A 130,277-nucleotide genomic window follows, 5' to 3' on the forward strand; every position below is an offset into this window, starting at 1 on the left:
TCCATGTGCATGGTATGTTTTTCCCCATCCTTTCACCTTTAATCTATGGGTATCTTTTTCTATGAGGTGAGTCTCTTGCAGGCAACATATTGTTGGATCTTTCTTTTTAATCCAGTCTGCCAGTCTATGTCTTTTGATTGATGAATTCAGGCCATTAACATTCAGGGTTATTATAGAGAAATGATTTGGTTTCCCGGTCATTTGGTTCATTTTTAAAATTTTGTTTATTTATTTGTTTGACACAACTTGTTTCCTCCTTTATTTGACAATTCCTTTAGGATAATTCCTCCCTTTGCTGATTTGCTTCTTTGTTTTTCATCTCTTCCTCATGGAATATTTTGTTGAGAATGTTCTGTAATGCTGGCTTTCTTTTTGTAAATTCTTTTAGCTTTTGTTTATCATGGAAGGATTTTATTTCATCGTCAAATTTGAAGGTAAGTTTTGCTGGGTATAAGATTCTTGGTTGGCATCCATTTTCTTTCAGGGCTTGAAAAATGTTGTTCCAGGACCTTCTAGCTTTTAGGGTCTGGATTGAAAAATCTGCTGATATGCGTATTGGTTTCCCCCTGAATGTAATTTGGTTCTTTTCTCTCACAGCCTTTAAAATTCTGTCTTTATTTTGTATGTTAGGTATTTTCATTATAATGTGCCTTGGTGTGGGTCTGTTGTAATTTTGTGTATTTGGAGTCCTGTAAGCCTCTTGAACTTGATTTTCCATTTCATTCTTCAGATTTGGGAAATTTTCTGATATTATTTCATTGAATAGGTTGTTCATTCCTTTGGCTTGTTTCTCTAGGCCTTCCTCAATCCCAATAATTCTTAAATTTGGCCTTTTCATGATATCCCATAGTTCTTGTAGATTCTGTTCATGATTTCTTACCATCTTCTCTGTTTCTTCAACTTTGTTTTCAAGGTTAAATATTTTGTCTTCAATGTCTGAGGTTCTGTCTTCCAGGTGTTCTATCCTACTGGATATGCTTTCTATGGAGTTCTTAATTTGGTTTATTGTTTCCTTCATGTCAAGGATTTCTGTTTGGTTTTTTTTCAATATCTCTAACTCTTTATTGAAATGATCTTTTGCTTCCTGTGTTTGCTCTTTTAACTGTCGATTGGTGCGATCATTCAATGCTTGCATTTGCTCTTTCATCTCATCGTTTGCTTCTCTGATCATTTTAATTATGTACATTCTGAACTCCTTTTCTGTCATTTCTTCTGCCATGCTGTCATTGGGTTTTATTGATGTAACATCTAGATTTGTTTGCAGCATTTTCTTTCCTTGTTTTCTCATATTGTTCAGATATCAGTGGACCGCTGAGATATTGCAGATTTCCTCTGTTGATTTACAATGTCCCTGAAGATTTCTATATATATCCCCTCTTAGCCTTCAGTAGGCTGAAGTCTTGGAGGAAGTTGATAATGCGGTGCTCCACAAGGAAGCTGCCTCTCTAGGAGTGGTGGCCTTCAGGTGGGGTATATTCCCTGCTAGTGGGCAGAGGTGCCTCCACTTGTTGACCAATGGTCATCCAAAGGGGACCTAGGCTGTGGGCTGAGGCAAGGCCTGTTTGGGCCTGTGTCTCTGGTTTTACCGTCCTTGTGGGGAAACCTCACCAGGCAGGGAAGACTCACCCAGTGGGGAGGTCTCGCTGGTCAGTTTCCTCCTAGAGGTTCCCCTCAATTTACAGCTACTGCCTGGGCTGGGCTGCCTTCCTCTGCAAAGTTTCCAGGGACCCGGCCCTACCTCCTGGGCCTGGGAGCCTCACCCTTCACAGATGAATCTCCTTAGGCTGCCCCTCCTCAGAGAATTTGCCCATAGGCCTGGAACCTTCGCTCCGCCCTAAGCCTGTCTCTGTGCGGCTCTTCCACCCAGAAGCCTCCTAGATCCTGGGACCCTGTTCTGCACCTAATCGCCTGGCTGCGTGGCCCCTCCTCTGAGCAGCCACCTGTGGCCCCGAACAATCGCTCTGAGTCCCAGAGACCCGCCACAGGCCTCTTCCTCCAGACAGCCGCCCAGTATGCCGGTGCGGTCACTAGGAGTCCAAGAAACTCACTTCGTGCCTCCTCCTCCCACCAACCACCCGTAGCCCGGGGCAATCAATCACTCCGAGTCGAAGTGACCCTCCCCGTTCCTCCTCCTTCTCCAGATAACCCCCCGGGTGTTCAGGAGCAGTCCCTCTGAGTGGCTCTGAATCCACGTGACCCGCTGCACGGGTCCTCTGGGCACCGCCCGGAGCTCTGGTGCGGCCACTCAAGACCAAGCGTCCCACCACGCTTCTCCTCCAGGCAGCCCCCCTGTGTTCAGGAGCTGTCACTTTAAGACCAAACAACTCACCACTCGCCTTCTCCTCTGAGCAGCCGCCTGGAGCGCTAATGCAGTCACTGCGAGTCCAAAGGACCCGCCGCGCTCCTTCTCCTCCTTCTCCTACTCCTCCGGGCAGGCCCCGGGGTTCAGAAGTGGTCAGAGTCCAAACAGCTCGCCACGCAGCCCCTTCTCTGGCAACCGCCTGTAGCTCCCGTGTAGTCACCCGAATCCAAGCGGCCGCTCCTCTTCCTCCTCGTCCTCAGGGCAGGCCCCGGTGTTCAGAAGCGTCGTTCTGATTCCAAACAGCTCGCCGCGCAGCTTCTCCTCTGGCAACCGCCTGCAGCTCTGGTGCAGTCTCTCCGAATCCAAGTGGCCACGCTCCTCTCCTCCTCCTCAGGGCAGGCCCCAGTGTCCTGAGTCCACACAGTTCTCCCCGCCACTCCTCCCCCGGGCAGCCGCCGGAGCCCCAGTGGCTGCTCCGAGTCCCAGCGCTGTGCCGAGCGGCCTCCTTTACGGCGCTCCCAGCTATCCGTGTTCACTGCTCCAGCGGGGGGAGGGGCGTCTCGCGGGCAGTTCTACTTCACAAAGTTTCCTGCGTTCCGGGACCCCCATCCCATCCGGGATGCCCCCCCAGGGGGTGAGAGTCACCCGGCTACTTTGAGTTGGTCCCAAGCGTCCCAATATCTCCTCTCTTGAATCCTGAGTCCTGGAGCAACACGAAATGCAGCCACCCTCTAGGCCGCCATCTTGAAAACCCCCTGGATCTTATCTTAACAAATCTGATTTCATTGGTCTGGGGTGTGGGTCTAGGCTACTAAATAACTCTCCAAGCATTTTAATTTCCAGACAGAATTGAGAATCATTGCTCTCTACCAAGACAGCTCTACTATACAGACGATGAAAGCAGAGACACAAATTTCACCTGAAATGAATAGAATTATTTGTCAACTTTGAAAATGGCTTTGTAAATTACACGTCTCCTGACAAGTGGTGGGCGTCCATGAACATAGCCTTGGGAAAGTAGTATAGTAATATTAATTGAAGCCACAGATATGGATGATTAGCCCTTGCAAAGTGTGTAGTGAGAAGAGAAAAAAATGACAAGAACAGGGTCCTGGGGGATATAAAGAGAAGCCCAGAGGAAGAGCAGAGAGCTGTAGTGAAGCCTGTCTGAGATTTTTTTTATGCTCAGTGCTGCCGAGAAGTCATATAGCAGAAGTCCTAAACCACTTCCACAGGATTCAGCAGTAAGCCCTCCCTGGAGCCTCCATGGGAGAATATTGGTGTTAGAGTGAGTATAAACTAGATTTCTGTGAGTTGACGTAAATGTGGGAGGTAAGGAATTGGCTATAAACTGTAAATTGGTACATTCTTTATAGAAATTTTGACTTTGAAAATGTTTTCAATGTTTTTAGCTGTAAAGATTGGAATACTAAAATAAAAGTGATTTACATAATAGATACCCTCCTCCCCCGATACACAATTAACAAGAAGCCAGAGAAGACAGGTCACAGGTTGAGACTGTGGTTGACTTCTCTGGGATACACTTGGCCATCCTTCATGGTCATAAGATGTTGGAAACATCTCCACACATCACCTCCTTAGATGAAGACAACTGGAGGGGTGGTTGTCTTCATGTGCCCCCCCTCCTTTATCAGAGGAAACCTTTTTGACATGTCCTACCACACTTGCCCTAATGACTCAGTGGCCTAAGCACTCACATCTCCTCCTAGCATCAAGCAGTTTCTGGAAGTGAACATCCAGCATTTTTGTCCTTCGTGTTGGAAGGTAGACTCTTGTTTCCAATGAAGAATGGAGAGGAGAAAGATGGTTGTATGGGCAATCAGGAGTTCCACAGAGGATGTGGGAAGAGCATGTGGTAGCCAGCTGGAGACATGAGTTCAGTGCAAGATTTTTTGTTTGTTTTCACATGGTTGAAACTGAGCATGCTTAAATGTTTTCCATAGGGGAGAAAAAAATCTAATTGGTAGAGTGAGACCTCTGTGATTGTGGGATACAAGTGGATGTCATATTTGAGAGGTGGGTAAAAACCTCTTCTATTTTAATTGGAGGGAAGGAGTGATGGAAGAGGGTGGAAAAAAGGGGGATGTGGAGGTTTGTTGTGGATTGTGGGAATCCCATTTGATGGCTTTTGTTTCTTCCCTGTGAAGTGGCTGACTCATCTACTGAGACTAAAGGAGAAGTGGAAAGAGACCAGAGTCTGAAGAAGGTAGATACCATAGGAGAGAGTTACCCAGGCAACACAGGATTTCCAGATGGTTTCAAGAACACAGTTGATGACAGCTATCCTCAGTTTAAGATCATTCCAATCAGGGGCATTTATAATTCCCCTTCTCTGCCATCTAGCTGCATTAGATATTGGGTCACAAAAGCTGAGAAAGCAGACAGATTAATATCTTAGGGAAATTTCTGCACAAGTGTAATAAAATAAATAGTGTAAGAGAACTGAAGATTTTACCAAAAGAGTAACTTCAGTAATAGAACACAGAATCTAAATTAGAAGACAGTGAAAACAGGAAGAAGATCCACCAGGGGAAAGCCAAGAGACCGAAAGATCAGAGACACTACAGTGACCAAAGGATTGATATACTGCCCATGATGAGAGAATGGGAAGAACTGGTGAATGAGGCTTACCAAATAGTCTGTCTGTACTTATTTCAGACATGGTGAAATTCTGGGTATTGACAAAGTTCAGAATGTACACTAGAAATAGGGGGTTGAAGAAGAATGATGCTCAAGACTTGAGAAGTCATGGCATTGAGAGGGTCAACTATATGGCACTAGTTCATTTTTAAAAGTAGATGTATGTGAAATGAGCACTTTTCAAACTTTGATATACATCTGAATCCTCTGGGTGAACTTAACAAGTGTAGCTTGTGATTCAGTATATCTGAGGTGAGGCATGAAATTATGCATTTCTAACAGGTTACTAGATGGGGCCAATGTTGCTGGTCTGGAGAGTTTACCCTTCAAGTGTCAAGGCATTTGATAATCCTATCAATGATTTCCATGCATACTCTCCTCTTTTGAACAATCCTCCATGATACCCAGGGTGGGCTCAAAAGGTACTAGTTCCACCTGGTCTTTCCTATTGGCTGGCTGAATAGAAGGCCTAATGCAAGTGGAAATTAATCCATAGTATGGACTGAGCCAATCAAAATTCCTCATGGGAGGTGCTATGGCCCCATCTCTCAGCTGCCGCCATTAATTCAGGGAAAGACTGGCGAGGGCTGATAGGAGATGAAGAAAAGACAGACATACATAGAGAAGAGCTTGGGCCAGGTGGACATTGCCCTTTGATAGAGGAGCAGTGACCCAGAGCTAACTCAGCACCATTATAAGGTTTCACCTAAATGTTATTCATGGGACAATTTCAGCAAAGTAGGCAGTCTGAAGGATGCAGGACTGGTGAGATATTAGAGTTATCTTGTTATGTTCAGAATTCTGTCTCTGGGAGCTGGTGCCTGAGCTCAAGGTCCGGACTGATATAGATCTGCGCCTTTGAATGGAGCCTCCTCGGACCTGAATTACCATAGCAACTGGGCCATTTTTGACCTGTACCTTTGCACAGGAAGTTCCCAGTGCAACACAGCCAGAGGCAATCAGGGAGGGGCTGGGGGTGTACAGTAGGGAGCACTTGTCTACCACCCTCAAGACCCTTGGTGCAATCCCTAGTACAAATAATAAATAAATAAATAAAAGTCTTCAAGGGAATGGGAATCTGAATAGGAAAACGGGGACTGAGCCTGCCAAGTAGTAGCAGGCAGTAGAGCTGTAAGGTCCATTTTACCCCAGCTTAGCACAGAAACAAGCTAAAACCATATGTAAGTGGAAGTTTGGGAAGAGTAGTAATCATGAAGAAGCTCCATTTTAAGGGAACAAAGGAAACATAGACATAGAAAACTGATGCCATAGAGCATAAGCAGCTCCAGAGTGAGGCCATTACATCTGACTCAGCCTTCCTTCTCAAATACACCCTAATGAGGCTCTGGCCTTAGCGGCCTGGTTTCTTGCTTCTCTTCCTTATCTTGGCCAACTCATCCTCTTCTTTTGGGTCTTGATTTAAGTTTCCTCACAGAAGCTTTCCCTGCCTCCTAAAGCTAGTTGGTACCTAGTGTCCAGTTTACAGTACTTGTCACCATTTTTGACAACCACCACCTGGATACTGTTATGGTTTGGATGTGAGGTGTCCCCCAAAAGCTTATGTGTGAGACAACACAAGAAGGTTTGGAGGAGAAATGATTGTGTTATTGCCTTAACCTAATCAGTGAATTAATCCCCTGATAGGGATAAACTGAGTGGTAACTTAAGTGGTAGGGTGTGGCTGGAGGAGGTGGGACTAGGGGTGTGGCTTTGGGGTATATGTATCTGACAAGTGGAGTCTCCACTGTTTCCTGATCACCTTGTGAGCTGCTTCCCTCTGCTACACATTTCTGCCATAATGTTCTGCCTCACCTCAAGCCCTGAGGAATGGAGCCAGCCTTCTATGGACTGAGAACTTTGAATCCATAAGCTCTCAAATAAACTTTTCCTCCTCTAAAACTATTTGGTCATATCTTTTAATCACAGCAGTGAAAATGCTGACTAAAACAGATATTTACTATTTGTTGGTATCTTGTATATTCACTGTTGAATATTTTCTTTAAGAAACAAGTTGATATTAGATATTACAACGCTATTTATTATTGTCATTTCCAATTTTTACCTATGAAGGAGCCCAGAAGATGTTAGATAACTTGTCCAGGATCCCATAGCTTGTAGATGGTGACATTAGGGTTAGGGGACAGATATGATCAAGTTCAAAGCTTGTGTTCTTAGTTACCACACCTTCTTTCTCTGGATTGTAATTATGTCTCTATTTTCCACTCCAGTTTCAAGATGAAGACTATGCCTGAGTTTTGACCCAGGGCTGATCATAATCCCAAAAGACACCATTCCCAAACATCATCATCCCAAATGATCAAAATCCCAAAAGTCTGTAATCTCCCAAATCACAATCTCAAAGAATTAAAATCCCAAATGTTTAAATCCTGAAAACTGCAATTCTCCCCAAAAAAGGCTATATAGGAAGGCTAGAACACTTGAATTCTGGGGAATAGATTGGCCATGTGATATGGCAACAACGTATTTTACAATTTTTAAATTTCAGTTTAAAAATGAGTCTTTTGTCTGTGTTGGCATTCCTTTCAGGTGATGGAATTCTAGGAGCTTTTAATGAATTGAAGTGGCATTTGCCTAAAGAAGCCAGGCGAAGCTACTAAGTGGTTTTAAAATAATTAAGTATACAGTAGAATAAGAAGACACTTATACAATGGTATTTATTGCTATTCAATCACCAGAATTGTTTCCACCAAGGTTGTGGCCTGTATGTGACTGTATGTAGAACGGATTTCCCCACATCTCAAACAACAGAGAGGGATGTCACAGAAGAGAGAAATTTTAATAGGGAATACTCAAGTTGGTGTATATCAAATCACAGAAGAATTTCAAAAAGAGCAGCATCACATAGAAAATGAACGTGAATGCATTCTTTAAGAGGAGCCATGCCATAAAAGGAAACAAAACAAAATGAAGCAAAACCTAACAACCAATTATTCATTGAGGAGCAAACCTTCAAAATATAGTTAATGATTGTGAAACTTGGCCAGTTCTTAGGGACCACATCGATGCAATTGCCCATAATCTTTCCCTGTAATATACTTACTCATAATTTGAATTTTCTTTTTGGTTTAAAATTTTCTCCACTTAAAAAATTGTCAGCATCTTTTTTTTATAATTCACTCTGCTCTGTATTTCATCTTCATATCGTTGTCAATGCTAGATTTATAAATTGTGTAAAGACTTTTAGAGATTTTATGCATTTTTGATAAATTTAACACCTCAAAAATGCACTATTACAACATTGAAACTTCCTCAATAAATTAAGAGATGTTCTTTTTGAACATCTGCATTCTCATGAAACATGAAATTCTTGAGATCCCAGCTCTTTGAACGATCCCATTAAAAAACTTGGGTTGTCTTTCATGGTATTTCAAATGACCACAGTTATAAATCAGGGTGCACACAATTGTCAACAATAGTGATACACACTTATACATTTTGCTTTTTGACCTATTTCTTTATAAATATGTCTGCTTATAACTGTTATACCCACGGAATTTTCATTAGTATATGCTTATTGTTAGTATAGCCAGAGTGGATATACTTGCAAAAATATGTTACCATTGTCTATTTTAGTGTGTAAATTTGCCTGTGAAGTGTTCTATTGTTTGTTTCTCCAATAAATTCTTTAAAAATGTAAATATATATCTTTAAATAATTTTAAAATTATTTTTTCAGAATTATATTTTCAGGTTTTGATCTTTCAGGATTTTAGACTTTAGGAATTTCGATCTTTCTGTATATCAATTCGAGATTGTTCTTTCAGGATTATTGCTCAAACCCATCTCGATCACTTTATTATTCTATCTGGTAGTTTCCTGGTATATAACAGATTCTCAAAAGTATTTTGTTAACTCTGGCTAAATGTAAATTACTAGTTGTAAGACCAGTCAACCTTTTAATAGAACTGGGTGCAGGATTGTGTAGCATTGCTCTTTCCACAAAAAGCACTGAGCAAACAAATCATTTGTGAAATATGTAACTGATAGATCAGATATGCATCATCCCTAATTCTACTCAGGGTTGCCAATTCTATGTGGTTCTTGGTCTGTCCCTTGTCCCAAACCGTTGAGTGATCACTGGAATCATGGCTTTTGATTCTAAGCAGTGTATGGCCACAATGTTCCAACCCAGTCTCTCCCTAAACACAAATATTTGCAGAGCTCTCTTCAATCTAGGCATTGTATAGTGTCCGGAGAATTCTGCATGGCTGTGTTTCTGAATATTTATAAATGACTCCAAATGTACAGTGACACTATGTTACTTTTAATGGCCTGACCAATTCTCTATGCCCTAGAACGGAAGACGTTGACAACGTGGAGCTCTGGCTCCGTGGGAGTAAACATGCTCAGTCAGTCACCATCTCTAGCAGAATGAGAGGACAGTCAAAGAAATACCTAGCACTATTACCTCCCGACTGTTTCTGTAAACAATCCAGAATCCTCTCCACAGAATAAAACAGGACAAACATACAAGCAACACAAACTGCCAGTAACTGTATTAGTTGTGCGGACTAGAGTGGTTAAAGTAGGTCGATTGTTCTTAAGATGCTTGCAGCCAAATGCAAGGCTATCTTCGGAAACGTGCTTCGCCCACGTGGATCGCGCAGACGCTAATTACTAAGAGGCTGAGAAATGTGTAGCCGTGGAGACCGGCCGCCCCACGGAGAATAAACTGGCACCTCTAGAAATAAAGCTCCGCAACCAATGCGGCGCGGCTGCCTGCGGGATTGGCCGCCTCCATGGTGACGTGGTCGGGGCGGGCCGGGCCTGTTTGCGACAGTGGCCGCGGGTCCCGGTCAGGAAAGCTGAGAGGAGACCCACAGCGCAGCGCTGGGCCGGCGGTCCGCTCGCCGCGGCGCTGAAGGGCTCTTCCTCCCCCTCGCGGCTAGCCCGCCTCCCAGAGCCGCTGCACGGGATCTCGGCGGGGACGTGGACCAGGGACTCGCGGTCCCGGGAGCGGCCGGGGACGCCGAGGTTTGGCCTGCGGGCGCGGGAGGGCAGCCAGAGTGTGTGGGGTCAGGCGAGTGCTCCTGCGGCGCGCGCGGCCGGCCCGGGGTAGCGGCCGCACAGGCGAGGGGATCCCCGTCGCTTGGCGCGGCCGCGTCCCGAGTCCTCGCGCTGCGGGAGGGGTGTGGGGAGCGCTCGGCTGTGCTCGGGCAACTTCCCCTCTCGCCGCTCGGGGACTGAGGGCGCCGTGGGCTCGCAGAGGGGCTCCTGGCGCTCTCCCATGAGAACTACCCCCGTGAGCACGAAGGTATACGCGCTCACCAGACCATCTGGAAAACACGGCAACTGTAGAGACGCGGGGCTGGGTGGGACGCGGGCCGGGCTCGCCCTGCCGCCCGCAACCGGCGGCGAGCGGCGCCGGGGCAGAGATTTGGGGAAGTGGGAGCTGCCCGGGCGGGGCGTCCCGCGGAGAGTCGGCCAAGCGGTGTTTGTTTCCTTTCACTTCCTGCGGCAGCTGCTCAGGATGAGGAGGACAGCGGCGCTCGGGCGGCGCGGCCGCGTCCCCAGGGAGTGAGCCCCTACCCGCCGCCGCCTCGGGGACTTCCCGGACGCCACGGCTTGCGGCCATGCGTGCGCCCTGAGGGTCTGGCGTTTGGAGTCGTGGACCGAGTCATGCAGGCTGGCTTTTGAGAGGCTCGGGACGAGTAAAGAAACCCCAAAATGGAGGACTTTCCTACCAGGACCTATGGCACCAGTGGCCTGGACAACAGACCTCTGTTCGGGGAGACGTCGGCCAAGGTGAGTGTGGACCTTGGCCCCGGGCCGAGAGTTCGTGTCTGTGTGTGCCCTGTCGGTCGGCCCGCCGGTCCGAGTCCCGGCCCTTTAGCGGCCCCGGAGGCACTTGTAGGTGGAGAGCTGGTCCTGCAGCCCCGCTTCCCTCTCGGGATGTTTGCCCTGCCACTCGCCCTGCTCTTGGCCGGGGTTGGCCAAGAGCCTCGAAGGTGGGGGTGGAGAAAAGTTCAGAAAGTTCTGGGCTGTTGGAAGCCCTTTGCCGGAATGCGGGAGCCCCTTTCGAGAGGGAGTTTGAGGTGGTGGTTGCACAACCGCAGCTCCAGCCGGAGTTCTATCCCTCTGGAGGCTGCAGGTGTGCGCCCGAGGTGCCCATCCGTGGAGCCCAGGAGAGGTGCTTCTGATTCCTGTTTACGGAGAGCCTCTGAGGGTGTACTGCTGTCGAGAGGCGTTAAAAGAGGGTTCTTTGATGATGGCCTCCATTCCAGGAAGTGAAGGGTCCCAGGGCCCAAAGAAGCCTTAGTTAAGCTTTTAAGATTAACACCTCTAAAAAAGTTTAGTTATGTAATGTCCTGGACCAACAATTGATGAGAACTCTTCCTGTATTCAGCATTAACTTTCTGAGTAGTTTGGGCAATATTGCCAGGTCCCCCCAACCCCATCTACAAGTGGCATTAGTGGTCTTTGACCCCTGGATAAAATGCTGTCAGCTTCTTAAAAGTTAAGGCACATAGAGAATCCAGGTTCCTGGATTTCTTAGCTTTGGCAGGGTCCCTTTACCACAAAGAATAGGGAACTTGTATACGTGGCAGTCAGGGACACAATCCTAAAATTGAAGCTGCCAGCCTGCCACAAGACTTTTATTTTTTAAATTCCATGTGGATTTGCTTTATCTTAAAGTTTTAGTAAGAGAATATTTTAAGCTTGATTTCCAGGAAGACTGACCTTGTTCATCTTGTGGCTTTTCATAATCCCAGCCCACAGGGCTCCTCAGCTCCAGGCCAGTAGATGTTCCTACTTCTGCAAATGTTACTGAGCATTAGTTAATGTGCTTGGTCCTTGGGTTTCAAAGAACCCAGTATGTGGGGGAAACATGTAAACAAATGTGATATGGTTGGATCTGGGCAATGAGGGGCACAAAGGGGGCAGACACATTTGGAGTACAGAGAAGAAACATGCTTTCATATGGGAAGTCTGTCCAGCTGTCCCCAAGATGGGTTCATTATCTGCTGCATATGCTTTGGCACACAGATTGGGAATTTGGATGATTCAGGCCTCTGACCTTTTTTAACCCCATTAGGCCTTGTAATACAGAGGCAGATGACTTGGTAATGGACTTGTTGATTTATATAGACATTTAGAAGCCTGCTGCAGTGGTGTGCAGCTATAATCTCAGCACTTGAGGAGGCTGAGACCAGAGTTCAGGAGTTCGAGATCATTTTAGGGAATGTAACAAAACAACCCAGAACAACAATATAGATGCTTAGAAATATTGACATTTTCTGAAAAGCTAAAGCTGAAATGCTCAATGCCTAAGTTTCTTGTCTGTGATCCATTTGAAACCCATCCAAAACATTTACTCTTCCAGATTTCTCTCGTTTATTATATACTTATTTAGTCCAAGCATACATATCCCCTGAATTATATATGCAGCTTTAGGGTATTATAATAGATTTGGCTACTTCAAAAAAAGGTTAAGAATAATATATGATTCCAAATCTTTCAATTCTGCCCCTTAGCTTACTCTGTGAGACTTGACAGTCATTAGGTATAGAGAAATTCCATAGAATGGATAAAGCAAACAGATCCCAGGTCTGAAGTGAGAGAAATTATACTCCTAATAAATTGGGATGCCAAATCTAAAGGAGGAGAAGCATCTGTCTTTGTTTATGGCAAATGAAAGTTCTGTTTGAGGGCCTGGGGTGGCCAAGGCACAGAATGGGGCCTCAGTATTCCAAGGGTAAGCCACAGTGCGGTGGAGCCATTCACATGGAGGGTAGTTACTGCTGGAGCTGGGGGATTCTTGGGTACCCTGAGAAACCCATCACTGGCCCTTGTATGTGGGTGTCCTCAGCTTGCTCTCTTTCAGGTGCCAGGAACCTGAACACAATAGCCACTTTACAGTGGAAACTTGTTAATAGTGAACCTCTAGTATGTGAAGAAAATCCAGAAAGGTTTTGAAAAGCCTGCTTCTTGTAATAGGCTGACAGATTTTCTGAGCTTTAGAAATCTTATTTGCTTTATAACAACTTACTATATATAGCCTATCAATTTTGGTGCAGCCATTAACTTTAAGGCAGTGGAGACTGACGCCCAAAGAGCAGTTTGGAGAGGCGTTTTTGTTTCCTCAGTGCTAGGCAACACACTGGGCATTCAGCTTTCCATTGTTTTCATCAGATTCCTTTTTGGAAGATAGATGTTATTCTTATTGTACAACTAAGGAAGTGGAACTGCAGAGGGTTATTTGTTCAGTCACACAGCTAGTTCTCTGGTAGTATTTTACCTACTCTCTTATGAGTTGAAGAATGGAGTTAATAGTGTCTTAATTATACAGCCTGTGCCAAATGTTCCTCAAAGGCATTCATGTACCTATTGCCATTCCATATGGCATGTGTACATATTGCCATAGGAAATAGAGGTGAAGTAGTTTGCCCCAAGTCACATAGTGAAAAATACTGGAACCTACTATTGAACAATGAATAACCTAAGAGTGGACCTTGAACAGTACCTTTGTTGTCAACCCCTGAAAGGACTTATTTCTTCACCTGTATTGAATGCACATAGTGATTTCAGTAACTGAAACACTAAATTCATTCATTCTTCAGTATGATATTTAGGAATAGTTTTACAGATTGAGCCATGGAATGAAAGGCAAAGTAAAATAGTTTTCTATTATGAAATAAATATCTGAGGGGTTATTGACAAAAGGGAAAGGTGTTCATCTTTTGTAAGAAACATATCCCTCATTCCTTGTTGTCTTTGGAATTACATATTTTTATAAATCCTGGTCAGTGTGTCCAGATGCTTTTTTCATGTTTTAAACAGTTCCTGAGTTCTGTGCTATAGTACATCTCTTTCAGATGAAAAACAAATATGGCAAAGAAATCAAGGTAATAAGAAATATCTGAAGTTTTCTAAACCTGTGTTGTAGTTCACCATTTTCTAAATGAGCACTAATCAATAGAAATATAATACTAGCCATATATGTAATTTAGATTAAAACGTTTTCAAAAGTACACAGATGAATTTGATTTTAGTAACTATATTTAACCCTATATATTCATCATTTCAACATATAATCAATATAAAATTTGAGATTTTAACATTTTTTGTACTAACCCTTTGAAATACAGTATGTATTTTACATTTACAGTTCATTTCAATTTAAATTAGCTACATTTCAGATGCTCAGTAAGTAGCCACATAGGTCTAGTTCTACTATTTTGAATAGTGCCGTTCAAAAACAAGTGAATTACTAGTTATGATAGTTCTGTAGTTTATGTTTGTGAAATGTTTTTCTTCTCTGTGGGATTTGAGAAGAGTTAATGTGCTAATTTTCGCTGTTAACTCTAGTTGGCCGGGATGGGTTGGTAGTAGTTCTCAAATATTTTGGTGGTATGGTCTTTTTAGCTTGAGCCCAGCTTCTCCCTGCAGGAACATTCACAAGATAAGTTTCTATAGATCACTTTTTGCTCTGGAATCTCCTTCTCCTTTCATCCTCTTCTTTCCCTGTTGTGAACTAAAACCTGGAGATGTTCCTCCCTCTTGTGCCCATAGCTGCCTTTAGTTTATTTTAGGACAACCCACTTAGGCAATCACCCCTTTTATCCATATAAGAGAAGGGCATTAAGTTATTCTCAGGGCTTGTGAGAATCAGTTTTCATTTCTGGACTTGCTAGTTGACTGCCAACATATCTGAAATCAATTTCAGCCAATTCAGATTATTGAACCTTGGAGAAAGGGGCAGAATGGTTCTGTTTGTGAGAGAATGAAAAGTTTTCCTAGCTAGTGCAAATGAGAGAAGAAAGAATGCTGCCTTTGTTGGGATGTAGTGTAAACTAGTTTCTAGACCATCCTGTTCTTTTGATGTTCACAGATCACAAAGTAAGTGATCATCCAAGAAGAGTGGTGACAGTTCTAGTCCCATTATCCCTTCTTGGATGTGATGTGTGAAGTAAATGACTTTGTGAGGAGGTACATCAGCTGAACTCCCCGGAAGATAACACTGGGAAGGGAAGACTTTTGCACAGGGGCAATCTAGTAGCCCTGAGACTTAGAGCAAAAACTCTTCCTGCATTCCTCCTTTCTCCAGTAAGTAGGCAAACAAACAAAAGTGAAGAGAACAAAGTATTCTTATGACCCATAGTTCTAGTCAAACAGTTGGAACTTGGAGTAGATTAAGATGGAGTTCTATTTCATGTTTAAAAAAAAAAAAAATTCTGCATCATTAAAAATGAAGCTATGGTTAAGATTGCTTGCCAGGTCTCCCTGCCCAGGTCCCCCAAGGCTATCCTCCAAACAGTGCAGACTTCTAGCTTCTCTCTTGACAGAGCCTCTAGCTCTTCTCTTCCTCAGAGGAGAGCTCGTCACTGGAGACAGTTGTCTTCTCTCATCCAGACTCCCAAACCATTTTTAGTTTCTTGTGCTGAATAATTGGTTCAGGAGAAATAGATATCACGACTTTTCTCCTTACTAGTCTTCCTAAGTGTACTTTCCTCCACCTCACAACCTGTACTGGAATCTCTGAGGGTGGCCTCAGGCATTGGCATTTTGGGAAAGCTCCTCAGGGGACATGGGCATGGGGAAGGTTGGGAGCTACTGTCTTATCTTTACTCTATGCCAGCCCCACCCAGGCTGGTTACCTCTTCCTTGACCTCTTCCCTATAACTGCTTTGCTGCTCTTTGCAAGTACTATTCTCCTTTCTGTAGTGCCATCTTTTATAAACATTTGAATCTTGTTCAGTTAGTCTTTTTTTTTCCCCCTGGTGCTAGGAATTGAACCCAGGGGTACTCTACCACTAAGGTGTACTCCTAGCCCCTTTTATTTATTTTTTAAAATTTTTATTTATTTATTTTCTTCTTCCTTTTTATTTTATTTTGAGTCAGGGTCTCGCTACGTTGCCCATACTGGCCTTGGACTTGTGATCCTCCTGCCTCAGCATTCCAAGTTGCTGGGATTATAAGCATGCCCCACTGTGGGTCTCATTCCCCCACTTTTGTATCTTCCTTACACTCCAGTTGCTATCTGTGCTGTCCCTCCTACAAACCTGACTGTCACAGATGTGTTCTGGCACTCACTCCATCTACTCTGAGGGACTTGTGTCGATTTGGCCTCTCCTAGAGTATGTGCTACTTGAGGGCAGGGGCCAGTTTCCTCATTTCTGCAGTCTTTTTAGTATTGGGCGCAGTGCCTTAACCAGTTTATGATTTTTATGTGTATTAAGTGAAGTGAGATTTTAGCATCACCAAAATGTAACCTGCATTCTTGGGATGTTCTGAAGCAACAGAAGGCAGAGGTTGATGTTCAGAAACCTGGGTATACTGGCTATCAAACAGGAAGGGGTGTTTCAAGCGCTCATGCAATTAAAGTCATCACTGTCTCCTTTTCCTGCTGAGTTATATATACCAAAGAGGGTAGTAGTGAATGAGTGTATAAGACAATATTGTATTAAAAAAACTTAAACTGAGACTTCTGAAGCTGATGGTCTGTTGAGTTTTCCTTTTTGAAGATTTGATTTTTGCTAGTGTGTGATAATTGGGTCTACTGAATTGTATCATTTTTTCCTTATGGTCAGTTATGAACTGTATAGATAGAACTATTATATTTTCTGAGCTGCCATATGACAAACCTGAATGTCCCTCTGTGAGTGAGATGGAACATATTAAAATGGGGATTGCTCTAGAAATTGGGACCAGGGCATGGGGTCAGCTCAGCTTCTACTAAGCTCTGAGAGGCCTAATATCTCATTGGTAATACTCCCCAATAAACATAGTAAAAGTAATACTAATACCATATTTGCTTTACTATTCAGTAAATAATAGGTGCTTTGTTGCAGGGGCTTTAGATTTTATTTCCTAATCTTTAAAGCAATCCTAGATGTTAGACCATTGTACAAAAATGGAAACGAAGACTTACAGGTTAAGTGTCTTACCCAAGGCCACTGGCAGGTGGGGGCAAGAGAGTTAGTTGGTCAGGTCTGTCAGGCTTCCACCTCAGTCTTTGTGCTCTGCCTCCCATTCTGAAGCTTGGAGCACATCAAATTAGGGTGCTTCCTGGGGGTGCCAACTCTAGGGATCAGTTTCCCTGCAAACATGGGATACATTTATTCTCTATTTTTACTGTAATCGGATTTCCATAGTATTTCAGGTTCAAATCGGATTTCCATAGTATTTCAGGTTCATGTATCTGTGAGGAGAGTCTGGTAGAATGAATATACAAAAATATCCACAAACAAAAGAGGTTTCAAAATGTGAATCTGTGAAATAAGGGGATATAATAGATATAAATGAGGGGAAAATTGGTGTTCAGGTCTAGATATAGCAGTGAAGGTCCTGTATTTGAGAGAGTTCAGAGTGAGGGAGTTGTAAAGGGCCTGTGTTCTTGTACACCCTTTGTCATGCATCCTTTGCTTTGGGCAATGTTCGAAGTTCAGCATTCTTTGGGAAGTCTCAGAACAGTTGTACCAATGGGCAGAATTCACTGTGCCTAGAATTAGCCAGTAAGGCAAGATGTCTCTGTGCTCTTCACACATGCAAATACCATACCTCTTGTTGACTTTGGTGACAAGATAAGAGAAGCTCCTGTTTAGGAAAAACCGTGCAGCTCTGGAGAACCAAATTTAAACTATTGGAAAGGGCCTGCGGTTTCTTGCTGCAACTGGATTTAAAAACAAAAAACAAAAAAACGCTCCCACATTTCACATCTCAGTATATGTATTCTCACTGGGTCATCTCTAGAACTTTTATGACACAAAGTTTTCCTCTGTGACGTGGTGCAGAAAGTAATTTTTTGATAATCAACCTTTTATTTATGATATTGGAATCCTTAAGTTTGAGGAATAGAAAAGTTCAGAGGCAAAATTTTATGATGTGGCTCAAGGATCTGAGTAAATCTAGGTAAATCTTGGAGGAAGTGCTCTTTGGTCTTTAACACAGAGACCTGAAGAATATGTGGGATAGGAAGATAAGTAAGTATAGAATATAAAATGGGATGGAGCCCTCTCACAAAAGAAAGAGCAATGTGCCAGGGAGCATGGAAGTAGTAGTTGTACAAGGGTATCAAATCAGAGGACTTCTAAGTCTCGACCCTAGATAGGAGGAGGTGACAGGGAATCCCAAGCATGAGGTGTAACTTTGAGTCTAAGGGGGCTGGGAGCAGAACAGTGAAAGCAATGGTGAGGGAATGTGAGTATTCCTTTGTGATTAGAGCCTAGAGCTACGGTGGAATGGTCAGATAGACTGGGCTGGAATTAGAGCTTTGACTGCTCTGGAGACTGTAGGTTGTTGAGTTTGTATGCATATATTTCTTTTTTTTTTTCTTGTGATACTGGGAATTAAACCCAGAGGTGATCTACTACAGGGCTACACCCCCAGCCCTTTATTTTTATTTTGACAGAGTCTCACTAAGTTGGCTAGGTGTTATGGTTTGGGTGTCCCCCAAAAGCTCACATGTGAGACAATGCAGGAAGGTTTGGAGGAGAAATGATTGAGTTATGACTAGGTGATTAAGCCCCTGATAGGGATTAATTGAAGTGGTAGGGTGTGGCTAGAGGAGGTGGGAATTGGGGTGTGGCTTTAGGTATATATCTGTGTCTGGCAAGCAGAATCTCTCTCTGCTTCCTGATCACCAAGATGTGAGCTGCTTCCCTCTCCTGCCATGATGTTCAGTCTTACCAGTCTTTTATGGACTTAAACCTCTGAAACTATGAGCCCCTAAATAAACCTTTTCCTCCTAAAATTGTTCTGGTCAGATCTTTTAGTTACAGCAGTGAAAAAACTGACTAAAACCCTAGGGGTCCTTGAATTTGTGACCCTCCTGTCTCAGCCTTTCAAGTTGCTGGGATTATAGGAGTTCACCATTGTGCCTGGCTGTATATATGCTTTTATTCAATTATTAAGTTCATCCTAGGAAATAGGCTAGGTGATAGGTAACATATCTTTTCTCATGGAGCATATGTACTGTGGGGGAGACAGAAAGGTATTCAATCAATCCGTGTTCTTCTCTCTCTGTTGCTTGTTAAACTTCAGTTATCCTGGCTTTCTTTTTCTTTTGTCTACTACATTTGTGCTGCTGTAACAAAATACTACACACTGGGTAATTTATAGAGAAAAGAAATTTATTTTCTCATTCGTAGAGGCTGGTTATGTCCAAGATCAAGGTGCCATCTGGATTGGTGTCTGGTGAGGACTGCTTGCAAAGTGGTGCCTTGTCATTCCCTCTCCCAGGTGGGAGGACTGCTGTCTGGACATGGTGGAAGGGATGAAAGAGTGCTCCCTTCAACCTGAAGTCTTTTTTATAAGAGTGCTCATCCCATCCAGGAAGGCAGACCTCGCCTGACTTAATCACCTCCCAAAGGCCATAGCTATTGAATGTATTGGGATTAGGTTCAATAAGAATTTTGGAGGGGACAGCATTATTTACAGCATAGGACAATTCATCACTCATTCCTGCTTCAGGGACTTTGCACTTGCTATACTAGCTTGTCTGCAGTACACTTTCATAGTTTTTTCTTACAAAGTTCCTGCTCAAATTTCATATCTCCAGAGAGAATCCTATTTTTTTTTTTTTTTTGCAGTTACTAGGAATTGAACCCAGGGCCTTGCATATGCTCTCTGCCACTGATCTACATCCCTAGACCTTCTTGCACTGTTTCCCACTTTTTTTTCGGGGGGGTTATTGGGGGGTTGAACCTAAGGGTACTTTGCCACTGAGCTATAGCACCAGACTTTTTAAATTGTTTTTTTTTTTTTTTTTTGTACTAGGGATTGAACTCTCAGGCGTGCTTAACCACTGAGCCATGTCCCCCAACCTTTTTATTTTTTATTTTGAGATAGGGTTAAACTAAGTTGCTTAGGGTCTCAATACATTCCTGAGGCTGGCCTCAAACTTGGAATCAGTCTTTTGCCTCACACTTCCCACTCACTGGGATTACAGGCATACACCACCACACTCGGCTTATTTTTAGTTTTTTTGATTTTTTTCTTTCTTTCTTTTTTTTTGTACCAGGGATTGAACCCAGGGGCACTCAACCACTGAGCCACATCCTCAGTTCCTTTTTGTATTTTATTAGAGACAGGGTCTTGCTTAGTTGCTTAGGGCCTCACTAGGTTTCTGAGGCTGGCTTTGACCTCTCCATCCTCCTGCTTTAGCCTCCCTGGCCTATGTGCCACCACACCCACCATTTTTAAAATTTTGATAGGATCTTGCTAAGTTGTCGAGACTGGCCTCAAACCTGGGATCCTCCTGCCTTAGAATACTGAATGACTGGGATTATAGATGTATACCACTGCACCCAGCTTGATCTCCCTTTTTTACATAGCTCCCCATCTCCACCTTCATTTACCCTGTTTTATTTTCTTCTTACCCACTTACATGTAGAAAGTAGAAAATGAATGCTTAACATCTAAGTGGGAAGCACGATAGATGGAGGGCTCTTCTGATGTTGGAGGGATTGAGATTTTTGGGTCAGAGTGACCTCCATGAGGGAGAGATTTGATGGAGGTGAGAATAGAGATGGTGAATTGAGCAAGGGTACGGGAAGAAGCAGGTCACTTTCGGGTTCTTTTCAGGCTGGAAGGATGGTCATTGATGAGGAAGGGCTTCTCTTACCTTTTTTTTTTTGGTACTAGGGATTGAACTCAGGGGTGCTTAACCACTGAGCTACATCCCCGGCCCTTTTTTATTTTTTATTTTTAGGATAGGGTTTTGCAAAGTTGCTTAGGGCCTCACTGAGTTGTTGAGGCTCCCTCAAACTCAAAATCCTCCTGCCTCCAGTCTTCCGTGTTGCTAGGATTACAGGCATGGGTCACCATGCCTGGTGGCTTCCTTTCTTTCTTGGTGTCTTGTTTTGAAGGAATGTCTACTGTCCTGAGGCTTCAGGAGTGGAATGGGGAAATGGAGGAGTGGTGGAGCTTCAAACCACTTTCTGAAGAGTTAGAAGCACTCAACTCAAAAGGTCATGGAAATATATGAAGGCCCAGCTAAGGATAGAAAACACTGACCTATACATGTTAACTATCCCAGTTAATTTGTTCCTTTAACTAGTATTTGATCATCTGATATGTGTTGGGAATTGTGGCTAGCAGAGGATATGATGGCACCTTTGTATAGTCAGAAAGGTATTTCCACTCCAGGTAGTTGTAGCCTCCATAGGCATTGGCTTGGCTTTGAATTAGAATAAGGTGCTCCTTCTTCTGGGTGGATATGAGCTTGTGCCAGGGTGCAAGCTTACAAAGTGCAGCATTGGGCTAAACTTCTGCCATATACAGTGATCCCCCCAGAATATGAGAGTGAAAAAGGAAGACATGGTCTTTACCCTCCCAGACCTTGTTCATAGAGAAGACAAACAAGTATCATTTATGGTTAGGACAATTTAAAAATATCAGAACAAGGTTTAAAACCAGTGCCCAGAAGTGGTTGGGAGATTGTAGATGACTTGGAACTAGGTTTTTCCAAGAAAGCCATTAGAGCAGATGAACAATCCACCAGGGAGCTTTCTGTGCATTGCCGAAATTGCCGACATCATGAGAGATTGTTAGGGAGGCCCTCAAGTCGGAACTTAGTGTAACAGATGGGGAATATTCTAGTCAATGAATGTGGGTGAAGGCCGGATTGGGGGGCAGTAGAAGAGTGAGGGAAGAAAAGAAGGAGGAAGAGGGATAGCAGGTTCTGAAATTGGTAACTGAGAAGAGGAAAGGAAGAGGTTGGCATGAGACTGCCCAGAGGTATACATTTTAGAAGTAGAGGTTATTATGGAAGTTACTGTCTCAGGCCTGGGGAACCAGAAATGCCCTACTTTTCCACTCCTTCCTGGCTTATTGAGCCCTGGGAACAGTCCTTAAGGGCATGGGCTCTATGGGAGAGAATCTTAAGAGACGGGAAGGAGGGGAAAGTCAGGGCATGGGAGAACTCTGAGCTGTCCATGATGTAGTTTGCTCACTTGGAACAGGTGTCAGAGATGATATGAATGGAAGACACTAGGCAGATGACCTAGGTAGAACTGAGTGCAGAGGGATGTGGGTATACATAGGGCTGTGATACTGAAGACATTTATGAAGCCACACAGAAAATCTGAAGTAACACCAAAAATGGAGTTCTCTATGTGACCCCACCTTCTCCCTCAAGAGAATGGAAGATAATGTGTTAGTGGTATCATCTGTCTAGGAGTTTTCTTTTCAGTAGCAGCCTTCTGCTTTGCTTTGTTCCTTCCTGCAAGCATTGGGCATTGCTGAAGAATGTTTCCCTCAGCTGAATGTATCCCTTACTGGAGTTCATAGTTGTGATGCCTTGGTCCTATTCTAGCAGAAAGTAACTAGCCTTGTACTTAGGCTAAGAGAACCTGGTCCCAGAGATTCCCATGGTTTACTACTGGTATTTCCTTACAATCAAAGGAGCCTATTCCCAGAAGCACCTGTGAGGGTGTTGGACCTCTGTGGCTGGCAAAAGTATGACCTTGGGCTACAGGACCTGGCCACAGCTTTTGCTTTGCTGTTGCTTATCCATCTTGTGAGAGGCCACATTTTGTTGTGATAGGTCAGTCACAATTGATAGCTTATTCTTTTGGGAACTGAAACAGCCTTTCTTATGGACCAATATAAGAAACAACTGTGCGTGAAATAGCTTTGTTTTCTGTATCCCTGTATTTTTTATACAGACTTACACAATAAATTCTTTTCAGAGCCAGAAATTTGCCTCCTCTAATGATCCAGCATGGTTACTTTTACCAGCTAGAACTTAAAACACCATTGAACTTCCCACCTGGCTTCCAGGAATCTTAGTACAGTATCCTCCTTTATCCATAGGAGATACTTGAAATCATGAGCAGTAGTGAACCTATAATTTAGCATCTTTTCCATTTTAAACATTTGCTATGCACTCTAACTTTTACTGTTCGAGATACAACAGCAAAACTAGCCTTAATTTCTTTTCCTTCTTCAAATTTTCAGATAAAAGATTCTTACTGTAGATCTTAACAACCTCAGCATACAATTTTCTTTCTCCCCTCAAGTAAGGTACTCTCACCTTTTCACTTAAAGGAAGCACTTTATGGCTTCTCTTTGGCATATCTTAATTGCCAACATCACTATTCCTGTACTTTAGGGTCATTATTAGGCAAAATAAGGGTTGCTTGAATATAAGTACTGCAATACTACAATAATCTGATAACTGAGGTGGCTACTAAGTGACTAAGGTAACTAGCTGTGGATATGGTGGATAAAGGGATGATTCATGTCCTACCAGGACAGAGCTGGACAGTGAGATTTCATCATGTTACTCAGAATGGTGTACAGTTTAAAACTTAAGATTATATAGATTTTAAATTTTCCCTTTAATATTTTGGACCACTGTTGTTTTTATTCCTTTTTTACATTCTCTAAACTTCTTTATAAAGGAATTTTGGCCTCATCTTTTTATTGTTGCTTAAATGGGTTAGGGTTTTCTTATATTTAGCACAAGCCCTTCAAATACATTTTGGGAGTAGGTAAAACATGAATTGCCATGGGAATGGACGGTCAAACATATTTGTTAGCATTCTAAACTCTAGAATAATAAGAGTTGTATCCTTAGAACTGAAGACAGACGCTGGCTTTATTTGTAATGTTTTTACCAGTTTCCTCTGAGTGACCATTATTACCTGAGCTTCTGAAATGAATTTGGGATTCTCTGTCTTATATCAAATTGTTGGCCAATGACTGACCAGGCAAGATTGGGGGCTTCCCTATTTTTTGATCACCAAAAGAGTAGGCTAGGCCTACTCTGGTCCAGGTGCTATCTGAAGCTGATGATTTGGAACTGTAAATTAGAACTGGAAAGGACAAGACATGATTTAGCCTAATCTTCTAACCTGATAGATAGGGGATCCACTTGAGGTCTTACAGCTAGCTAGCCAGTAGTAGCATATGAAGATGAGAATCTTGGTCTCCTGACTAATTTCAGGACCCATATCCGTTAGTCCAAGGATTCTTAGACCTTGTGAACTGCTCATTAGGCTAACATTTTTCAAAGACAACTGCATAGGAGACTTTTGCCATTACTTAGCTGTGTGACCTTTGGTGAATGAGTTAGTCTCATTCAATCTAGTTACATAATAGTAAATGGAGATAATGTATTCCTTACTTGCTTTACAGGGTAATTTTCTACTATCTCAAATACAAACCATTTTTATATGCTTTTATCTTTTTCTTTCTCATTTCAGAGGAAATGAGGTGATGTGACTCCTTTGGGTTCAGCTAGATCTCTTCACTGTGCATTCCTTACCATTTCTTGTTCAGCTCTCATGAAACTTGCTCATCTACTTCCATTTGTTACCATTTTTTGTTAACAGCAGTGCTTTTGTTCTTCCCTGGGTCTGTGGAATTCCTCTTCGTGAACCACCTTTACTTACCTTCTTGCTGTGATTTGCTAATCTTCCTTCAAGTTGACTTTTCTCTGGTAGTCTCTCTCTGATTTATCGAGATTCCTTACTCCCTTTTTCTTTAGTGGCCCACTGAACTCTGGATAGTATAAATTTCTGGAGAGTGGAGATGTATCTAGTGTACAGTAATGTTTAAATGAATAAATGACTTACAAGGTAATATAAGGAACCCTTCTTAATACATGAGTATGTTTATTTTTATGTTCATGAATTAGTGTACTCGAAGTGTGAATTAAAACTGTAAATCTGTTGAATATTTCGTCTTTGAGAGGGATATTCTAAATCCTTGTCCTTTTCCTCTCAGCAGTTAAGAATCCAGGCTGATCTTAATTTTGTCTTGCTTACTTGGGGAGTTAAGCAACAGTACAAGGTTTAAAATTCTGGAAGGAGAGAAATTTTGGTAGGTGGAGCTAGAGTAAAAATAAAACTGGGAGAAGAGCTGGGCCTGGTGGAACACACCTATAATCCCAGTGGCTCCAGAGGCTGAGACAGGAGGATTGGGAGTTCAAAGCCAGATTCAGCAAAAGGAAGGTGCTAAGCAAGTCAGTGAGGCTCTGTCTCTAAACAAAAAAATAGGACTGGGATGTGGCTCAGTGGTCGAGGGGCACTGTGTTCAATCCCCAGTACCCCACCCCCTGCCTGAAAAAATAACCAAAAACCTGGGAGAAGAGCTACTTTCTGTGAGCAATTAAGTAACAGTAGAATCTTAGTTTAAATAGAGTTGTAGAAGTAGAAATGTCGTTTTGTTTATTCCATAAACAGCAGTTTAAATGCAATATTCATTTACTCTAGTTCTAATTTGAAACATATTGATCCCTGAACTCTCCTGTGACATGCTAATTACCTAACTATTGAATTATTCTCTAAGTATCTTTTGAATTATTCTCTAAGTATCTTTGGAGACTGGGAGCTGGAAGAACTTGCTGAAGCCCTTAAAAATAATCTCTGGTTCAAGAAAGGGTCTCCACCCCGTGATATGAATTTTATACTCAAAATGATTTACTTAAAGACTGAACTTTAGAACAGTGCTTAAGTGTACATACACATATTACTAGATCTTATTAAACTGTATATTCTGATTCATTAGGTATGGGGCAAGCTCCAAGATTTTGCATTTCTAACAGGTTTTCAGGTGAGGCCAGTGCTGCTAGTCCATAGGCCACACTTGGAGTAGGGGGAATTTAGAAGATAGCATAAGTAAGATGTGTCCCCAAATTAACTGTTGTTTCTTTGACCTGGATTCATGGATATGTTGATAGCAGAAGACCTGAAGCCAAGGCCTTAGCTTTGAGTAAAAATGTGAGAAACAGTCCTGCAATATCTTAAGTAGTTCACCTCATTTTGGGAGCCCCAAGGAACCTCTGCATTATAGGAATGTAGTAAGTGATACTCATGAAAATTACATGCAGTTCTCTTCAGGGGTTGTTTAAAAGGCAGGCAGGAAAATATTAAAATTTAAATACATTTTCATAAGAATGTGGGTAATCAATAATCTGGGGAAAAAAAATCACCTATGCAGAAATCTTCATTTTCAGTAGGCTGCCAGGATACTTTACTAGTAGGCTTTCTGAGGTGTCATCTGCCATTTGACCTCTTGTCTAGCAGCTTCTAGGTAGCAGTGTATAAATGGGATCTTCTCTGTTGGGGGAAAGCAGTCCTGATACTGAATTTTATTTCCATTACTTATTTGTAAATGAGACCCTGGGCAAGATGTAAATTTTGCTGAACCTGTTTTGTCACCTGTAAAATAGTCATTACCATTTCATTCCAAGATTTTTGAGAAGATATGTGAAAGTTGAGATAGTTATTGCTCCTTCCCCATTATTTTTTCCCCTTGTTTTGATCCTGATGGACAAGTAGCTATAATATTTGAAAATTAGTGATTCATCTTCTTAGCTACCTCTTATCTGAACCTCCTTTCTGGCTTCCAGTGGAAGAATCATTATCAGGTATGCAGATCTTTGTAAATTTTTGCAGCTCCTTGGCTTTTGTAGAGAGCAGATTTCCCTTCTTAGAATAAACAAGAAGAGAATGTAGTTGAACCTTTTTCAGAAGGCAGAAGCTGTGGGCCTCCTGTATTTTATCTTCATGCACATTTTATGTTAAACATTAAGTGAATTGTCTCAGATCTATCCATTACAAATGGTCATAATTTCAGACTCCAGGTGTGATGTGGTAAGATCTGAGTGAGTCTTTTAAGTTTAATGAGGGTGTGGATGGAATTAGTTTCCTTTGCCCAGTAACCTTTGAATTTCATTGGCCGTGTTGTCGTTGATCCTTGGTTAGATCATGCACACCCAATACAGTTCTTACACATACTTTCCCTCTCAACTTTGCCTGCTGGACTCTGACTTCTTTGGATTCTTGTCTTTAAAAGCAGAAACTTGGAAATGAGGTTTAGTTTGCTGCTGTGTGATACTTCCTGTGCCATTGCCATCTGAGGTGTTTATTGGCTGCTCTCACATTCCATATGCTTTTCCCTGCTCAGACATAACCAAAAAACCTTTTATTTATTTATTTATTTATTTATTTTTTGCGGTGCTGGGGATTGAACCCAGGGCCTTGTGCTTGCAAGGCAAGCACTCTACCGACTGAGCTATCTCCCCAGCCCCCCAAAAACCTTTAGACTACTGATTCATTAGCCTCAATCTTGATTTCTCAGAAATAAGACTACTTGGTATTTTCAGTAGCCTAAGTGATCTTTTTAAATTGGGCCTTAAACTCTACCTTCTTTATAATTTCACAAATAACTTATGTACCTATTATTTCTTTAACCTTAGGAACCTCCTGGTTTCAGAGTTGCTTCTAATTTAACTATACTGGGCCTAAACTTAGCTTAACCCATCAAGTCCAAAGTTTTTTGTGAAACTGACACAGGTGCATTAAAATAGACTGCAAATCATAATCTAGAACTTCTGCATTACTACTATAATTATACCACATCATACACACACACACACACACACACAGTACTTATGCTTTTATTATAGGTGTTCCGCATCTGAGACAATGGGACAAAATGGGCTAACCTGTAAATACATTAGGATTGGATTAGGATTAGGATTAGAATTGGATCACAAGTTTTTCAGACATTCTGTGGAGTTGGGGTGGGATTGAAAAAGGCAAGAAAATTCAATGGAAGATGGGCACAATGGTGCATGCCTGTAATCCCAGGAGACCGAGGTTGGAGGATCACAAGTTCAAGGCATCCTCAGCAACTTAACAAGACCTATCTGTCTCAAAATAAAAAAGGGCTGGTGGTGTGACTCAGTGCTTAAGTGCCTCATTGGCCTAATTTTCCCTAAGTATCTTTTCCATTCCTAGGATTTACTTGGTACACCTTGCCTTGTCTGGCAAGCATAAATGTTTTTTTCACTTTAAACACCCCCCAAGGCCTGGTAATGTGTCATTTGTAAGTGTGCTGAGAATCCAAGTCACAAGGCTCACAACCTCTTTTCTCTTTCAGGACCGAATCATCAATTTAGTTGTTGGCAGCTTAACATCCTTATTGATTCTAGTAAGTATCTTTATTTTGTGCTTCATTCAGGCTCTCAACAAAAGTTTTGAAAACTTTAGTATTAACAAATAGCAACAACAACAAAACAACTTTTAGGACTAATACATAAGCATGTTAAGTGTTCTAGTCATACTGAATGCTTTCAATTTTACTACAAAACTGTAATTGGCAACTTATGCAGCTAATTTGATTTTCATTATTAAATTCCCCAGCTGAATACAAGAAATAGTTCAAGTCAGACAAATGAATTTGCCAGTGTTTCCTTGCCTAGTAAATTTGTAAAAATGTCAGTGGCTACCGTCAACTCCATTCTGATGTAACCCACCATAATTCCCCATTTGTCACTTGGTAACTTTAAAAAGATTTGGTCAGTATATAATATAGTGATTTTTCCACCTTGTATAGACAGCAGGGTACTATCATAATAAAATAAAGGTATATTTTCTATAGTTTGATATTTTTCAGGTACATTTTCACTAAATTTATTAACATTAGAAGAATGGGTATAATGGTGTATGTATCTATAAACAGAAATAGGTTTTAGGAACCCACCTTTTAGTGTTTTTCATAAAGTAAAAAGTACAACCAGTTTTGATTATATTCATTTTTGGTAGGAGTATTCAGAATAAGATGGGTAGAATTTTTACCAATACAGTGATTAATTCTGAGAATAGGGTTTAAATGATTTCTAATCTTTGTTAATGAAGTGATTATTTTGAGATTAGCTAGTTTTACTGATCTTTTGTCTCCTTTCATTAAGTGAGGGAAAGGCTAGAAAAGGAGGAATTATTAAAAGAATCAAACTTTTTAAAACAGTGTATTAACATTCCAGAAATCAAACATGGTGGCAAATATATTTATAATGTGAAGCAGCTTCTAGTATTACCTTATCTAGATTTGATTTTACCAAATCTTTTTTTTTTTTTTTTGGTGGTGATGCTGGGATTTGAATCTAAGGCCTCAAGCATGCTAAGTATGTGCTTTACCACTGACTTACAACCCCTACCCCCTAACCAGTCTTAGAATTAATCTTAAGGCTTCATATAATTTCTCTCCACACAGGTAACGCTGATCAGTGCTTTTGTTTTCCCTCAACTACCTCCCAAACCGTTGAATATATTTTTTGCTGTCTGCATCTCTTTGAGTAGTATTACTGCCTGCATACTTGTGAGTACTATTTAGAATTTAAATGTTGCAGTGTTTAGGATAGAGATTCCCAGGGTCTATATAAAGGTTTTCTCTAATACCACCCCACACTCATCCTCAAGATGTCAGAAATCTCAATTATCTCAACTATTAATTGTGCATTAGTTTTTGCATCTGAATTTACTTTATTTATTCTTCTCCCAAAATCCCAGAATTGGAACTCCAAAGGGAAATTTTCTGTTCTCTTAATAGTTAAAAAGTAAAGGAGAGAAATTAGTGAAATAAGTAGCTGAAATTTTGATATGCTTATCTTCACTCAAAGGATATGACACATTCAGGGCCCAACAGGCTTTGAGAAATGCTCTCAATGAAAGGGATTTATTTCCCAAGTTTCCTGGGAAACTTAAAGCTGCAGTTGTATCCTTGTCACAAGAATGTTTGATTTTACTACAAACAAGCCCTTCTTTTCTGTAAAGAAACAAAGATTGTGGTGGCTCCTCAGTGTTTATTTAGTAGTCGGTGGGGGTTTTGTGACCCTTGAAAAACTGAATCACAACTATAAACCTTTAAAAACTGCTGTTTAGGCTAGGCATGCCCATCTGTAATCGCAGCAACTTGGGAGGCTGGCTGAGGCAGAAGGACCAAGCCAACAGGGCCCTTGGCAACTTAGTGAGACCATCTCAAAATAAAAGTAAATAAATAAAGAAATAAAAAGGGCCGGGGATGTGGTTCAGTGGTTAAGTGCCTCTGTGTTAAATCCTCAGTACCAACAAAACAGTTGTTTTGAGTCACATAGGACTTAAATCATTAATAGTAATTTTTATTGAGTTTACGTTGAACTGATTTTGCTACAGTCCTATGACCTAAAGGAAGAACTGGCCCATCTCACTTGGGGAGCCTTCCTGTCTCCTGTGGCTTGAAGCCTGAGTGACTAATATTGAATAGTTAAATCTAAATGCGTTATGTACTGTGTAAGCTCTATTTTGTTTGCCAATTTAAAAGTTGTCCTCCCTTCTACTAGTACCAATACATGTTTTTAGCTAGCTTGACAGATTATTGATGTACTGTGCAGGTTTGAACGTAGAACAATGTAAACCGAAGAGTAAGTATGATCTTGGGATACAGAAACCCAGGTGGTATTACTTGAATATAAAACCAGCAAATTCTGGCTGCACTGGTCTCAAGAATGTAGACTAATAGAAGGCTGTTTCACTTACGGAACTGAATACTGGTTAAATTGGTGGAGAAAGAATCAGTTGTATTTTAAATTTTAACAGTTGGCCCAGTGGCTATTATTACTTTAATTTTTATTTAATTCTTCTTTTAGATCTACTGGTATCGACAAGGAGACTTAGAACCGAAATTTAGAAATCTAATTTACTATATCGTATTTTCTATCATCATGTTATGTATATGTGCGAACCTGTACTTCCATGATGTGGGAAGGTGAGGCTGCCAAGGAGAAATACTTACCAGGACTCTTCAAAACTATACATTAGGACAGTGAATAAATGCTGGATTAAAGTATGCTGAAGAATCTTCTACAGAAATCTGATACATGATTTTCATGTTAATTGTAAATCTAAATTCCCTCTTGTAAGGGAGACATATCATAGATCTCACTGCTTTTTTCTTTAAGGAGCTGATGTTGCACTCAAAACATTCCAAACCTTAAAGTTCAAACAGCACAAGTACTTTTCACTTTTGAAATTCACTTTTTTTTTTTTTTTAACAATTGCATGGCAAAGGCTCAAAATCTTGCATTTTAAGACAAATATTCTTTTATTTGTTAAACTGAATATACAATTATTGTTCCCTAGGCAACCAACTTTGCTTATAACTACAATTTCACGTTAACAAAACACAGACAGCAAAAAGACAACTCTGATTGTGAAGATCTAATTACAATAATAAATAAAATAATTTATACAAGGGTTTTTTTTTTTTTTTGTGACTTTTCTATAGGGGTCATATTCATTTAAGCCCTAGAGGCTAGTTTTGGCTTAACCCTTCTCTAGTATAGGAATGACTCTTGATTTGTTTCCTTTTGTTACAGAAGCAAATTTTGTTTTGTTTTTAAAAATTGCCTGAGAGGGAGAAGTTATACTGTACCTCCACCAGCTAGTGCACTAAGTGAATGGCAAACTCTGATACCCCCTCTAGTATTTTTGGGTTACCTATGTAGTAAAACATGTAATAAACAGTCATGGTATCGGGGACAGATAATATTATCTCCTTCCATATTTGGTTTAATTTTACTTCAAAGTGCTAACTCTGTAAACTAGTAACAGTGGTTTCTGATGAGGGGGGTGAAAACTGCTTCATGACCAGCGGGTTGTTTACTACTCTTACCCATATTCCCTTTAAAAGTAATAAAAAACCTGTAGTGAATTTTCTTGACTCTAATGCTGTCCTCTTTACCCTGCCTCTACCAGCTCCCACTGCCAGCAATGGGGTAAACAAAAGTAACCGCAACACAATTACCTCCTAGGTCTCTGTATTTGTACGCTGGTCAAGGCTCAATACTATTTCATCTTTTTGAAGATCACTGATAGCTCTAGACCATTTGATATGACTTCTCTGAAATATAACCAGGCCTACTTGAGACTGATAGAGTGCCATGTTTATCTGCAGAGATGAATATTACTGCTTTTAAACCAGAGCAGTTAAGCTTTGGTGATTTAAAAAACTTCTCTGTAGCTGAAGTAAATGAAATTCTGTCCTGACAAATAACAGTAAACGCAGGGATCTGTGCAGTTAAATCTTCCACACTCTACTAATCTACACACTGTCATTAAACTGGACCTCAGATGATATACTTAAAAGGAGGTAAAAAGTCATAGCAGCAACAATGTGCATGGCTTAAGCACTGTAGCTATTTAAAAGCCCGAGGAATGGTAAAAGGGGTTGCTCCTATTTCTTTGGAGATATTGTAATTAACAGTGTGGTTCCTTTGCTTGAACTACCTGTTTCTAAGAATTTAATTAATGACAATTTACCAAATCCTCAACATCCTTCGAGTCTTCAGAAACAGGACTGCCCAAAGATGATCCAATGATATTTGATTCTTCTTGATGATGTTGGAGTATGGGATCTGTAATGAATTAAGTTTCAAGTTAGTCTTTTCCATATATTCATTTTTTAACCCATGTCAAGAATTTATGGTAAGTATTCTACCAGAGTATAGGATTTAACAAGTTTTTATGTTGGATCAAGAAAAGACTTACGGCCCACTTTTCCCCTTTAAGATTTATCAGGAACAGGAGATAAAGAGTTGTATTACAGTTACCTGTTAGTGTTGTCAAAGGCAAGACAGATTCAGTATCAATAACATCAGATGCCTGGATAAAGCTGTGTGGTGAAGGAACGATAAGTATTGTTTCATCATCAATAGTCGTTTGATCAACTTGTTCTACTATGGTGGGTGACTCTAAATCCTAAATAATATGAAAAAAAAAAGAAAGAAAGATTTTGACTAATTCCTTGTCAGTTTTCCTTAAAGTCTCTACTTGTCTAGGTTTGACAGCACTTAATTCTCAAACATATTCCATTTTAAACTGAGAATATAAGAAGAAGACTAAGATCTTAAAAAGATGGCCATGTTAACCTTAATAATCTTGAACTTACTAAATGTTAACAAAAAGGAGCTAAAAAGAACTAATTCAGTTACAGGTCACCTGAATACAGAGGAAACAATACTTTTAATACCAGGGGATAAGATTCCTAAGCCTAACCACAAAGATCTACTATTAACCACACTGGGAAGTGGGTTCTAACAAATATTTCTTAATCTACTGAGGGTGGAGAGAGGGAAAAATTGTAGTGAGGAACTGTGCTGAGTCAGAGCATAGTTTTCTTATTCCCTCTGACTGCCACAAGTAATTTCTCCCTGCCCACTTCTGTGAGAAGTATCACTGTTCACTCATACTTGGGTGGTCAGAGAGAGGGCTTTGTATTTTGTTTTGTGAATCTAAAGGAAGGAAGAAAGAGCTCAGAGTATCACTTTAGTGATATTTCCAAATAGCAGATTTGAGCTTGAAGGCAAGAACCCATTAGGCTGTTGTTCTATTATGTGCTACTTACCTCAGTAACATAAGCACTGGCCAAATCAGAGGGGGACTCTTGTTTAAGGTCAGTGTCAGAGATTTCTTCTTCTGTTCTGACCATAACACTGTTCATCAGTTCTGTGCTATTTTGGTCACTGAATTTGGATACATGAGCATCATTAAATGATGGCTCTATAGTCATCTTAGGCTGATGAATTTCATCTGGGAAAGTGTCTGCTTCTAGAGCATCTGGAGGCTCAGGAAAATCAGATGACTGAATATCACTATCTACTGTCAGTTCTGCTTGGGATATGGAAGAAGTGATGTCCTCTGCAGCAACAGTCTGAATGATGACTCTTGGTGTGTGACACTGCACTGTGACATTGTCACTTGTGTTCAACAGATGTTCCGGCTATAAAACATTAAAGAAAACTATCAATGGCAAAATGGGAAAGTAACACTAGATTTAAGTTACTGAACAAATAACTTTTATAAGTGGTACCCCACTGTCCCCTCCCATATTTTTCACCTCTGCAACTGAAATGTTTTTAACAGTATTTTTTCTATAACTCCCATTCTTTACTCACTAGGTCCCCTGCTCTCCTAAATTCCCTATTCTGATGCACATCTGTCTCATAAAAGGAGGAACAAAGGGTAGTATCCCAGTGAAGGAAGAATGAGGATGCAAAATACTGAGTCTGGGACAACAGCAATAGGAGATCGTAGTTAACAGTTTTACTGCTTATATTTTTTTATCAACTAGTCCTGGTCTATAAAAGGCACTCAAAAAATCAAGTAAAATTATGTAACATACAGATAAAGCATGAACAATGATCTGTTCAGGAGAAGCAGGAGCAGCAGCTGTCAGGGTTACAGTGGGACTAGCAGTCAGAGTTAGGGGAAGGCCTTGACTTGAGCTTGTCTGAAGTAGGTAGGTGCCTGGAGTGCCAGTGGGCTGTAAATGGAAAGACTAAAGGAGAAAAAAAGGAGACAGCTTAATATAGATGTTAACAGACTACTGATTAAGTTAACCTCTCCATCTAAAAATAGACTGACTCTAATTTAGCTACAAATGTACTTACCAACCACGAGGGTGCAAACAAATAATAAAATGAAGGGTGTGCTATTTTGTACTAGCTATCTGTCTCAAATCATTACTTGGCCTGGAGGTTTAGCAGGTAAGACATTTATCCTGCTCTTTGCTTCCATGTATTTCCACCATCTGGTCTCAGCTATTTGTTTCAGGGCACCAAAACACAGATGCATGAGCCACTGTGTGTAGTGCAATAAACAACCCAGCATACTTAATCATCTCTCTTTAATCTTTCTCTGTAGCATATAAAAACAGGCAGTATCCCAGTTTAAAAAAAAAAAAAAAGGTGCACATTTTTTTAAAAGGCACAATAGCAATGTTCACTTACTTGAATTCAAATTTTCATAGTATAATTTTAAGAAATGTTTTTTGTATTAAAGGAAGATGTACCAAAATGTCAATTAGCAATGCTCTGAAGAAAAAAGATGCTTATCTGAAAGCTGGTTAATTGATCATACATTTTTATCTTTTGAGATTTTTAAAGTATAACAAAATTATTCACTAATAAACCTTTCATATGATAAGCTTCTATGTAATTTTAAATTAGGTGTAGCATTCTAATAACCTCAAGAAGTGTATGTATTTAAAATAGGGGGTGAAATCATGTGGCCTGTTTTTTGGTCTAATATTATCTTGTAAACTCCTGTGTGATAAATTCCTGAATACAGGTTTCTTTATTGCTTACATGGGAATTATAGCTATCTCTCATGGGAAGAGTTAAGATTAGAAATGACTATGAAAGTGCCTAGCACCCAACAGGGAGTCAATTTCTCCTTTCTGTAAAATTGAAAGCTAATAATTTTCCTTAAGAGTTACATGTACAGGGGCTGGGGATATAGCTCAGTTGGTAGAGTGCTTGCCTCGCATGCACAAGGCCCTGGGTTCAATCCCCAGCACCAAAAAAAAAAAAAACCCAAAAAAGAGTTACATGTATGAATCACATATGGACAGGCATAACTGTAAACACTGTGTATATATATATTACACATTTTATTTAACACATATATTTTAAGTCTCCATTTTTTGAAGTTGAGTTATTGGTATCAGCCCCTACAAATAAACTGGGAGAGGTCTCTGAATAGTTGAATGTGACCCTGTAAGTAAAAACCTGAACACAAATCTCAAATGTATGTGTAAGTGTATTTTTACTTGGGAAGGTATAAAAAAACATAAAATTAAGTTGCTTTCTACCTGTGTCATGTTGTCTTGTGCATCGCTATTTTTGAGACCAATTAAGTAAGTTTCAAGTTTCATGGATAGAAAGAGAACCTTTTGCTATGTTGGTCTTTGTCCTGGGATTTGGTTGTGGAGAGGATGAATAAACTTTTCCACTAATACCCTCTATGTTTTTCAAAGTAAATTATTCTTGAGAGAATTTAATATTATTTTCTACTTAATGAAATATGAACTAATTCTGGGTTTCCTTGTTTTAGAAACCAGAAAAATGACTAGGACTTTTTTTTTTTTTAAATTTTCATCACCACCAAAAGAAACCTCAGATATATTAATAATCATGTCCCCTTTCACTGGGCCAGAGGCAGCCATTAATCTTCAAGTAAATGGGAGCCCTACACAGACACACTTTTACCTAAACTCATCATAAGCTGAAAATGCCATCTAAGTAAAAAAATGCATTTAATATCCCTAGTTCACTGAACAACAAAGCAACACAAAGTACTGCTTGACACTTATAGTATCAAGAGTATTGGTTGTTTAGCCCTATGATTGGATAACTGGACTCTAACTTGCTGCTTCTTCCCAGCATGGTGACCACATATTGCTAGCCCAAGAAATGATCAAAACTCAAAATTTAGCATTCACATACAAGTTTTTATGTGGAAATATTTCCATTTTTCTTAGAAATACTTTGGGATTAGAACTGGTTGTTTGGCAACTCTATTTGATCTTAAGATTTTTACCAAACTGGTCAAACCATTTAGAACTGAGACTTTAAAATTCGGTACCCCTGGTGGCTAGTAAGGTGTTTACTGAATGTTATTCAACAGCTCATGATTTGTTGTCCCCAATCCTTTTCTCAAAAACCAGTATTAACTTATGATTCAGTCCAGTCCAGTCCATGGTAATGTGCTCTACTCATTAGCACTGTCATTTTCATATGTAAAAAGACACTGGATTACATACAGATGAGGAAAAAGCAAATTTAAAAGAATTATAAAAGTGGAAGTCTGATTTACATCTAGTCTGCTATTCATCTGGCCTTAAATGTTTAGTTTCATCTCTTATATGACAGCATTTTTAAAAATGTTACCAAACTCATCTTTCTATGCATAAAAATGGACAATATCCATTATATTAAGTATTACTCACTGGAAGGATCTCAAATGTCTGTAGTGTTCCACTGTTTAGTGTTATTGTTTCTGAGTCAACAGTAGCAGCAGGGGAGTCTGTTGAAGCTGTAGTAAGAACAAGGACAAGAATAAAATGCTTTATAAAGGTTCTCCAGTGTACTCAATTGTCATGAAGGCAAATTCATTTTGAAAAATTTGTCTGTAAATCTGAGTCATTTTAATTTATAAGAGAAGAATAATCTAATGGATTTATCTGGGACGACACATAGATCAGATACATGTCACAGCCAAGTCTAGCCCACTGTGTTATTGGAACACAGTTGTCCACACTTATTTTTCTATGATTGCTTGTGTATTTGAACTACAAGGTGCCTGCTGCAGACACCATAAATCTTTAAATGTCTTTAATATTATCTGAGCATATATAGAAAAGGTTTGGCAAGCCTTTGTATGTAGCAGAAAGTTTCTAATGTTAGGAAGCAAGAGGAACACAACAAGGCTAAATGAAAAGAGAAAGAAACTTGGAAAAACTACTTTCAGAACATTCTGCTAAACAGTATGGGTGTCTGAATTGGTAGCCCCATAACAAAGGTATTAGTTCTAGCAACACTGCTTACTAGTAATGTAAACCTCGGCAGATAACTTACTTTAATTCAAACTGATGTTCAGAGATTTTATCTGTCCTGTCTAGTACATATAGTTGTTCTGAGGATAAAAAGTGCTTTTAAGAAGAAGAAATAAATGTAGTTTAGTATTATATCAGAATACCATATTTGGGGGATTGAGCAGCACTTTAGAGATAAGGTCGTATAATCTCTTTAAAGGTATGTTAAACTGAGGCTCAGACTTAAGCCAGTGTTTGTCCAGTTATACAGAATTAAGACTAACAAGAACAAATGTGATCTTTGGTGCTTTCAGTCATAAATCATTTGCATTTCTCCTTTCACATAATTTATAGTAAATAGTTTGCTGATTCATGTTCCCTAGCCTAAAGAAACAATGGAGAGATTTTGGTTAAAATGCTAAATAAAATAATGGGTGGACTATAGACCTCTTACTATACTCACATATCTTGTTGGGAGAAATAAAATGATTTGAAATAGTGTTTTAAGATGATGATTATGAATTAATTTTAAAGTACTATTTATAAAATGTTTGCTATCTTCCTAGTAGGTATTGTCAATCCAATGAAAACTAAAAATCTCCATGCACAATTTACAACCAATATTACAACTCATATTTTATATTAACTAGTAATTACAGTTACTCTGCAATTCTTTGTCTATAAAACAAAAACAAGAAAGGCCAAAGAAAATATAATTCTTAATGCTTTATTACACTGGAAGGAAGATGAAGCAAATAATCAAACACAAATTAAGAATTTTGAGGTAGGATGTTTAAATATCTCTAACGTAACTTTGTTTGCTTTGTGGTGCTGGGGAATCAAACCCAGGGCATCATGCATGCTAGACAAGCACTCTACTACTGGGCTACACCCCCTACCCCACTCTGACAGTCATTGTATATACAGGCATGGTGTTGTTAATAATAAAACCAGCAGGTGACTTAGTAGGTATCAACCACAGGATCATACAACATTTGGAAATGTATGGGATGTTTCTGCTTGTAATGACTGGAAAGCACTATTGGCATTTTGTGGGTGAGGTCAAGGGACACTGAGCATCCTACAATGTGAAGACTTCTTTCACTCAAAATGCTAAAAACTGCTTGGCTGAAAATAATACAAAGTGACTGGTATACTTATGGGTAGTATTCCTTTCATAGGCATTATGTAGACCCCCTCCTAAAAAAAAAAAAGTAAGATAAAGGCAAGTAGAGACTATTCTCATTTCTTTTCTGTCATTACAATCCAAGAATGATGGGAACATTACAATCCAAGAATGATGGGAAAAAGGGGAGAACTATCAACTTTGCTTAGAGCTGAAGAGAAGTATTTCCCCTCCCCACAATAATTGCTGGTTTCCCATAATCTCACTAAGCACAAAATCATCAGGTGCTAAGAATTGAGTGATAAAAAAAAGTTTCCCTGTAGGAAACTGGCTTAACTCCAAGAAGAAAATCTTCCTCAATCTTACCAAAACCCATTTTACATATGACCACAAATCCATACCCTATCTGTGTGTCTTCTGATAAAAGTTGCTATAAATGATATGCTACCTTTTGAACTCCATATCTTTTGCTCCATTAAATCATTATTTTAGACGGTTTCCTAGTATTAATTTTTATTTCTAATTGATTTCTAATGAATCCTTTTTTAGTTCTTTTTAGTTACACATGACTGTAAAATGTATTTTGACATACATACATACATGGAGTATAACTTCTCACTTTTGTGGTTGTACATGTTGTGGAGTTAACATTGGTTGTGTATTTATGTATGAACAGAGGAAAGTTGTTTGATCTACTGAATCCCTAATTATAAAATCTAGAAAGATGGTTAGAATGATTTATAATGGCCAGGTTTTAAGTTCTTCCTGTCACACATTCTTTTTTTCTACAAATATTAACTGAGCTAAATATAAAATGCCTTAGTTTTCCTTAATTCATCAACTTAGGTAAATTTCTATCAATACTCTAAAAGATTGAAAAACATCTGTCACTAACCAAATCATACAAATCCCAGTGGCAAGGAGCCCTGAGGTTCCAACACTTACAGACATGGGTGATTTGAACTGGAATCTGCAACGCTGTCATGGGACTTGGAGAGATGGCTGTATTATCTTCCAAGCGGGCAACTCTGATCTGAACATGCTGTACACTGGAATTGGAATTACTGTTTGGAACTCCAGATCCTGATTTATTCTCCAAAAGTGTTGGGTTGTTTTTTTGGTTCTCATGTAACTGTTTAAGACCTTTTATTAAGACTGAAGGGAGATGGGTAGACAAAAAGAACATGACTCTCCGACAGACCACCATCTAAGCAACAAGGGAGGTGGGGTAGGAGGGGTAAGGAGGAAAGTATTTGGAATAAATAATTGCATAATGAATGTGAGAACTAATCAAAATAACAATAAAAATATTAACACCACAATCTCTCCTGAAGATTTGGAAACATTATCCATCTAACAGATTAAAAAAATACATATTTTTTTTTTTTCTTTTGGAAAAGAGGGTCTTGTTATATTGCCCAGGCTTGTCTAGACATTCTGGGCTCAGGTGATCCTCCACTCCTAAGTAGCTGGGACTCCAGGTACATGTCACCATGCCCAACCAGATTCAGAAAATTCTTAATACCATGTTCTTACCATTTAAGAATCATAATGCAAAAACCAAGAGTGGACATTGTTAATTTCCATTTTTTTTAAACAGATATTTTATGTCCTAGGGCTTACTGACAGAATTCCGATTATTTAGGAAGAATACTGTCAATGCTAAGCAACTTATTTTTAAACAGTGTTCATTTTCCTCTCACTGACTCAATGGTACTTGATTGCTTATAAAGTTATGACTGCAGAGGTAAGTATAGTAATATGCAGCCACTCTTGAGGTCTTGCACAAGGAGGCCTACTCCAGATTTTTTTTTTTTAATCAAATGAACATTCCTTAGCATTTAATTCTCCTTTGGAAAAATGGTAGTTGGAATTTTACACTAAGGGGAATGAATTTAATAACCTAAATTAAATAGGCTATACAACTCAATTTAATGCAAAGTATGCTGTCTTCTTATTTTAAGCAAACCAAATTTAGGATCTCTGGATTTATATAACAAATGTAGTTAGAGTTTACAGAGTTTTTCTTCTACAAAATACAATATCAAAGATTTTCTCTAAATAAACCCTGTACAGGTATTTAAAATTATAAAACTCACAAAAGATGATGTAAATGTAAGTATTAAGAAATCTCTGTACAAAAGTAAAACATGTACAATCTATTTCCTCTTTATGTGGAAAAACAAGAATTGTGTAAATGTCTATATCTTCACCTTTTGGTTTTGGGTATTACAATCACATTAACTCTCTTTAGGGAAGACAGTTACTCAAAGAAATAGGTCACAGTTTTAAGTGAAAATCTGCTATGATACTTTTTTTACCTGCAGCACAGAACTTTTAACCTCTAACTCCAAAAGAGTAAATACGGTAAGAGAAGGGAAGGACTTAAAATGAAACCAATACATTACCAGGGAATGAAACATCCTTATGATTTGCAATTTGCCTTTTGATGGTCCACCATTTACTTCGAAGCCATTGTGGTGAACGGACACTGCTCCATCCTTCAGCTAACAGATCCCAGTTTATGTCATTTTCATCAGCTACATCAAGCTCTGCTATCCTACAGGGTACAAAAAACCATGTGTTAGCTGTTAAATTCATTACTCCCTAAGAACCCTCCTTTGACTACAGGTGGTGATGACTCTGGTAATAAAGGGAATGGCAGATTATGTTACTCTTACGCTGCATGGGGAAAGGATTCCAGGAATGCCGACTTGCTTCTAGAGTTAAGAGCTAAGAAATATCATCAGCTAAACCCTGCAAATAGTTATAACCAGATGAAGCACTGTGAAGGAAAGGGAGTAGACTAAAGATTAGATAAGAACAGGTTTAGTTGTATAATGTTGTGCAGTGTTTTAAAGTGTGGTCTTCACTACATTATTTCCTGCATCTTTCCATTTGTGAAACAAATGTGTTTAAAAATGAGCTATTTAAAAAGATGACTAGTGGAACAAAATACCCTTAAAGACAAAAAGACAAACATCAGCAACCAAAAAACTCCAAAACAATGGTACAACTAAATTTATTTTTGGAGGGGGGGGTGTGTACCAGGGATTGAACCCAGGGGCACTTAACCAAGCCACATCCCCAGCCCATTTTTTATATTTTATTTTGAATCAGGGTCTCTCTAAGTTGCTAAGTCTGGCTTTGAACTTGAAATCTTCCTGCCTCAGTCTCCTGAGCTGCTGGGATTACAGGCGAGTGCCACCGTGCCTGGCAAAATTGTGGGTTTTAAAGGTCTCTCTTATCCATTTCTAGTATTAACTTTTGTGATGATCTTGATTTTCAGCACAGTAGTTACAGTAAAAATTTCTTCAGTGTCTTAAATATTTTCTTGCTATTTTTGTTCTCTTCAGTCACTGGGTCTTAATGGTTAAAACCAACAAATTAAAAATAATACTCTTGGAATTATTATCTTAAAGGTGTTTTTAAATTTGTGTGAAGCTGACAGTGTGAGTAACTATAGACTGGGTCCCCCTTCTTGGAATTCTTAGCACAGTAGCCAAGGATTGAAGGGCATGGAGACTGAATGGCCCTATTACCCTAAACATGTACCCCTAGGCTAGGACTGAGGCACATTGGTGAGACAGTGGAAAAGCTGCACTGCCGCTGCCTGTGCCGTACCTGTTCTGTGGATATAGAGGACTTCAGTCTCCACGCCTTCAATCTGGTACTTTGCCCGGGCACTAAATCCACTAAAAAGGAACAAACACAAAACAAAAGAGCTCAATATGAAATACTTAGATCTTAAACAATGGCTCTCTATGGAAAGGATGTTTTTCAGACATTAGGCATCTAGGAAAATCAAAACAGAAAAGTCAATCAAGACATCCATAGTAACTGACAGTTACAGTTTTTTGTTATTAAAAGATTTAGGACAAACCTGAGGATGAGATTGATTTCATCTTCCTTGGTCCACTCAGTACCCCCACTTTGTTTCCAGTTCAAGTAGTTGAGCCACTTAGAACGACACTGCTTTTCTGAGCGAGTACCCACACGTTCAGCCACAGCTGCCCAAGACACACCCTGTGTGACTATGTCACCTGGCTCAGTGCTTGTCAATTCATGAACCACCTCTGCAAGTCTCTTTTCTTCTTCTTCTGTCCATTTCCCTGAAAGAAGGAAATAATCCAGACTACCACTGCTACCTTCTTTTACAAATTTGGGTTAGGCTTTTATTTCCTAGTACTGGGAAGTAGGCAGTAGTGGCTAAGAGTTTATTTGGTGAATGGTCCTCTGGTGAGAGACCACACATACCTACTGATAGTTGCATTTTACTAGTCCAGTAGGTCTCAGCACAAAAGAAAACAAAGAATCAAAATGGAAAACACTGACTGACTTTTTAAGGAAAGAAAAACTATCCAAAATATAACTGCAAAGAATTATGTATTCTCAAGTTACACCAAGAACTTTATGTATATAAACAGCAAGATGGGAAGAGCTTCACTGATGGCCCAGTAGGCCCAAATTCATGCTTTCACTCAACAACTACCCTGCAGAAATGGAGTAAATTCAAGAGGCCATTAGTCACAAGAATGAATGATGAAGGACAAATGGAATAAAATCTATTGGCTCCTACTAATTTTAATAAAAACTAAGTTTATACTATCTTCTTACCCCATTATCCCAATTCCACACTACTGTGATCAATAAAGTTTGACACTAGTATTCATGCCCATTTTTATTCCTGTTTTTTTAAACCCATGAACTTAAGAATAAATAATATCAAATATTCCTTTATTAAAATTTTTAAATTTTTAATTTTTTGGTGGTGGTGGTACTGGGTACTGGGGATAAAATCCAGGGGTGCTTTTTTTTTTTTTTTTTTTTTTTTTTTGCAGTGCTGGGGATCGAACCCAGGGCCTTGTGCTTGCGAGACAAGCATTCTACCGACTGAGCTATCTCCCCAGCCCGCTCCAGGGGTGCTTTAACACTGAGCTACATCCCTAGTCTCTCCCTTTTAAATTTTGAGACAGGATCTTGCTAAGTTGCTGAAGCTGGCCTCAAACTTGTGATTCTCCAGCCCCAGCCTCCTGAGTTGCTAGGATCAAAAGCATATGAAAACATGCCCAACTCTCAGTCTTTTTTTTTTTTTTTAACTTATGGAGACTTATGCACTTGAGCAAAACAACAGGGAAACAAACAGAACACCCTTTCTTTAATCCTCCTTGACTTCTGATTTTAATTTAGTTACTAGTAGCCAAAAACTAGAAAATTTCAAAAGGGCTATGCTGCTGGCTTTCAAGGATTCATTCATTTAACAAATATCTATAAATATTTATTATATAATAGGCACAGTTCTGGATAACATGGATTGATTCAAGTCAAAGCTCTCCTATCCTAGCATGATATGAAAGGAAGAGCTCTGAGATTGTGCTATTTCATGATGTGGCACACAGGAGAAAACTTAGAAAAGAGAGTTGGCACATCAGTCTCTCAGGCTGGCAATCAGACCATACTATGGTGTCCTTACAGATTATGTTAACAGGAGTTTTATACTCAGTACCTTACACAAATTTCTGTGGTCTTATCCTAAATCTCAAGTTTCAATGCCTACTTCATTCATTAAGCTAGCCATAACCAAGAATGAGAGAGTTGGTGAAATTTGTTTTTAATGCCTTGCTGGTAAATAGTGATGGTGGATTAGATAAGGACATATACTTGATTTCACTTTAATGAAGTTGGGATATATATACTCTAGAAGCTGAAGCTAAATTTGAGAACTGTTTTTTGGTTTGTTTATTTTTATTTTTACTTAAAAGACTGAACAGAGATTCAGAGAATCTTTAGGGAACATTAGTTCCCTACAAGGAAACTAAGAAAGCATCTATTCTAATATCTTATTTTCCTTTGAGAAAGAGGACCAAAATGATTAAATGATAGCTAATGACAGAGCCTAAATACTGTTGTTGAAAGTTAAGTGACAAAGGTTAGTTAGGTCTAACATTATCACCAGTAAATTTGTGTATATTTGTAGATTGGCCTGGAGACTGAAATACCAATAATCATAAGCTGCTTTTCTTTAATGGGAAAATATACTTTTAAGTTTGAGATAAGCAAAATACATATAAATCTTTTGAACACAACTTCTTCCTAACTTGGGACTTGTGGAAACCAATGTTTCTTACAAATATGAGATGATTAGCTACTGTTAATAAAGTTCTTCTGGAACTTAAGAGATGCTGTGTCCTTGTGAACAATGTCACTTTACATAAATAAATAAAGCACAAAAATGAAGATTAGTTGGAACTGCTAAACTGGGGGCGGGGGAGAAAGAAAAAGAAGGCAAAATAAAGTTGAATTAAGGTGAATGATAAATTTTTTTCTTAGAAGGCAGTATCTGCAGGAGTAAAAGGCCCAAATGATGACAAAAAACAAACAACAAAAAAAACACAACCAAATCCAACAAAAACCCCATCAGTAGCATTCGTAGTACCTGTGTTGCAAGTGTCCTTCATCAGTCGACACCGATCTTTGACGGAAGATGCACTTCTTCCTAGGGCCGCCCCTATTGTTGCCCAGTCATTGCCATGCTTTATCCGGAGCCTAAAACAAGAGTCTGCCAATCAGCATTTGGTTCAACTGTTTTCTCCCTTTTAATTTCATCATTTATTCTTCATTCTTCTTCTTCCCATTTGACTGGTTTGGAAGTTGTGGGCAGCAATACTTTGAGAGCCAAAGTTTGAAAGTGTGGCCTTTTATTGGGGTCCACAGTTGTCTGTGGGTGAAAAAAAACAGGCAGCAATTGCCCTTTTCCTGGGTCAGAGAAGAAATAAATAACTTGGATATGTGTTCAAAAAAGACCAAATTCCCCTCAGGTTATTGACACAATCTCCCAGGTAAGCCCCAGATTTTTCCCTTTTGAGCAAACACCTTGCAAACTCTTCTTCAGACATCAGAAAAAGTTGCATAGATCCTTATCATAAATAGGAAGAACCTTCACGTTTTTTTTTTCATGATCCATACAGTCCATTAAACCATACTTTTTATTACCCTAACTCAATGAAGCAAAAGTATGTTTCTGAGACTTCAACAACCTTTACAAGGCAGTCAGTAATGATATTCGGTGAAACATTTGCCAACTCATCATTTTAGACTAAGCTGTGGAGCACAAACCAGGTTTTGGGTCTATTACATAAAAGTCCCCAAAACACCAAAAATGACTATCTAAGCTCTTCTGAAACCTGTTTGTGGCATTTGGTGATTATCAATAGGAGACTAAATTTGTATGCTATGGATGTAGCTACTTTTTGCAACTCTAGATCAGATAAGCTCTTTTTATGGTTTATCATGTTTAATAGCAGGATTAAATTATACCAGTCTACCAAAAATCTCAAAATTTCATATTAAAACTTTTAAAAACCCAAGACAAAATCCAACAATTAGAGTTAATGAAAACAATTTAAAACTTACTCCTTGAGTTTCTCAATTTCTTCAGGTGTATATCTAGAAATGCAGAGAAATTTTAAAAAGATAAATTAAAATAAAGAATGCTAAAAACCTTAATAAAAATCAGAATTTCACTTAGGGAGCTCAATATTAAGTCAGTTTATGGATCATATTTTAAAGTAACCCATTTTTAAGTGAATCAAAAGTTAAATGCTTCTATCATCTTTATTAAAAAACAACAGTAATTTTAGTTACAGAAAAGGTAAGCACTATGCAATTTTCTTTATGAACATTTAAAATGATTTTGCTCCCATGCTCCTAACTCTTCCTTTATGTCAAAGTTAAGTTTAGGCACCCTAAAATTGTAACTATTTCAGAAAGACTCATGTATAACTAGGCTAAAAAAAAATCTAAGGAAAATTCTCTCAAAGCACTGAAAAAATTAAAATTATCCTCCTTTTTTATTTATCCAAGCATGAACATCTGGCATACCCTTGGCTTTTTATATCAATACAGCCAGTGCACTCTTCTTCTATAACATGTCCATTTATTTAAAAATTATAAAAGGCCGACCACTTTTTAAACACTTGGAAGGCTTATGAAGTTAAGTCATTCTTGTTTCACTTTTTAAAAATTTCTTTTTCCACTCTCATAAAGCATTATTTAATTCCCTTCAGCTTTTAAATATATTTTCATTAGCAAGGAGCTGAAGAGCTAGAGGAAAAGCAGCACTATAAGCTTGCTAATATCTAGGAAACCAGACTACTGTTACCTAAAATTCCCAAAGAGAAATTTAAAGTGTCAGTAACATGACATAATCAATGAAGAAAATTAATGATGCCTTCCCATAAATGTTGCCTGTAACAGAAATTCAAAGTCTGTGTCCAGAATTATAGTTACTTCCCTCTCTGGTTTTATTTGGAAAAAAAAAAAAAAAAAAAAGTCACAAACTTAGTAATGCTACCAAAAAAAAAAAAAAGTATACCAATGCATTTAGAGTTCTTTTAACACTTCCTATATCTTTTACCACTACCATACTTTGTATGTTATTAACTACAAATGCGATTTTGCCATATTAATTATACTGTCTTCCATTTTATATATATATATAAATATATATATAATTTATAACCAGATCCTAATTTCTAAGAGGCCTTATAATGAAGTTTTATCATATAATTAAGGTAGACCTGGATGATAAAAATATTAACTGTAATTCATAGCTATCTCCACTTAAGGACCCAATCATAACTCAACTAAAAAACAAAAACAAAAACAAAACAAAAACCCAGACAATTCCTTAAATATTTCCCCTAATTACATGAAAACATGCAGCATTACAAGTTTTCATACTTTCCCACATGGTTTCTGTCATCATACATGCGAAGCACTCTTCTATAAACTGCAAACAAAGGCCGGTTCAGACCCCATGCTATAGTCCTGTAGAAATCTTTTCTTTCGTCTTTTGACATCTCAAAGATGATTTCTGTAGCATCTTTTATTCCGCGTGCCTAAATGGGTTACATTTCTTTGATTTAGGGATTTCTGATAAAATGCATGTGGACATACTATGCTTTTAAAACTTGTTTTAATGTTAAAGGTCATTAATGGCATCTAGAAAAATAGTATAATGCTAATTCATTAGTAAGTCACAAACTTTTAAAATGTTGAGATAAGAAAGTGATGCTTAAATGCTCCTTTTATAATCAAGTTGTATTAAGTTCAATAAATTCAATTTCTGTTAACTCCTTTTAAACTGTATTTAAAATTTTAAAACAAATATAAAGTAAGTAAAAGGAAGAAAATTATAAGAGAAAATTGGAAATCAAAGCACAGAAAGGAAAATTAATGGAGAAATTGATTCTCTGAATATATTACGATTAAAATTTGAAATGATAAACTTTTGGCAAAAATTTTAAAAAGACAAATAATATTAGGAGTGAAAAAATGGGGCCTACAGAGATGCTTTGGAGATCAGACAGCAGAAGAACATTATATACAACTTTTGGTAATAAATGTGATTTCAGATAAAATGAGTGAATTCCTAGAAAAAGTCAACTTACCAAAACTAACTCTGAAAAAGACAGAAATCAGGCACAAACCAACAAGAAAACTGAATCATTTATTTATATTCTTACCTCAATGAAAACACCAGGTACCACTGACATTACAGGTAAATCATATCAAATAGTCACATAACTTTAAAACTATTCTACAGTAAAAACAAACAAACAAACAAAACAAACAAAAAAAAACACAGGGATACCTCCTTGGTCATTTTAGCATAACCTCAGTAGCAAAACCAGACAAGGACAGTTTCAGAAAAGAATATTCAGGCCAATCTTGTTCATTAACATAGACCCCCAAATCCTAGTATTTTAGCACACTGAATCCAGCAATGTATAAAGTTAATGTATCAACGCAAAAAGTGAGTTTAACACAGGAATTTGTGTCAAATGCAGGAAAACCTACTAATGTAATTAATCATATCAGTAATTTACAGAAAAAATATAAAATCTTAAATGTGGAAAATACTCATACAATAACATTCATATAGAATAAAGTTGAGCAAATTACAATCTGCTGCTGCTGGTTTAATGAAAGAATAATAAAAAGTAAAAAGATTGGAAAATAATCATTTTAGATCATGCAATATATGTATAAACCCAATTTCAGTGAAAAAATTATTTGATTTCAAAAAGGCAAATTTTAGCAAGGCTGCTGAATATAAAATCAATTATTTAGTCATTTGCAGTTCTATAAAGCTTATATTTTAGAAGTTATTTGTAACAGCAACAAAATTGAAAGAATCAAGACTAAATTTTAGGACAAGTTATGAAAAGTCCTTTACAGAGAACAAAATTTATTGAAAAATATTAAAAAGGAACCAAGAAAAGTGGTGAGTTATACCTTATCCAAAAGAAAGATAAAATGCTGAAGTCAATTCACCCCAAATGGATGTACAGGTTCAAAATGTAATCCCAATGAAAAGTCTATCAGACCTTTTCATTTACTGCAAGCAGATTCTAAATTTATAACAGAAAAGTAAAGAGCCAAGAAGAGCTAAGACAGTCACAAGGAGACTTGTCTGATCAGATTTTGGGATTTCTGAAGACAGTGTTATACTGTTGTAAGAATCACAAAGAGAACCTAGAAAATGTACAAAGAAACTTGTGGAAGCTTGATTCAGGACAGCACAGACTGTAGTCTGGGAAAAAGACTGACACTCCAAAAACAATGCTAGGATAATAAGACAGCACTAAAACCCTACTGCACATTTATGGAGGTAGCAATATGAAAGTAAGAATTATAAATGAGAAAATCTTCATGCCTTTGAAGATAGGGGAAGATTTCTTAAACATGCAAAACAAAAGTAAAATGATAAATTTGATACTGAAATGTAATATTTTTATTCATCAAATATACCTAAAAAGGAAAAGATAAGGGCTAGGGATATAGCTCAGTTGGCAGAGTGTTTGCCTCAAAATCACAAAGGCCCTGGGTTCAAACCCCAGCACCGCAAAAAAAAAAAAAAAAAAAAAAAGGGAAAAGATAGACCACTGAATTGAGACAAGATAGCTATAGCACCAATGACCAATAAAGCATTATGAGAATTCATCACACAAAGAGGACTTTCAAAGAAGAAAGGCAAATGGCCAATAAGCATATAAAAAAATGTTACTGGAGGAATATAAACTAAAACCATAATGAAATACCATTTACAAAATATCAGACACCTGAAAATTAATGCAAAAAACTGAGAAAGAACCTAAATGATCATGAACTGTGGAATGAGTAACTTGTAGTATATCTGTACAATAAAATACTGTTAAATCAACAGGGGATGGATTATCAAAATGATAATGCAGAGTAAAGCGGAAACTTACAAAATGCCCTGAGAATGAATGTGTCATTAAGTTACATAACCTTCAAAACCAGGTAAAATATACAAGCATGCATTTTAGACAAATTTTGAATGCATAAAACCTCATGGTGAAAAGTTTTTCAATTTTGGAATCTTTTCTAAAATTCTCTTTTATGCAGTTTCACTTTTGCAAATGATTAAACCTAAACATTCATCAAACACTTATGTGCAAGGTACTGTGCTGCAGGATGACCATATAGATAAGTTTTCTTCCTATAATCATTTTTTTGTTTATGGCAGTTACTTTCACTTATCCCTCTATCCATAATATGGAATATATGATGTTTAATCAGAATTCTCTGAGGTTTAAAAATGGCTCCACAACGTTTTTAGAAGAGCACTGCATAATAAAAAGCATAGTCACAAATCAAAACCAAACAATTTATCTTTTCCCAAGATCAGGGCCCATTTTAGACATTTCCTAGTTCTGTCAATTCTATCACAGTTTTCCCAAGTGCCCAAAATTAAAAATTCTTTTAAGTTACTCCAACTCTTCTCCTACTTCTTCCCCAACACCTAGGGATCAGGATTCCTTACAGACTATTTGCTTATCTACCCTTTTCCTGCATATTCTAATTCTTCTTAAGTCTTTGCCACTCACCTGGGTCTACTGAAATAGTCCTCTAAAAAAGTCTCAAATCCTAGTCACAATCCCTTCCTATTAATCACTAAGTTGGAAGGGTCTTTGGAGATCATTTATTCTATCTCCTACACAAGAGACCATCTTCTTATTTCCCCAAGTCCAGTTTTTTTTTTTTAAACCACCTCTTTACTGCCTCATTTAAATATATACACTTTTCAGTTTTAACTAGTGTATGTGACTAGTGAACAGCTTTTAGTATACTTCTGGAAATACTTTTCAATGTTCACTGTTTTATCTTCAAACAATAAACCTGGTGGAGGGACCTTTATTGACTAGTAAATAATTAAGTATTATTAACTTTATAGTTTAGAAAGCTTAGTTTGGGAAGGCTGTAGTTAAAAATTAGCATAAGAAATGTGCATATTCTAACCAGTGATGTATTTACATTACATGTATACATACATCAAACAACAAGGGAATGAATGGTGAAATAAGATACTGTACAATCCCCTTCCCAAACAATATTATTAATTTTCTACATTTCAAACTTGCACTATTTGAATTTAATGCCATTACAGGGAAAGGTAGCAAATCTCTGGAAAAGACTTGAAGAAGAAAAGTATGGATCTGCCCCATTAATCTCTTACTTAACTAAGCTATAAGCCTTTCTTAAATACTTCAATGCCTCTTGTTTCCTGTAGAATAAAGTTTTAATTCTCTGAGTTGGTCTTTAAAGGCCAGTTTTCCAGAAGCATTAATGTAGATTCAAGTTAAAGGAATTAATTTAATCTGTGGGGATCTTTTTGATCTCTGATTCCTTGCTGTTTAGCATTTATGCATGCTATTTCCTCTAGTTAGTCCTGCTTTAGTGCAAGTTTTACCCCTTGAAGACTCAGCTCAAATTTTTGCTCTTACAAAAATTTTGAACTGTTCCAATACCAAGAATAAACTATTCCCTCTTTAAACTCTTGCAATCACATGATAAAACAGCTTATATCATTCTTCACCTGTTTCAGTTTTCCCTAAATGAACCCACAACTTTTCAAAAGCAAACATTCTGTGTTAAGGAGATTCCTACTCTTCCTGTTTCAACATTGTTCAAAGGGCATTTAATGAAGAGAATCAACCAGCAAGAAATGTCTGAATATGAAAATTATCTATTTTTAAAAAAATTTAAAAAGGACTACCATGAAATCTTAAGTTCAAAGCAGATGTATATCTTAGGCTTCAGACAATATAAATTAAACTCTAACTTACAGGCTCTATCTTAAGACTAAGATGCTAGAAGGTTATTAAAGACTATCTAAACTTTGGGTGGTAAGTGAAGGCAATAAAACTATCTTAAATTCAGAATTCAAAATCGGTTTAAAATTTTATGTTGTAATCAATCACCTCTGAATTATAACATATTAGTTGAAAATCTGTTACAAAAATAAGTGAAAATCCCCTAATAATTAAATGCACTATTACTTGGCTACTTTTGCAATTGGTAATAAATTAGTGAAACACAAAAATATGTCAAAGGTACCTTCAGATAGCGTTCAATATTATTCATCAAAATATCAATTTCTTCCTTGGACCACATCCCCTGCTTCCATTTATGTCCTTTAAAAGAAAGCAAGTAATATTACAGAAAATACTACTTCCTGAGAGGAAGAAAATATTAAAGACATAGTTTGTGATTAAATTAACAGTGGGAATAAAACAGCAAAATTCATTTCTCATTCACCTTATACCTGAAATATCCAGGTAAAGATGCTTCTGTAATTTATAGTTTTTTGAGTAAGAATATATCTGACCTACTGAATAAAGATAATGATAACAAAGATTTTCTTAAAAATATTACTTCTCACATCCTTTCTTAAGTATGAAACTGTTAAAAAGAGACATATAAATAAGAAAAATCAAATTATTCTTTTCTTTTTTTTTTTTTTTTTCGGTACTGGGGATTGAACTCAGGGCCTTGTGTTTTCGAGGCAAACGCTCTACCAGCTGAGCTACCTCCCCAGCCCTCAAAGTATTCTTGAAACTTTTTGAAAAATTTTCCATGAAAAATAAGCATGCCTGTAATCCCAGTGGCTCAGGAGGCTGAGACAGGGGATCGCAAGTCCAAAGCCAGACTCAGCAAAAGAGAGGCACTAAGCAACTCAGTGAGACCCTGTAGCTAAATAAATGAAAATAGGACTGGAGATGTGGCTCAGTGGTTGAGTACACCTGAGTTCAATCCCCAGAACCCCCTCCACACCCCCCCAAAAAGTTTTATAGGCAAAGAAGGTGTACAAAAGGATTTTAACACAAGGTAAATATAATCCACTAGATGACAAGTGAATGTCTTCTTAGAATTTTTAAGTCACAGTGGGTTGAAAATAATAAATGTACTTATTTCTGCTTCCTTTCCTTACTCCAAAGTGGCACATACAAAACTCTCATTTTTTTTGTACCAGTTTCCCTAGCTACACTTAAAAGCACAGCAGCTCTACAAACACTGTTATTTTAATCTTCTAAGATACCTTTAAACCAGTAGACTTTTGAAAAAGCTTGATTACCCACTCTCAGAAGCAATGACTGTACTGTCTTTTAAATGTCACCATCATACCTTTGTTCAAAAATTAACAAAACCTACTTTGTACTAAAAAAGAAAAATAATGATTAATTATTGAAATGCAAATGTTGGTTTCATGATTCCACTTAAAGTCATTCAGGGCAAATTTAATTCAATTAGAAAAACTCAATTACTATATACTCACTCATAATAATAAAGCTCCAACTCAGAATCTTAATGTCTACAAGCCCTTCATATCTCCACTTTTTCCACTGGGCACTAAAATTCATAGTGTATCTTACCTTTGTTAGTTAGAGAATCCTTATCTTCTTTAGTTGTAAACCATGCCTGGCTAACTGCTGAAACTTCCTCATTACCCAAGGGAGATATTTCATCTAATTGGTCATTCTGTAAAATCTTTAAAAAAAAAAAAAGTAGCTTGATGTAATACCCAACCTGATTAATTTTTGTAATGCTAGCCATTATAAAAACCTAATGTAGTAATATGGAATTCACTCTTTCAGATTTAGTAAAATACATTCAATTTAAAAGACATATTTCTTGCTTCTTTTATGGCAGTACAAAAGTATTAACATTAATATGACCATTTAAGAAAGTACCTAGAAAGTATTAGTGGTTTCAAGTTTTTTATAATGTGAGTCAAGAATGCATTACATATTTAAGTCAATACAGGATATTCCAAAACCATTTGTGTACATACATAAAGTGAGTTTATAAATATAATTGTAATCAGTTTCAGGTAGGAAAATGGAAATATTAGGGTTGGGTGTTATGACTGGTTAATGTAGAGGTAGAGGTAGCTTGCTGCCTAAACTATAGTCATTCATAGTGTAATCTCCTGCTGAACTTAAGAGGACTGACAAAATAATCAAAAGATTATTGCAAAATCACTGTTTGATACTATTTACTGAAGACTTTGTTTTAGCCAATCTCTAGAGCTGATTCATAGCCTTATGAATGTATTTTCCTCTAAAAGAACTAATTGGCACTAATACTTATTATGATTGTAGCTAAGGTGGTCTTTTGTGCAAACATCACTAAGTACATTTGCAATTATAGACATACTTAATCGAACAAATTATGCAGGAACAAAAATCTTGACTTAACATTGGCCTAAGGGGAGCTACAGTGTAAATAAGGAAGAACTAAAATATTGCTGCCATCTCAGATATGAGCCTATCATAGGCAGACCAGGATAAGTGGACCACCAAATGCTTCGTGGCCACTCAATTCAATTCAGTCTCTGACTCGGATAAACTAAACTGTCTAACTGGCTGGAGGTAAATCCTAACAAAAACTGGAATAGTTTTTGAATAAGAAGAAAATGAATTTCTAATCTGAAAAGGAACTGAAACCCATCTTACTTGGAAAGAGTTTGTCAGTGAACAACCAACACACAAGGAGGAGAGTTATGTCTCTATTGTTGCTGCTTTATTTTTACACCTGATGGTAATATACTACATTTATGAATGTTTTAAAATTCAGCCAAAAATTATTGAACAATTCTATTATTATTTTATGTGTGATATTTTTTAGATTTTTTTTTTTACAAGATTGAGCAGAGAACTGAGACAGACTGGATAATGTCTAAGGCTCCTTGTTTTCTGTCAATAATAGTTCTTTGAAATGTGACACAGGAGTTATATATTTGTAAAGGGTGAAATAGCTATCAAAAATCTTGACACACACTGCACACTTTTTTGGGGAGGTGGTATCAGGGATTGAACTCAGGGGCACTCAAACACTAAGCCACATCCCCAGCCCTATTTTGTATTTTATTTAGAGACAGGGTCTCACTGAGTTGCTAAGCACCTTGCTTTTGCTGAGCCTGGCTTTGAACTCCAGATCCTCTTCCTCAGCCTCCTGAGTTGCTGGGATTAGAGATGGGTGCCACACTACACACTTTTAAGAATTGTAGAAAATACTATTACAAGATCTCTTAATCAGTTGGATAAGAGAATCAAATCACTATCTTCCAAAGTGTGTCTAAATACATAACAGAAAGCAAGTATTATTATATGCAAGCCTGTTTTGATGATTAACTGTTATCTTTGGACATTTAATGCCTTATGATTCAAATTTTCCTGATGAAGTTATAATTATTATTTAAAATCTCTGTAAACAGCTATCAAATGAGCAAATAATTAAGTGGTAGCAGTAGTAGTTAACACTGTCTATAACAAATGACTTTGCCGAGTACAGCAGGGGGCTTAGGTGTGTATCTATGTATTACATGTAGTTTTATAGTATTTTGTCTCCATTTTCACTACTTTATGCATAAAGCTATTACACAGGATTTATTTAGTAGGCCTTTGTTTTTAAATTAAATCTTTGTAAGTTGCAGGATTTCACGTCTGTAATGTACAAAGGGCTCAAAGCAATACTGAATATAATGTAATCTCCTATAGATTCTTATTATTTTTCAAGCTAATCTCATCATTGGAATGAGATGCAATGTATTAATTACTGAATTATGTCAAATAGCTATTATGTTCCTAGTTTATAGAAAAGTAGTAAGAAGCAGCTATTTCTGAAAATTTTTACTTGCTGACTTTCAATTCACAACTCAATGCTAATCTTACTAAATAAATATTAGAAATTACTACCAAAAGTTTTCGCTCACTAAAATAACAACAACAAACCAAGAGGCTAAATATTATGTTATGACTCATTTACTTTGTGGCAATGGGCAAAGTAAAACAAAACAGAACTCTTACAATTCTTATAATAAAGACTAACACTGTGCCACTGTTCAATCTTATAATAACTTGGTTGTAAATCAAATCACATGCATGTAGTTATTTTTACTGTGTGAAAACTGAATGAAGTGAGACTACATAATCTTTAAATTTGGAATCACTCTGATGAGACTCATTCTGAAGAAAAGAGATCTACTGGTTCAAAGGACTTGAAAAAAATTCCTGTCCAAATCACCCACTGATATCAAAGGACAGATTATGAAAATCTCCAGCCTCACTCAAAGCTGTCTGAGCCATATGTGACTCACTCTTCTAGAAATTCTGTGATTTTTAAAACTACTTTGTAGCTTATTATTACAGAAGATTCACTATGCACACATCTGAGATATCCTCAGTCCTTGATGTTACATATCAACTCCTAACTACTACACTTCTTAAATGGTCATTGTGATGTTTTATAAAAGAAAAATACTGTAATGTCTCTACCTCGAAAATATCTTATTAAATATTTTATTAAATGAAGAGATGAAGGAAAAGAATTAGCTATTATAAAAGAAAGGGGCAATCAGCCAAAGGTAAATTTTTAATATAGATTTAAGCTTTAGAATACCTAAGGTAGCAAATAACACTTACTACTTTTGGCAGAAGTACTCAGCAAGAGTTTTTAAGAGACAAATAACCTACTACTTAACCTCTCCATACATGGTAAAATGTATCTAGGTCTACATGCACCAAAAGAAATAGTATTACCATCATTACTACTGGTGCTAACAGATCAAATGAGATCATTACAAGTAGTGAATGCACATGCATCATTTTTGTTTCAAGAGATGTGAACAGCTCTTCCAGGAATGAATTTTTAAAATCTACTTTTATTTACAAATGAGACTCATGTGGAGACTAAACTTGAATGAAATGATGTCTTACTTCCATTTTGTGGTTGCTATTTTGCCGAAGTATCATTTTATTACCTAAACTGTGATCATCTTCCTGAGGCCAGTTAGAAGACGTACTATACCTGGATCTGTGTCACCGTTCCCTCAGTAATTTCATCATCTGCCACCTCTGTGGTTGCGGTCATAGTCACCTCAAAGCTCTGATCATTTTCTGAAACTTCAAGGAAAGAATTCATCATCTTCAGAATAATAATGACAGGATCTAATTAAAAATATCTATTGAAAAAATAAGGCCATATAATTTCCAAACATGCTCCTTGTCACTATATCCCCACATGTACATATTAATTTGTTGCATGTTTATTGCACATTTAAGTCATATTCGTATTGCTCTGTGTGCTGGTGATATGGCAGTGAGAAAAACAAAACAAAAATCCTGCCTTCATGGAGCTTAGAGTCCAGTGAGGATAGACACAAAATGAACAAAATACTATGTTAGATAGTGATTATAAGATAAGGAGAAAAAGTAAAGCAATAAAGGGGATGTGTTGGAGTGGTGGAGTGTTTGAAATATTAGATAGGAGGCTAGGGAAAGTGGACGAAACTTGCAACAAAGTAAAGATAGTCATGCAAGTATTTTAAGGAAGAGTATTTCAAGGAGAGTCAAGTATAAAGGTTCTGCGATATGGAAGGCTTGAAGTGTTCATGGGTATATGCAAGAAGACCAAATGGTGCTTGAGCAGATCAAGAACACAGTAGGCAATTGTATGGGGCCCTACAGGTCATTGTAAGACTTTGACTTTACCTCTGAGGTGGTATACTATTGCAAATTTTTAAATAGAAGTGTGATATGATTTGATTTTTATTTTAACAGGTTCACTCTGGTTGCTATGCGAGAAACAGTATGAGGAGCAGAAGGGTAAAAGTGAGATCAGTTAAGAGGGTAATGCGGTAATTCAGATAAGAGAGGTCAGTGACTTGGACCACGGTGACGGTTTAAGTAGGTCAAACTGTAGATGTATTTTAATGGTTGAGACAAAGTGATTTGCAGAACCAACCAGATGTGGGAGAAACTGAAGACACAGGATGATACTCAAGGGGTTTTTTTTTTGGATTTGAAAAAAAGGAAAAATGGACATGTCATTAATGAGATGAGAAAAAGATCATAGAAGCAGTACATTTAAATGTTTAAGAAATCTTAAGAGCTTAGTTTTAAACACATTACTTTGAGATATCCACTAAACATTTAAGAGAATGCTGGCGCTAGCTACATTATTTAATGGATAACACACTTGACTTCAAAGAGAAGTCTGGCTGAAATAAATCTGGGAGTCACCACCAGAGTATTTACAAAATGAATTGTGATCACCTTGGAAGTAAGTAAAAACAGAAGAAAGCAGTCTAAGTCATGGAGTTATCCACATTTATAGGTCTGGGTGATATGGAAAAGTTAGCATGAGAAATCATGGAATGGCTGGGCTTGGTGGTGAATGCCTGTAATCCCAGTGACTGAGGAGGCTGAAGCAGGAGGATTCCAAGTTTGAGGTCAGTTTTAGCAACTTGGTGAAACCCCTTCTAAAAAAAAAAAAAAAAAAAAAAAAAATGGTGCGGATATAGCTCAGTGGTAGAGCACCCCTGGGTTCAATCCCCAGTACTGCCCACACTCCCCCCAAAAAAGAAAGAAAAAGAAACAAAACTATGGGATGAACAGAAGTGTTAAAAGAAAAAGTGCTCACTAAGAAGTCAAGTGACAAAATGTTTTAGGGAGGAGAAAGTGATAGATACCGTGAAGAGTTACAGTCAGATCAAATAAGGCAACAACCAAAAGTGATCACTGGATTTAGCAATAAGAAGGTCTGTGGAGACCTGGGAAAAAGGTCTGATAAGGAGGGAATCATGAAAATGGAAAAACTGGAGAAAAGATGGAGGCAAATTCAGGCAATTCTTTCAAATATTCTGTTCTAAAGGAAAGGAAGGAAACTGGATAGGAGTCAAAGTGGGCTAAAGGACTTTTAAAAGAAACAATAACATTTTGAATATTGATGGGAGAGATTCAGGTGAGAATGAGAAATAAATGATTTAAAAAGAGAGGAAATAATTACTGGAACAATATCCTTAAGTAGGTAAAACAGATGGGATCTGTTAAAGAAAGAACAGGCCTTAGCTAGAATAATATGATATGCAGATATAGGTACACATGGGTGTGGTAATGGGAATGTATGGAAATTATTTTCTGGTTACTCCATTTTTTTTTTTCAATAAAGTAGAAATCAAGGTTATCAGTTGAGAGTAAAGAAAGGTATAAAAAGTATCGGAAGTTTCAAGACATGAAATAGTCATCTCATGGTGAGAAAAAGATTACTAGAGAGGTATGGCATGACTAGTGGGCAGTATTATGAACCTACTTTGGTTAATGATGAGGAATAAGATCAGTTAGTTTGTGTGTCCCATTTTCCTCTAATCCTTTTCAATTGGCTACACCAGAATAGACATAAACAGACAAATACAGATTTTGATAGGGTTATGTTAACACCAAAGAATAATGAAAGTACTGAAGAAAAAAGGATTTGAAAGTAAACATGAGACAGTGATTATAATGATTAACCATGAAACTGCAACTGGGTAAAGGGGAAAAAAAGGATATAAATACAGGAGAAAAAAATGAAATGAAAAAGTGGTGGGAAGATCAATGGGTCCCAGTGGGGCAAAGGACAACAGGAGTCAGGGAGTACTACAAAAGTGAGCTGGAAAGGTAAGCAGCATTAGAAAAACAGCAAAACTAAAAGAGATAACAAATGGATTCATAGGTTATGGCAAGAGTGGTAAAGGAAGTGATGAACAGAACAAAAAGAATAAGTGGCTAAGGTACTGAAAGAATCAACTAAATGAATGTAATAATCATCATATAAACTATGAATAGTAAATGGCATAAATACAGTGGTAGATGACTACAAAAGGAGTAAAGGAGCTAGAATGATTAACACGAGAGGAAACTATGGATGCTGAGAGGATTTGTAAGGCCCTGACAGATAAATTCTATCAGTCTTACAAAGCATGTAGAAAAAACTTGAATATTAAAATTAAATTTAAATATAAGTTTTAGAAAATGAATTCACCTCCATGAAGTCCAGCAAATGATGCTTTACTCAGTACCAGATCATTGTTCTGGATATAGAACTTCATGTATTCTTTCTCTCCTATTTCTTTTAAATCAACACATACTTTACATATGTAAACAGGACAGTGTGACAACGTGATACATGTATAAAACGTGCAAACATCAAACCAAGGCAACAAGCATGTGTCTCCTCCTAACATCCACTTCCTTGCACTGCGAACACTTAAGCTCCTTCCTGCTTCACAAAATATGTTACTGTTAAGAACCAGTCAACCCATTGTGTTGCAGAAGACTAGAACCCACCCTTCCATGAACTGCATCCCAGTATCTATTATCTCTCTCACCACCCTTTCCAACATCTGGTAACCCTTATTTTACCCCATTATTTCCATGAAATCAAACCCGTTAGCTTCTACATAAAATGGGAATGTGTAACACCCAACTTTCTGTGCCTAGTTTACTATAACCAAACAATGTCCCCAGTTCCATTCATGTTTTTGCAAATGGCAGGATTTCACATTTTTATTTCTGAGTAATATTCCACTGTGTACACACACATCTTCTTTATCCATCCATCCACTGATGGACAACTAGATCATTGTATTATATTGTATATAATACAAACAGCGCTGCCACTAACATGAAGTCTAGGTATCTCCGCAACATGATCTCATTTTCCTTGGAAAGACACTAAGTAATGGGACAGCTCGATTGCATGGTAGAGCTCTACTCTTTGGTATGGAACCCCCAAAATGTTCTCCATAAATGGCTGTACTAATACACGTTCCCACTAACAATGTTGTAAGAGTTCCTCCTTTCCCACATCCCCATCAGCATTTGTTATTGTTGTCTTTTTACTTTAGCCATACTAACTGGAGAGAAACGACAGCTCAATCTTGTTACCCATTATTGGTCTGTTCAGGTTTTCTGTCTTTGTAATTCAATTTTGTTAGGGTATTTGTGTCATAAGTTTATCTGTTTCTTCCAGATTTTCCAACTTACTAAGTTATTTATAATACAGTTGCCTCTAAATGATTCTTTGGTGTCAGATACAATGCTTCCTTTTTCTACCTCTGGCTTTATTTATTTGGGTTTTCTCTTTTTTCCTGGTTAGTCTAGCTAAAAGTTTGTTGATTTTGTTATCTTTTCAAAAAACCAACTGTTTGGGCTAGGTATGTAGTTCAACAAAGGTTTGCCTAGCATGTATGAGACCTTAGGTTCAACCCCTAATAAAAAAAACAAAGCAACTCCTTGTTTCCTTGATATCTGTATTATCTTTTTTAGTCTCTATTTTTGCTCTGATCTATCATTTCTTTCCTTCTAATTTGGGGTTGAGTTTATTTTTGCTCTTATAGGTCCTGAGTAAATGTTTGCTTATCAAAAATCTAATTTTAAATGTGGACACATTGCTATCAAATTTCCTCTTAGTACTGCTTTATCTATATCCCATAGGTTTTGTTTGAAAGTATTTCCATCTTTCAAAAAATTGTGTAGTTTCTTTTTGATTTCTTCATTTTCATTCAAGAGCATGTTGTTTAATTTCCATGTGATTGTATAATTTCTAAAGTTCCCCTTATTCATTTTTTTAATGTACTTTTTTAGTTGCAGGTGGACACAATACCTTTATTTTTAAATTTTTTTTACGTGGTGCTAGGGATCAAACTCGGCCTCGCACATGCTAGGTGAGTGCTCTACTACTGAGCCACAACTCCAGCCCCTCTTATTGATTTCTAATTTTATCCTGTGGTCAGAGAAGATACAGGGTATGATTTCAACTTTTAAAAAATTGTTGGGACTTTCTTTGTGGGTTAACCTATGGTCTATCCTGGAGAATGTTCCATGTGCTGATGACAATGTATATTCTTTAGCTATTAGATGAAATGTTCTGTTACTTCTCTTAGGTCCACTTGGTTTATGGTAAACTCCCAATATTTGATTTTCTGTGTGAGCTGTTCATTGATGAAAGTGGAGTACTAAAATTCCCAATTATCATTAAACTACGGTCTCCCTTTAGATCTAACAATGTTTGCTTTATATACTTGAGTGCTCTGATGTTGGGTGCATATAAATGTACAACTGCTATTTTCTCTTGTTAAATTTATCCCTCATTATTAGAGTGACCTTGTCTCTTTTTATAGTTTCTGATTTAAAGTCTATTTTATGGTTGTTCTCAGCTACTATCACTTGTTTTTGGTTTTCATTTGTGTGGAGTATTTCATTTTTACTCTCCTACATGTTTAGTCTATGTGTGCCTTTAACAGTAAAGTGGATTTCTTATAAGCAGCATATTTTAAAAATTCATTTTGCGAGATTAAATGCTTTAACAAGAAATTTAATCCATTCTTATGTTCATGACTATTACTGATAAGACATAGTCCTATCGTTTTGTAAAATTTTTTCTGGTTGTTTTGTATATTCTTTGTTCCTTTCTTCCTCTAATGTTCACTTTTGTGGTATTCTGCATTACAAAGGTTTGTGCTCTTTTCCTCTTTTGCATATCTGTTCTACTAGTGGGTTTTACACTTTCATGTTTTCATGGTAGTTACTGTTCTTTCTTTTCCTAGTGAAAAACTCCCTGAAGCATTTCTTGTAAAGCTGGTCTGCTAGCAATGAATTCTTTTTACTTGTCTTGGAACAACTTTACTTCTTCATCATTTCTGAATAACAGTTTTGCTAGGTATAGTATTCTTGGTGGGCATTTTTTTCCCCTTTCAGAAGCCTGAATATATCCCATTCTCTCATAGCCTGCAAGGGTTCTGCTGAGAAATATGTTAGTCTAATGAGGAGTCCCTTATATGTAACTTGATATTTACCTATAGAATTCTCACTTTGGGCTTTTGACAGTTTGTCTATAATATGCCTCAGAAAATATCTTTTTTGGTTGAATCTATTAGGTTTCATCAAGTTTCCTGGGCCTGAATTTATGTATTTTCCCTAAGACTTAGAAAATTTCTGGCTATTCTTGTGATAGGTTTTCTATGCTGTTCTCTTTCTCTTCAAGAACACCTACTATATGAATATTTGCTTAATGGCATCCTGTAAGTCTTCCAAGCTTTCTTTTCATTTGGGTTATTTCTAAACACCTATCTTTAAGCTTGGAAATGCTACCTTCTGTTTGATTTTATATTATGCTCTTGAGTGTATTTTTATTTAATTTACTGAGTTCTTTAGCTCTAAGATTTCTGTTTGATTCTTTTTTCATGATCCATATTTAGAACATGCATTATTTTCCCAATTTTGTTAAATTCTATTGAATTGTCAGCCTATGTTCTCTTCTATGTCCTAATTTTGTTGAATTGTTGGCCTATGTTTTCCTTTATTTTGTTGAGTTTTCATGAAATTATTAATTCAAATCTGTTTTAGGCGATTTGTTGATTTCCTTTTCTTTGGGGTCTTTTGTTAGAAAGTTTTGTGTTCCTTTGGAGGCATGATATTATCTTGCTTTTTCATGTTTCTTGTGTCCCTATGGTTGCACATCTGTCAGATCATTTGCCTCTACTCATTTTATAGGTGATTTTTGTACTAGAAAAATTTCTCCTGGAGATGTGTCCTATGGCACTAGTTGAGTAGATTACATTGGTTTTGGTTCCAGGTAGGTGCAGTAGTGTAGGAGCTATAACGAACAGTAGTAATGACTACTGTACATTACAGGGAGTGTACCCATCAGTGTCTTGAGGATAGCTCAAGTAGTTCTCAGGGCCTCAAAGGGCTAACTTGCTCAGGATGGCTACTAGCCTGCCTGCTTTCCAAGGCCTCAAAGGATTAAACATCTCAGGACCAGATGCCTAGCTGCTTTCTGGAGGCACTGGTAGGTAGAGTAGGACAAGGTGAGTGGGTTGCCCAACTGCTTCCCAGAACTACAGGTAGGTGGGCAGAGTCATCCCTATGGTTCCTGGGGGACTTCACAGGTCAAACGGATGAGGGTAGGTAGGTGAGCAAAGTTCATGCTTTTAATATTTTACTCCAGACTGTGTTTCGTAAGTAATGAATGCTATGATCCAATATAATATCCCAGTACAAAAAAAAAAAAAAAAAAAAAAAAAAAAAAAAAAAAAAAAAGCACAACTCATGTGCTTTTGTATCAGTATATCCATATTAGCTTGGGTTAAGTGAATGAGGGTATAAAGAATTTAGTTCAATACCATAAAAGAGAATAAAAGGCCCAGTCAGAACCTATGATCATGAACAAGGTACTCCATTTCAACCAAATGTATTAATCAGTAAAAATTCATACCAAAATAACTCAAAAATTCTAGTAGAAAATAGGCCAAGCACGTTTTAAAATTTAATCAACATAATGACAGTCCAACTGAAAGAATTGAAAAAAAAAAATAATAAGAATCATCACTAGGAGGAAAGATCAATTAGAAATATGTGATGCTTGTATATGTCATGCTTGGAAGCAAGATAAACATTAAAATTATTTTTTCAATAAATGGGACAATCAATTGAAACAAAATGGCTTCTTTTCTGTTCAATCTAACATGCAGATGAGCTAGGGGTATACTCAGTGGTAAAGCAACGGCCTAAGAAAAAATTAACTCTAAATACAAAGTTCATATCTATTTGTTAAGACGTGACTTTCCAGGCTAAAAATCTACTCTTTGTTTTCTCACTAGATGAAGAAGTCATTTTGCCTGGTGTTGTTTGCAAAGTCAAGAAGAGTTCCTGGGTATGACAAAATTCTCCTTTGTGCTGAGTGCCACCAATAGTCACCTGCTCCACTCTGATCACCATGGACTAAGACATCTGGCTTTGTAGGGTAACCATTCTTCAATAGGATTCCAGATTGCTAAACGAATCAGATGTATAACCTAATCCTAAAATATTATATCTCCTCTAGAATCTAGTGTACCCTAAATGATCTTAGAATATAAACATGTTAATAACTCTTTTTTTGAGAATAAACCAGTTAGGTATCTATTGAATCTCCAAGTGGGGCACTATAGTACTGGGATTAAGAATATGTACTATAGGAACCGCAATGTCTGAATTTTATTTTAGACCTGTGTCTAATTTTCCTCATTTATAAAATAGTGGTGTTAATAAAAATAGCACCTATTATAGAACATACTTTCTCTCAATCATGTAAATATGGTTCTTGGGGGGGAGAGGATGAAAAATCTTTATGAACAAAGCAAAGATATTCATATAGTACATTTAAAAAATGCATACAGTACATGGAGGAAAGTGTACTCAACAAAAAGTGTCTAAAATGGTTCTTTACGGAGCTTATTAACAGGTTGAGAATTTAAAAGAGTTGAGAAGATTATATTATGTAATATTTAAAAGCATTAATAACTATGCCTGGCACAAAATAAGCACTCATTAATAGTTAAAAAGGTTTTTTAACTAAATGAAAAGTAAAGAGTCTACATCTACTTAGAAATGCCAACTGAATCTCCTGAAAGCTAAAATTTGGTTTCAAAAAGGAACTCTACGTTCTTAATACATAGTGACTTACGTGGGAGTGCAACAACTGATATGCAAGGAGTAGAATCATCAATACTCTGATCATCCTCAGAGGACAAACAAAGTCTCTTATGTGGAGGTTCAGTACTATCTTCTGAGTCTATTTCATCAGCTTCTAATGGAAGGAAAAGAACAATAAACCAAAAAAAAAAAAAAAAAAAAAAAAAAAAAATCTCAAGAACTTCAAACCAATCAAGAAAAAACGAAACCTCCAGCTAGTAGTGATTCTGCAATGATTTTCTTACCCATTAGCTTATTTAAACCCAGCTATGCAAATAGGTCTCAAATAACATAATTTTCTCTATACCTATTATAATACTGTTATGAGTATTGTCTAGAAACTGCAAAGATGCCACCTTTTAAACTAACTTGACTTTTAAAATATTTCATGTACAAAGACAAGAGAGGTTACATGATTCATTCACAAATATTTACTAAATGCCTACTGTGTTCTAAATGCTAACAGTAGAACAATGAAGGATATCCTGCCTGTCAAGGAACTTGCAGTGCAGTGGAGATGACTAAACCAACAATTTCAAAACAGTGTAGAAAACAGTGTAATAATAAAGCTATAAAGGTGGAATGAAGAGGCTTTTTGAGAATATAGAAGAGATGTATTTAACTTAGACTAGAGATAAAGGAAGGTTTCCTAAAGAAGCTATCTTAAATCTGAAAGCAAGCCAGGGCACATGATTATTCTTCCTGGCAGTAGGAGCAACATATGCAGTGGTACTGAGGTATGCTATGGAAACAAAAATAGCTGTAACTACTAAAACTTAATATATGACATGTGGCAGGTTGTGAGGCCAGTAAGAAAGATAACATGATGAAAGGCCCACATGATAAAGAATTTGTACTATATTCTAAACATTGAAAGCTTCAAAAAAATCTTAAGTTACTAGTATCATGACTAATTCAATCACCAGTTTGAAAGATGAATTAGAGGTGGGAGACTGGTTAAAAGGCTATTAGAGTTACTTAGATGAGAAAAGAGAATCTAAACTAAGAAAGAGGGACTTAAAATAGAGAAAGAAATAGATTTTTTAAATATCATAGTATGAACAAGTCTTCATATTGGAATGATGTGGGAAATGAGAGAAGGAATTTATTCCTAAATAAATTATGACCTGGGATGCTATAATAAAAAGAAAAAAAAAAAAAAAAAGAAGTAGGTTTAAGAAGAGTGTGGAAGAATTATTTGGGACATGTGAAATTTAAGGAGGCTATATAGGAAGCACAGATCATTTTAATAGGTTTGTGCAAGTTAAAACCACAAGTTTGAATGAAATAACCCAGGAATTTTAAGGAGTGCAAAGAAAACAGAATCTATATTAATAAATATGAACTTAAAAGCAAAATAAGAATAGATAAAGAAGCCTCAAGCTTTATATTAAATCTTACTCAAATAGGTATATAAAATTCTTTAATAGTTTCTAACAACAAAAGTTTATCCACATTGGCAAGACTACTACATTTTCTAATATACTAAATATACTGCTGGCATCTAATGGTATATAAGAAGTGTCTTATAGTTATTCCATCATCATCTTTGGATTCTTATAAAATAATTCTGAGATTGATAAAGTCTAACAATTTATGATAAATTTAAAGACATAAAAGTATATTTTAAAAATATTTAAGCCATGATCCAAAGTACCTCCTTTTCTACCCTGCTAGGCTATACTGTCTGTCTGGGTAACAGGGGTCAAAAGTGACAAGGAATTCAGAAATCCCAAGAGTCACAATTACATGCCAGCAAGTTCTCCTACCATTCTGAGGGCAATGAAGAATGAGGTTCCCTTCTGTGTCCTGAGTCAATGTCACAGAGTTCACAGTTTCTACTGTTACTGTGTCAGAATCCTCTTCAACTGTGCTCATACTCAAATCTGTATAAGAATAGACTCCACATTAGAATTTGAAAAATTATTTCCAGATAGGAACATGAAGTGGCTCTTTGTAACCCCTCCCCCAACCAACTATCTATCATATTTATTTGGGTATTGCCTATAGTATTCTTTATGTGAAATTGTAAGTTCAGATTTCAAAAACTGCCATTCATAGTTCATACCCCTCAATTAGAATCAGATGTAATCATCTGCAAGAATCTGACTGCTTTAATTAGAAAACACAATATGTATTTTTGAAAAGACTTTGTTTCTACTACACCCAATGAATGAGAATCTGAAATAATCTGTTTCATTAGCAAAACCTCACCCTTTTTAATTTTTGTTTTGTTTATTTGGATCCTGGGGATTAAGCTCTATCACTAGTAGCCACATCTGCAGCCCCCACTCCCCACCACCCTTTTTAAATAGTCCTGCTAAGTTTCTGAGGCTAGACTTGACCTTCCAATTCTCTTTCCTCAGCCTACTGAGTTGCTGGGACTATAGGTGTGTGCCACTGTGCCCAGTAGGCTGTTTTTACTGACACCTTTGTGTATTCTCATAGAGTTTTAACTTCTAATTGTTTAGTAGAACATTCATCAAAACTTTCATTCTGATCTAAGTTAGTTTCCAAAACACTTCTTACAGGTATTTAGGCTCTCTTATCTAAAAAATAGGAACAGTAAATAATAATTCTATCTTTTTCATAATATTAAACAAGAAATATCCATCACTGACAAAATTGCTTTTCTAATTTTGTTCTTGTTCATAGATAGAGCAATCTTAGAATACAATCTCATGGTTGATAGGGGTCAACGTATTGGATTATAATCTATGGCTGGGATGAAATCTTCAGAATCATTTTATAATGTGTGACAGGGTTCTTGTCTCAATATTCATTTTTGGTCTTATCCACATACTTTCTGCCAACTGAGTAGGATGTAAGCCTTCATGTATACTCACTCAATATTTTTTGACTTTTGCACACAAGATACTAGTTTTCATTCATATACAGTATTTGCCATTTTAAGTTAATGTATTTTCCTTTCACAGAAATAAACTAATATTTACACTGTGAAGATCCAATGGGTCATTGAAATTTTATTATAAAAGGTCATTATTCATCTAATTGTATTGAAGCCATTCTTAAGACAAAGATGAATGGAAATCATGAGCTAGTTATGACTAAAATTTGTAAATCACGAGGCAAGGCACTTGCAACACAGGTAGGCTTACCTAGACAACGGTTGGATCAGCTATAGCCCTTCCCACAGAATCAAGTTGCCTTCCCTTAGCCAGCCGCATCACTTTCATGTTATCCAGATTGTTTCTCTCCCATGTTTCTATGTCTGCGACACTCTGAAAAATTAACAGCATTACAAAATGAGACTTAATAAGAATAAATGAACACTAACAGTATGCTGGTAACACTCTAGCCTCAAGCTCTGTGATCTCAACCAAAAGAGTTAAGACAAAAGCAGAATTCCTTTCTTAAGAAGAAACTTTGGCAATGACCTTCAAAATATATTCTTCAATTTAAAAAAAAGACAGAAATAATGAGTTCCTTAACCCAAGTTGTCCCTCATCAAGCAATTAAATATTCTCTGAAGAAAAAGGTTTAGCTATGCTAGTGGTTACTATAACATCAGCTGGTGTGTACAGCAACCAATTACCATATACATTACCAGTAACATTAGTTTTTCTTTATGAATTCTTTATAATACTATGATTTTTATCTTAAAGCATTAAAAACTATACAACTATCTTCATTCATCAACCATTTTAAGAAGACAGGTGAATTTGTGGAAATTTGTGGAAAAAAGAAACAATCAGATCAGAAAAGGTAAATTACAACTAAGCTCTTAAAATGATCAGTTTTTAATGGTTTCCTTCAAGAGGTTTTTCATCTTCATCCCAAAAGGCCAAGTAATTAAAAAAAAAAAACAAAAAACAAAAACAAAAAAAAAAACGGATCTGACATTCATGAAGATGTTCCAACAAAAATAAGAATTAAAATTTCCATGTCTATAGCATTCTAATTGGCTATTCAGAATGGCTGTATTAGAAAATTGTTATACATAAATAAATTTGCAGTGAAAAGGTATAGATTCTGTTAGAGATCTCTAGAACTCTAGTCAGATATTAGATTCCATGTTCTTCTCATATCTGAATCCTTTAAATTATTTTTAAAAAAGCTGGTCAATAATACCAATTACAGAAGATGGAGAAATGTTGAAAAAAAGAGGTGGGGGTTAAAATTATCCATAAACTTACAAAAAAAAATTCCAAATTTTCACGTTTTTGTTGTGATTCCTTCTAATCCCTTGGTTTATATAAGACTACAATTTTATATCTTCCTTTAGCATGCATTCACAATGAAAAGTGGGAAGGAAATAATTTCATAGGAGTTTTTTTTAATATAACATTTAAAACTTATGAGGCATAAAAAATGTGTGACAAATACTCTATCGCTGGACATGTATGTTGTTCTCAATTATTTTTCGTAAATCATAGTGAACATTCATATTGCTCAACATTAGTAACTGAAAACGACTTCTATAGATATGAAATTTTAGAATTTTCAGTGACACGGCAAACTATTTTCCAAAAAGGTTATGCAAACTTACATTATAACATGAGGTTTAAACTTTACTCTTGGTAACCCTGCAATTTTTATTTAAAAAGAAGCTTCAGGATTGGGGATATAGCTCAGTGGTAGAATGTCCATCTAGCAGGCCCAAGGCATGGGGTTCAATTCCCAGCATCAAAAATTATAAATAAAAAAATATTAAAACTTCAAAAGCAAGACCCACAACTACTTATTTGAAAAGTGCAAAGTCATTACTGCCTGTTATGGTTTAGATGTGATTTCTCCCTCAAGATCCATGTGTTGGGAGCTTGGTCACAGATGAATGGCATGGAAACTTTAAGATGTGAAGCCTTGTTGGTAAGTCATTAGGTAACTTGGGGGCAAGTCCTTAGGGATAGTGGGACATCAGTCTGTTTTGTTTTGTGGTATTGGGAATTGGATTCAGGGCCTTGAAAATGCTAGGTAAGCACTCTGCCAGAGCTACAACCTCAACCCCCTCAGTCTCTGGCTTTTTGTTTCTATTCCTCCTGCATAGGATTTTGTCATTTGCCATGGGGCCCTCATCCTGAGCCAGCACCACGTCTCCAAACTGTGAGTTATATAAATCTCTTTTTAAAGTAAGACTGCCGTGGTATTTCATAACAAAAACTTACATTTTAATATCACTGAGATGCAGTATGGAGAATGGATAAGGCAGTGTTATTAAGACATACTGTCCAAGAGAGACTGTGGTTTGGAAAGGTGGCAGCAATCAAAGGGAAGGGGCTGAACAGAGGATATAGTTTAGAAGGGTCAACAGGATTTTCTAAATGAAAAATGAGACTAGGAGAAGGGGAACCATCTCAAGATAATTTCTAAGTTTTTTACTTGAATAGATAACTTTCAAGACACTTAAATCTAGAGATGTCTTATTGTACTTTAAATTTTTATTAATATCAGTGTTAATGTTTTTAAAAAGTTATAAAGCATCCAAATGATAGTACACTGAAACAGATGTTATTACCTCATGTACATATATGACTGCATGACCGATGTGATCCTGAAATATGTATAATCAGAAAAATGAGATTACGCTCTATTTATGTATAATCTATTAAAATGCATAAATACCTTCTACTGTCATGTACCACTAATTAGAACAAATAAAATTTTAAAAATTTTTAAAAAGAAGAAAAAAAATGCTAAGTTGATATTGGGATATATAATTCGAACTCAACAGGTCAGGATTATACCTATAAATTGGAGTTAGTAGCATGCAAACTACTGTGTGTGTGTGGTGCTGGTGATTGAACCCAGGACTCTACTAGGCAAGCACTCTTACCACTGAGCTAAGTCCACTCCCACAAATTACTCTTCCAGATTACCAAGAATTTAGAGGTGGCTAGATCTCAGCTCTAGACCCTCTATTATATACATTTCACAGTCAAAAGGAAGAAAGGCAGACTGGGAAGGACCAGCTAGTCACACAGGGAAAAAAAAAAAAAAAAAAAAAAACTAAGTATGAACTAAAAAGCACGAGAATGTTTTTGAATGGACAGTAGTCAACTGAACTGAGTAAGATGAGAGAGAAATGACCATATGATTTGTAAGTATGACAAAATTAACAAAAGTAATTCACAGTAGGGGCAGAAGTCCTGTTGGAAAACTGAGAATTAGAAAATTGGGTGGGGGCAACTACAGAGACCTCTTTCACATGGATTACCCTTGAGGGTAGAAAGGATGAGAGGAGCAAGTGGGGTCAAGCATGTTGTTATCTAGAATAGTTCTTATGTTAATGTTATGATGTTAAAATGAAGAAATGTTGACTCTATCAATTTATGATGGTAGGGTAAAAAGTTGAATAATTTAATGCTTTTATTCTAATTTTTTATACATGAACTATGCTTACCTTCTGGAACCTTCCACCTCCTTATTTTATCAGGGAAATATACCACAAAGAATATCAATTTACCAAAGAATACCAATTCTACCATAAACTTTTTGGAACACACATATACAACTCATTTTGGTGTTTCCTTCTTCCTTTTTAATAGGTTATACCATAAGTACCACTCTTACACTAACTAGCAATGAGAAGACATAATGAAAAAATAATTTGAACCACCATTTCAACTGGTTAATTTGCATTTTTTATATGCCATCATTTGGTGGATATCTTTAAACAGCAACAATACACTAATAGACTCAAGAAATAAACACCTGAAATGTGGTACCAAACATTTATAATGGCACTTTTATGTATCTTCAAATCTGAGAAATAACAGTTGCTTGTATTTATAGCTCCTGACAGACAAGATGACCCTAATCTCATAAGAATCAAAGGGAGAGCCATAGAAGAGAAGAAAGGGACCACGGGGAGGGAGAAGGGAAGGGAAAGAGGAAATACTGGGGAATGATACTGGCCAAATTATACTGTTATATTGTGTGCATGTATGAATATGTAACAACAAATCCTACCATTCAACTGCACAACTATCATGTACCAATAAAAAAAATATGTGAGGGGAATAAAATGACCCTATTTAATATACAATAACCTGATAGACTAAAAGAAAGGGCTATGCATAAAAAAGTTAGCACTCCTGGATTTGTTATTTAATACAGAATTTAATTAAAGAAACAAGTTATTCATGCTACTCTCCACTCCAGCACTAATGTACAGTTCATATTCAAGAGATTATCTTAGACCAATTTTTACATTGAGTCTACACATTGACCTGACTTTCTTAAGTGTTGAATCAATCTCTTCTAAAAAACAAAACCAACCAGGGAAAGAAGTCACATTTCTTCCTAGTTTTGGGGGCTAATTCTTTAACAGCTTTTTATCAGTTCCCAAGCACAGCAATAGCACAAGTAAGGTACTATCAGTGGCAATCATGAGAAGCACAGGAGGCAACACTGTACATCCTAGATGCTAAGAGCTATAATTCTAAGTTGGAAGGTGGAATGAAAACTGTATGGCATAAAAAAATTCAGTACAGTAAGATACTCCGATAATGGGGAATTTAGTAAGGAACAGAATATACAACATAATTTTACTGGATGAGTTCAAAGATTAAGAAACACTGGCTAAAAGGCATAATTCAAGGACACATGTCGTTTTCTCATTTCCTGAGCCAATATAACTCAAATATGGAAAAAAATCATTCATATTTCTCTTTTTGAATGTCTTCCAAGTCTTCTATTCACATACCAACTTTAGTTTTCACAATATGGAGAGCTTTCATAATTTTTTAAAGTACTTTCTAATGCCATTTATTCCATGTTTAATGGGTACATAGCATCTGTATTTGTCTAACCATTACATATTACTGAACATTTTTGTTTTTGAGATTCTACTGTTATAAATATTCCATGATAACCACCATATCTGTTATTATATATAAGTAATGCCTTAGGAAATATTTGAGGATTTGCATAGTATATATCACAATTCAAATAAAATATATCTGCAATTTTTTTTTACTCTGAAAGAATACAATTTTTCTAAATACAGAAATTTTCATGGCAGATAAAACATAACAATTCCTACACCCTGAACATAAAAGCATACAGGGATGTCAGAAAACTAAGTCACAAAATAACTTGTTCCTAAGCACCAATTTTATTCCCCAATAGGAAGAGAATCTTTATCAGAATGCTTTGGATTATAGTTGCAGACCCTTAGAAATTGGTCTAGTTTGTATACCTTGTGGGAACTTTTGAGATTTTTTTAAATCAACTAAAGCATACTGAATTAAGATACCAATTGTCTTATTTTTATGGCACTGGGGATTAAATCCAGTGATGTTGTCACCGAGCTACATCCCCAACACTTATTTATTTTGAGATGGGACCTTGCCAAGTCACCTAAACTGGCCTCAAATTTGTGATTTTTCTGCGGCAGTCTCCCAAGCTGCTGGGACTACAAATGTGAGCCTCCATGCCCATCATGGCTTGGGTTTTAAGGAGATAAAATATGATATACACCATAATGTGTCAATAGAGTTATTAATGGAATTCTAAACAGGCTTACATTGCTCAAAATGTTGATTCAATTATCAACTACTGAAAACAATGTCATTGTTATTCAAATAAATGGAATTACTTGGTAATATGGGTCATATATTGGTATAAGACTCATACCAGGTTTTACAGAAAAACTGTTTTTTATTAAAAAGCTTCTTTACCACCCAGTTTCTAATTTAAGAGATTACAGTCTGTGTTTGGTTACACTGTAAGATTTCATCCGTTCCAAACTGAGCACTTTCTATACAGGTTACCATCATAAGTTTTTTCATGGGAATCACAAATCCATCACGATTTGCACAATTTAAGAAGCATACTTCCTTATCAGATACTAAATTAAACAAAACAAAAATCCAGTGAGCAGTTTCTTTTGCTACATAATGACGGATAGTAAGTGAATAATTAGTTTTCACTACTGGTGCTTGGAAGAATGACTTGAGAACAGTGTAAATAATCAAATGACATTCTAAAATATAAAAAAAAGCAAGCTGTTCATATAAAGTTCTCCAATGTGCTTTTTCCTGACAACTCCTATCTGTTATTCAGTCACAGAACGGGCCCTCTCCATAAACTTGAAAAAGATATGAAAAATAGGTTTGTCCTTTTATTTAAATTTTATTGTCATTTACTTCTATGGAATCAAAGCTAACAAAACTTTATTTGTGATTTCTAAAGTAATATCTTCACAAAAATACCTTCAAACCAAAGAGAAATGGCATGAAAGCAAACGCACACACATAACTATTTGTATTTTCTAAGTTACCCTTGGCAATAGGTTTAACACTTGCTCCAATTACATCATTCTGAGGTAGAAAAAGCTTTTGGAGTGGAAATTATAAAGCACTCAGATGTACCAATTACTAAGGAATCTTGCAGAAAACAGTGCTGAATATTATAGCTGTAAGAAAAAATGAACCATTAAAAATGAACACTCCATTTTGAGAGGGCAGTATAACATCTCAGTATAACAGGCAGTCTGAAATGATATAAAATAGAGGAATGACTCCTTCCTAAACTTGCTGCTGTTCTAAAGTTTTGATGTTTTTTTTGCAACAGGTATATGTGTTGAATACTAGTGATCTAGATCCTCACTACTTCCAAAAACACTGCTAATCACACTCAATATTTTAACATTTATGTGCCAGGCTGTAAGTTCTTAGGGACACTTGTTTCTTTTATTCATTCTCACAGGTGTTAATTTAAGCTAAAGTATTTAATGGAGTATGACAAAAGCAACTGTTCAAAATAATGAGATGTTATTTTCAGGACATACAAATTTATTATACTGTCAATAAATATTAAGGTCTGCAGTCAGTGGGGAAATAAATGAAGCTAATAGATAAGCATTATGTGGAGGCAGATAAAGGCAGTTAGCCATTAATTACTAATTAGTGATATTTACCTAACTTCATAAATACACTAATCTCCCTCCTCTTTAAAAGTACCTTTGAGGTGGAACTTTCTCTAGCTTAAAAAAAAAGGTACCTAGAAAAAAAAGGGGGTGGGTATGATATAAAACTAAAGAGAATATATACCTATTTTTTTTTGGTGGGGAGGGGTACCAGGGATTGAACCCAGGGACACTTAACTACTAAGCCACACCCCCAGCCCTTTTTATATTTTATTTTAAGAAAGGGTCTATCTAAGTCACTGAGGCTGGCTTTGAATTCCTAATCCTTCTGCCTCAGCCTGTGCCTACTTTTAATGTTTCTCTCAGTAACTATTTCCCAACTATGCTCTACTTTCAAAGCTCAACTCCTAAATCCAAAATGACAATTTCTTTCCTTCAAAACTTCTAAAGCCTTAACACGCAGAGAAAAATGTTAGTATAGCATGAATGTTATTTACAACAGTATACTTATTCCTATAACTGTTAGAAGTATGGACTTAAATTTCTAAGTATGCAATGCCCAGTACTAACTGATTAAATATTGACAAAAGCAGAGCAACTGAATTTTGGCTCCACCATCTAAATCAACTAATCTATTAAATCTATTAAAGAGATTCATGCAGTATAGACAGATTCTAGATCAATCCCAAAAGCATTTTGGGGGTGAGTCTATCAAGTAAAATAGTGAAATAAAAATTAGGTTGTTTGGTAGCATACAAAAGTACCTGGCATAAAGAAGTTAAAATGATAAGACCATTACAAATCATATAATGTACTGTTCTTCATAACTTTAACAAGTATTTTTTCCCTAGATAGGATCAAACTGTTTTTTGTACTTTGTGAATGGAAAGACCTTTATTCTCTCACTCACTCAGTATCCTCAGCGTAATAATCTTTATAAAGGAATGTAATCTTAACCTTTTCGTTGTGGGACTCCTTTTTCTTTTTTTGCGGTGCTGGAGACTGCACTCTACCTCTGAGCTACATCCCCAATTCCAAAGGCGGAATCTTTAAACGTTAATGTTGAGAGTGGTAAATTACTCAAAATTATTAACAAAACAAAAAAAATCAACGCAAAAATCCTCAAAAAGTGATTTGAAACAAATTTAAAGAAATATATATAGAAAAAAATGAAAATCCGCAACTAGGAAAGAAAAATGGATTTTATGTTCTTAAAAAGTTTCGACAGTTGTTTCTTGAACTAGCGCTTAAAAGCTACAAATGGTTTGTTTTACACGGATTAAAAAATATATAGGTGTAATTAATCTAAAAAGTCCAAAATATTTTAAGATTAAGATATGAAATATTAGAAAGTACTAGTACAAAACATGCATTTTTTTTCAGTTGTCCCAACAAGCAGCGTCACCGATAGTCAGAAAAGTGATCCACAAAAATGAATCAAGACGGGAGAAAAGCAAAACACACAAATTGAATCAGAAAAAAGGGAGGAGTTCTGATGGACACATTTCATATAATTATCACCCTTATCTTATCTACACCGAATATTTTTATTAAAAACCAACTGCATAGAACGTTACTTTGCCACTACTCTCAATCTACCCAGAGATTGGGTTAAAATACATATGTCCCCGCAAAGATTCCCAAGACAAAGTCCTTTGTGGGGGGAGGGGAAGATTTAAACAAAAATTTAAGCCTCCTCGCAACTCCGCACAGTACAATTACTTCCTTGCAGAAGCATTTTCTATGCTCGGCTGGCACACTCCCCACACCCCAGCCCAGGTCCCTCCTCCTCTAAAGACACTCTCCGGCTGATAAAAACGGTTTGGCCGGCTACCCCGACGCTTTTTTGCCTGGGCCATGAATAACTAAGAGACTCAACACAAAAAGAAAAGGGTCTAAAACGCAAATAAGGTAAAGAAAAAAAAGGGGTTGGGGCGAGACCCGCCCCCACCCAACCCCACCCAAGCCCACCTCTCCTTCGCTGGACTACACAACAAAACTGGAAACGGTAACAAAAAAATAATACCAAAAAAGGAACACCATGAGGAAACAAGTAGTGCGTCCTTACAGTCCCCACTTCCTGGCCCAATTCTCTTATCAAAGCTCCCAGCCCACCCCACCCCCAGGGGTCCCGGCGCCATTTAGCTCCTCCGAAGCCGCCGCCATTTTCCGCCCCCGCCGAATCGCTCTGGTGCCGCGGCGGCGGCCGCTCGTTCCTCTATTCTGCAGCTCGAGCCACTGCCGCCTGCCCAGCCCTGAGAAGGAGGCCGTGGCCTGAGCGTGCGGGGACCGCAGCTTCAACTTCTCAAAGACCCGGCACCGACCCCGCCCGCGGTGCCCAGGCGCCGGCAGCTTGAGCTGGTCAGTGAGAACTACCGAGCAGCCAGGGGGCCGGACAGGCTCCACTGGGCGGAGCGGCCCTGGCGGCAGTTGGGACCTGAAGGTTCCATCGCACTTACTTCCTGTTTTGGGTCCGGGCACTTTGGAAGAACCAGGATGGAGGCTCCAAAAAATACCAGGATGGAGGAAGCAGCCACGGGCGAGAGTGGCTGCAGCTGGAGTGAGCGAGCGCGACGAGCCACCGGAAACGGAGCTACGGCCGCGCCCCGCCCTCAGTACCCCAAACGCTCCCCCTCCCGCCCGCTTCTCCCGTGGGGCGGCCTGGCGCGCCAACAGTTAGCGTCACTTCCGGTTAAGTCAGAGCGCGAAAAAGGACTCCTGGTTATTCGGACTTGTTTCAGTCCGGGTCTGTGTGTCCTAGCTCCCTTCAGGCTGGGAATGCTGGGTGCAACTGTGATTTCTGACTCTGGAGACAGTTAGGCCCTGCGTTAGAAGTCTCTTCGTTTGGCGAGCATCAGAGGGAGGGAACCTCTCTGTGGAACGGATTGAAGTATGGAAGAAAACCCGAGTGTGTGGTCGGTCGTGCTTGGTCAGCCTTGCTGAAGTGCTTAAAATGTGTTATCTGCTTGGGCGGTTGATGTAGTTCTTGGAGACTGTGACCTCGCTATTATATGCTAGGGAGAAGCTGCTGTGTTGTGCACCGTTCTCTTAAATTTCAGTATAGGTTTTGGCCACTCTTCCTTTATCTAAGGAGCTTATAGAGGCGACCTATGCTCGGGTCCCGCCCCAATTTTTCAGAATCCTTGTGAGATTTTAGTTTTTAAAGAGTTCTGATGCCTTCAGTAGTCTGATGCCTATTACAGGCCCTTTTTTGATTCCAGCCACATTTTACTTGCTTATGAAACTAGTTGCACTGTGCTTTCCTTTACTGGGATGAAAGAAATTTTAAAAAGACAACCAATAGTCTTATATCCAACGACTATGGAGACTCACTACTTCGTGACAATACGATTGTAATCAGTATCAGCTTTAAATTAGGTGATTTTCTGTATCATTTTAACAGTTTCAATTGTGCAATCCTGTTTTCCTTTGTAAACAAAAGTGTTTGGAAGACTGAGTGTGACACTGCTTCATCAAAGAGTTTGGGGAAAAAATAAGCAAACCACAATGAAATGAATTTAGAAAAAAAGTTTGCTTAGGTTTTCAACATCAGTAGTCAGCATGACTATGACATTCTTTTGGGTTAACGTTCTGGCAAATGTATTTCACAAATTAATAAGAATGTAAACTAGTGAGATAATCACCACATATCTATTAGGATGACTAAAAGCCAAAATACCAAAAATACCAAATACTGGCAAAGTTGTGGGAGAACAAACTGATTCACTGCTGGTGTGAATGCAAATCAGTACAGCTACTTTGGAAGGCCTTTGGTAGTTATTTACAAATCTAAATATTATGGTACTGCAGTGTATCTTGTTATTTACATAAATAAGTTGAAAACTCTTAAGTCCACACAAAAACTTGTACACTGTGTTAATAGCAACTTTATTCGTGATTGCCAAAACGTGTAAGCAACCTGGATGTCCTTCAGTAGGTGAATAAATAAACTGTGGTATGTCCCAGGTAATGGAACATTATTCAACAATTAAATGAGCTCTCAAGCCACAAAAGACATGTAGGAACCTCAAATGCATGTTACCAAGTGAAAGAAGGCAAGCTGAAAAAACTATTGTATGATTACAACTTCATGGCATTCTGAAAAGGGCAAAGCTATGGAGACAGTAAGATTAGTGGTTACCAGGAGTTAGAGCAGAGAGAGTGAAATGACTAGTCGGAGCACAGGACTTTTGGGTCAGCAAAACCATTCTGTAGGGAATTATAATACTAGATGTGTGACATTATCCATTTTTCAAATCCATAAAAATATGTATCCCCAAGAATGATTCCTTGTGTTCAATTTCTCTATGAACCTAAAACTACTCTTAAAAAAATGAAGCATATTTTTAAAAGATATAAAAGAGCTAAATAAGCCTTTGGATTTAAATAATGTGCAACATTCTTTGCTTATGTGTCAGTTGAATGCTTAAATGTACTAAACTCATTTAATGGTCCCAGGTACCAAAAGCAGTTATTACAAATGAATCCCACTTTACACAGGAACCAAAGAGAAGTGAAGGCATGTGTCCAAAGGCACATAGCAAGTGGTAGTCAAAGTCTCAGTGTCATAGCCTATGCTCTGAACTCCCCTTCCATAGCTCACAAAATGCACTTTGGCAAGAGTCTTCTCAAGGTTACAACCAGCCTCCAGATTATTTACTCAACTGGAAGATGGATATGTTTAACCAATCTTAAAAAATAAATGTCAGAAGCAGCATTTTAATATGTTGACAACTAATACCAATTTCTGGTACCTTCTGCATCCTGTTGGAGCTGTGACATTTCACTTTTTCAATGAGTACATAGTAATGTTTTGAGTAAAACTTTGAGGCCGGGTAGCATTGCAGGATAATGGAATTAGATCTGAGTGTGAATTTGTCTCCATTCCTTAACAGTGAGTACGTTACTTAACTTCTCTAAACTTCATTTACCTTAAAGAAAGGGGGTGGGGAATAAGATCTACCTTTAGAACCTGACGTATATAGTAAGCATTAAAAAATGAAACAAAAACTCCTAAACCAGAAAAGCAGTTAAACTACTTTTTATGAAATAATTCAGTATACAGGATGGTTGACACATTTATGAGAAAGTGGTTACTAATTAGCAATGTTTTCTTGAAACAGCTATATAGGATTCCTTTCATTGAGGCATAAAGTTGTGAAATCTAAATTATAGTTTGGCTGCTTAGTCTCTTCTGCAAAAATTTAGGCAAGCCTGTACCCTACCGTTAATTCCCTTAAAGAATTTTATGTGCTCTCATGATTAATTTCTCCCTTTTTGGGTGAGTTTCTTTCTAAATTACCTTTTCCCATGGTCAAATGGTATTTATTTAGAAAAGACAAGTATATTTTAATATTAGCTTAATACATAATTGTATGGGAAAAGTAAGAGGTGTGGAGATCAGTTGGATAGCAGATACCAGCTGGGTGTCTTCCTATTCAGTTTTTTCACTATTTACCTAGAGATAGCATTAGATCCCACAGGTTAAATGATCTCAGTCCCCAAGACTCATCCCTCTCACACTTGAGATACCAGTTGCAAGCTGCAGTTTCATTTACCTCTGCTTCTGACCAATTGGCAACAAATCAGGATTCCCACAACCATCTTGTGTTCAATTAATTTGCTTGAGTAGCACAGAAGACTCAGGGAAATGGTCATTTATGTTTACTGGTTTATTATGATGGCTATTACAAAGGACACAGCTGAAGAGATGCATAGAGTAAATGGAGGAAGGGCTGGGAGCTACCATGCCCTCTCCAGGTGTGCCACTCTTCAGAAACGTCCATGTGTTCAGCTATCCAGAAGTCTCTGAACTCTCACCTGGGTTTTCATTACAGATACATAATTGCATAGTTGTAACTTAAGCATGAACAACCATTTTGAAATATGACAGGACAAAAGGGAATATGTGATCTAATGTTAATAAACTGGGGAAACCCAACAAGACCTCACTATTTAGGTTCTTCTTGATCTTTCTGTCCAGCCTTCCTTCCTCCTGGGTAGGAATAGAATTCCTTCTGAAATAGGCGTCTTACAGTCTACTATTAGATAAGGTAGGTTAAGAATTTCTTTATGACCAGTTCTAAGACAGGAAGAGTTAGAGTTTCTATGACCCACCTAAGAAAGAAGAATTCTAGTTTCTATGGCCTGCCTTGGGGAGGGAGACATGAGCTAGGAACCACAGATATAAACCAAAAAAGAAAAAAAAATATATGTACACACACATACTATATATATTTATATATGTATATAGATGTATCATGTTGATAATTTCAAAAGCAAATCTATTATCCTAATAACACCTCTATATCTTCAACTTGCATAATCAATGTACAGACTATTCCAAAACAGTTCGAATTCTAGAACATCTTTCTTTAGTTATACCTACCTCATTATTTAGTCAATGTGCACCTAGGGAATGCATGAGATTTTAAATATTATCCTAGGATTAACCAAATTAAGAATGAAGCGTTTTGTGGAAAAGTCATGAGGAATCCTTCTATCCCAAACAGAAGCTATTGTATTACAAAAGTATTTACAGTACAGTAGTCGTATTTGCTGCATCTGTTAGCTGTGATAACTTCTATTGGACTCCAGATTTTTTTATAATGCTTTCACAAAACTGATCAGTGATTAAATATTGATGAAATTATTTTTTTCTTTTATGAAAGTGTTTCAAATACTGAGAAGCACATTCTGTTGTTTGATGATTATGTCATGTGCCGGAAGTTATGATTCAGAAAAAAAAATCTATATTTTTCAAAATAAAAGAAAAATACAATCACTGAGAAATTTTCTTTCTACAGTCTCTGAGTCCTGGTAATATGGCAGGTGAGTGTACACCACTAGAAGCTCCTCCAGAACTTCTGGAGAGCTGATGGGGATTTGTATGCTAGCAGAAGAATGAACAAGCTGTCCTATAGTCCCCCACACCAGGCTGTTGCAGGTAGAGTCCTGTCTCAGATTCTTCCTGTGGGCTTTCCTCCAGACCTTATGACACTCCGTTTCAAAACTTTTTTTCCCCTCACACTTCATTTTGTGCTTGTGTCTCATTTATTCATGAGCCTGGTCACCATCTCTCCTCTTCACTTTTTCTTGGACATTAAATCTTTTACTGAGATGTATTAATGGACCATTAGCAAAAACAGATTCTTCTTTCTGTTAGGGGAATGGAGATCTAAGATTTCAGATACTCTCATCTAAGGAGGACAAAAGTGTGAGTGCTCTGAAAGTAAACCTTACATAGAAAATTCAGAAAAAGGTTTATTTAAGCAGAGACTAGAAAGGCGAGAAGAAATCACCATAGTGAGTTGTAGGAGGTGGGAAGGGATTTGTCTAGCTAGTCTGATAAAGAGTATATTTGTAGAAAGCAACTGGCCCATATAATATTTATAAAATGATGAGAACACAGCATTGGCAAGTGGTAGTCCCTTGCAGATATTAACTGAATTTTTTAAAGTTTATTTTATTGTGATAGGGACATGTAGCATAAGACCTACGCTTTTTACTAAATTCTCAAAGGTACAATCCACTAGTGTTGTCCATAGGTGCAATGTTGTACAGTAGATCTCTAAAGTTTACTCATCTTGTTTGATATGTTATGCCTATTGATAAGTAGATATTCATTTCTTCTTCCCGTCAACTCATAGTAACCACCATTCTGCTTTTTAATTATGCGAATTTGACTATTTTTGATACCTCATTTAGGTGGAATCATGTAGTATCTGTCTTTCTGTAACTGACATTTCATTTTGCTCTATGTCCTCAAAGTTCATCAATGTTGTCACGTATTGCAGGATTTCTTTCTCATTAAAGGCTGAACAGTGTTCCTACTCCTCTAAGACTAGAGCTCAGCACATGCCCAGACAGAATAGACGTGAACCATCTGTCACTTCTGCCATGCCATAGTTGTAGTTTGCCAACATATGGCACAGTACCTTAACTTAGTAGATATTTAAATGTTTGTTGATATCAAAGATAATTGTCTTAAATGATCCAGAGGCAAACCATTTATATTCTTTTGCAATAGCTACTGTCTACAGGAGAATGGCTAGTCTTTTTTCAGAGAATATCACTACATGGACAATTCTGAAATAAATACATGTTAGCTTTTATTATTATTCAAGTGAAAGGAGGTTATTTTAACAGTGCCACGTGTTGCCCAGAGGACTTTACCACTGAGCCACATCTCCAACCCATTTTAATTGGAGACAGGGCCTCGCTAAGTTGCTGAGGCTGGCCTTAAACTTGTTATCCTGCGTTAGCCTCCTACTGAGTGTGCCCCACCATGTCTGGTGTGTTTGCTATTACTCTAAATCTTACTGCTCAAATCTTGTCTATCTAGTGCAATATTTTAAGGATATATCCTGTCCTTTTAACCAGCAGATGTCCCTATTGTTCAGCAAGATTTTTTTTATACTTCCAGAGTAGTAGCTTTACCAGTAGATGGAAATTTGGGGACTTGAATTGCTACTGATACTATATAGCAGATCAAGGATAAGCCTCAACAATAATGAAACTAAAGGACTATGCTTTGAACTCGAAATATGACAAAACTCTATAGCATTTAAAGACTTGTAGTAGAATAATTATCTTCTCTTCTAGTCAATGTACATCTAATTTCCTTGGCACAGAATATGCAGCAACGGTGAAAGAAACAAGGGATCCCATAACCCTCATAACTTCCAGAAATTTGCACATTTGTAATACACTTGTTTATTCATTTCATTCAACAGGTCTTCCTGAGCACATACTTCTAGGAACAGGGAATATGGTGGCGATCAAGAGAGGCAACATCCCTGCCCTCAAGGATCATATATTCTAGGGAAAGATCTTACATTATAGTAATATATTCAATGCATTTTGTACAAAACTATTTTTTGGTTAACATTTCAACTTACTAAATTACTGGCAATTGCCCATAAAACTTGTTCATAATCACCAACTTGAAGGATAAAGACAATGTGAATCAAATCACTTGATGTTATTAGATTAAGCTAACTTGCAAATATTAGGAAAAATAGTCAATGTCCATTGCTTTTGCTTAGTCAGTCATTTTGAGTTGTCTGGTAAATAGGAAGTGCTCTTAAAGTGTTAGATATTGTTTTTACACAACAAAGAATAAACAGCAGGACAAGAGAACTGTTGTTTGAGGTGTGCTTGCGTGTGTGTGTGTGTGTGAGTGTGTGTGTGTTACTCTTGTAGGATTTGATAAGGGAACAATTCTATTTCAGAGACTTGGGATATAAAAAAATTATTTAATATATTGACATATTAAAATAACGACAGTCTATCTCTAGATATATTTTCAACTTAGAAGCATTTTGAAACATCAGCCAATGGATATGGAAGGAATATTTTAGGTTCTGTTTCTGAAAGTTTTTATTTCATTTTCTTGGACATTACCTGGCTTTCATGTTTCTGCCAATGTTTTGTGTGGTAAAATCCTCATCTACTGGTGTTCTCTGGATACTCTTAAAATGCATGCAGCAGATATACATAAATATATACAAACTGAAAGTCTTTCTTGATATGAAATTGTAAGAATTAACATGTAAACCCAGCAGAAAACATTCTCCAGAAGATTACTCCTACCCCCAAACTACTTGAAATATCAACCCAGTCTTTTAATACCTAATTTAAGAATAGTTACATTATATTTAATATAACTATATTAAATTAAATTTCAAAGTATAATACTTTTGTTATAAAGAATGCATCTTAAGTAAGCAGGCCTCGTGAAAGCAGGTACTATATAACATTTAACTTAATGGAATTAGAACTAACAGAATTAGGAAAGCAGAGTTTCTGTGGGACATCTGTTTAGGCTTGGGCATAAAATTATTATATATAATCATATTTTATAATTGTAACCATTGTAGCAGCATTATATCTATTTTAGCAAAGCTAGGGTAAGGAAGTTATGTGATTTAAACAGTGAATCACTGATGTTTTCTCTGTGTGTCTATGTTTCTTACACGAAGTTTATATTTATGCTGAATTTTGGTCTGTGTTGGTTTAACCTGCTGTAGAAAGACATAAGGCTATCACAGTCTTTGAAATGAATTGAAACTCCTTTCTCTATTTTTGCTTAACAGGAGTCCATTTTCATATGAGGCTGTAGTTATTTCTTTTCTTCCCCTTGCTGAAGAGCCATCTGCCATGGAATCATTCTCTACTGAGAACACTCTTGATCTTGAACCAGTACTAAATTTTCACAAGAATCTCTTTTGAAAAGAAATTTATACTTCCTTACATGTTGGCCAATTGCAGGAGATAGACATAACAGTGTTTCATACACAATATTATAAATAACTATGTTATTTGAAGGTGTCATGGTAAATAGTTTATTATGTGCAGTGAGCAAAACATTAAAGATAATTTGAAGCTTTTTACTGTTAGGGTTTTTCTACTTCTCTCTTCAGCACCCAATATTTTGATTGAATAAAATAAAGAATTTCAAAATCATATTTTTCACCTTTGAATACTATAGGAAATATAGGTTAGTTAAACCATTATGGAAAACAGCATCAACATTTCTCATAAAATTTAAAAATTAACTACTGTGTCAGCTTTTTCTCTTTGTGACAAAATACCTGAGAAAATCTACTAAAAGGCGAAAAGATTTATTTTGGCTCATGGTTTCTGAGCATTCAGTCCATGGTTAACTGGCGCAGAATGCCATGGTAAGGAGAGTGTGTGACAGAGAGAGGAAGTGAGTGCAAGGGCCTGGGGCCGGGGACAAGATACATCCTTCAAGGACACACTGTCAGTGACTTACCTCTTCTAAATAGACCTCACTTCTTAAAGTTCCTACCAATTCCCAATAGCACCACTAGCTAGGGACTAAGCCTTCAATTCATGAAACTTTGGGGGACTTTTCAGATCCAAACCATTATAATTACCATATAATCCAACAATCCTACTACTGGATATATTTCCAAAGAAAATTAAATCAGTATGTCAAAGAGACATCTGCATTCCCATGTTTGTTGTAGCACTACTCACAATAGCCAAGAAATTGGAATAACTTAAGAGTCCACCAACTGATGAATAAAGAAAATGTGGAACATATACACAATGTAATAATATTCAGCCATAAAAAATGAAATGCTATCATTTACAACAACGTGGATGTAATCGGAAATCATTATGTTAAGTGAAATAAGCCAGGCACCGAAAGTACTATATAACCTCAGTCATGTGGAACCTAAAAAATGGAGCTCATAGAAGTTGAGAGTAGAATGGTGGTTATCAGACACTGGGGAGAGTAGGTGGAGAAGAATGGGGAAAAGTTACAGTTAGGTTACTCGGGTACTAGGTTACAGTTAGGTAGGAGAAAGTTCTGTGTTCTGTTGCATAGTAGGGAGCATATAGACAACAGTAATGTACTGTAAATTTCAAAAAGCTAAAAGAAAGGACTTTGAAAGTTTGTGTTTTTTTTTTAACCACAAAAGAAATGACAAATGTTTGAGGAGATAAATATGTTTAACCTGATTTAGGCATTCTGCAATGTATACATTGAAACATCACATAGTACCCCAATAATATGTACATTTTTAAAGTTTCAGTGTATCAGTTAAAAAAAATAAATTTAAAAACCAAAACATTAGATTTCTTTGAGGTAAGTAGCTTATAATTGACCAGAATCTTCCTACTATTCTTGTATTCACTTGGTATTAGAGTCTGATATTCATTAAGTGCTTTGTTATTATTAAATTTTAAATGGAAAGCAATATGGGTAAATCCATTTCTTCTTGTTTAAATAAAAGAGGAAATTCATTTCAACGAACTGTTAAAAATCATGGATAACACAATATATGTTTGCAAGGAATATATTTGTATTTCCCTCTATAACAAACCTTCAGAGTGCTTCTCAGACCTTGGTGGCTCTTCCTTTCACTTCTTTCAAAGGTATAGGTCTCTGAACTTTTAGAGACTTTTACACATACAGCCTGCCTCAAACGTTTGCATGCATGTGTTCATCTTAACCTCCTTCATTCCAATCCTAAAGATGTCCCTTCTGTTATTTTAGGCTAACCTCTTCTTATGTACATTTGATCTCATCTCCCCCCAAGATTATTTTTATTCCCTCTTTAATGTTTTTGACCACTGTTTTTTCTCCCAAATATACCACTGAAATTTATTAATGACCTCCACATTGCTACATTTAATGAACAATTTTCTATACTCACTTTACTTAATTTGCCAGCAGCATTTACTCTGAATGATCACATTTTCTTTCTTTGATTACCCCTTTTCCTGGCTTTGTGACACATATTCTAGAATTCTTCCTACACCCTTTAAAAACTTCTTTGCTGAGCTGGCTTTTAAACTTCAGAATTTCTCATGATGACTTCCTAGGCCTATGTCTCTCATTCTGTCCTTTCTCCCCAAATGATATCATCTCTTCCAAGCTCTTCAATGACTCCCTGTACACTAATAACTCCTAAATTTATAACTCTACTAATCTGATAGTCAACCACCCTGTTGTATTTGGAACTTCCCGATGAGGCTTGTGATGTGGTAAATTTGGTTTCCAAAGATGGCTGCAACTGTGTCTCCCATCCAACAAGCATTTTATAAAATGGGACTTTGACACTATTGCAGTGAGCATGACCTTCCCTCCCCTTGAAATCAGACAGCTTTATAGCTATTTTAACCAACAGAGTATACAGGAAGTGGTGCTATGTGACTTCTGAAAATAGGTCAAAGAAAAGCTATCAGCTGCTATAAACTGTCAGCTGCCATGCTGGTAGAAAACCCAAATCAGTCTATGCAGAAAACCATATGGACCACATGAATAAAGAGGGATGAATAGACCCTAGTCTTCCCTCTATATTACTTATCTATTGCTGCAGCTGCATAACAAATTGCCTCAATATCTAATGGCTTGAAACAGAAAACATTTATTTCCTCAGAGTTTCTGTGGGTCAGGAATTCAAGAGTGGCTTTAGATGTGTGATTTGCTTAACAACTCTTTAAGGTTACAACTGAGTCGTCAGCTGAGTCTACAATCATCTGGAAAATCTAGTGCCAAGATGGCCCATTCACATAGTTGTTGACAGGAGGTATCATCCCTGGTTATTGGATGACGGCTTCAATTTGCCACCAAGTTGGCCCTTCCTGTAGGATTGCATGACTGTCCACACAACAGGGAGACTGGCTTCTTCAAAAGCAAATGATCCAAGAACTAAAGCAAATGGGAAGCAGTAATGCCTTTATGGCCTAGTTTCAAAGTTCACATTGTTACTTCCACTTTATTTTACACATTTGAAGTGAGTCACTAAGGCCACCCAAGGGGATAGAGGTTATCTTTTATTTTTAATTGACACATGGTTAGTTGTACATCTTTATGGGGTATAGTATGACGTTTCATTACATGTATACAATGTGTAATGATCTGATCAGGGTAATTAGTTTATCTGTCACCTCAGACACTTATTTCTTTGTGTTGGTAGGTCTTATTAGCACCAGGGGCAGCGTTGCACACCTGTAATCCCAGTGACTCAGGAGGATGAGGCAGGATAATTCCAAGTTCGGGGCCAGCCTGGACAACTTAGTGAGACCCTATCTCAAACATGAAAATAAAAAAGGACTGGGGGTGGGCGTTGGTGGCAGAGAGCCCCTGAGTTAAATCCCACTACTACTACTACTACTACACACACACACACACACACACACACACACAAATCCCATTAGCTATTTTGAAGTATTCCCTTGTTGGCAACTATAATTATCCTACTGTGCTATGGAATGTTAGCAGTTATTCCTCCTATTCAACTGTACTCCTATACCCATTAACCATCTCTCTCCATCACCCTCTCCCCAACACCTTTCCCAGGCTCTTGAAATCACTATTCTACTGTCTATTTCAACAAGATCAACTTTTTAAGTTGCACATATGAATGAGAACATACAGTATATCTCTTTCTGTGCCTCACTTTTTTCAGTTTTGCCCACAAGCTGCAAATGACAGAATTTCATTTTTATTGCTGAATAATATTCCTGTGGGTGTATATATATATATATATATATATATATATATATATATATACTACATTTTGTTTATTTTTCTATTGATGAACATCTGTGTTGATTCCATATCTTGGTTATGATGACTAGTGCTGCAGAAAACATGTGCTGATGTCTCTTTAACATATTGATTTCATTTCCTTTGGACATATACCCAGTAGTGGGATTGCTGGATCATATGGCAGTTCTATTTCTAGTTTTTCTGAGGAAACTCCACACCATATGCTATAATAGCTACACCAATTTACATTCCCACACAAGGTGTAGGAGACTTACCCTTTCTGTACATTCTCACCAGCATTTATTTATTTGATTTGATTTTTTTGATAATAGCCATTCAAACTGGGATGAGATGGTATCTAATTGTGGTTGTGATTTGCTTTTCCATGATGATAAATTATTTTGAACTTTAAAGAATATATTTGATGCCATTTAGGCTTATATTTTGGAAGGATTTGTGGATACCTCTCCATGCACATGCACATGGTTACAGCTCCAACCATCATCTCACTGCAAAAGCTTAAAAACCCACAACTTTGAATTGCTTATCTCAGCCTTTCCCAAAACCTTGATCCACAGAAACTATGAGCAATAACAAAATGATTATTACTGTTTTAAGTTACTATGTTCTGTAGTAATTTTTTCAGCACTGATGAATCAGAGCATGAAGTCTTCTGAACTAAATTCCAGAAAGTTAAAAAGTAGTCTCTTATCTTTGAGATCTCTGGGGGTTCTAGTCCTTTCTCTACCCTAGGAATTTTACTTCAAAAAGTGAGCAGCATATGGGGGGACCCTGCTCAGGTACTACTGGTGCTTGTCGGTTTGTCAGAATTTTCATCTTTTGTTGGGAACATTGCTCTTACATCTTCAGCATTCTCTCCATGCTTTGATTCATGATATAAATTCTGATCTAGCTGATTTAATTCCTTCCGTTAGTTTTAGAATTCCAAACCCCTATTTTTCCTCTATACTTGCTGGTTCTTGAAGATCAAATGTTCTATATTTCAATATTCTTATCATATTAATTTATAAAAATTCATCCAAGGACTGGGAATGTAGTTCAAAAGTAGAGAACTAGCCTAACATGACTGAAGTCCTGAGTTCAATCCCCAGCACAAGAGAAAAATAAAATAAAAATTTAAATTCCTGACTGTTCTAGCCTATATGTATGTTCTACCTCTGATACAATGTATAGAAAAATTATCAAAGCTTCCTTAATGGTATGAAAAGAATATCAGTCAATACACAGAGGTGTAGTAAGGAATAGCTACAATTAATAGCTCAAAAATTGTGCTAGAGGACAATTTGATACACAACATTTATATTATTTGCCTTTACATAATTAATAAAAGTTTGCACAAAGTATGAATATGTGTTATAATCCATTATCTTTTTGTAATATATTTTTCAAATTTGGGAGATATAGAATGATACTCAGGACTGGAATTCCAGTTTACATCACTGCACCAGTGGAGATTGGAGGAAACGTGTGTCTGGAAATTACCAGTATTTTTAGGAGATGAGAAAGTTGGGGGTATTCCAGACTACAGACATGCCTCTGGGTTCCAAAAGGCTGAAAATAAGAGTATCCACCTGAGTTCTTTCCAGTAATAGAGGAGCAAGACCAAAATTGGTTATGGGGAAAAAGTCAGAGAATATGTTCACATCTAGGGAGATGAATGGATTAAAAATATTAGAATTTTCTGTGTTATATATTAGAGGCTGAAAACAGTGTTGCACATTACTCTCAATATATTTTTAAATATAATTGATGCAAGCACTTGTAAGCCATAGTGTGTGAGGAAAAGGGATGTCATCAGTGTAAGAGAGATTCCTATATTTATTATATTGCCAATAAAATAAAATAGTCATAAAAATTACCTTATTTCTATAAATTATTTAACAGCACCATAGAGGTAACCTGAATATCTGAACAGAAAACCCTACCAATAGCTCAAATAGAACAGTGATGTTCTGCATTTCTTAGTTGACCAGATACCTTCAACTTTGGTTCTCCCATAGCTTACATAAGAGATACTGAACTAATTTTTTCAACAAAGAACTTCTTCTAAGAGGGCTGCCTTGTGTTACATCTGGTCAGCATCTGAAAGATCACTTTTGCATCACATGGAGGCTTACATAGGGTTTCCTGATAAAGTTTGGTTTATTTTTATTTGAATCTAAATTATCTTCTTGATATCTTCTACTGACAATGAAGCCTATTTAGCAATGAATTATTTTGTAGCCAAGCATGTTGCAATCTGTCAGAAGTACACAGTTACCCATCTGTTATATAGCTCCCACTAACAAGTATAAGCATAGTCCATTTGTGCTCTTTTGGAAAGGCTGGAAATTGACCAGTTCTTCCTGTGTCCTTTACTGATGCGTCAATGTCAGTACACATGATGTGACTGGGAAAAAAAAATTCAGGTGACATGCTTAACATCTGTTTGCATTTAACCTACATTTCAGTTAAGAAAGGGATTCATACTTCATATTTGTTTTCAGTAGTTAAAAAAACTCAATGTTAAGTCTAACTAAAGCTCTCTTAAATTGCTAGCTTGATGGTTGTTATAAATAGCATAATTGGGAATTCTATACAGAATTTTGAAAATTTTTTTCATCTATACTTACTTTTGCTTTTAACACTCATTTTTTAAATGTTGGGGTTTTAAAAAGAAACTGACAATATGCAGATGTCAGCTAGATCCTCCTGTCTCCTATTTCATAAAAATCAATGTAATATTTTTCCATATATTTTATTGATGCACTATAATTGTACATAAGAATGAAAGATTTTCTTAATGCCCAATTCCAAAGTCCAGTCATATTCAAAGCTTTCCATAATCTTCTGATTCTAAAGTTTTCATACTATCATCCTCTCTCTTTCTCTAATTTTTTTCTATCCAGACATAAACTCTATTTTACCTTGAAGAATTGTCTCTTCACCGTTTACCACAAGACTTTTCATTCAAAGAATTTAGAATGAATTCATAGGAGATTTGGGGTGTCAAGCGGGGCATAGCCTTCCAATAATTCTCTTGCTTCTTTCTTGCCCAATTTCTGTCTCACCACTCAGGATCAATGTCAGTTCATCTTCTTACCTTATACTTAATATCTTAGCAGGCCAGCCTATTTGTCTTTTGTTATGGTTTGGATATGAGGTGTCCCCCCAAAGCTCCTGTGAATGCAGTAATATTCAGAGGTAAAATGTTTGGATTACGAGAGCTGTAACTGAATCAGTCCATTCATATTTGAATGAACTGACTGGGTGGTAATTGTAGGCAGTGGGGGATGACTGCAGGAGGAGGGTCACAGGAGGCTTTCCCTGAAAGGATGCATCTGTACCCCCATCTGCTTCTTGACCCCACCATGAGCTTTGCTTTGCTGGACTCTTACCTCATGATGTGCTCCCTCACCTTGGGCCTGTAGCAATGAAGTCAACTATCTATAAACCTCTGAAGCCATGATCCTCAAATAAACTTTTTCTCCTCTAAGTTGTTCTTTTCAGGTATTTTGATCACAGTGATAGAAAAGCTGACTAAAACAAAATTGGTGCCAAGAAGTAGGGTCGTTGCTGTGAGTAACATGACCTTGTGGTTTAGAAACTTTTGAAGCTGATTTGTGGGAAGAATTTTGAAAACTTTAGAGATACAAGCTTGTAAAGTTTTGGAACGTTGTAATTGGAACTTAATGGGTGGCAGCTCAGAAGATATGAATGTCAATAAGAATGTGGATTATGCTCATGAGGTTTCAGAGGGAAATGAGGGCTCTGTTGGGAATTGGACTAGAGGTTATTCATATTTATTTTGGCAAAGAACTTGGCTACATTTTGCCCATGTCCTGAGACTTTGTGTGGGACTAAATTTAAAAGTGATGGACTAATTAATTTGGCAGAGGAAATTTCAAGGCAACACAGCATTCAGTCAGTAGCATGGCTATTTCTGGCAACTTTTAGCCAGATTTACTGGGAGAATCAGGAACAGAAAGCTAAAGAGTTTTAAAAACTTGCATCTTGGCTATAAAAGTGCATGTAAAAGCTGGGACCAAGGAAGGTGTGATTGTGGAAGAGATTATAGCTCCTTAAAGAGATGTTAAGTACTTTGCACAGAAATAATAAGAAAGATTCCTCGAAGCATCACAGGAATTTGCAAGACCACTTTCACTACAGGTTCCAGGTTACAGATGAGAAAATTCTTTTGAGATGAGATCATGTGGGTGCCCTGCTCCCGGGGGATGGGGAGGCCTCTAAAATTGTTTCAACATGTTGAGTTGCACAGGCACTCAGAGGCTGCTGCAGCCTTGATTCCAGGGGTCCCAAGTATTGCGCCAGCTGGCTGAAGACTTTGACCTCATCTATGAAGTGCTGTTTTTACAGGAACGCAGGATGCTAAAGTTAAAGAGTTATTGTGGCTTCCACTGAGATGCCAAAGGATGGCATGGGAAGCCAAATAAAACATAGCAAGGCTGGAGTTTCTGCAGGTTGCCCCTGAGCAAACAATGTATAAAGCTGTAAAGGTGAATCTGAAGGTGGAATGGAAACCCTAGGAATTAAGAGATGCCAGTAGTGTGGACTGGCTGCAGAGAAAAGCTGCTGGCTGCAGAGAAAGCTTGGCTAAAAGAGAGCCTATGTGCACTGCAACCAGGAAGGCCAATGGAGTGGGGCTGCTGAAGCCCTTTGAAATTAACATCTGGAAGCCAGTTATCCTAGATGCAGTACAAAGAGTTATGGGTGGAGTCACAGGGCCTATTTGCCTGGCTGGGTTTTGTTCTTCATTGTCCCCATCCTTTTTTTCTATGCCCTTATTCTCCCCTTTTGGAATGCAAATGTTTACTCTGAACCACTGTATATTGGATATATGTAACTTGCTTTTGATTTTTACAGGAGTTCACAGCCAAGAATTTGCCTTTGATCTCAAAGGAGACATGGAATTGGATTGGATTGGACTTTTGGGTAATGCTAAATCTGTTAAGACTCCAGGAATCTTGGAGATGGATAGTGTATTTTGCATTGAGAGATGGTCATGAGCTTTTGGGAGCCAGGAGTGTAATATTATGGTTTGGATATGAGTTGTCCTCCCAAAGCACCTGTACATGAAGAAATATTCGGAAGTAAATGATTATATTATGAGAGAATTACCCTAATCAGTTCATCCTAGTTTGAATGGACTGGTTGGGTGGTAACTGTAGGCAGGTGGGGCATGGTTGCAGGAGGTGGGTCCCTGGGGGCTTGCCCTAGAAAGGTGCATTTTCCCTGTGGCTCTCCCCACCCCACTGTGCTTCCTGACCCCATCATGATCTGAGCTTCTTTCCTCTGCTGGGCACTTCTTTCATTATGTGCTCACCTTGGGCCCAGTATGATGGCATTGACTGTCTAAGTACTGAGACCACTCTCTGAAGCTGTGAAAATCAAATAAACTTTTTCTCCTCTAAGTTGTTGTTCTTGTTTTTCTCCTGGTATTTTGGTCACAGTGATGGAAGAGCTGATTAAAACACTCTTGCTTGTAGTAGTAGTGATTATATTGATCTCCATATTTATTCTTCTCTTCTTTACTAATGGGACATTTGAGTGCCAAGGTAACAATTACATTTCTTATCCTTCTGTGTGGCCATGTATATGACTATACTCTGGACAATGTGATATAAACAAAACTGAAGTGTACAACATTTCTTTTTTCCTTAAAAATGAAATCTGCCCTCCTTTTCACCTTTCCCTCTTCCTTCTGCCTGGACTGTGGGTATGGTCATAATGAGATATCTTGAACTTTATAGATAAAAGCAATGGGGATAGAAGTGTATCTGGTATCTTTTATTATTAACATCTCACAATAATATGGTAAATTTGTAATAATTAATATTGATACAGTATTTTTAACTTAAGTTCATAATTTATTTAAATTTCTTCAGGTTGTGTGTGTGTGTGTGTGTGTGTGTGTGTGTGTGTGTGTGTGTGTGTATGTTAGTTACTGGGGATTTGATATGAATTGCAGATAATAAGAATCAGCCCATTACAGCAGATTTTAAAGCTAAAGACATTATCAGGGAAAAGTCAGATTTTGACTGTGTTATTATAACTGAAAGAACACTCTTAGAAAAGTTTAAAGATGTGGAGAGTTTTACATTTGAATAGAAGTGCAACAGAATGTAATAGGAGCTAGTGGAGTGTTGGCAGAGGTAGAGAGCTGTGGAAGAGGTAGGAAGAAAGTAGAGATTTAGTGCCTTGAACCAAAAGGATACTTGTCAGAAGTTCCAATATTTCAGCTTAAGCCTCAAACTAAGGATTGGACAGTTAAATAAATGAATAAAAATGTCTTCTGACCAATGGCAAATTATTTTTTTTATTTTTTTGCGGTACCGGGGATCGAACTCAGGGCCTTGTGCTTGCGAGGCGAGCACTCTACCAGCTGAGCTACCTCCCCGCCAATGTCAAATTAGTAACTAATAATTGTTTGCTAAAATAATTACTGAGACAAGAATGAATGAAGAGCATATGCTACTTGTTTGATCTGTCAACACTTAGATGAGCTGTTGACAAAAATGAAAGAATATTAAATTAGAACCAACATCTTGCAGAATGTATTCAAAGAATACTGTGAAGACATCAGCACTTTACATATTCAAATTGAAAAGTCATAATGAAAATTATCTTTTACAATATGTAAAAAAAAAAGTATAGAATGCTACATGGGCTGGGTCATTATACTTCTTAGGTTGCAGAAAAGGAAATGTAATACTCTTTATAATACTCACACATTTGGGTACCCCACTAACTTGGGATTTTCATTTTGGGAAAATGTTGGAAGATGGAGGTGGGAAAATTTCTGTGAAACAGAAGCAGAGTTAAATTGGAGAAAGCATACCTTTCCTTACTTGCCATCTCTCATCCCCGAAGCCTCTCCCTGCCACCACTGGAAAATGATTTGAATGACTTAAACTCCAAGAGATCAAAGATCTCCATGTGTTTGCTTTGAACAACACATCAAGAATAGAATCAGAAACTAGATTTAAACTCAACTTTGAAGAAAGAAACACTTGAAATTTTTTGAGTTGAAGGCCTGGACAATTTTAAATGACCCAAAATAATGTAACAGAATTATCTCCTGCTCGGAAAGATCTTTATAAATCTACTCCAGAAGTCTTCATCTGTTATTTAATGTATATTCTGTCACTTACTAGTTACATACCCTTGGACAGGTTAATTTGCACTTGAAAGTCAGTTTTCTTACTTGTAAGGTTTTGAAAACTTTAAAATAACTCACGTATCTTGGTTCCCCCATTTTTTAAAAAATCAAAATAGAAGAGCTGCAAGTATAGTATAATGAATGTTTTTCCAAAATAAGAAAATAAGTTGCAGATACAATATGCCATTATCCATGAATACCAATGTATATTACTTACAGTGCATTTTCCTTTAGAACTATAACTGATATATTACTACCATCCAATCTCAGAATCTCATTCAAATTTTATCAGTTTTCCTAATGTGACCTTGATAAAAAAGATTCGAGTTCAAAATTATATGCTGCATTTAATTGTCATATCTCTTTAGTTTCCTTCAATATGAAATAGTTCCTAATCTTACCTTGACTTTGATGACCTTGATACTTAGGAAAATTACAAACTAGCTATTATGTAAAATGTCCTTTCATTTGTGTTTGTTTAATATGTCCTATATGACTAAATATAGGTTTTGTGCCTTTGTCAGAAATATTATAGAAGGAATGCCCAATTTCATTCATTCTATCCTGTCAGATGGCATAAGATTTTAATTTACCCCATTGCATTCACTTATTGCTGTTGTAACAAATTACCACAAATTTAGTGGATTAAAAGTACACAAATGTGTCAGTAGAGGAAAGGGACCAGTGGGTGGAGAAGGGCAGGAAACAGGGAAGTACTGGAGAAAAAAATATATATACAAATGTTTTATCCCACACTTCAGGAGATGACAAGACAGAAATGGGTTCACTGGTCTAAAAAGCAACTCATCAGCACAGCTGCATTTCTTCCAAAGGCTCCAATGTCAAATCTGTCTCCTTCCTTTCTTAACTTCTATAGGAAGCTTGCAGTCCGTGACTTGTGGCCCTCTTCCATCTTCAAAATCAGTAATCACATAACTCCAAATTCTGCTTTCATTGCATTTCCTTCTCTGACTCCTTCTTTTGATTTTCTTTTCCACTTTTAAGGGTCATTATGATTACATCAAGACTACCTCACAATTCAGGACAGTCTCCCTACCTCAGGATCCTTAATCACATCCTCAGTCTTTTTCCCAGCCAAGGTAACATATTGATAGGTTCTGGGAGTGAGGAGGTGGAATTTTGCAGGGGCAGGTGGGGTCACATGATTCTGCCTACCATACCATTTTTGCTTGATGAAGGTGGTGCCTTTCAGTTCTCTTCACTGGAAAATTATTTTTTTCCCTTCACTGTGATTCGTTGGGACTAATGACACGTTAACTAACTCAGGCTGACTCCTTACTCCCTGGCGAGTGAGCAAGATCAAGTCCTCAAAGGCGGTTTCAAAAGTTAATGATGAGGGCTGGGGATATAGCTCAGTTGGTTGAGCGTTTGCCTCGCAAGCACAAGGCCCTGGGTTCAAATCCCCATGTACCCCCCTCCAAAAAAAAGTTAATAACGATAAAGTGGACCACCATCAGGGATTGGTTAACAACAGTTCCGCAAACGTGATCAGCTCATGCTTGCCATATAGCCCTATGAGAAGACTCTCATATGAGAAGACTCTCACCTGCGAAAGTCACCCTGCTCTCCTGCCTTGCTGACCTTTAAGCTGATTGTTTCCCACCTAGCCTCCACCCTACATAAAAGCTGTGTAACTTTCTCAATAAGCAAGTTCCTGCTGTGACTGGTCTCCCTGACACATCTGATTGTGCTCCATCCGGAGGGCTGGGTGCAGGCAGTCAGTGGGCCCTACCTTTCCTGGTCTGGCCTTGTTGGGGTGTGCTCCCTTCCCTTGTCTCTGGTCAAGAAGAGCAAGGGGGCTAAAGACCCCGACAGTGATTAAGAACTTTTATTGAGGAAATTCTTTGGGACTATGTAAATATTCCATTTCTTACAGAATTATTTATTTATTTCCGTATAGGTTTATGTTTTTTTTTTTTTTTGATTAGAAAATAAAAATTTAAATTGTTATTTATAAAATGAATCTGTCAACAAACAAATAAACCTATGTTCCTGGTTCACTTTCTCCGCCTCTTGCCTAGAATTGCACTTTCTCTGCCTCATGACTTGAATGAGTTATTTCTTTGAGAAAACCTGGTTTCCTTTTGGTGACGAATGGAGTTTAGAAATAAATAACTGAGCACTAGATGTGATTAGTACTATTGGAATGTTGTTATTCCCAGGCCTTCTGGGTAAACAGAACTTTATATGTATCTTTAAAAAGAGTCTGGCAGGGGGGTGGGAGGGAGGCAAGAATGGAGGAAGGAGGGACTTTATAGAGGGAAAGAGGGGTAAGAGGGGTGGGGGGAAGGAAAAATAACAAAATGAATCAAACATCATTACCCTATGTAAATGTGTGATTACACAAATGGTATGTCTCTACATCATGTACCACCAGAGAAACAAGTTGTACCCCATTTGTTTACAATTTAAAAAAAAAAGAGTCTGGCACAAGAATAGTAAACATCTTTATTCATAAAAGCTCAAAGCTGGAGGTAGCACAATTGTCTTCACCAGGAGAATGCATAAAAATTGTGGTATGTTTATACAATGGAATACTGCTTAGTAAAATTTTTATAAAGACAAAAGAAAGAACAAATCATATATATTATTATACATATAACTTTCAAAGTCATTATATTGAATGAGTTGGGTACATACCTGTAATTCTAGCTACTCAGGAGGCAGAGGCAGGAGGATAGTAAATTTGAGGCCAGTCTCTACAACTTGGAGAGACTCTGTCTCAAAATTAAAAAAAATAAAAAGGGTTGGGGATTTAGCTGAGTGGTAGGGGATCCCTGGGTTCAATCTCCAGTACTGAAAAAACAAAATAAAACAAAATAGTATGTTGAATTAAAAAATTCCAGACAGAAAGGAACACTTTCCTTGAGTTCATTCATATGAAACTCAAGGTCAGGCGAAATTAAACTATGGTAACAGATCAAAAGAATTCCTGTCTGTTTGGATTGGAATTGAGTGGAAGGAGACAGTAACTTGTACCTTTATGGAAATACTTTAATCTCTTTATTGAGATGTTGGCTATATAGTATGCCCAGTGAATTGTACATGTATGATTTGTACATTTTATGGCATTTTTTGTAGATTTCAATTAAAAACGACAAAGGTGATGGGTTGAATCAATTGAGGAGAGGTTTTTGTGCCTTGTCTTCTCCCTTCTGTCTGACCACCATCATGTACCTGTGGGTATGTATTAGGATTCTCCAGAGATACAGAACCAATATGTGATCTCTACTTATTATTTACTTTTTATGAGGCATTGGATCATGAGATTACGGAAGCTGAGAAGTCCCATAATCTGCTGTTTGGAGATCTAGGAAAGCGATCTGGTGGTATAATTCAGTCTGATTCGGAAGATCCCAGACTGACTGGGAAGCTGATGGTGTAAACTCCAATTTTCTTGGACCCCAATAGATTGGATGATGCCTGCACACAATGAGAGGGCTGTGTACTTTACTGCTTTGCTGACTTAAATGCTAATCTCATCCCCAAACATCCTCAAAGACACACCCAGAAATAATGCTTAATCTGGCCATCTGATGGCCTGGTTAAAGTTAACCATCAGAAAATGGAAGCGATCAGGTTACGATGGTGAAATACAAAGTTTAAATTCCTCATGACTTGGTCGGATCACATAGAGTTACTGAACTGAATGCTTCTGGAACATGAAAGAGAGTGAGAGCTTTGTGGATTTAAGCCATTGTAGTTTAACATTGTACTTTTTTAGACAATTTTGGTTATTGGAAGTTCAAAACATTTCCTAACTGACATGCTTCCCCTGATCTCCTTTTTTCCTCATCTTCTCTGATTAGGAATACAGTATTTCTAAACCTTAATGTACTATCAATCATATGAAGGAGAATTAATAGCAAGTGGTTAATTAGATGACAGTAATTGCCTGTTCCTAAATTATATTTCATGGAATACTGTTACCAAAAATGTCATTCCATATTAAAATAAACTAGATTAGACTTTGTGTACAATAATGGTAAATTATTCAGAATTGTAAATTTCCACCAGGGGAATACATTCTACTCATTTCTCAAACGTTTCCTGGCTGTAGATTTTTTCCAGTGGCACATTGGGCTGGAACAGAGCATGTGTTTGGAAACATCACTCTAGACCAAGTGTGAAACTTGGAATGAAAGCCTGACTTATAAACAACCCTGCCTATTGGAATTTTCCATCTTCCTCACCCAACCTCTCCTTACTACAGCCAGGTAGATAGTTGGCTTTATTTGTTGTCACACTTAGGGAATGTTTTTCCTACCTTGGTAAAAATCTAAAGAAAAACTTCCTAACTTAGGTGAAGGGTTCGAATTTTTAAGTCCTCTTAGGGCCATGGCCTCACATCTTTTGTCCTCCCTGTTTTACAGTTCCTCTTCAGTTCTCTTGGCTGCCCTTACTCCTGACTGTCTAGGCCTCTGGTCTTCACTCCGGAACAGGTGAAACTCCCCCCTTCACCTAGAGGGCAATGTGAAAGGTGCCTCCTGGAATTGCTTCCTGAGGCAATCCTAATCCTGCTCTGATTTTTTTGGTTCCTGCCTGTACAAGTTTTTTTACTGTTTTATGTGCAGGGTGTCACTACTTGGATCACGACTGATGTTTGCTTTAAGTTTCTGACTCTTCTTGATTTTCCTATTCTTATTTTTTATCTTTTATATGTTTTTGAGCTTCTGCCCTGTTGACCTGGGGACTGACTATGGCTAAAATAAACTGGTATCCCACCAGTCAAGTATAACACTTTCCAGTTAGTCATTCCATATTTCCTTACACATGCTGTTTTGCTTAAAACAATATTTTGCCCAAATGATATTTTGAAGATATGTGAAGAAGGCTAAAGAAAGAAGAATTTTTGAAATTCAAGATTACTGTGTGTTGCGAAGATGAGCTGCTTTCCTTCTCAGAAAGATTTTAGATCGCCTGTGGAGAATCAGTTTTAAAAACATCTTATCTTCCTAAAGAAGATTTCTCTCTAAAGAGAAAGAATGGTTGCCCAGCAGGTAACACTGAACTGTTTGAGTGTATTTGGTAGCTAAAGAAAGAACACAACAGTCAGATGGTGTGGGAGCTTGGTCAGTCCTGAAATTTCAGAAAGAGGAAGGGGTGCAGGTTGACTGTGCCTAGACACAGGAGACCTGGGCTCAGAGAGAACATAAAAATGATGACACTCATTCCAAGGTTTTTGACTCATTTAGCTTCCACGGTAGTATTCCTATAGGTAAGAAGTGTGGGTCATAAGAACAAGTGGCAGTAAAGCCTTTCCTTCACAGATTAATAAAATTCAATTGGAATTTATGTCAGTCTTGGAGAGCTGGGATAGTGAGATGCTGTGTGTGTACTAAGAAACCAGGTTGAGGAACTTTCAAGTTTGAAAGCCAAGTCTGTGAGGAATTTGCTAAGGTAGTGCTACCTTGCTGGGAGCTGAATGAACAGCTAGCCATTCTTCCCTGGTCATCTTCCTCCAGATCTCTGCTGTGGTGTGAACCCATTTCCTTCAGATTTCTTGTATGTAACTCAGATTAACCCAGTGTGTCAGTACTAATGACATACCAGTCTCTGTATACACTTTCATAATCTCCTTCCCGATTCCATTTTGGGGTGAAAGTAGCAGGAAACAGACATCTTTACTAATATTAGATAAAAGTAAATAATTTTCTAACTGCTGCCCTTTAAAAGTTTTTAAATTTTTTTTAATTTGAATTAATTAATTAGTTTATTTGTTTTAAGAAAAGAATTCAACACCAATTTTCCTGAAATAGATCTTTTGTTTTCTTTTTCTGTACAAGGGGAGTTAGGTCTGATGACTCTACCCGGATCTTCTAGTCTACAGGTCCTCAAGTTTATTGTTTTCTTTGACATTAAAGGTATTGTTTGGAACCAGAATCCCTACAGATTGCTATTTAGATTAGAGGATGTGATTTTCTGTCACAAATGTAGGTGAGAAAGTAGGAAATTAATGTGTTTATTCATTTAAAATTTAGGCAACCTGAGTTTTGCTGAATTCCTGAATCCATATGGATAAGAGAAACCTAGGTGGTTTACTTTTATTCCAGTCTTTCTTCATGGAAACATCTGAATCAAAGTGTAACTGTTAATCTTTGTGACCATCTTGTTTGATGTGGATCATCCTCCAATCTCTTTAGTGTCATCAGCAGTTTTTAGATTGTCAAATGATTAACTTGGTTATTATTATGCTATTCAGTGACATTTTGGGACCACAATTAAATTGTTTAGGTTTCAGTCTCCCATAAACCAAGGGCAAAATAGAGTAATTTGATGGATTAACCAATTGTGATTATAGTATTATTTGGATTTTTGAAAGAACCCTATTCCAAGTCATATGGAAAAATATACTTAGGTTTGCTGTCAGAAATGGGTTAAATAAAATCCTTAAGAATTATAGGAGAAAGAAATAGTGTAGGAAAGCTGCAAGAATAGATCTGGTTTTATTCATGTTGAAAAGTTAAACTTTCCAGGATAAGTAGCAATTATTCAATAGTAACAAATTGTCACCAATCATTTTCGTTATATCAGGATCAGGAAAACTCACAAGGGCAGAGCCTGGGCTAGGCTTGCCTTTTTGGCCTTTTAATGCCTGCCGCAGAGCCATGTGATTTCCCTTGGAGAGCTATTTTAGCTCAGGCTCCAAGCTGATCCTATTCTGATTCAGAGAAAATTTAAGGCCACTGGCACAAGTCTCAATACTCAAGTATTAATTTAGTGTCTTCTTATACCCATGTAATTTATCAAAAAATTCCTTTCAAGAAACTTTTATGGCCTCTTGGTGATGACAAATGTTACTCTATAAATGCAACCACAGAGCTAGATTTAAGCTCCTCATGCACATAGATGACACAGATTTATAAATCCAAAATGAATTTACAAATTAAATACAAGAAATTTAACAAAACCAACTGAGTCAAATAACAAGAGACAATAAGATCATATTGTCCCAAATGGTATAGGTTCTTTTGAATTTAGTATTTCTATCATTTGATGATGCAACCCTTTCACTTCTTTTCCCTGCTAGTATCAGTTTGCATCCTCTGATAGCATCTCTGCTGCCTGGTGGTGATCCCCTCCTTCCATGCCACCTCACATTCCTGAGGGGTCTGAGCTTCTGGCAATCCTTTTCAGGCTAGAGTTGCTGCACCTCTCCATTCATAGTCATAACTAGGAGAGAGAGAAACCAAGAGGTACCCGAGTGGATTCCCAAGTTATGTCTTTATTCCTCCCAATGAGCCCTATACCTCCTGTCTATTGTAGTCATTTGCCTGTAATGATATGTAACACCTTGCCATACCTGCTGGTTCTGAGACACCAAGAGCTCAAGTAGTGCCTGTCACTTTTAATTCAACAGGATCCTTAATTGTGTCCCCTGGCAAGAGTGTGTGCACCCTGTAGAACCTAGAGGAAAGGATAGAAAGCCTCAAAGTCTCCTGTGAGTCATTGGAGATAATGAAATGGGATCATTCTTTTTTCTATACTTGGTTCCTGTATCCTTGTCTTTTATTAGGGATGTAGAACTATGTAAAGGTCTCTAACACAGCATGTATTCTATCCTAATACAATGGTACTTCATTCTAACAAACATTGCTTCTAAGCTAGTGTTTCAGTTGTGCTTTTAGAAGGCTGTTTCATAATGCCATTTAAATGACAGCTTTGGCTGGCCAGTGCATCCCATGCTTAGTATCCACCGATGTACTTTCTTTCCTCTAAACTGGGTTATCTGGTCAAATACTATGTTATAAGAGAATCTGTGTCTTTACATCAGGCATAATGGTGCTGACTAGATCTTTGAGGATAGAGAAAGTAAATCCATAGATGATTATTCCTATGAGAAAGAATTGCTGGCCTCCTAGAATGGAAGGGGTCTAAAAGAGTCAACTTGCTACCAAGTAGTCAGTTGATCTCCTTGAAGATGAATGCTATACTAGGGTCTCAACTTTGGTCTCCGGTGCTGGCAGGGAAGGTGTTCAGAGTTAGCCATGGAAGTTTATGCTATAAGACCACACACAGCTTCCATTTCTGCTATTTTGACTACTTTGCTGCTGTAGCTATTAGCCAGACTTGGGAGGTCTACTGAGAATGTCTGACTAATATGAACCATCAGCTCATTTTGCCTAAGTTGTTTAGTCCTTTCTGCACAGTGAATACTTTCTGGTCAGTGTTAATATGTGCTAGTAAGATCTTATGTGATCAATCCCATATGTCTATCTACATAGACTTTCTTGATTGACTCTTGGTATAAAATATTGGGTTTTCCAAGAAGCGAATGCTGAAATGGAATTAGAAGTTTTTATTGGGACATAACTTCGTGAAGGAGAATGGAGGAAGCAAGATTAGGCATGGAAGCCATCAGACCATGATACAGAGCCGACAGAGTCGTTGTTAGCCCAGTGGCTGGTGATGGAGTGTTAGAGGAGATCTGTAGTGTGTGGATATGGACAGGTCTTATACCATTACCTTGCTGTATCACCACTGTCATCCCAAGAAAAGTACTTTTTTGTCTTGAAACCTGTAATGGACCCTGTTGTGACCAAAAGTCAAAGTCTGTCAGCTTGCCACATTCTTTGCATCTAGGTGGTGGGTTATTTTTTGAAGGGGGTGAGATCTAAATAGTGCTTCTTAGAGTTTGCCACAATTAGATAACAGGTTTGGGAATCAGATGACTTGTCTAGGACAATGATAGATACTGCAATTTATCTGCATGCAAGGGCTAGTGCAATAGGGTATTTCAAAACCATTGCATATGTGTGAAATTTCCTAAAAAAGAAGCGAGAAGTGAGACGAAAAGAGATCCTAGGACTGACAGACATTGAAGGAACCTCAGTATTTAATGACCATATAGAAGAGAATAAGCCCAAAACACACATGCACGCACACACACACACACACACACACACACACACACACACACACACAATGGAGTAGTTAGAGAGATAGGATCACATTACAGTGTGTAGTCCAAAAACTGATCCAAGTGTGAAATTGAGAAATTAAGTAATGAAATTTGAGAACCTGAAAAATACCAGTTGAATTTAATGACATGGAACTTACTGGTAATAATAATGATGGGGCAGAAGTCAGATTCTAGGAGTTGAGTTGAAGTATTTATGTGGGAGGCAGGACAGTGGAAATAGGAAGCATAGATAAGTCTTTTGAGAAGTATAAATTTTAAGGTCTTATTTTAATGATATTTAAAAATAAAATCCAAATGTATTTGCAACTCTAGGTAACCAGTCAAAAATGTGAACAGGAATAGCATTATACCATTCCCTCTTAAGGGAATCACTTTTCACATTCTTTCCTGTATTATTTTTTTTCCTTTGAAAATTATCTATTCCAGAACAATAAATTTAAACTCAAGAATTTAATTAGTACATTTAACCCACTTGGAAAAAATACATAAAATAGGTGATAATGGGAATTTTTGGACATACAAACAAATTTGTAGCTGTTTAATATTTCAATATTAAGTGAGATAACCATATTGAAGTTAGAATAGTTAGTATATTAAAACAATAAAGTACATTAGAAAGATTTTATCTGGTAAGACAAATAGCTGAAATGAGGCTGAATATAATGAAGAAGTGAATGAATAGAATACAGTTGTGTTAGTTTTATCTTGTGCTTTGAAAAAGCATTAAAAAAAGAAAAAAAAAAACCTTAGATACTCAGATACCTTAGAGTGTGAGATAAAGGTTGACTTATCAGCCCAGTGATTTAGTGACATCCAGCTGTTTAAATGACAGTCTTCAACAAAAATAGCTTATTTCTAGGGAAAAGATTTATTTAACAAGAAGTTTTTGATTGCCTAAATTTTTGCTCTCCTAATATTAAAGAGATGTCATTATAGTTCTTAGACATATAAGACAACGTAAAATAGTATATCTCTGGTAAGCCATCATTGTTTTCAGTTAGGGTTAGATTTATTTGTAATAATCCACACTTCATTACTTCTTTTTGTATTTATTTGAATTACATATTTACAATAATAAACTCAAATGGAATAAGCAGTTTTGAGCAAATTCAACTGACGAAACAGTTGAATTGATGAGAATAGAAATGTGGAGCATAGAGGAGAGTGTTCAGGATGACAAGTGCCTTAGTAAGTGTATTTGATAGAAGAAAATGGAGAAGCTGTTTTTGAGCAGGACAATTTAATGAATGATGATGTTTGAGAGGTTTTACTATAGATCTGTAGGGTATATTAATTGTACAGCTGTTGCATTGTGCTTTTTCTTATGTAATGATTTTGGTGGAAAGGTTGGGGTAGGGGACGTCAGGTATGACCTTATCTGGACTATTCTTTCATTAGCAATTATCTTGGCTTTTCATTCCCCTATATCTTGGCTTCATCCTCAGGCTGACTTCCCTGATGTAGTGTAAGAGCTGTAGTGGAACAGCTGCAATTCGAGTCCATTCACATTTGCCACTGACCAGAAGAATCAAGATTATTCTTCAAGTAGTTTAAGTAGGAGAGCAAGGAAGATTTCTTCCCCAAAGCCTCCAGAAAACATTTGTTGTTTCACTGACCCGAATCAAATGATGTGCCCTGCCCCAAATTAATTACTATGACTGAATAATGGTGTGTGTTGTTTGACCTAAACCCATTAGTGAATCCCAGGAAACATGGACTGCATGGGAGAGGGAATATACTGGAATGAAAATTTTAACACTCTAGGAGGAGGAATAAAGAGGGAATTTCATTATTGACTGCAAACCAATTTATAAGTTCCTTAGCAAGTTGATGAACTTAACCAAATGTCATCCTTGAAATGACAGGCATTACTTTTCAAAGCAGTAGAAATTCATCTAAGATTGTTTTTCTTCTATTATTGTTCCTAATGTGATGTCACATCTGCAGTATGGTAGAGATAAAATGTTAACATTGTATTGAATAGTGAGAAAGTGTTACTATGTCAATGAATGTCTCAGAGAAGGGTATGGCTTATGGTAAAGAACATGGAGTCCAAAGACTCAGGATTCATATCCCAGCTATACTATGCAATAGCTCTGTGACCTTAGAAAAATCTCATAACCTCTTTCAATTCTCGATTTCTCCTTCTATAAAACATTAAACATTTAAAGTTTTGAGGATTAACTAAACTAATCCATGTAAGGTACTTATTACAATTTCTGACTGCACTTAATAAACGTTAGCTGTTATCCTCAAGCCTAAACAGAGTGGGCTGCGTTCATGGCCATCTGACTGCCTAGAAGGATTCTGGAGCAGCAGAATCAAATTTAGTGCTGCATCTTTGAAAGAAGCTTATAGCATTTGAAACCCCATCCTGTTTATTTCCCTATGTGAAATGATAAATTCACCAGTTATTTTTCTTTCTCACAATGTAAATGAAATTGAAAGAAACTATAACTACATAAAACAATATAATGTCAAACTAAAGATTTTGGGCAGAGAAGATGCTGTGTAGTTCTATTTATATAAAGTCAATACAGGCAAAACCTAACTATGGTGTAAGAAAACAGGATGCAAGTTGGTCTTAGTGAGTAGGGTTAAGTGCTTAGGAGAGGGCACATGGAGGGACTTCTGGCTGGTGGATATGCTCAGTATCTTGATTAATGTGCCGGTCACAAAGTGTGTTTACTTTGGGAGATGTCAGCTCTACACTGATGATTTGCTCACTTTTCTCTTAATTCATTACACTTTAAAATGTTAAAACTGGGGGCCGGGCTGCCGAGGGCGCCAGCGCGGCCCCGGAGAGCGCGAGGAGCCGGCGAGCGCGCGGCCTGACGTTGGCGGCCTGGTCCGCCGCGCTCAGCGCCCATCCTCCCCGGAGCCGAGGCCCCAGCCCGCGGGAAGATGGTGTCCTGGATAATCTCCCGAGCCGTAGTGCTGGTGTTTGGAATGCTTTATCCTGCATATTATTCATATAAAACTGTGAAAACAAAAAACGTGAAGGAGTATGTTCGCTGGATGATGTACTGGATTGTTTTTGCCCTCTACACTGTGATTGAAACAATAGCAGATCAAACAGTTGCTTGGTTTCCTTTGTACTGTGAACTGAAGATTGCTTTTGTCATATGGCTGCTCTCTCCCTATACCAAAGGAGCAAGTTTAATATACAGAAAATTCCTTCATCCACTTCTTTCTTCAAAGGAAAGGGAGATTGATGATTATATTGTACAAGCAAAGGAAAGAGGCTATGAGACCATGGTAAACTTTGGACGGCAAGGTCTAAACTTAGCAGCTACTGCAGCTGTCACTGCAGCAGTGAAGAGCCAAGGAGCAATAACTGAACGTTTAAGAAGTTTCAGTATGCATGATTTAACAGCCATACAAGGTGATGAGCCTGTGGGACAAAGACCATATCAGCCTTTACCAGATGCAAAAAAGAAAAGCAAACCAACCCCCAGTGAATCAGCAGCTTATGGAATTCCACTGAAAGATGGAGGTGAGAAGACAGATGAAGAAGGGGATGGGCCATATTCAGATGATGAGATGTTAACACACAAAGGACTTCGAAGATCACAAAGCATGAAATCTGTGAAAACCAGCAAAGGCCGCAAGGAGGTGCGGTATGGTTCACTAAAATATAAAGTGAAGAAGAGACCACAGGTGTATTTTTAGTCATCTATTCTTCAGATATCCCAAACGATACTAATACATCAACTTCATTTTCTAATATGATATATTTGGGATTTGCATATTAAAATAGTTCTTAAAATTGTGGTGGTGATAGGAATTACTTTCATGAATTTAAATGACTTTATTTCTTTAACAATTACTTTCAAATATTGACTACTAAAGGTAGTTATGCAAGTCCTATTAATATACAAAAATCAAAATTATTAAAAAAAGTATTTTATCCATTTTCATATTCATCAGTGACATTGAATGCCTGGGATATAAGATGAAACACAGACCCACAGTATACTTGAAAAGAGTCTTTATGGTTCAGGACACATTAGCTTTTGTGGTGTTACATTGTGTTTACCTCTATCTATGTGATCTCTATCACATGAGGATAGTAAATAAATAGGCCTCTGAATAGGCAGTAACATAACAAGGACATAATGTAAGATAATAAGGTATATTTTATATATTCCTTTAATTTTTACTTTTATAATACTTTCTCATTTTTTCACCATTAACTGAAATTTTTTGAAAAAACTGTTTGAAAACCAGGTATCCACATAGCACTTTCCTGACTAGTTTTGCACACTTGAGAAAAATGTTTACTTATTTTACAACTGTACATTGACTTTAAATTTTGTTGACACTGTATGCTTGTTTGTCTTATTCTGACATGGCAAATTTATACCTTGAAATACATCATCTCCTTTCCTGTGGGTTTCATTTGTTAAATTCATTGGATTTATAGTATAAAAAAGTATAGCTAACTATTCAATTATAACTATTTTAATTACTTCCTTTATAAACGAGAAGTTATTTTAAACATTAACCAGTTTTCATAATTAGCTGTACAGTATAGTTGAACTTAGTATGTTTTTGTCAACACCAATTACATTTTCAGCTTTTAAAAATGGTAGCTTTTATGAAATAGAGTTGGAGATCAGTGTAGTGCTTAGGTCTCTTCTGATTCACAAAATTATCCATCAGCCAATCCATTCACAAGCTTGGCATTGATATGTGCTGCTGGTTTATAAATCTGGCATTGACTTAAATCATTTGAATATTTTTCTGACTGAGATAATTCCCTGAAGAGGAGTACAGATAGAAATTCAGACACCATTAATCCTGCATATTGAAAATTATTTTTAAAAATTTTTTAATCCAAGAGATTTGGAGATATTAAACTATGAGGCTTTTTAAGGTTGCACTACTAAGTATGTATTGTGAACCCTAAGTCAGTATATTTTTGGTGATGGTTTTAGTGATCAATAATCCAACTTGTACAAGCTAATTTATTTGACCATTTTGCTTATTTGCTCAAAAGAAAACACAAGGGGAGAGATTTGTGAGATCATTGATCTTTCTTCCTTTTAAGAAAGGAAGCCAGTTGGTGATGTATATTCAGGACCTCCTCAGAGTATTAGCCAAGAATGGAATGTTTACTCAGGAGTGTAATTCATGTTGCATCCATACTAGGCTTTAGTATGTTCTTGATTATTTCACATTCTTGATACATAACACCGAATAAAACTTCATTCAATTTGTTTCTTCCAAAATTCAATTCTGAATATCTCCATCTACTTTACCTTGACTAATTTTTAGCCTTAAATTAAAATTAAAAAAAAAATGTTAAAACTGAATATACACGATTTTATTTGGATCAAGAGATGGGTTCCAATCTTGTGTTGAAAGTAAAAGTTACACAAAGATACATCAGTAGGTATCTATTTCTTTGGAGGAAATGTGGTATTTCAAGGACAACGTCTCTCCTGATTTGTTGGTGTTGCACAGCTTCCCACTCAGGTGGGCTATTTATTTATGTGCTGGGGATTGAACCCAGGGGTGCTTAACCACTGAGCCACATCCCAAGCCCTTTTTATTTTTTATTTTGTGACAGGGTCTCACTGAGTTGTTGAGGTTGCTTTGAACTTGGCGATCCTCCTGCCTCAGCCTCCAGAGAGGCTGGAATTACAGGCATGCACCATCATGCCCGGAATATTGGGTAATTTATATAGGAAAAGTAAAACATCTGGGAAGGTAGAAATTGAAACATCAAATTTTTCTTCATCGTATCGTGTTGGTCCTGATGGAGGACATTTGATAGAATGTTCCCATTATCCCCCAAAGAGTGGCTAATCAGTAGGGAAGGAAGAAATAGTCTGATAAAGCAAAGGATGGAGGTTCATGAGTGCCACATTGTTGTGAAACACATATTCCATGCTGGGCTAAGCTAGTCAGTGTGTCTCATCCTCTGACCACAGCGATGGTTTCAGACAGGTGTGCATAACTATACAAGAACAATAATATTTAAGATGACACTTGCTAGCTATCTTTCAAAAAGAAAGATAACAAAGAAAAAATTCAATTCTTAGGAAAATGCCAGGAGAGACACCTTTTATTTTTTCTCTAGATACCGATGTGTAAAATAAAGTTGGTTTTATTGTAGTTATATTACTGCCATCATCAGGGAAACCCTAAAGCTTCCCAGGAAGGCCATTACATACACTGAAGGAAAAAAAACCTATATTATGTAAGGCAGGATGGGGAGATGGAAAGAAATTGAGTCTTTGATGACACAGATTGCTTTATTTTTAAAGCCAGGTTGAGTTAGTTTCTCTCTCATATGTAATGATTATTAATTGATTCAACAATCACATTATTTTTAAGGATGTAGGCAGAATAGTTTCACCTGTATAATTATGGGCATAGAAAGCTGCTGCTTAAAATTATTGGTCAGAGTTCCTTTACCCTCCTGAGTAGATACGCTGTCATTGTTCCCTAACGTGTCCCTGCTACTTACTTTTGAAGTAACTTCCTGAGTTACTTCAAAAGTAACTTTTGAAGAACTTCCTGAGATTATTATGCCCTTACATCTGATTTACTATTCTGTGAAATCTACTATGCTTCCTTCATATAGTATTCAAGGCAAAAATTTGGTCAATAAAGTATTTGTTGAATAAAAATTATTTACTTTAGAGTAGATTTTAGATTCTTTTTTTTAAATACCAGAAGAAATGATTTCATGTAATCACTTCTTAAGTAACCATAATTTGAAAATCTGTCATTCCCAGATTTAGACTATATCAACAGAGACCATGGGAGAGGATCTGCTGAGTATCATGGAAATCATTCACAGTCTGGCTCGACTTTATTTTTCAGTCAACATTCTCTAACCCTCCCCCATTCTATTTCCAGTATGTTCACATTTTCCCAGAATAGCTATGAAATCATGTAATTAGCCTCCGAATCAGCCATGCTGACACAGCCATTGGCATAAAGTAGAGAAAAATTGATCAACTTATTTCTAAGAAAGCATTCCAAAAGAGTCAAGTCTGTTTCAAACACCAGGGAGAGTCTAAATTGTCCATTAATACTATTTTTCTATTACTAATATATGAAATAGCTACTGAAAACTGTCTTCACATGGACTTCAAGAATGCTCACTTCTGCATGCAGTCAACACTACTAGCTCACATTTCTGCACATGTACCGTCGTTTGCCCCTTCCCAGGCAAAATAGACGAACAGTGGGGACTTCCAGGCTCAGAAAAAGTCTACAAAATAGAATATTTTAGGGTAAAAGTAGTCAATAATCAGGTAGGCAATATATAGAGGCAACAGTGGGTTGCCACCCAAGAGATTTTAAAATACAGGAAAAGAAATTTTCCTTTGAGACTTAACCTATACAATATATATATATATATACATATATATATAGCTATAGATAGGTCAGACATAGGAAAGATTACCCCAAATGACAGAAAGATTATCAAATAAAAGATAAGATGATAACCTAGTAGTAGTTGCTGTTGATGATGTGTCTCTATATATGAAGTGAGTCAATTCAATTTTAATGCAAATAATAACTGTACCTATTTCATAGTAGTATTGGGATGATTAAATGGAATGATGATTGTAAAACATTTAGTTCAGCACCTGTTGCTTAATAAGAACTCAGTAAATATTCACCATAATTAGAAGGGATGGAGCATGTGCGAGAGTACACAAGCAACGCTGTTTGCCATCTGTCCTGCATAGTTCATGGTCTCTCAAGGAACTGCTTTAAGTGCTACATGTGTTTTCATTCCCTTCACCCTTACAGCAGTCCTATGTGGTAATTACATTACTATCTACATTTTACCATTTAAGAAACTGGTACCAAGAAGTCACTTAAGAGTAACCCTAAGATTATAGAGTTGGCAAGTGGGCAGACTATAGAGTTGGCAGACGGGCAGATGTTGGAGCGATGATAGGCCTTGGTCTGCCAGATATCAGAGTCTGGGTCCTTAGCCACAATCCTGCACTGTCAGTGTCTGTGGAGCGTGAGCACCCAGAGCAGGCTTGCAGGTCCTGGTGGTTTCTAAGAGTCCTTGCTTTTTGATCAGAAGCTTCCTTATCATGGTTCTTGGTCTGTGAAAACACTTAATAAAATAAATTTGCACAACTGTAGATTTACAGGAAACATCTATATTCTTTAATCTTTCCATGTATTTCAAAGCAAACATTTGATATTTTAGGTGGGTGAGATTTTATTTTTCATAAAATCTTGTAAAATACTTTTGCTTTATTATCAAGAAGGTCATATACATTTTTCTTCTTTACTCTGTTAATATCATGAATTATATTGATTGACTTTAACTTTGCTGGATGCTTTTTTTTGTGAAAAACACAGGAATTGGTTCATTCCACATAAGTTGTTGAGTTAATGAGCATATAGTTGTTCATAGTAGTATTTTATTATTTTAAAAAATGTCTGTAAGCTCTGTCATTCTTGATTATTAAGTTGTCATGTGAGTAACCATGAAGGATCTGAGACTTTACTTGTAAAGTCTGTTACAGTTGTATAGATCCTGACAAAAAAAATATGAGGCCTCTAGGTCAGAGATAAAAGACATTTTATTACCAGATGTGGTGATGCATGCCTATAATTCCAGCAACTCGGGAGGCTAAAACAGGAGGATCACAGGTTGGAGGCCAGCCTGGGCAACTTAGCAAGACTTTGTCTTGAAATAAAAAATAAAAAGGTCTGGGGATATAACTTAGTGTTCAATTTCAAGTACTGCCAAAAAAAAAAAAAAAAAAGTTTGTTCTAGAAATCACAGTAACCAAACTAGACAAATAAATTTCTTGGAGATCATTACGATAACTTCATTAAGATATTTATCCACTGGCATCTTGAATTTTGCATCTGATGATGGTAATTTCCCTCTTTTTTTTCATTCTGTAAATATATATATTTGTTCCAACTAGTTATACATGACAGAAGAATGCATTTTGACTCATTGTACACAAATGGAGCATAACTTTTCATTTCTCTGATTATACATGATGCAGTCACATCATTCGTGTAAACTTACATGTACCTAGGATTATAATGTCCATCTCATTCCACTATCTTTTCCATCCCCATACCCCCTCCCCTTCCCTCACTCCCCTCAGCTCAATCTAAAGTTCCTTCATTCTTCCCTTGCCCCCCCCCATTTGAATCAGCATCTGCATAACAAAGAAAACATTTGACCTTTGGTTTGTTTGGATTGGCTTTGTTCACTTAGCATGATATTCTCCAATTCCATTCATTTACCTGAAAATGCTATAATTTCATTCCTCTTTAAGGCTAATATTCCATTGTGTATATATACCACAGTTTCTTCATCCATTCATGCATTGTGAATTGAGTGGTTACAAAATTGATGTGGCTACATCACTGTAGTATGCTGATTTTAAGTCCTTTGAGTATAGACTGAGTAGTAGGATAGCTGGGTCAAATGGTGTCCCAAGTTTTCTAAGGAATCTCCATACTGCTTTCCAGAATGGTTGCACCAATTTGCAGTCCCACCAGCAATGTACAAGTGTTCCTTTTCCCCACATCCTCACCAACATTTATTGTTGCTAGTATTCTTGATAATTCCCATTCTGACTTGAGTGAGATGAAATCTTAGTTTTGATTTGCACTTCTCTAATTGCTAGAGATGTTGAACGTTTTTTCATATATTTGTTGATCAATTGTATATCTTCTTCTTTGAAGTATCTGTTCAGTTCCTTAACTCATTTATTGATTGGTTTTTTTGTCTTTTTGGTGTTAAGTTTTTTGAGTTCTTTATATATCCTGGAGATTAGTGCTCTGTCTGAGATGTGTGTGGTAAATATTTTCTCCCATTCTGTAGGCTCTCTCATCACATTACTCTTTGTTTCCTTTGCTGAGAAGCTTTTTAGTTTGAATCCATCCCATTCATTGTTTCTTGATTTTATTTCTTGCACTTTTGATGTCTTCTCAAGAGTTGTTTAGATTTTCTTGGTCCTTTTTAACCAAGTAATTTTGGATTTCATTCTGCACATTTTGAATGTTATATTATGAACTTCTGAGTCTTGTGAAAAATCCTCTGGACGTTGTGGATTTTGTTGTTGTTTTAGCAGGCAGCTGACCTGGTGAGGCTGTCCTCTATGGCAGTGATTTGTTCGTCAGAGCCTTTACAGCTGTTTGGATCCAGGTGCAATGGCTGTGTGGGCCATTGGGTACTAGTCTTGAACCTGGGTGGGGTCTACGTTGTAGTTCAGTTCTAAAGCCTTCACTGTGTCGTTTTGGTTCTGTCTTAAGTGTTTACATCTCAGGAGTACGCTGAAGACTTGCATCATTTCACATCGAGGTCCACATATTTGGAGGATCTTCTTCTTTGGTTCCCTCTGCTGTGGTTTCCCAGCTTCCAAGGTATTCTGGTTTGGATATGAGGTATACCCCCAGACTTCCTGCTAATGCAAGAATATGAAGAGATGAAAAGATGGGATTGTGAGAGCTGTAACTTCATCAGTCCATCCTAGTTTGTATGGCTGAGTGGGTGGTATCTTAGGCAGGTGGAGCATAGTTGGATGAGATGAATCACTGGGGGCATGCCCTGGAAGGGTGCATCTTCCCCATGTCTCCTCCCCCACAGCTTCCTGAACAACTTTCCTCTGCTGGACCCTTTCCCTATGATGTGCTGCCTCACCTTGGGCCCAGAGCAATGGAGTTGGCCATCTGTGGGCTGAGACCTCTGACACTGTGAGCCCCAAATAAACTTTTCCTTCTCTATGTTGCTCTTATCAGGTATTTGGGTCACAGCAACACAAAAACTAACTGAAACACAATGGTCCATTGTCTCAACCCTCTGGTTACACTGCTGTATTTTCAGAGTTGTAGCCTCACACTGTCTTAGGATTCCTATAACTTATCTTCAATGGAGACATAGTAATGAGAGAAAGAAAAGAAAAACCTGGGTTTCAATATGCTTTCTCTGATTTATTTCCAGAGTCCTCAGTCGTTTTTTGTGTTGTTTGAAGAGTTTTAATTGTAATCAGTAGGAGAGTTAGGGTGTATTGAGTTTCATGATTTTAAATGGAACCAGAAATTCCTTAATTATTTCTTAAATTGAGATGTCCCATTCGGGATGATATGTAAATTCAATATGACATAATGATATAAGAACCCTACCTAGCTGGGTGGGGTGGCACATGCCTGTAATCCCACCAGGTCAGGAGGCTGAGACAGGAGGATCATGAGTTCAAAGCTGGCCTCAGCAATGGTGAGGCTCTAAGCAACTTACTGAGACCCTTTCTCTAAATAAAGTACAAAAATAGAGCTGGGAATATGAGTGGCCCTGTGTTCAATCCACTGCACAAAAACAACAAGAAAAAAAAGAAATTCTAATCCATTAGAGTTACTTATTCATTGATTTATTTATTAACTAAATACTTGAATAACAACGTTTTAAACTCTGAAAAATGTGTTCAAATACATGTATAAATAAGGCTGAATTTCTACCCAAATTTCTTATTGTTCCATACAGAGGATAGATAAACTAGTAACTGAGTAATTGTAGAACAGAATAAGTGCTGTAAAGGGTCTTGGTTTTTTTTTTTTTTTTTTTCCCCTTCTTCTTCTTTTTCTTTTCTTTTGAACAAAGATCAAAACAAGGAACTTTCTTTCTTGAAGTCTTTTTGGAACAGATGTCTTCTAAATCTTCCTTTTTCTCTTATGGGTCCTCATTTTTTCTCTCTGCTTTCTTCTTTAATTTAGTCCAGAACAGTGGTTCCAGGACACCATTAAATGTTTATGTTTCACAAAGAAACTGCAAGGCACACACTTTAAGCAAAATTAAAAGTGAACTCTCACTTTACTGAGTTACTTGTGAGGGGTGTGGACCCTCAATCCATCTTTTCTTATTTCTTTTTCTACCATTACCTCACCTTTTTTTTTAGGGTAAATATCCTATATTTGTTGTTGAAATCAGCATTTACAGGTTTTCCATTAAAAATTAAAAGTCTAAATGTTCAGTTTAAGAGTGGACAGAATTTTATAACAATATTAAGTACTTCCTTCTGTAGATCTACAGAAGTCAGGCTGTCCTTCAATATTCATCTCACTTAAGGAGACAGGAATAATCACTCCTCACTTTTTACATATGAGAAAACTGAGGCCTCATCAGAGGCAGTAAGTTGCCCAATGACTCACCACTAGAAAGAAGTGGGCTATGATTCAAACCCAGGTAATCTAGTTAGAGAAACCTTCCTCTCTCTCTCTCTCTCTCTCTCTCTCTCTCTAACTTTTTAAAGATGTTGATAGACCTTTGTTTTATTCATTTATTTTTATGTGGTGCTGAGAATCGAACCCAGGGTCTCACACATGCTAGGCAAGCGCTCTACCACTGAGCCACAACCCCAGCCCCAGAAACCCTCTACTCTTAACTCCAGTGTTGTTCTTTTCTGGAGAGAACTTAGAAATTGTTTTAACAGGCAAGGTGGATAAAACAGTTCAGAAATAGTGGTTTGTGCCTGTTCAATCTAATCAAGTTTGGTCTAAAGCTGCCTCCGTACCTATTAAAAATTTGACCTAAAGGTCCCTCCTTATATGGTGAACTGTCACTTGACTTTAAGACTGTAACCTACTGTTGTAACTGAGTATCAGCCAATCATGAGCAACTGTTCAAACCATATTAAAATAAGACAGAAGCTGTATCCAATTAAGCTATCTCTGTACCTCCCTTTGTTCTCTGCATCTCACTTCCTTGTCTCTGGCTATAAATATAATCTGCTCTGTGGTGGGATGGGATGTTCTAAACCCATCATTACCCTTTAGTCTCAGATCTGTCTCTCTTGTCTAAGGATTGATCCTTTGAATTGCACACATCAAAAATATATTCTCCTTTTAATCTTTGAGTCAATGTTCAGCTATAGTTGTGAGTTCTATTTTAACTTCTTTTCAGGTCTTCAAATCACTCCTCATTTTACTTTTCTATCATTACTTAACAGATTACCCCTAAAACTTAGTAACTTAAAATAAGAAACATTGCACAATACTTTCTGTGAATCAGATGCTAGATGCCTTGGGTTCCAGATCTCTCCTGAGGGGAAGTAAGCAGTTGGATGAGGATACAGTCTCATCCGAGTCTCCACAGGGAGAAAATACACTTAGCAACCTCATTCACGTGGCTAGTGGCAGGATTCAGTTCCTTTAGGGATGTTGGACTGAGCGTTTCTGCTCTTTGCTGACTTTGGCCTCGTTGTGTTCTTTGATATGCAGACCTCTCCAGAGGGCATCTCCTACCATGGCAGCGAACTACCCTTAAAGCGAGTGTGTGAGAGACTGAGACAGAGCTTCTAAGGCGGAAGCCACAGTCTTTGTACCTTCTCTCAGAAGTGATATGTCGCCATTTTAGCCATATTCCATTTGTTAGAAGCAAGTCACTAGATTAAGCCCACACATAAAGGAAGGAATTGCAAACCTTGACTGCCTGGATCAGTGCATTTCTTATTTGTTTTAAATAGAACTTATTTGTCCTGAGTCATAGGCTGTGATAGCCTTTGGATGTTGGCTCCAAGAACTTGTCTTGAATTCCATAAATATTTCTCTTTGCATTTTAAATTTTGTTTATCTATCTTAGTCCTGAGTTATTTTTTTAATCACCTGGATCGAGTCTAATTAGATTCCCTTTTTAATATGTCCTGCAGAAATTCATGATATACATTTTTATGTTAACAAAAATAACCATCTTTCTAAAGAAAGCTCTACTGTCTTTCAAAAAGTAATATAATAGTTAGGACTCCATATTTATATTTAACTAGAACTTCCTTTCTGCCTCTTGTTTGGTTGTTGCCCCTTACCCAATTTTGGAGGAGCTGGACATTTTTTCAGGGTAGGAAATCTTTTATCACTCAGAATCACTTTGGGTACAATTTTTCAGCAAGTGGTATTTTTTTTTTTCTGGGAGAATTTAATGAATTAGAAATTATGTAGTTACTTATGTGTTAATGCATAGTTAGAAAGTGCTCTCCAAAATCACAGCAAGCACATTGCTATCATGAAAAATAAATATATTCTATTTCCATTTGGAAAGCTTTACCAGTAAGACTATTTCTAGTAGAAGAGAATTAACAATCTTAACATTTTAACATTGTATGAATTAGAATGAGAACCCCACTTATAATCTTGTACTTATTAGATCTGTGCCCACTTCAGAATTTAATAAGTGTATTTCACACTTTATAAATTGTATTAATTATATTTTTCTTATGACTTTTTTTTTGATTCTTGGAAGTTCTCAATTTAACAAGTCTAAATTTGTAGTGTCCTCTTCTATCTGCTCAGGCAATAACATAATTGTCCACATTATCCTCCTAGTGATACAGGCATACATGGTAATTACATTGAGAGCCATGTGAGATAAGGGCATGAACATTTCACACTGAGGAATTTAAGAGTACAGAGATAGACTTTAAAGATAAGAAAAGTGTGAACAAAATATGTTGAATATAAAATATATATGTACTAGTACTGAGCTGAGCACAGTTGCTTCCTTTAGAGTTCATAGCACAATTGAGAAAACAGAAGAAAATGCTAAAAATAGTGTCATCTCCCTTTTACAGCCTCTTCTAGTCTCTCTATCCTCCAAGGCTCAGCTTATAGCACACTTTCTTAAGAAAGTCTTTCAGAAAATTTCTCCTCACAGAATTCTTTTCTTCCTTTAATGTTGTTATGCAGAGGTACTGAGTATTGAGCAGTGATTCTCAAACTTGAACAGGCATCATAATCTGCTATAGAAGGCTTGTCAAAATCTAGCTTCCTAAGCCCCACCCTAGGTCTGATTTGGTATGTCTGAGTGAGACCCAAGAATTTGCATTTTTAACAAGTTCCCAGGTGATGTTGATGCTGCTGGTTTGGGGACCACACTTTGAGAACCACTATTATAGGAGCATAGAAAGCCAGATAGAATATAATTTGTTTCTGTTCCTCTATTTACAAGCTATATGACACTGAATGTAGTTATTTTACCTCCCTAAATCTCAGTTTACTGACCTTTAAAAAAAGAAAAAATAATTACCTCATAGATTAGCTTGTTAAGATTAAGCAAAATAAGATGTAAAATATTATAAAATGCTGGATGTCTTTAGCATCATTTTTTTTGTAATTGAATGGAAAATACTGAAAATTTCAATTGTTAGAAAATAGCAGGTTAGAGATTAGAGAACTGTTGACCCTCATAGGCCCAAATCAAAAAAGAACAGAAAGCATATACAAGACTGGCATGTGAGAAAGCTGCATGTAGAAATGGAGCGGGTGTTTATCATACAGGGGTGTGAGTGTCCCACTTCTATATGCATATGGACTTCCTCCTTAACAAGAGGAATGAATTATGTTGATGTTAGCATCTGACACAGAGAAGCCCTCTTGAGCAGAGTTTTACTCAAAATTTCTTGAAGGACTAGTTCTTTCTCTTGTTCAGTTTACTATGTCTTCCTTTGGAATACACAATAATAGCTGGTTCAATTTGCTGTGGTCGTGCTTGATGTATATGGGATGAGTCATAGCAACTTTGTGCAAAGATATCAGGGAACTGTTTTGCTCACAATAGTGCAAGGAGAATGTCAAGTTAGGACCTTTGCAGGGACTGTCTTGTGAGGTCTTCTCACCCATCATTCTTGGCTAGGCTTGACTGGATGGGTTCTGTCTGTCTCAGGGACTGTATACAGGTCTAGGGGGCAACAGCTAAGGGAGCTCTTTCTGTGGCTATGGTGAGGATACAGGACAACAAGCAGAAAAATTCAAGATATATTGAGGCCTAGGCAAAGAATTAGCATGCTACACTTCAACTTTGTTCTTTTAACCAAAGAATGTTTCATGAAATGGGAAAATGTGGTCTTCCTTTTTGATGTCATTAATATAATCAATTTACTAAAATTTTTTAAAAATTGAAGGATCCACAAAAAAGCTATAGCATTTTCTGAATATTATATATTATGGATTTTATACATATTATAACATCAAGGTCCAAACAAATGAAAAGGTATGTCCTATTCTTGGATAAGAAGATTTAGTTATAAAGAATTAAAATTAATTTATACATTTCTTGGAATTCCAATTAGAGTACCAACTTGAATTTGTTTTTTTGGAATTGGATTCAATGACTTTAAATTTCAACTTGAAGAAAAAAACCTTACAAATAGCCAGGAACTATATCTAAAGAATAATAATGAGGGTCACTTCTCAGACATCAGAGTATAGTATAAAGCCACTGTAACCCAAGGAATCTAGAATTGGTATGGAGAAGATAAATAGTTCATCCAAATATGGATCAGGAAACATGAGATTTTTAACATAAGACAAGACTATTTCAATTCAAGGAGAAAAGATTTATTTAATGATTGGTGCTGATTCAGCTATTCATCTATAAGAAAGTAAAATTGGACTTCTGCATCTCATACATACAAAAATAAATTACAGTTAAAAGAGAGATATAAAAATTAAAATAGGAATTTTTAAAAATGTAGGAAATAACATATATAATCTAGGGAATAAAAGATCTTAATAACAATAATAAAAAAGAATTCTAGAAGCTATTTTTAAAATTCAATACATCTGAACATATAAATACTAATAAATTTTATGGCAAAAGAAACTATAAGCAATGTTTACAGATAATCATTAGGTTTTTAATAAATATTTATAAAGCAGATGATGGACCTAGGTTTATAGGGTTTATAACTAAAATACACATAGAGCTCTTACAATTTGAAACAAACCTAAAAACAACTTAGTAGAAAAATAAACACAAATGAATATGTATTTCACAAACAGCAAATCCAAGTAGCCAATAAGTATATTAAAAGATGCTTTAATGCACTAGCAGTCATAAAAATGCAAACTAAATTAACATATTGCTTTATACATCCCAGACAGACAAATATTAAATTAAACAATTTTAAAAGTATAACAGATATTGCAAGCAAGGATGTAGGAACCAAGAGCGTGTTCATAACATGCTGGTATAAGTGAATTGTCATAGTCCACTTCTTTGACAGTCCATATTCCTATTTATGGAACACTCTCTCTTCTCAAAGTTCAAGATCTCTGTTCATTCCTCTCTGTTAGGTCTCCTTGTGTTTTACCAAGGTCATTTGACCAATAAACTTAAATACAAGTTTCTGGTTCCAAGCATAACCATAAACAATGATTAAGATACAGGAAAAACTGTTCAATGGGCTTCCATTTGGAAAGAGACACAGTAAACACCATCTAGCAGTCACTGTTCCGTAGCAGATATCAAATCCTAATAGGCAGAAGTGGCAAGAACTCTGCTATGTCAAAGAGGTTGCTGCCAATTGAACAGATTCTGCTTCTATTTCCTGGGAAATCCCTCTTTTGGGCTCTGTTCCACAGCCTCTGGTAGCTTCTTAGGGTGAATGTAGAGGAAACTCCTTGTTCATTATATTTCATAACAATGGGTAAGGTAAACTGTCGTTTGAACAGTTCACTTCCAGGTGGTATCAGTTTGGAAAACTGGGAATGGCGTTAGGCACTGAATCATGAACACCAATCCAGTGTCGGGGTGGATGTTGGTGGTAGGTAAATGGGATGAGAGTAGGGGGTGGGCCCAGAGGGGGAGTTTATCTGCTGACTCCTTTATATGTCTCATCACTAACAAGGTGTTTAACTTGTGTGTTGCGTTTACCAGGCCCCTGCCCTGTGGGAACCAGATCCCATGCATCTCTTTTGAGCCGAGGTTGTGGGAAGAGCCAGAACACACACAGTGGGTTCTGTCAATCTGTCTGGGATATAAGAACTTTAGCAGCTTTGTTGTGGTGGGCAAAGTGGCCACCATGTCAGAGGCAGTCCCTTACTTCTGCTAAGGCTGAGTCAGCCAGTGATGTTGGGCGATGCTGTCAACAGCATGGATAAGTTTGGACAAAGATGGGACAGTGTTCCATTTTGGGGAGGCACAGGGAGGCTGGAGCAGATCTGGTACCATCAACTGCCACTCATTTAGAGGGTTCTGTTTTAAGCAGTTGCCATCCGTCTTATACATAAACATATTATAAAATGGCTGTAATCATAGGGCACATAATATTTAATATTTGTGTGCATTTAAATTTGTTCAGAATCTTACATTTTAGTTGCACATTTTCATTTTTCTAATTTCAAGAGTTGCTGAGATGGATAATAGGGAGGAAGCCAGCTAGACTGTGGTATAGGCAGGAAAGGAAAGTGTGAGGATTAGGCCTTTCTTAGTGCTTTCACATGCCAAGGGTGGCATTAGATAGAATAAATATATTAACCTAATGGTTCTTGACTGTAGGCATGTATCAGAATCGCCTGGGAACTTTAAGATGGAGCCATTCAGATTTTATTCTTCTTTCCTGAGCCCGTGTATACTTTATTAATTTTCTAGGTGGTTTTAATATATATCCAAGTCTGAAAACAAGTGCATTTACAAATTACTCTATGTTAAATATCATTTCCTGCTTTACAGAAACCTAAGAGGGGAGTTAAGTAATTAGTTCATGTTCAAAACACTAGAAAAAATAGGGATAGTAGGAACATACCTCAACATCGTAAAAGCCATATATACTACACCCAAGGCCAACATAATTCTAAATGAAAAAAATTGAAAGAATTCCCTATATATACTGGAACAAGACAAGGATGCCCTCTTTCACCACTTTTATTCAACATTTTCCCTGAAACTCTAGCCTGAGCAATTAGACAGAAGAAAGAAATTAAAGGTATACAAATAGGTAAAGAAGAACTCAAACTATCACTATTTGCCAATGACATGATTCTATATTTAGAAGATCCAAAAAAATTCCACCAAAACTTCTAGAATTAATAAATGAATTCAGCAAAGTAGCAGGAAATAAAATTAATACCCATAAATCAAACACATTCCTATACATTAGTAATAAATCCACTAAAAATGAAATAAAGAACACTACCCCATTCACAATCACCTCAAAAAAATTAAAATACTTGGGAATCAATCTAACAAACGAGGCAAAAGACCTCTACAAAAAGAAATTGAAGAAGACCTTTAGAAGATGGAAAGTCCTCCCATGCTCCAGGATAGGCAGAATTAATATTGTCAAAACGGTCATACTACCAAAAGCGTTATACAAGTTTAATGCAATTCCTATTAAAATTCCAATGATGTTCTTCATAGAACTAGAAAAAGCAGTCATGAAATTTGCTTGAAAAAATAAGAGACCCAGAATAGCCAAAGCAATCCTTAGCAAGACTTCTACTAGTATAAGATACTAGACAAAAGTGTATTTATGTGGGTTTGCCTCTGTGTCTTCTATTCTGTACCATTTGTTTTCATGTCTGTTTTGGTGCCAATACCATACCATTTTTGTTACTATGGCTCTGTAGTATACTTTAAGATCTGGTATTGGGATGCCTCCTGTTTCACTTTTCTTGCTAAGGATTGAAGAACATCATTGGAATTTTAATAGGAATTGTGCTTTGGGAGTCATGTTAAGGAAGTCTGGTCTTAAACTGACATGTTGAAGATTTAGACCTACTTTTTCTTCTATAAGATGCAGGGTCTCTGGTCTGCTTCCGAGGTCCTTGATCCATTTTAAGTTGATTTTGGTGCAGGGTGAGAGATAGGGATTTATTTCATTTTGCTGCATATGGATTTCCAGTTTTCCCAGGACCATTTATTGAAGAGGCTATCTTTTCTCCATTGCATATTTTTGGCCCCTTTGTATAGTATGAGAAAATGGCATTTATTTGGGATTGTGTCCATGTCCTCTATTCTGTACCATTGATCTACCTGTCTATTTTGGTACCAATACCATGCCGTTTTTGTTACTATTGCTTTGTAGTATAGTTGAAGGTCTGGAATTTCGATACCCCCTGCTTCGCTCTTCCTGCTAAGGATTGCTTTAGCTATTCTGGGTTTCTTATTCTTCCAGATGAATTTCATGATTGCTTGCTCTATTTCTGTAAGGTACATCATTGGGATTTTAATTGGAATTGCATTGAATCTGTATAGCACTTTTGGTAGTATGGCCATTTTGGCAATATTAATTCTGCCTATCCAAGAACATGGGAGATCTTTCCATCTTCTAAGGTTTTCTTTAATTTCTTTCTTTAGTGTTCTGTAGTTCTCATTGTAGAGGTCTTTTACCGCTTTTGTGAGATTGATTCCCAAGTATTTTATTTTTTTTGAGGTTATTGTGAATGGGATAGTTTTCCTAAGTTCTCTTCTTGAAGATTCATCACTTATGTATAAAAATGTATTGGATTTATGTGCATTGATCTTGTAACCTGCTACTTTAATGGATTCACTTATGAGTTCTAAAAGTTTTCTGGTGGAATTTCCAGGTTCCTCTACATATATATAATCATGTCATCAGCGAACAGGAATAGTTTGAGTTCTTCTTTTCCTATTCGTATCCCTTTAATTTCTTTGGTTTGTCTAATAGTTGTTGGCGAGGATGTGGGGATAAAGGTACACTCATACATTGCTGGTGGGGTTGCAAATTAGTGCAGCCACTCTGGAAAGCAGTATGGAGATTCCTCAGAAAGCTTGGAATGAAACCACCATTTGACCCAGCTATCCCACTCCTTGGCCTATACCCAAAGGACTTAAAATCAGCATACTATAGAGATAACAGTCACATCAATGTTCATAGCTGCTCAATTCACAATAGCCAGATTGTGGAACCAACCTAGATGTCCTTCAATTGATGAATGGATAAAGAAACTGTGGTATATATATACCATGGAATATTACTCAGGCAAAAAGAATGATAAAATTATGGCATTTGCAGGCCAATGGATGAAATTGGAGAATATCATGCTAAGTGAGATAAGCCAATCTCAAAAAACCAAAGGATGATCTCACTGATAAGTGGATGATGACATATAATGGGGGGTGGGAGGGTGGCAAGAATGGAGGAAGGAAGGACTGTATAGAGGGAAAAGAGGGGTGGGAGGGGTGGAGGAGAAAGGGAAAAAATAACAGAATGAATCAAACAACATTACCCTATGTAAATTTATGATTACACAAATGGTATGGCTTTATCCATGTACAAACAGAGAAACAACATGTATCCCATTTGTTTACAATAAAAAAAAAGAAATTTAGTACTCTATTTAAGCAACAAAAGACTAAAGACAGGGGATAGTTTGAATCCATCTTAATCCTAGCTCCTTTTTGTCTTTCTGCGTTGGTTTTATGTAGTTTTGATGTTTCTTTCTATATTTTTCTTAATTTTTTTTTTTTTAGCTAAATCTTGGGGGAAGGAAGCATATAGATATAGGTAGCATCCCTGGTGATATGATGCTAAGAGTGTTCTCATATATCTGAAAAAATTCTGGTGCTAATTGCACCAGATTGCACCAGATGTCAAAACACCTCGGGAAGAGATGAATTTTCTGGCTGAGAGCACACTCCCTATGGAGGACAACATCAGAATGGTGGCTGAAACCCACGTTGTTGGATTTTTCCCCTTTTTTCTTTTTATATCCCAGTGCTTACTATAAAAAAGTGTAATGGCAATGAGTACAACAGTGAATTTTGAGGAAAGAATGAAATGTGGGCAGGTTTCTCACTTGTACATGAAAATTTTAGGAATGTTTGCTTTTGAATTCTATTTGAGGTATCTGATTAGCAGTTTCCATGTTGTCAGTAGAATAAATTGTATAACAATTTCAAAACTTCCACCTGGAAGACTCTTGGCTAATTTTTTTTTTTTTTTTTTTTTTTTTTGGTACTTTGGTACTGGGAATTAAGCCCAGGAACATGATATCAGTGAGCTTATCTTTAGCCCTTTTTGAAAATAACTTAATTAATTAATTAATTAGAGATAAATGATTATACAAAGTATTTGGGTTCATTTTGACAAAATTATATATGCAAGGAATTTTATTTCAGTCCCCATCCTTCTCTTTTCTTTCTCTCCTCCCTTCCTCTTTTCTCCCTCTTGTACTCTACTGATCTTTCACTGCTTTATTTATTTATTTATTTATTTATTATTTATTTATTTATTTTTTAGTGGTATTTTCTACATAAATGTAAAGGTGAAATTTCCTTTGATATATACACACACGGTACATTTATATATGTATATAACACGATATATATGGTATATACGTATATAATATGATCTTGTTAGATTCAGTCCACATTTCCCCTTACTTTCTTTCCTCTCTCCCTCTCTCAATCTTCTACTTCTACTCCACTGATCTTCCCTCTGTCTTTATGATATCTAATCCCTCACATCTTCTTTCCCTTGTTTTTTTCTAGCTTCCACATATGAAACATTCAACCCTTGATTAACTGAGTCTGGATTATTTCACTTACCATGATTATCTTCATTTTCTGGCAAACTCTATAATTTCATTCTTCTTTATGGCTGAATAAAACTCCTTTATGTATATATGACACAATTTCTTCATCCATTCATCTATTTATGGGAATTTGGGTTGATTCCATAATTGGCTATTGTGAATTGTCTGCTATAAACCTTAAGTAGGCTGTATTTGTGTAGTGCACAGATTTTAGTTCTTTGGGATAAATACCGAGGAGTGGGATAGCTGGGTTATATGGTGGTTCCATTCTTAGTTTTTTGAGAAATCTCCATGCAACTTTCCAAAGTGTTTGTACTAATTTGCAGTCCTATCAACAATGTATTTATGTGCCTTTTTCCCCACATCCTTGCCAGTATTTATTGTTATTCATATTATTAATCATTGCCATTCTGATTAGAGTGAGATGAAATCTCAGTGTAGTTTTGATTTGCATTTCCCTGATTGCTAGTGATGTTGACCTTTTTTTTCATATATTTCTTAATCATTTGTGTTTCTTCTTTTGAAAAGTTTCTGTTTAATTCTTTTGCCCATTGATTGGGTCATATGTTTTTTTGTTTGGCATTGAGTTTTCTTTTCTTTTTTTTTATTTTAGTTCTTTACTTATTCTGGGTATTAATTTCCTGTCAGAGGAATAGCTGAGTAGCTGGCAAAGATTTTTTTGCCATTTGTAGGCTCTTCCTTCATGCTCTTGTTTCCTTCACTGTGCAGAAGTTTTTAAAAATTTGATGACATCCCACTTATTGATTGTTGGTTTTATTTCTTGAGTCTTAGGGGTCTTGTTGAGGAAGTCAGTGCCTGCATCTATATGATGGAGTGTTGGCCCCCATGTTTTCTTCCAGCAGTTGCAAAGTTTCTGGTCTAATTCTAAGTTTTTGATCCATTTTGATTTGACTTTTGTATAGAATGAAAGATAGGGATCTAATTTAATTTTTCTACATGTGGCTGTCCAGTATTCCCAGTACCATTTGTTTAAAAGACTATCTTTTCTCCAATGTATATTTTTGGTACATTTGTTAAGAATCAGATGGCTGGGGAGATTCAAGATGGCGGACTAGAGAGTGGCTGCGTTTCATGTTGCTCCAGGACTCAGGACTCAAGAAGAGGAGATATAGAGAGACTCGGGACCAACTCAAAGCAGCTGGGTGAGTCTCTCCCATTGGGGAGGTGTTCCCCAGACGGGGCGGTAGCCCTGAACAAAGGGATCTTTGTGAAGTAGATTTGCCCAACAGAGACACCCCTCCCCCTGCTGGAGCAGTGAATGCGAACAACTGGGAGCATCGGAGAGGAGGCTGCTCAGCACAGTGCTGGGACTCGGAGCAACCCACCGGGGCTTTGGGAGGCTGCCCAAAGGAGGGAGTGCGCGGTGAGCTGTTTGGACTAAAAGCGACCACTCCTGAACACTGGGGACTGCCCAGAGGAGAAGGAGAAGCACGGGCTCGGCACATCGCTTGGACTTGGAGCAGCTGCACCAGGGCTCCGTGTGGCTATCCGGAGGAGCAGCGTGGTGAGTGGTTTGGTCTTAGAGCAACGGCTCCTGAACACAGGGGGGTTGCCTGGAGGAGGAGGAGGAGTGTGGCAGGGTGCTTGTGCTCGGAGTGACTGCACCAGGGCTACGGGTGGCAGTCGGGACAAGGAGGTGCCCAGTGAGTTCCTGGGACTCTTGACAAATGCACCAGATCTCTGGGTGACTGCCTGGAGGAAAAGGAGGTGCGCGGTGGGTCACACGGAACACCAGGCTGCTGCCGGAGGAAGAGGCGTGTGGCGGGTCACTGGGACTCGGAGCGACTATAAGGGGCTCCAGGTGGCTGCTCAGAGGAGGGGCCGCATAGCCAGGCGATTAGGTGCAGAGCAGGGTCCCAGGACCTAGGCGGCTTCTTGGTGGAAGAGCCGCACAGACAAACTGAGGGGCGGAGCGAAGGCTCCAGGACTGCCGGCAGCTTCTCTGAGGAGAGGCAGCCTAAGGAGATTCATCTGCGAAGGGCCAGGCTTCCAGGCCCAGGAGGTAGGGCCGGGTCCCTGGGAACATTGCAGAAGAAGGCTGCCCAGCACAGGCGGTAGTTGTGAATTGAACAGAACCCCTAGGAGGGGAACTGACCAGCGAGACCTCCCCACTGGGTGAGTCTTCCCTGCTGGGTGAGGTTCTCCCACAAGGACTGTAAAACCAGAGACACAGGCCCAAACTGGCCTTGCATCAGCCCACATCCTACTTCCCCTTTGGATGACCATTCGTCAGCAAGTGAAGATACCTCTGCCCACTAGCAGGGAATATACCCCACCGGAAGGCCACCACCCCTAGAGAGGCAGCTTCCTTGTGGAGCACCACATTATCAACTTCCTCCAAGACTTCAGGCTACTGAAGGCTAAGAGGGGATATACTAGAAATCTTCAGGGACATTATAAGTCAATAGAGGACATCTGCAATATCTCAGCAGTCGACTGATACCTGAACAATATGAGAAAACATGGAAAGAAAATGCTGCAAACAAATGTAGATGTTACATCAATAAAACCCAATGACAGCATGGCAGAAGAAATGACAGAAAGGGAGTTCAGAATGTACATAATTAAAATGATCAGGGAAGCAAATGATGAGATGCAAGAGCAAATGCAGGCAATGATCGCACCAATCGACAGTTAAAAGAGCAAATACAGGAAGCAAAGATCATTTCAATAAAGAGATAGAGATATTGAAAAAAAAAACAAACGGAAATCCTTGAAATGAAGGAAACAATAAACCAAATTAAGAGCTCCATAGAAAGCATAACCAATAGGATAGAACACCTGGAAGACAGAACCTCAGATATTGAAGACAAAATATTTAACCTTGAAAACAAAGTGGACCAAACAGAGGAGATGGTAAGAAATCATGAACAGAATCTCCAAGAACTATGGGATATCATGAAAAGGCCAAATTTAAGAATTATTGGGATGGAGGAAGGCTTAGAGAAACAGACCAAAGGAATGAACAATCTATTCAATGAAATACTATCAGAAAATTTCCCAAATCTGAAGAATGAAATGGAAGATCAAGTACAAGAGGCTTATAGGACTCCAAATATACAAAATTACAACAGACCGACACCAAGGCACATTATAATGAAAATACCTAACACACAAAATAAAGACAGAATTTTAGAGGCTGTGA

At 37.2% G+C, this 130,277-nt stretch overlaps 3 protein-coding genes across 6 annotated transcripts; 2 read left to right on the top strand and 1 right to left on the bottom strand.

Moving 5' to 3' along the window:
* Positions 1 to 9,735: 9,735 nt before the first annotated feature.
* On the top strand, positions 9,736 to 64,436 carry TMEM243 (transmembrane protein 243). 2 transcript variants are annotated; one of them, XM_079151724.1, is made up of 5 exons: positions 9,736 to 9,957; positions 10,445 to 10,728; positions 27,820 to 27,870; positions 28,933 to 29,037; positions 63,987 to 64,436. In XM_079151724.1, exons 2-5 carry the CDS (start codon positions 10,651 to 10,653, stop codon positions 64,077 to 64,079), a joined length of 327 nt encoding a protein of 108 aa, XP_079007850.1. In that variant the 5' UTR covers positions 9,736 to 9,957; positions 10,445 to 10,650; the 3' UTR covers positions 64,080 to 64,436. The 2 variants fall into 2 exon arrangements, with proteins under 2 accessions (XP_079007850.1, XP_079007849.1); XM_079151723.1 differs by lacking the exon at positions 63,987 to 64,436 and adding an exon at positions 30,344 to 30,950 and having other exon boundaries at positions 9,742 to 9,957.
* DMTF1 (cyclin D binding myb like transcription factor 1) lies at positions 30,857 to 77,273 on the bottom strand. Of its 3 annotated transcripts, XM_079151696.1 has the most exons (18): positions 77,131 to 77,273; positions 67,959 to 68,081; positions 66,609 to 66,725; positions 64,832 to 64,954; positions 56,372 to 56,466; positions 52,936 to 53,050; positions 51,620 to 51,696; positions 46,937 to 47,094; positions 45,608 to 45,640; positions 44,631 to 44,740; positions 42,078 to 42,306; positions 40,603 to 40,754; positions 39,140 to 39,349; positions 36,484 to 36,569; positions 33,877 to 34,032; positions 33,100 to 33,474; positions 32,306 to 32,453; positions 30,857 to 32,110 (listed from the first exon to the last, which is right to left on the bottom strand). In XM_079151696.1, exons 3-18 carry the CDS (start codon positions 66,715 to 66,717, stop codon positions 32,001 to 32,003), a joined length of 2,286 nt encoding a protein of 761 aa, XP_079007822.1. In that variant the 5' UTR covers positions 66,718 to 66,725; positions 67,959 to 68,081; positions 77,131 to 77,273; the 3' UTR covers positions 30,857 to 32,000. The 3 variants fall into 3 exon arrangements, with proteins under 3 accessions (XP_079007822.1, XP_079007824.1, XP_079007823.1); XM_079151698.1 differs by lacking the exon at positions 66,609 to 66,725; XM_079151697.1 differs by lacking the exon at positions 64,832 to 64,954.
* A 30,353-nt stretch (positions 77,274 to 107,626) lies between these two features.
* Positions 107,627 to 109,554, top strand: LOC306668449 (receptor expression-enhancing protein 3-like). Its single transcript, XM_079151829.1, has one exon. It carries the CDS (start codon positions 107,735 to 107,737, stop codon positions 108,500 to 108,502), a length of 768 nt encoding a protein of 255 aa, XP_079007955.1. The 5' UTR covers positions 107,627 to 107,734; the 3' UTR covers positions 108,503 to 109,554.
* The last annotated feature ends 20,723 nt before the right edge of the window (positions 109,555 to 130,277 follow it).

Source organism: Sciurus vulgaris (assembly GCF_902686455.1).
Source record: "Sciurus vulgaris genome assembly, chromosome: 8".
In the NCBI taxonomy this organism is placed as follows: domain Eukaryota; kingdom Metazoa; phylum Chordata; class Mammalia; order Rodentia; family Sciuridae; genus Sciurus; species Sciurus vulgaris.

What these genes read in the sequence shown, in the direction of transcription:
- TMEM243 (XM_079151723.1), top strand. Translation starts at nt 10,651, where the DNA reads ATGGAGGACTTTCCTACCAGGACCTATGGCACCAGTGGCCTGGACAAC. An exon ending in TCGGGGAGACGTCGGCCAAG is followed by an intron (nt 10,729 to 27,819) that starts GTGAGTGTGGAC and finishes TTTCTCTTTCAG; the next exon opens with GACCGAATCATCAATTTAGT. An exon ending in GTATTACTGCCTGCATACTT is followed by an intron (nt 29,038 to 30,343) that starts GTGAGTACTATT and finishes TTCTTCTTTTAG; the next exon opens with ATCTACTGGTATCGACAAGG.
- DMTF1 (XM_079151696.1), bottom strand. Translation starts at nt 66,717, where the DNA reads ATGAGCACAGTTGAAGAGGATTCTGACACAGTAACAGTAGAAACTGTG. An exon ending in ATCAGTTGTTGCACTCCCAC is followed by an intron (nt 56,467 to 64,831) that starts GTAAGTCACTAT and finishes CTTTCCTTGAAG; the next exon opens with TTTCAGAAAATGATCAGAGC. An exon ending in GGATTCTCTAACTAACAAAG is followed by an intron (nt 51,697 to 52,935) that starts GTAAGATACACT and finishes TTTCTTTTAAAG; the next exon opens with GACATAAATGGAAGCAGGGG.
- LOC306668449 (XM_079151829.1), top strand. Translation starts at nt 107,735, where the DNA reads ATGGTGTCCTGGATAATCTCCCGAGCCGTAGTGCTGGTGTTTGGAATG.